We start from the raw sequence: 144,179 nt of genomic DNA on the forward strand, positions 1-144,179 counted from the left end.
CCAATCATACCCACAACTCATTTATTCCCAAACAACAACAACAACAACAAACAAAGTATGAGCAATCCAAATGTGAGAGAAAATGGGAACAAAACATGTACCTTCACTGTCGAAGACGAGTAGAGTAAGCAGATGGATGAGCGATTGACTCCGCGTTACAAATTTGAAGTTGAGAAATCAGAGGGGGCGAAGGGGAAGGGAAATCGTTCAAAGGAAAAAGGAATAATGGGGAATTTGGGACTTGATTTGGGGTTAAAAGGGAATTTGGGTTGGGTTTATTTGAAAGGAAAGGGGTCAGACCCATCTATTTTAATGAAAATGAAAATACCTCACCTGGTCCGCGGCGCGCGCTTGTTACATACAGTTCTGGTTTGCAAAAATAATTAATTCCTAGTGGAATCAAAATACACTTCCAAGCTCCATGACGCGGGTCCATTATGGACCATTCTACCTAGATTTTTGACGAGAAATTTAATTCTTGTTGAATCCAAATTTCATGACCATCTCCGCAACGCGCTCGCATTACAGAGTGTTCTGCCTCTCTTTGAAAAATTACTTTCTAGCAAGGTAAGAATTGGCACTCCCTCCGCGACACGCTATGGTTGCCCAATCCCATTCCTTGCACATTTTAAGCACAACACCCATTAGTGTAAACACGATGGGTTGCCTCCTATCCAGCCCCTTAGTTTTGGTCGTGGCACGACTCATTTTTTTGTATTTTCCTGATATATAATTTTTTTATTTAAACTAATTCCTAGGAATTGAAATAACAAAACAAAACAAAAGAAATCCTAACTATTACAAGGGGTCACGTGTTGCCTCCCGTGCAACGCTTGATTTAACGTCGCGGTACGACCTAGATGATGACTTACTCGTCAATCAAGGTGAGCGCTTCATGCTCATGATCAACATTATTCCCGAAGTAGTGTTTTACTCATTGCCCATTTACAAGAAAGTGGAGCTCTTATCCTCATTTGTTAGCTCCACAGCTCCATGTTGGGTCATCCTTACTAATTCAAACGACCCACTCCACTTAGACCGAAGTTTTCCGGATAACAACTTTTTTCTTTAATTGAACAATAACACCAATTGACCAAGCTCAAATGTGTGTGACACAATATGTTTGTCATGCCACCTCTTAGTCTTCTCCTTATATAGCTTGGGATTTTCGTATGCGTGAAGCCTGAATTCCTCTAGCTCATGTAGCTGTGTTATTCTTTTCTTGCCAGCTAACTCTGGGTCTAAATTCAACTTCTTGATAGCCCAGTATACTTTATGCTCCAATTTTTCTTGAAGGTGACACACTTTTCCAAACATCATTCGATAAGGAGAAGTCCCTATCAGTGTCTTGTATGCAGTCTTGTATGCCCACAAAGCATCATCTAACTTTTCAGCCCAATCTTTCCTTTGTGCATTCACAGTCTTTGTAGAATTTGCTTGACTTCCCTATTGGACACTTCCATTTGCCCGCTAGTCTAAGGATGATAAGCGGTGGCTACCTTGTATCTTACTTCATATTTGGCTAGCAGATTCCGCACTGAACTGTTGATGAAATGCGTACCTACATCAATTATCAAGGCCCTTGGAGTTCCAAACCTAGTGAAGATGTTATTCCTGATGTACTTCACTATCACCTTCGCATTATTAGTAGGTAGAGCAATTGCTTCCACCCACTTGGACACATAGTCCGCTGCCACTAGGATGTACTGATTTCCATTGGAAGATGGTAATGGTCCCATGAATTCTATCCCCCATACATCAAAGATCTCAACTTCGAGGATGTTGTTCAGCGACATCTCATGTCTTCTAGAAATAGTGCCCATCCGCTCACATCGATCACAACCCTTCACAATAATTGCAACATTTTAAAATAAAGTAGGCTAAAAGAATCCAGATTGCAATACCTTATACGCCGTGCACTCGCCTCCGTGATGCCCAACATAGGGTGAAGAGTGGCAACTCTCTCATGTTCAGCTACACACCTTCGCACCATCTGATCAGGTCCGTACTTGAATAATAAAGGTGCATCCCACATATAAAATGGCGCCTTATACTTTAGCTTTTGCTTTTGATGTGTTGAAGCCCCATGTGGAAATAAACCAGTCACTAAAAAGTTCACAATATCAACATACCAGGGTAATTGTGCAAGGTCTACGGCCAGCAATTGCTCATCGGGCAACTCTTCACGAATCTGTCCTTCATTCCTCCATGAGATGAGTCCTCCAATCTGGAAAAATGATCGGCTATCTGGTTCTCAGTCCCCTTCCTATCTTTAATTTCCAAATCAAACTCTTGCAAGAGCAATATCCATCTAATTAACCTCGACTTCGCATCCTTCTAATTGTATAAATACTTGATTGCAGCATGATCAGTGTTGACAACAACCTTGGTGTCCACCAAGTATGACCTGAACTTATCAAAAGCAAATACTAGCGCTAGCATCTCTTTTTATGTGACAGTGTAGTTAGCTTGAGCTGCATGAAGTGTCTTGCAAGCATAATAGATGGAGTGAAACATCTTCTCTTTACGCTGGCCTAGCACTGCACCAATTGTTGTATCGATGGCATCACACATGAGCTCGAAGGGTAACTCCCAGTTAGGAGCAAGCAGAATAGGGGTTCGATCAACTTCTTCTTCAATAGCTCAAATGCCTGCAAACAAATTTCATCAAATACAAACTTCACCTTTTTTTCCAACAGGCTACACATGGGTCTTGCGGTATTAGAAAAATCCTTGATGAATCTTCTATAAAATTTGGCGTGTCCTGGAAAGCTTCTAACTCCCTTCACAGTGATGGGAGGTAGAAATTTCTCAATGACCTCCACCTTGACTTTATCAACTTCTAGCCCATTTGTTGAAATTTTGTGCCCCACTACAATCCTGTCTCGACCCGGGGTTACCTCCTAGGAGCAACATGGCGTACTTGACCCCAAAGGGGTCTGATACAAGCCCTTAGCATAATCATAACATAAAGACATAGAATAATTGCGGAAAAATTTAAAACTTTTACAATAGAAGTCAACTTCTTTTTCCTAAACGAGCATAGGAATCTAGACTTGTCTCAATCACCATCTAGTACATAAAGAATGAAAATAGGGTCAAAAGCCCTTTACATCAACAATAGTCTCAAAGTAGGAAGTACAATAGAACTTGAAACAATAGCATCTTGTCCTCAAACTTGAGGACTCACCAAACTTAGGGAATAATCAACCCAAGCTTCTATTGAAGAAAGTAGAATGTATCAACCACCGGAACCTACACTCATAGAATGTAGAAAATATGGGTTAGCACAAATAATGTACTAAGTATGGACACCATGCACAAAAATCCTTAAAACATGCATAAAAGGGACATTAGTTGAAATCATGCCTTTACCAAGTTTACAAACCATTATGCACATTTATGAAGAAACATAAGCCAAACCAATCATACAAGCAACCCAAAGCCACAGTGGTGCAATGCAAAGGTAAAGTCCTATAACCTCACCAAATGCTAAGTGTCACCCTTAGGCTACCAACATCATACATATCTTACTTTGCCTTACTCATAGTCAACATACATAAGTAAAGAGTCACACATGTTCATAACTTACAAGTGAAATCAACTTTAACATTCATACATATCATTCATACATAATCCATAAGCCATCATAACATAAAAGAACCTCACCATAACCCCTCTTAGAGTCTACTTGTGCAATGCATAAGTGAAGTTCCATACCCCCACTCAGAATAAGTAGTACCCCTTAAGAAATCATTGTTTAAGTTCATGCTTATACCAAAGTTCATATTCATATCATATAGGGAAGAATAACATTAACTGACATAGACCATACGAGCTAAATGGAATCCGGTGTTCTACCCCCACACCGAAAAGAGGTTTCCTACTTGCCTAAGGTAGAAAGTACATTTTAGCTTCTAGGTGGATCCACTAGATAAGACCTATGCAGGCACATAGTTATGAGATATGGAGATTGCTTCTAGAAACCCTAACTACTAACGTGGAGATTTCCATCTCATAAGACACCGTATTTAGAACCCAACTACTAGCGTGAAGGAACTCATCTCATACTCATACCACTCGGTGCTAACCATAATTCCCTTAAAATGTAATATTAAGTCTTTACTTAAGTTCATGTTCATAAGAGAATGCACTACGCACTCATGTGAACATATCATCATAATAGCTCATTAATTCGTTAAGTGAGAATGCCCTTTCACCTTAGAATCATCAAAATGTGAGTAAACCATTCACAACGTATTCATATTGTGCTCATGAGAATGGCCTTTCAATCAACACAACAAGCTCATCATAGACATATATACATACTTCATGCATAATCAAATGTATAAGGTATATGGAAGATAGATCTTACATCAATACCACAACTACACAATGGATAAATGATCATTACTATTCAAGTAAATCACAATCTTATACATAATTCTCATAAAGAGGTGCAAACCCTCATACCTTTGCACTTCAAGGGTCTTGAATCTCAATCAACCTAACCATGAACAATTACTTCATAATATATGAGGAATTTCATGATTCAATAGCTTAATTAACATAACCATATTCAATTGACACATTCATAATATCGACCAACCCACAATATCAATTCAAGATCTATCAATATGGGGAAACATGGGTCAATAGGGAATTTTCATTATACAACATCAATACTCCATCAACCTATTCATAATTCACCATAACCAACCATAAACAATCATAATTAAACAATAAAAACGTTTTGGAAAGAAGACCCATGTTATAGATTGAAAACCCTAGAATTTGGGGATTTGGAATCTTGAAAACACAATTTGAAGGGGCTCCTTGGGTGATAGCTACCCAAGGATGAAAAGCATCCATACCTTGACTACGAATCACCACGAATTTTGGGGAAGAACCTTCAAAATCTACAAACCCTAGCTCCAATAGCTTATTCTTCTCCCTTGAGTTTAGAGACATAAATATTGAGAGAGGAGAGCATTTTGGGAATTATTTGGGTGTTTTTGTTTATGACTTGAAAATAGGTGAAATTGACTTAAAAACAATATATATACTTCCCCTAAAAATACCCAAAACACCTCTCATTTTATTGGACTAAAATAGAAAATGACCCTAAAGACCTTCATTAATTGATCCCCACCCAGGTTCACAACTCCCTCCACGAGTCGTGGTGAGGACCACGACTCGTGGTCCTTCTTGTGGAGTTGAGGTAGTAGCTCTTGTCACGACCCGAGTTTACACCCTGGACGTGGCTGGCACTCAAGAACCATTGCTGGTCCCCAAGCGAACCCTCATCCTAGCTGACTACAAGTGGAAAACTAACTTAAGCATACAAAAGCTTAAAACTGAAATAAAAGTTCACAAAACTTAAATACAAACTTTAAGTCCAAGGAAAACTTTGTATAATAAAATATATACAACTTGCCATAAAAAGGCAACTTTAGTCTTTAAAACATTTAACCATATAAATGAAGACTTCTAAAACTCTATTGTCTATCTATGAAGCCTCTAAATGACAATGATGGAAGTCGGGACAAGACCCACGACCTCCTAACAACTGAAAGTAAATGGAATCCTCCGGAAGAAAGGAGGCTTACCATAACTAACTCGAGCTCCAAGTGATATCAACAAAGCTCCTGTTGATGATCCTGAATACCTGTGTCTGCATCATGAGAAGATGTAGGCCAAATGGCCAGTACGTGGAATGTACGAGAATGTAGGGGGAATTCTAAACCATAAACATAAGCTTGAAACTTGATAAAAAGGAAACCTACTTACCTCTCCTCAAACTTACTCAACTCAAGGAATACTCAAGCATACTCAAAACTACTCAAACTTACTCAACTCAGAAATTTGATACTCAACTCAAAGATATGATACTCGACTTGAAATACTCAACTCTGGATACTCAACTCAATATAAAGCAACAATACATATGCAATATATGGAAAATTTATAAAACAGTAAAAACAACTTAGTTCGTAAAAGAAAATGCAATAACAAACTCAACTTTACTTATATAATAAAGTAATATAATTTATGTGGGAGTTTCTCTAACAGACAACCACTACTATGAGCCTAAGTGGTGATACAACGTCTTGCCCACGCTGCCAGAACTGTCTTATACTTTGTTGTCATATAAAACGCTTAACTTAGTGGATCCACTAGTCTATGCTAAAAGCATCTTAAGGAGTCATCTAAAAAGTATGATCCTTTACTACCCATGATGACTACATGATTTATGGAGACTTGAGTTAATATGAACTCGCATCCCCATATCGGTGCTCAATACTACTCCCAAAATATACTTAGCTCATATGTTTGTAAAAACAAAACTCTTTCTTTGAATTGAGATAATTACTCAAAACTTAGCTTAAAAGCTCTCTTGGAATCAATGTTCCATTTTCTTGCTCAAATGTGAAAACATTTATAAACTCTTTGGGAATACTTAGTTCCCTTATAGATTTTTGAGAAATGGACTCAACTCTTTACTCTTTGCTTAACTTGAAACTTTTAGTCTTAAAACAAAGTTAAAACATTTGTAAAAGACTTCTTAAAATGAGGGTCATGCCGAATTATGGACGTGAACGACTCAATGCAAGGTTTTCAATAACCATAGATAGAACTCAAATACTTGGAACTCAAGAACTTCAATAATACTACTCACTTCAAGAATGCTCAACTCAGAGGGTTCATGCGGAATTTATGAGTATGAACCACTCAACTCAAGGAATCAAAGATACTTCTCATCTTAAGATTGTTCGACTTATAATGTTCATGCGGAATTATGGGCATGAACAACTCAACTCATGGACTTCATGGGTAATAAGTAATAGTCCCATGATTAGGATTATATTCTCAAATAGGTTATAAACTCAATACTTAAGACTTAGGACATAGAGATATTACTCCTCTCATAGATACTCAACTTATGGAGTTCATGCGGAATATATGGGCATGAATGACTTGACTCGAAGGTCTACAAACTACATGGAACTCATGTATATATACGACACTTCTCATTCTCTTACTTACTACCTCAAGACATAGTTCAAATCGATGGTTGATCTCAAAGGATTCACAATTGAACTCAATGGCTTTCTTGAACTCTACTTTTAACTCTCTCTTGAATGAGAATTATGAATTCAAGAGTTATGGTTCACGCTATAAAAGATCTCATGATGACAGGTAGACTCATGAGTACATTCTCCTCATCCTCACAGTCACTTGCTCGAGTCTTGAAACAAGTTACTAGAAGTTGTAGAAGACTCCACAAAAAGACTCAAAGGGACTTTCTTAAAATGTTCGAAAGAATTCTCAAAACTTAACTCTCAACTCTACCTTGAATTTGAATTATGAATTCAAGGTTATGATCATGTTAGGAATGATTTTAGGTGTTTAGAAGTAACTTAGAGTAATTAGAATAAAAAAGGAGTGAAGGTGCACTTTAAACGAACTCAAACGGAGCAACCAACGACAAACTGGATGGGGCAGGCAACCCTGGCGCTATGGGTGGCGCGGGGCGCCAGCCCCTAAACTTCAGAAGTGGGTTTGGGGCGCTCTGGCAGGCGCATCACGCCAGTCCCCAACCCAGAAAATTCAGCAAGTTTCTTTTCTCGTTTTCTCACCCTATTTCTCCTAGAATCGAATGGTTTCTTCCCCAATCGCTTGGAATTGATTACTTAACATAAGTAAACTCTAATATACTCAATACATCCATTAAAACACTCACTTTGATCTCAAGAAATCATCCAAAACCCAACACAACAAGATTTAGAATGAACTTCAAGAACACCTATCAAGAACCCATCAAAAACTCAAGTCTTTCAACTTCAAGAATGAAATTTGCACTGAAAATAACATGTTTGGTGTGTGGGTGAACAAACCCAACACTATGGAAGCTTACTTACCTCTTAGGGATCAAACCCATGGCGAAAATCCGTTACAACACGCAAGAATCTCGACGAACGCTTGATCCTCTCCTTTTTTGTCCTCTTCTCTCTTATTTTCTCTTCTTGAACTCTCAACTAAAACCCTAGGCTAATTTTAGGATTGTAAAACTAAACAGAATAGGATTAGACCCTTAAAATATTACTTAAAATGAATTAAATCTGATTGGGTAAGGAAAAGACCAAAATACCCCTCTCTATTTTCTGCTAACTTTCCTTAACTCGACAGCCTATCTTCAAAAGGCCATCACTCATCCGACCTCGAAACTTAGCAAACTCGGTGGTGTTGGAAAGATAATTCAAAGAGATTTCCTACGGTATTTGGTAGAACACCTAAATCATCCTGAGCTAGGAGTTATGATCGTTCGAAGTCGACCCAAAACTCATACTTAGCTTAACTTGCAAAATTTCAGATTGTGCTATTTCCAATTTAATTCTTTTTGGAACTCAAGGTGCTACATCTAGTGACCTTAACACTTAAAAGAAATTTTAGTTCCTCGGTAAAATCCTACTCACAACGAAGGATGGTTCAAGTCTTAGTTCAAAAAAATTTCTAGGGTGTTACAACTCTCTTTTTGGAGCTCAAGGCTCCATCGCCTAAGGCACCCTCATGAGAACCTTCACGATCCGTGAAGTGGACCACTCCCAGTGGTCATGCTCGTGGAGGGTGAGGCAGTAGCTAGGCTACTCTTTGCTCTCATGCCCCCATGCCCCCATGCCCCCATGACCCCATGCCAAATCTTCTTCACGAAGGGCTCCACGTGCCGTGGTCAAGACCACGAGCCGTGGTCTCTTCCGTGAAGTTGAGGCAGTGGCTAGCCTTTTAGGTGGCCAACTTTCCATGGCCAGGGGATCTTTACTACCACCTTCACCAGCCGTGGAGTGGACCACGACTCGTGGTCCCCCTTGTGAAGGTTGGGGCAGTAGCTTCTAGCTAGGGGCAGCTTTGGCCTTATGCCTTGGCTTGGCCCCTTGGCCTTGACACTTGCCCCTTGGTCTTGACTCTATAAACCCCATTTTAACCCTAATTGACTTACTAAAAGTTCGGGGAGTAATTTTTACTATTTTTAACCTTATATTTAGGCTCTAGTTTAACCTACCATTTTTCGGGGTGTTACATTATCTCCCCCTTGGGGACATTCATCCTCGAATGGAGATTTAGACACCATACGAAGTTAAAGACTCAAGACTAGCATCCCATCATGCATGCAACATAACAAAAATGCACAACTTATAGGAGGAAACATCAACTCCATCTCAAGACATAAACAATGCAACCACAAGGAAGTAGGAACTACATCCACAACCCAACATGCACAAAACTCATCGCTTCATATCATTTTAGGAGGAACTACCTTCTCCAACTCAAACAAGCTCAACAAAACCATAAGGAGCCAATATTCCATATCATAAAACATAACTAAGCATGTCCATTAATTCACCTCATGAAGCCAAATATGCAATCATCATACTAAAACGCAAATCAACATGAGGGACATATAAATCATGAAAACTCAAGATATGCTAAACATGAATTCTTACAAGAACATGCACAACAGAAGGAAATCATAAAGAAAACTCATTGCACAAATGACTTCCAAAATGCCAAACTCAAGAAAACTACTTACCTCAAGTTTGGATAGGAGTAGAAGCAAAAAAATGAGGATAACGGGACTTCATATCGGCCTCGGCCGCCCATGTAGCACCCTCAACTAAGTGATTCTTCCATAAGACCTTAACAGAAACTACCTCTTTGTTTCTTAACCTCTTAACTTGTCAATCTAAAATTTCCACCGGGACCTCTTCATAAAAAATGTTCTCATCAACTCCTAAACCCTCTAAAAGAAGGATGGATACCGGATCACCAATGCACTTCTTAAGCATGGAAACATGAAATACCGGGTGAACCGGAGCCAATTCATTTGGCAAGTCCAATTCATAGGCAACTTTCTCAATACACTTCAAAATTTGATAAGTACCCACATACCGGGGACTAAGCTTCCCCTTTTTACCAAACCTCATCACACATTTCATGGGTGAGATTTTTAAGTAGATCCAATCACCAACCTCAAATTCAAGATCCCTCTTTCTAACATCGGCATATGACTTTTGCCGACTTTGGGCCGTCTTCAACCTCTCTCTAATGAGTCAAACTTTTTCAATGGCCTCATAAACTAGTTCGAGACCAATTAGAGCAAATTCACCTACTTCAAACAAACCAACCGTAGATCTACACGTCCTACCATAAAGGGCTTCAAATGGAGCCATGACAATGATTGAGTGGTAACTATTGTTGTAGGCAAACTCAATCAGTGGGAGATGGTCGTCCCAACTACCCTTGAAATCTATCACACATGCCCTCAACATGTCCTCTAAGGTTTGAATGGTGCATTCCGCTTGACCATCCATTTTAGGGTGGAAAGCGGTACTAAGTTTAACATTGGTACCTAGCCCCTTTTGGAATGTCTTCCAAAAATGTGAAGTAAATTGAGTACCCCGATCCGAAATGATAGATGAGGAGACCCCATGCAACTTCACTATCTCATTGATGTACAACTTGGCATAGTCTTCCGCCGAAAATGAAGTCATGACGGGAATAAAGTGGGCTGATTTTGTCATCCTATCAACAATGACCCAAATAGAATCATGTTGCCTTCGAGTACGAGGCAACCCCACAATAAAATCCATATTCACATCCTCCCACTTCCAAGTGGGAATATCTATATTTTGGGACAACCCTCCGGGCCTTTGATACTCGGCCTTAACTTGTTGGCAATTTGGGCATTTGGCTACAAAACCCGCTATATCCTTCTTCATACCATTCCACCAATAGACTTCGCGTAGGTCACGGTACATCTTGGTGGCTCCCGGATGAATAGAATACCGCCTACCATAAGCCTCTTCTAAAATTTGCTCCCTTAAGCTATCAACATCTGGAACACATAATCTACCTTGGTACCTAAGCACCCCACTCCCCCTTGGGAAAAAGCCTCAACGAACTTATTGAGAACCGATTATTTCAACTCCATTAGTAGGGGATCAAAGTGTTGCTTAGACTTTACATCAACCACAAAGGACGATTCAGACCTATGATGGACCATGAATCCACCCTTGGTGGAATCCACTAGTTGGACACCTAACCGGGGCAACCTATGCACATCACGAACCAATTCCTTCTTCTCATCTTCTACATGAGCCACACTACCCATGGACAATCTACTTAGGGCATCCTCAACTACATTAGCTTTGCCGGGGTGGTAAAGGACACTCATGTCATAATCCTTCCAAAGCTCTAACCACCTTCTTTGTCAAAGATTCAAGTCTTTTTGGATAAACACATATTGAAGAGTCTTGAGGTTGGTAAACACATCTACATGGACCCCATATAAGTAATGTCTCCATATTTTCAAAGCAAACACTACCGCCGCTAATTCAAGATCATGGGATAATTCTTCTCATGGACCTTGAGTTGCCTTGAAGCATAGGCAATCACTTTACCCTGTTGCATAGGGACACATCCCAAACCCACTCGAGAAGCGTCACAATATACCACAAACCTATCGGTACCCTCCGGTAAGGTATACACCGGAGCGGATGTAAGTGTATCTTTCAATTCTTGGAAGCTTTTCTCACAAGCCTTCGACCACACAAACTTGGCTTTCTTTTGAGTCAAAGTCGTCAACAGAGAAGCAATGGAGGAAAAACCCTCAACAAACCTTCTATAGTAACCGACCAAACCCAAGAATCTTCTAATATCAGTAGGAGATAGAGGTCTAGGCAAACTCTTGACCGCATCCATCTTCTTAGGATCTACCTCGATACCCATACCCAACACAATATGACCAAGGAAAGTAACTGCCTTAGCCAAAACTCACACTTACTAAACTTAGCATACAATTGGTGGTGTTTAAGGAGTTTCAAAACAATCCTCAAATGATCCATATGTTCACCCTCACTTCTCGAATAGATAAAAATATCGTCAATAAAACGATCACAAATGAATCAAGATATTGCCTAAATACTCTATTCATTAGGTCCATGAATGCCGCTGGGGCATTTGTTAACCCAAAAGACATAACCACAAATTCGTAATGACCATACCGGGTCCTAAAGGCTATCTTAGGAATATCACATCATCTTACCCTTAGTGATGATAACCCGAAAGAAGATCTATTTTGGAGAAAAAGGTAGCCCCTTGGAGTTGATCAAACAAATTGTCAATCCTAGGAAGTGGATACTTATTCTTTATAGTGACCTTGTTCAATTGGCGATAATCAATACACATCCTAAGGGACCCATCTTTCTTCTTCACAAACAATACCGAAGCACCCCATGGAGATATACTTGGTTGAATAAAACCCTTGTCTAATAAGTCCTTAAGTTGCTCCTTCAACTCTTGCAATTTGGTCGAAGCCATTTTATTGGGAGGGATAGATATGGATTGTGTATTCGACAAAAGATCAATGCCAAAGTTTATTTCCCGTTCGGAAGAAATGTCGGGCAAGTCATCGAGAAAGACTTTCGGAAACTCACTCACCACGGGGACCGACTCTAAAGAAGAGACCTTGGACTCGACATCCATAACCCTAACAATATGATACATGCACCCCTTGGAGATAATTTTTCTAGCTTTTAGACATGAAACAAATTGACCTCTTGGAATAGAATTCCCCCATTTCCACTCTAAAATTGGCTCTTTTGCAAATTGAAATTTGACCACACGGGTCCTACAATCTATTGAATGATAACATGCATGCAACCAATCCATGCCCAAAATTACATTAAAATCAAGCATGTTTAATTCTACCAAATCAACCAAAGTGACTTTATGAGACAAAGAAATAGGACAACTCCTATAGACTCTTTTTGCTATAACCGAGTTACCAACTGGGGTAGACACCGAAAAAGGTTCTAGTAACTCTTCGGGGAGCACTTCAAATTTCATAGCCACAAAAGGTGTAACAAAAGATAAAGTGGCACTGGGGTCTAATAATGCATAAACATTAATGGAATAAACTTGCAACATACCCGTAACAACATCCGGGGAGCTCTCTTGGTCACCTCGGGATTGAAGGGAATAGAAGCGGTTCTTCTTGGGAGCATCGAAACTTGAGCCCCTTAGAGGGACTTGCTTGCCCTTTCTTCCTTGGGCCCTTAGCATAGGATAATCTCTCTTCATATAACTGTTCTTCCCACAATTAAAGCAACTATCCGTGCCAACTAGGCACTGGCCTTCATTCTTCTTGCCACACTTTGCACAACTAGGTCTTTCAACATAAGAGCTACCACTATTACTTCCTTGTGGCTTAGGGTTAGACACCCTATCTTTATTGACCCTTGGAGTGCTAGATGAGCCTTGATTGGAAAACCTCTTCTTGAACCTTGGTTTACCTTGAACCTCAAACTTACCCTTGGAAGAATTCCCATCATCGGTCCGTGCCCGTTTTACTTCTCTATTCACTTGTTTGAGCTTTTGTTCCTCAATTTACTCAGCATGAACCATAAAACGGGAAATATTCATACTTGGGAGGAGCATTGTCAAACGACATTCATTGACTACCAAGTAGGATATCCCCATAACAAATTTATTCACCTTGGCCCTAGAGTCCGCCACTAAGGTTGGAGCATATTTAGACAATTGGGTGAACTTAAGGCCATATTCCTATCAAGGAAGGCCGACTTGAACACTCCCCAATCAATCGGGCCCTCTCATCCTTCCATTGCTCATACCGTACTTGAGCCACATCTTTCAATTGGTAGGCGGCTAGTTCCGCCTTCTCTCGTGGAGATACACCCATAGCCTCAAGCACTTTAAATACTTCATCAATAAACCCTTGTGGATCAAACATCCACTTTGGAGCCATAGAATGTACGGGGGTTCATTCTTGTGATATCCCTAATCCTTGAAGCGGTTGTACTTTCATTGGGGTTCACTTGAACTCTAGCATCCCTAGTGACTTGAGTTGTTAAAGCATGAGTCAATGTTTGGAGAGCTGTCCTTATCTCCACATTGGTCATGGCCCCCTCTTCATTAGGAGCTTGAGGAGCTTGGGGAGGAACTCCCTCATTGACATTCTCCTATTTCACCCTCCTTGCATTCCCTCTTCTTGTATTCATTGCCTATAATCACAGGAGAAGGGTTAGGAAAGGACTTCATAAAGTTAGGACTCCAAAGCACAACTAAAGAGTCATGAAAGAAGTGAGAGTTCCTAAACATCTTATAGCCTCTCATTCATAAGTGTGGCGCGCTTCACACTTATGAATAAGACTCTACTACACATGGTTCATGATACATTATCCTAGAATCATTCTCTAACCTTGTACTCTGATTACCAAGTTTGTAACGACCTGGGGTTACCCCCAAGGAGTAACATGGCGTACTTGACCCCAAAGGGGTCTCATTCAAGCCCTTAGCATAATCATAACATAAATACATAGAATAATTGCGGAAATATTTAAAACTTTTACAATAAAAGTCAACTTCTTTTTCATAAACGAACATAGGAATCTAGACTTGTCTCAATCACCATCTAGAAGATAAAGAGTGCAAATAGGGTCAAAAGCCCTTTACATCAACAATAGTCTCAAAGTAGGAAGTACAATAGAACTAGAAACAATAGCATCTTGTCTTCGAACTTGAGTACACACCAAGCTTAGGGAATAGTCGACCCAAGCTTCTCTGGAAGAAAGTAGAATGTATCAACGACCGGAACCTACACTCATAGAATGTAGAAAATATGGGTTAGCATAAATAATGTACTAAGTATAGACACCATGTACAAAAATCCTTAAAACATGCATAAAAGGGACATTAAGTTGAAATCATGTCTTTACCAAGTTTAAAAACCATTATGCACATTTATGAAGAAACATAAGCCAAACCAATCATACAAGCAACCTAAAGCCACAGTAGTGCAATGCAAAGGTAAAGTCCCATAACCTCACCAAATGCTAAGTGTCACCCTTAGGCTACCAACATCATACATATCTTACTTTGCCTTACTCATAGTCAACATACATAAGTAAAGAGTCACACATGTTCATAACTTACAACAAGTGAAATCAACTTTAACATTCATACATATCTTTCATACATAATCCATAAGCCATCATAACATAAAAGAACCTCACCATAACCCCTCTTAGAGTCTACTTGTGCAATGCATAAGTGAAGTTCCATACCCCCACTCAGAATAAGTAGTACCCCTTAAGAAGTCATTGTTTAAGTTCATGTTCATACCATAGTTCATGTTCATTTCATATATGGAAGAATAGCATTAACCAACATAGACCATGTGAGCTAAATGGAATCCGGTGTTCTACCCCCACACCGAAAAGAGGTGTCCTACTTGCCTAAGGTAAAATGTACATTTTAGCTTCTAGGTGGATCCACTAGCTAAGACCTATGTGGGCACATAGTTATGGGATATGGAGATTGCTTCTAGAAACCCTAACTACTAACGTGGAGATTTCCATCTCATAAGACACCGTATTTAGAACCCAACTACTAGCGTGAAGGAACTCATCTCATACTCATACCACTCGGTGCTAACCATAATTCCCTTAAAATGTAATATTAAGTCTTTACTTAAGTTCATGTTCATAAGAGAATGCACTAGGCACTCATGTGAACATATCATCATAATAGCTCATTAATTCCTTAAGTGAGAATTCCCTTCCACCTTAGAATCATCAACATGTGAGTAAACCTTTCACAATGTATTCATAGTGTGCTCATGAGAATGGCATTTCAATCAACACAACAAGTTTATCATAGACATACATACATACTTCATGCATAATCAAGTGTATAGGGTATAGAAAAGATAGATCTTGCATCAATACCACAACTACATAATGGACAAAGGATTATTACTATTCAAGTAAATCACAATCTCATACATAATTCTCATACATAATTCTCATAAAGAGGTACAAATCCTCATACCTTTGCCTTTCAAGGGTCTTGGATCTCAATCAACCCAACCATGTACAATTACTTCATAATATATGAGGAATTTCATGATTCAATAGCTTAATTAACATAACAATATTCAATTGACACATTCATAATATCGACCAGCCCACAATATCAATTCAAGAAGTCAACATGGGGAAACATGGGTCTATGGGGAATTTTCATTGTACAACATCAATACTCCAACAACCTATTCATAATTCACCATAACCAACCATAAACAAAAATAATTAAATAATAAAAACATTTTGAAAGAACCATGTTATAGATTGAAAACCCTAGAATTTGGGGATTTGGAATCTTGAAAACACAATTTGAAGGGGATCCTTGGGTGATAGCTACCCAAGGATGAAAAGCATCCATACCTTGACTAAGAATCACCACAAAATTTTGGGGAAGAACCTTGAAGATCTACAAAGCCTAGCTCCAATGGGTGTTTGAGCTTATGACTTGAAAATAGGTGAAATTGACTTAAAAACAATATATATATTTCCCCTTAAAATACCCAAAACACTCCTCATTTAATTGGACTAAAATAGAAAATGACCCTAAAGACCTTCATTAATTGACCCTTGCCCAGCTTCACGACTCACTCCACAAGCTGTGGTGAGGATCATGACCCGTGGTCCTGCCCGTGGAGTTGAGGTAGTAGATCCCTTTTTAGAGCTCAAGGCTCCGTCGCCGAAGGCACCCTCACGAGCACCTTCACGATTCATTAGTGGACCACTCCCCGTGGTCATGCTCGTGGAGGGTGAGGCAGTAGCTAGGCTACTCTTTTCCCCATGCCCCCATTCCCAAGTCTCCTTCACGAAGGGCTCCATGAGCCGTGGTCAAGACCACGAGCAGTGGTGCTTTCCGTGAAGTTGAGGCAGTGGCTAGCCTTTTAGGTGGCCATCTTTCCATGGCCAATGGATCTTTACGACCACCTTCACGAGCCATGTAGTGGACCACGACTCGTGGTCCCCCTCGTGAAGGTTGGGGCAGTAGCTCCTAGCTAGGGGCAGCCTTGGCCTGTGGCGTTGACTCTATAATCCCCATTTTAACCCTAATTGACTTACTAAAAGTTTGGGGATTCATTTTTATGATTTGTAACTTTATGTTTAGGCTCTAGTTTAACCTACCATTATCCAGGGTGTTACTAATCCATTCTCGAACTAAGAAGTGGCACTTTTCCCAATTCAACACCAGATTCGTCTCTTCACATCTTGCAAGGACCTTGTCAAGATTCGTCTAACAAAGATCAAAAGAGTCACCAAACAGCGAGAAGTCAACCATGATTACCTCAACAAAATCCTCCGTCATATCATGTAAGATCGGCATCATGCATCTCTCGAATGTCGTCGGTGCATTGCATAATCTGAATGGCATATACTTGAACGCATAGGTGCCATATGGACAGGTAAATGTATTCTTCTCCTGATCCTCTGGTGCAATGACTATCTGATTATAACTTGAGTAGCAATCCAAGAAGTAGTAATATTCTTCCCTTGCCAATCCATCCAACATCTGATCAATAAATGGCACCAGATAATGGTTCTTCCTAGTGGGATCATTTAACTTCATATAGTCCATGCAAATACGCCACCTAGTTATTGTCCTTGTAGGGATCAATTCATTCTTCTCATTTCTTATCACCGTCATACTGCCCTTCTTAGGCATACACTGTACTGGACTCATACATTTTCTATCAGATATGTGGTATACTATCCCAGCATCTAACCACTTTATCACCTTTTTTCTTACTACATCCTTTATTGCTGGATTTAGTCTCCGTTGGTGTTATGCACTCGACTTATGCCCTTTCTCTATGTAATTCTTGTGCATACACAACGCGGGACTTATTCCGTGAATGTCAGATATTTGCTAGCCCAGAGCTGCTTTTCTTTTCCTCAAAATACTCAATGTTGTTTCCACATGTGATTCAGATAAGGTTGCTGAAAAAATAACCGATAAGGTCTTATCTTCACCCAAAAATGCATACCTGAGGGGGGCTCGCAATATTTTTAGCTCCAGCTTGGGTGCTTCTTCGATGGAAGGCTTGGGTGGAGGACCCAACACCCTGTTCAAAGGCTCCCAGTGATCTCTTAACGAGCCCACACTTGACACATCCAAAAATTGTACAATTTCCTGTGCTTCAGCATCCCCACAAATATCATGTCCCACTAGTACACGCTCCAACGAGTCTCTGGATGCATTATAATGAGCTTCTGCTTCAAGATCTATCACTGTTATAGCAAACAACTCTCCATTGATTGATGGGAGTTTTAATGCTTTATAGGCATCAAACACTTACACTTTGTCATGCGCCTGCATAGTAAGTTGACCGGCTGCTACATCTATCAAAGCACGCCCTGTGGCCAATAAAGGTCTTCCTAAGATGAATGGAACCTCAGTATCTGGCTAAAAATTTAGCACCACAAAATCTACTGGGAATATCAAAGATCCCACTTGTACCAAGACATCCTCCACAACACCCTCTGGTCTAGCAACTGATCAATCTGCCAACTGCAAGATAATGGTGGTGGGTTTAGGACTACCCAACCCCAACTTTTTGTACAACGATGTTGGCCTCAAGTTTTTACTTGCTCCAAGATCACACAATTCTCGTGCATGGATGCTCTTCCTAATAGTGATTTGAACCATAAAGCTGCATGAATCTTTCAGTTTGGTGGGCACCTTATTTTGGATTCAGGAGTTGCACTCTTCAGTAAGTGCTACGGTTTCATATTCAGTCAGCTTCCTCTTATTTGCCACAATCTACTTTACAGACTTCACATACCTGGGTATACCCTGCAAAACATCTTCCAACGGCAAATTAATGTGAACTTGCTTTAAAAGAGAGAGAAACTTACCAAACCATTCGTCCTCCTTCTATTTTTTAAACTTATGAGGAAATGGTGGAAGTGGTTTCACTATTGGTTGCACTCTTTCTTCTTGTGCAACAACGTCACTCTTTTTGCTAGCAGACTCAACATTATAAACTTTTCTTAGGAGCCAACTCAACCAACTGTAACCCGCTGCGAGTACTTACCTCATTCAGTTGCCTGGGATTAGGATCAGTGTTTCCCGGCAAACCTCCTTGAGGTTGTGAGTTCTGGGCACTAGCAAATTGCCCAAATTATTTCTCCAGGTTCTGGGTAGCTAACTGGTTATTTCTAACATCAGCAACTAACTGAGCTTGATCAGCCATGATCTTTTTCAGCATCTCCTCCATGCTCATGTTAGTTTGATGATTACTAGGTTTCTCCCATTGGGCTCGTTGTTAATACCCATGTGCATTCCCCTGGGTCTATATTGATTCTGGCCTTGGGCCTGATTTTGATTTCCTCCCCAAGAAAAATTAGGATGATTCCTCCAACTGGGATTATAGAAGTTCCCATAATTCTGATGATCTCTTCCACGTTGTGCATTTCCTACAAAATTTACAGAATCTGGGTTTGCACCACATACCTCTGCATTATGATCTTCTCCTCCACAAATTTCACACCATATGGGTGGTTGTTGGACTGCATTCACTTGAGCTGGTTGTTGTCCCAATGATAGGTTGCTGAAGTGAGTGTTCATCATGTTCTGCATCGCAACAATTTGTGCAGTTAATGTTGTCATTGCATCTACCTCCAATATTCCATCAGTCTTCTGCACTACCGGTTTAGCACCTCATCCATTCCACTCGGGGTTAACTTGTGTGAAATCTTGTTCAACTGGGTGAACAACTCAGCATAAGTCTTCTCCAAATCTTGTCCACCTACAGCTGAATCAAGTAAAATCTTGGTGTTGGGTTCCGGTCCTTCAATGAAGGTATGGACCAACACCTCGTGAGACTGATGATGGTGTAGATAGCTTAACAAAATCGATTTAAACATGTACTCAGCCTGGTACAAGTTCTCTCCTCCTTTTTGTCGGAAGCTCAGTATGTCACTCCTTAACTTAGCTATTTTCCCAGATAAGAAAAACCTGATAAGGAACTTCCGTGCAAGATTGTCCCAAGAGGTTATGGAGTTCATGGGCTCAAAATTTAACCATCTTTTTGCTTCCCCTAGCAGAGAAACGGGAATTAAGGTGAGCCTCACGTAATCTGAGTTCACTCCAGTTGGAGTGTAGGTATCACTGATTTCGAGAAAATTTTGGATGTGAACTTGGGGATCCTCATGAACCAATGAACTGCCCATTTGTGTGCAATAGTTGCACCATATTATGCTTCAGTTCAAACCTTCCACCAGGTTTCTGAATGGATGAAGTCATGTTGGTGTTTCGTGAGATTGCCACGTCTCTCATTTTCATCTCAGCCATCACTATAGGTTCTTCTTGTTCAACTCTTGTTACAAGAGTTACTCATTCACTATCAACAAGAGGGACTAGGTAAGTGAGTCATCTTTGCCTTCTCCGGTAATGAACGAATCTTTTCGGTTCAGCTAGAGGCTCGTCCAAGTCCTGGTCGTCTTCCAGTTTAAGAGTTAAACACAACCTACAAAATGAATAGCTAAGATCAAGTTGTCAACATTTGCTTTTTTACTTCAGAAGTTAGATAAATAAAATACTTTCTAATTCTAAAGTCCCCGGTAGCGGCGCCAAAAACTTGTTGCGTCCAATCGTACACGCAAGTGTACGTGGTCGTTCAAGTATTAGAGTAGCTCTTATTAAGAGTCGGGTATCATACCCACAGAGACTCACGACTATAATAATTTGATTTTTCCAATACTTTCAATTAAATACAAGTGTTATCAGGATTAAAGAAATGATTTATTTTATAATCTGAAATTTAAGTAAAAGCTAAACAAAAGTGATTCAATTTCTCAAGGGTTCGAACAATGATTGGGTAAAGTCCAGGGTTGTAGCTCACATCAAGAATCATGCACATTATCTTGTCAAACTGATATTCATCAACTATCGAATCAATGATAACAGGGTTAAATATATGATTATGGTCTCCCGACCTCTAATCTCCTACGATTAATGGCAACCTGACTACATTGTTGAGCGAGGATAGGCTGGACCAATTACCGAGCATTACGATTTCTTCCTGTCTAAAGACCAAACAAGGTCTCTAGGTATATCCCTATTCTAGATACAAATTAACTCTAATTCTTAAGAGAAAATCATGTTCCTCATTCCCCATGTTCTATCCTCTTATTCCTCTCCCAAGTTCAATTCAGACAAGATGTTTATTTCTGCGGTGATCAAGCACAAAATACAAAAACAAGAACATAAGAGAGATTCATATGATAGTTAATGTCAATCCATAAAACTTCAATAATTTACAATCATACTGTCGCCACAACCCTAGAACTAAGTAAATTAGCTACTCATAACAAGAATTTTGATTAAGCAATGTTCAAATATCATAAATAGATCGAAAGTAAAAGAGTTTAAGAATGAACCCTAAAAACAGATGAAATAGCTCTCTAAATCGTCATTCCTCAAATCCCAGAAAAAGAATAAATAATAAAATAAAATATGAGTCTATTTATAATTAAGTAAAATACGACCAAATATGGCACTTTGGGGTGTGACGCAGAGGGATTGTTAAACTATCGTTTGAGGACTTTTTCTCTTCTCCGTGATGTAGGGCTATCATGGACCATTCTGTCTCAAATGCTAATTCGTGAGTAAGAATAAAATCCCTCTCCGCGATGCAAAGATAGTATGGATCTTCCTTGATATTTTATTTTTCCTTCTTCTTTCTTGCTTCTTTTTAACTTGGATCCTCTCATAATTCAAAATCAAGGAAAGTTAAGAGTCAATTCTTGAGGAGTTCTTAGAGTCTTTTCAAAAGTCAATTGCAAATGCTTTAAACTTGTTTCAAGACTTGAGTTTTGAGTTGAATAAAGAGTAATGAATGAAGTTCATTTTCTTCAAAAGAGTATATGGGAACTATGTATTTCCAAAGAGTAAATCTTTTCACATATAAACAAGAAAGGAAAAATTGATTTCCAAAAGTGCCTTTGAGTTAGTTTTTGAGTAAACAGTAAATGTTTTCACATTTAAGCAAGAGATGAAACACTGATTTCCAAGAGTTCCCTTGGGCTAGTTTTGAGCAATTATCTCAAACCACATAAAGAGTTATGTTTTTAAACATATGAGCTAGTTACATTTTGGGAGAAATATTGAGCATCGATTTGGGGACAAGTTGAGTTCAAATAATTCATGGTCTCCACAAACCGTTTAGCCAACATGGGTAGAATAGGGTCATATTTTTTAGATGATTCCTTAGTGATTTTTAACATAGACTAGTGGATCCACTTAGTAGTTAGGTTCTATACCCCGGGCAAGGTATATGACGGCCCTGACAGCGTAAGGTAAAATGTTGTATCATTACATAGCTCATAGTGATGTTTGTCGGTTAGAGAAACTCCCACAAAGATATTTTGTATTCTTACATACACAGAGATATTTTGTATTCTTATATACAATGAGTTATTTTGTATTTTTCATATACACACAGAGTTTATATTGTATCGTTGCATACAAACTGAGATACTATTGTATTTTTCAATACACAGAGTTGTTATACACATGTTTTACAACTTTTCTTTATACTGCATTTATATTAAAATGAGTTTAGTTGAGTTGAGAAAAGGTATGTTCCTTCAGTTCCTTTCAAACTTATGTCTTGTTTTAGATTTCCCCTCGCATGCTTGTACATTCAATGTACTAATGCCATTTGGCCTGCATCTTTTATGATGCAGATACAGGTAACCAGGATCAGCATCCAGTGCATCGTTGATCTAGTTGATCTTCAGAGTTATTGGTGAGCCTCATTGCTTCCGGAGGATCCCCTTTTTTATTATTTTTCAGTATTCTAATTCATTAGGATGTCGTGGGTATTGTCCCGTCATCCATCTCAGTTGTTAGAGGCTTCATAGACAGTTAGTTATTATTAGTTCATGAGTCTTTCCATTTTCATTCAGTTATGTTGAGACTTGAGTTGCCACTCTGGCTAGTGAATGTTTATTTATAAAAGTACTTTTTAAAGTATTTTTATCATGATTAAGTCTTCCACTGAGTAGTAAGCTAGACCAAGTATTCGCTTGGGGCCAGCAATGGTTCTCGAGTGCCAGTCCTGCCTAGGGTGTAGGCTCAAGGCGTGATACATAACTAATGACTGAGTCAAAACTAAGGACTCCAAATGAGAGTAAATCTGAAAATGTCAATGGGAAGCAACCCCAAACAACTGAATACTGACTCTATGTCTGAAAGCCTCTACTACCGATGAGTTGTTGGGAGAAGTCCCCAACTAACTCTAAAAAATAATGAGAATATTGAAAATAACTAACTAAACCAAGCAAAAAATAAACGTCCTCGAACTATGAGGACTCACTACGGAAGCTGTTGAGGATAGGCTGGAAATCAACCAAGCATGATCTGAATGATGAATGCCCAAACCTATATCATAAAACGATGTGGCACAAAGTATGCGTCAGTACTTAGAATGTACTGAGCATGTAATATATATCTACTAAGTTGAACAATGATATAGTTGAACAATATAATACTGAATATAGAAATAGACTGTACTGAAATGTAACTGAAAGTTGAGCTAAATGTAATGACCAAGCACTAATCATGTAACCAATATGTTGAACTGAATATTGAAATTAATGCTGATAACATGTCAATGCAATGAGAGTATGACTGTGGGAGCTACTATTAACAGACATAAACCACGTGAGCTAAACGTGGACTCCGATGTATATGCCCCATCGAGAGGATCCAATATACCTTGACAAGGGTATAAAGGCATGATTGTGGTGTGATCACTAAAACGAATGCCTAACAGAGGGGACTTCTGAACCTACGTTGGCACGTAGTTTTGGGACTTTAAGGGTATGATGAACCCTAATCTAGCTCGGTGCTAAGTCTACTCCCAACTGAATGAAAAGCTAAAATGCAACTAAAATACTGACATGCTAACTAGGAATGCACATAAATATACTGAAAGATATGACATTCGAATTCTAAAGCATGATTTTTGGACTAATTTGTCTAGCAATTATATTTCATGAAATACTGATGATGAATAAAAACTAGGGTTCTGAGTTCTATACATGGGATTACATTAATTCTTCAAGAAAATAGGTAATCAGTGCAATCGAACTATATGAACTACCTTTCAATGGATTCCTTAGGTTTTGGAAACCCCAGGTCTAAACAATTTATGAGAACTTTGAGGAATTGATTGAATTCTAGGGACCTAATGGGTGAAAGGAACTCACTAGTGAAATTCCACATACCTAGCGACGAAATCTAAGGAGAAATCCTTTAGATATCGAGGTTGAACTTGAAGAAGACCTCTGCTTGTTCTTGGGAAAACAATCGCCTCTTTTCTTTTCTTTTCTTTTCATTCTAAGTTAGGTGATTTTAGGAGAATGAGGGATTTAGGTAGTTTCCGACTAGTTTACTAAGATTAGACTGAGTAAAATGACGTAGTTTAAGCATTAAACGACATAGTTTAAGTACCAAACGCATAGGAGCAAAGACCGATGTGACCATGACTTAAATGTTGCCGAACTGACTTCAAGAGGGACTTCACGGGACGTCATGATCATGATGGCTTGTCTAGCGGAAGATGCCCTACCCGGCAAGGGTTCACTAAAATGAGCATTTAAAGTTGACCCTAGGCAAACTCAGTGGCGTTGGAAAAAGGATTTAAATATCTTTAATTTAATAGATTGGTCCACCTAATTGATTTTGTGCTGAAATATATGACCGTTTAAAGTTGACCCTAAACTCTAAGTCTGACAAGTCACCTCACGGACAACTTTACAATTTGTGTGGAGCTCCACAGACTGTTTAGACGTACGTAGTGCTAAACCAATGACTTTGAGGGTGAAACTTAACTTAAAAGCTAATGAATTGACTTCAAGACAAGCTTCACGGGCCGTCATGAGCACCACGACCCATCAAGTGGGTCGTGAAGATTCTCTGCCCGACAGGGCTTTACTAAAACGAGCATAAATTTTTACTTCGGGCTTAAAATTAGGTAAATTTGGTGGTGTTAGAAAGAGGATTCAAATACCTTTAATTTGATAGGTCGTGGTCCACCTAATTCATTTTGTGCTGAAATATATGATCATTTGAAGTAGACTCAAACCTCAAAGTCTATCAAGACCCTTTCACAAGCCACTTCATAGCTCGTGTGAAGCTCCACATATCGTCTAGTGGTCCGTGGTACTTCACAGTAGCCATGGAGGTTTTGTGTCCCCCTCACGGACAACTTCACGGCCCATGTGGAGCTTCATGGACCGTTTAGTGATCTGTGGTCTTTCACCTTTTGTTGGGTGCACAACCATGAGTAGGGTGACGGGTCGTGGTCCTCTTCACGACCCTTGGACCCCCTATGTGGTTTGCCCTTCTCTCTTGTTCAATCTTAATTCTAATTTTTTGATGTGTTACAATATAACCCCCTTGGGGTCATTCGTCCTCGAATGAAGTCTAAACAAGGTGAGTTTGGAGGAAAGAGCTAAAATCCCTACCAACTGAATACTAGAAACTGATATCTAACTGAACTGAGTTTCATTAACATGCAAATATGCTGAAATGCAAGGATAACTAAGGGAACAAGATATCGATGCTGAATTACACAAGAGTAAACTGAGAGATTGGAGGGGAACTATTACCTCAAGCTGAAACGAAATTGGAAGGAAAGAGGTGAGGATAGTTGCCACCATGGCTGCTTCTACTTCCCAAGTAGCTCTCTCTACGGACTGACTCCTCCACAAAATATGTAATTGAATCAAATCATGCATAATAATATTAAATAATAACAATTGAATCATAATATATTGAAACCATGAAGATTTGACATGAAACCCTAGAAATTGGGTGAAGTTTAAAAAGAGAATTGAGTATCCTTTGGGACCCAATGGATGAAAGAAATCCATTGGGGAAGTTTCCACATATCTTGGAGATAAAAGACCTAGAGAGTAGATAAGAAACCTTTAAGCCCTGAAGAAACCCTACCCTTAAGAGCTGTAAGAGAATTAGAGAGCATGCACTTGGAAGAATTTTGGGATTTGAGTGAATGTGAGGGAATGGGTAGCTTTATAAGAGTCAAATCATTTGCATGGTCTTATAATAGTATAGAAATGATGTAGTTTAGGAATTAAAAGGATAGGAAATGACTCAATTAACCCTGAATTATAACTGTTGGAAGGGTTCTATGGCTTTGACCTAAGGTCTATAAGAATTTCTATGGACCATCCTGGTCAGTCGTAGGGTTGAGTACTGGAACCCAAAATCCTGAACATTTTCCACGAACCTCCTCTACGATCATTGCAACTTCTATAGTTCATAGAACCCAATTGCCAAAAATCTTCCAAGTCCAACATCCTTTCTTTGGGGACTGGTCTACGACCCGTAGACACTTCAATGACTCATCCTGTTGCACCATAGACCTTCATCGGAGACTTGACATTGTCCAAAATCTTACTCAACTTCTATGACTTCTTTCTATGATCCGTAGAACCTTCTACGAATCGTAGACATGCCTCGTAAACCTGTACCAATAACCTAAAATCTGCAACTAGTTTCCAAAGTTAACTTCCAATTTTTGAGGTGTTACAAGTACATAAAAGGCTTCCTAGGTGATCCAGTTTAATTATAGATTTCATCATTATTTTACAAACAGGTGCATATCATATAAATTTCAAATTTTTGACTATAAAAATATTGAGTCCACAAGGTAATATATAACACCTCAGAACTTGGTAAGTTGAATTGTGGAAGAAAATTTGCAGAATTGGGTACTAGTGCAGGTTGTACAAAACCACTTACGGACTGTACAAGGTCCTACGGTCTATACAAGGTCTTACGAGCCATATGATTCTGGTCACATAAACGAGTTGAGAGATTGAAAAAATGTCAAGTCCCATATAAAGGTCTACCGACTGACAAGATGGTCCATAGAAACCTCCACGAGCCGTAAGAAGTGTAAGTAGATGAAGATCAATAGTTAGTAATTTTAGGTGACTTCATGACTACAATTGAGACGACAAACCATACAAGGTCCTACAGTCTGTAGCCCAGGGTTCAAGGAAAGTGATTTTGACTCAAAGGTTTTTTGGACTAGGGGTTCTACAAGATATCCCTACAGGCTGTAAAAAGTTCAATGACCAGTAGGAAGGGTTTCTTGGTTTTTGGTCCAAATATTGGTCTTCAAATTTTATTCCACGGATAACCATTACAATCCGTAAAAGTTTCTACTAGGGATGGGCATAAATATCAAGAAATTGAAATAATTGAATCGAACCAATTTGGTTATTCAGTTTCGGTTCTTCAGTTTTTTGATTCGGTATTAGTGTTATTTTTTCAAAAGTTCAATTCTTCAGTTTGGTATTCGGTGTAAGGGTCTCAGAACTTCGGTGCACTGAAGAACTGAACTTTTATTAAAAATTTTAAAAAATAAAATTAATATAGGTACGATCATACAATATTATTATTTTGTAGAGGTATTATTTAATCGATAAATTAATATTTATTAATTTAAAGAGTGTTTCAAGATTCAACCTTGTAATGCTGGAATAATAGGAACTTTCATGAGATATTAGAAGGTAATGATGTAAGACAAATAGATCCAGGAAAGATTAATGTTTTGGATGCTATCAATTTTGCAATCCCGATTTGGGCAACAAATGTACAGCGAGAAATAATAGCAAATTGTTTCAATACAGTAAAATTCATTGGGGGAATGAAATCTCAGATAATTTGAATGAACAACTCGTGAAAACATCATTCATGAAAATGAGGTCATGATTGTGATCTCAATTACCGCAGTAAAATGAACGTCAATAACTTGTTGGATTATCTGGATGAAAATGATACATGTTCAGAGGTCTAGAGCTTAGAACAAATTGAGGATATCATCAGAAAAAACAATGTTGTTGATGAAGTTGATAGTTGATACAATACCTTTGGAACCAGTGATGCATAAGGAAACACTTATAACATCTAAAACTCTTCACAGTTTTATAGTGCAGTTCGAAAATACAACACCAAAACTTTTGGATGCAATAATAAAAGTTAGAGATGAATTTCAACTAGAATTAAATTTTAAGAAAAAATAAACCACTATAGAATCATATTTCATTAAATTGTCTTAGATATATTTGTACTTTAAAGAAATATTAATTTATAATATTAATGAGATCATATATTTATATAGGGGTCTCCTAAAAATATATTATCTTATTATCTTATTGAAATGTGTGATTTTTTCCACTAGCCCAAGTTGGGAACGGAGAAAATTATTATCTTAGAGAGATTATTAATTTACAGAGTATTAATTTGGTTAGATTTTACTGTATATATAATATGGGAATTCTCTTAACTAGAAATAAAAAAATCAAGTAACAATTAAATCATTCATAAACCAATCAAAGTAGCAACAAATGTATAATTCAATATTTAACTTCAAATATTAATTCCCAAAAGGAACCAAAACATATTTTTATCAATGTACATTATATAAAGGAACCTGTCTCCATCCTTGTTTTTTTAAGAAGTACTTGGAAGCATAATATTCTTAACAAAGCTAATTAGTCTTTTAGTTAGCACGATAAATGTTCCATGGAGAGACACATCATTCCTTAACATACTTTTAAATTTGCGGAATCTTATACTTTGATTTTGTCCTCATTTTATTTTACATTCGCAACGAAAACTAATTTGAAAGCACAAAACTAAATCGAAGGAAAGTAGAAAAAACCGAACCAGATCGAATTAGTTTGGTTTGGTATATGGTGCACACTTTTCTAAAACCAAAAACCGAAGAACCAAATCTAAGTTTGATAAACCGAAGAACCGAACTCTCACCCCTAGTTTGTACGGACCATAGGTCGGTCCATAGAGTCCCTGCGCAATTTTTGAGTCGGGGTTATTTGAGTCTTTTTATATCCTTTTAACTCCAAAAATATATCATTTTGGCCCTAAAACTAAGTCCAATAACTGATTTTACTCTTCAAAATCTATTCATTTCCTCTCATTCAGTTAAAACTCCAAATTTCTCTCAAGTTCATCTTCTCCAAATTCTCTCCAAGGCTCTGAAGGAATTTTCTAGGGTTCTTCAAGCTTCAGGATTCTTCTGGCAATTTTAAGGCTTTAATTACCCAAGGTATGTGGGAAATTCATCAATGACCTTTCCATCTGTTGAGTCCCAAGAAATCCTCAATTCTCCTTTAAGATATCATCTAATTTATAGGGTTTGTACATGATTCTTCGTGCGTTTAATTAATTATGTTTCAATTGATTATATTTAATCTTGTTCTGCATGATTTGATTCAAATTACATATTTTCAACGTCTTTCTTATAAACCAATGTGATATGCTTATTTTGACCATGAATTGAGTTGTGAAACTATGCATGCATAAAGGAATTGTAGTGACTACGCTTCTAGGTTACTTCCGATTGAAGTATTCTCAATGTGAAAGATTTTCATGACTTAGCCACTTTCTATTGAAGTGTGTTTTTACTATGAAAAGACTATCATGGTTTAGATGCTTTCGATTAAGTGTTTTTTAAACATTGATTATGTTATAAAATCATGATATTTTAAAAGAACTATTCTTATGATTTTTTTGAGTCTTTATAATTGAGTTGGTGTTACTAGATTCTCACCATTTCAAAGACTAAAGAGATTTTGACTTTAAGATTTCCGCTGGGAGTTTACTTAACACCAAGTGAATTTAGGCAATTCTCAAAATCCTTAAACTATGTGCCCTCATAGGATGTCCCAATTAGACAAGCTAGCTAGTGTATCCACCTAAGAGTTGGTGTTACTAGATTCTTACCATTTCAAAGACTAAAGAGATTTTGACTTTAAGATTTCCGTTGGGACTTTACTTAACACCAAGTGAATTTAGGCAATTCTCAAAATCCTTGAACTATGTGCCCTTGTAGGATGTCTCGATTACACAAGCTAGCTAGTGGATCCACCTAAGCTTTCGAACATGGTCCTACCTTGGAAAGTAGGACAATCATTTTTAGATGTGGGATAAGAAACCATAATCCATATTATAGTTCACATGATCTATATCGGTTAAAGTTAAACATTCCAGAAAATATATGATTCTCTTATTTAACTTATGTTTTTATACATATATTATGATAATTCTATATTTTATTGACCTTGTTTCCATGATTTATGACTTTAGCCTGTCATGATTTGATATGTTTTACTTGGTCACACGTTATCATGTTTTAGCTTATCATACTATCATGTTTCTTTCATTATGAATTTCCCTCATATTCAGTACATTCAAATTATAGACACGTGTATCTCATGTGTCTATATTGTTTCATAATACCATCTAGTCGTGGCTAGTTGGATTGCTCAATATTTGCTAGTGGATTGATGAGTCCTCATGGTTCGAGGGCATAAACATTATAAATATTTCATTGCTTTCTATCATTTCAATTTCAGATATTTGTGAGCTAAGGGTTTTGTCCAAGCCACACTATGATTAGTAGAGGCTTTCGTCAAACATAATAGATGTTCCGCTTATTCAGTCATATACTCTGATTTTTGGTATTTTCTATATTGTTAAAGATTTTGTGACTTATATCTCATTCTCTTATTTTACTCTCTTATGTTGTATATCATAGTGTAATACTTATGTCAATTGGCCTGTTTAGGGTCTCTCAATGTCCTATTCACCATGTCACGTCTAAGGAAAAGTTTGGGTTGTGACAAACTTGGTACTAGAGCTACGTTTTAAAGGTTCTAGGAGTCTAATAAGTCGCGTTGAGTAGAGTCATGTTCATAAGTGTGAAGCGGCCCATGTTTATGAATAAGATGCTGCAAAGCATTTTGGAAACATCATTTCTTTCATTATTCTAAATTGTGTGATAGAGTTGAACTTTATAAAGGTCTTCCTCGTAACTCTTATTCTATAAATTTTCAGAATAGACCTCCAAGAAGAGCTTCATTGAGAATAAATACTAGTGCCAATGTGGAACCCGAAGTTCCTTAAGTTCCAATTGATCCTTTGGCCGACAAGTGTATCATGCCAAGTTTAGAGCTACTTTCTAAGTATTGGCTTAAGTTATGACCGCTCAAGCTAATAGAGAAGTTGTAGCTCCCATGAACCAAAATATGGGTATGGCGACAACAACGGTAAGAGACTTCACGAGGATGAATCCTCTGGAATTTCATGGGTCGAAAGTGGATGAAGATCCATAGGATTTCATCAAGGGAATCCATAAGATTGTGGACATCATGGGAGTGACTCTAGTGCTAAAGGCAGATTTGGCCGCTTACCAACTCAAAAGGGTTACTCAAAGTGTAGTTTACTCAATGAAAGGATGAAAAGGTTATCGATACGGGTCCCTTAGGTTGGTAAAAGTTCAAAAAGGCATTTCTTGATCTTTTCTTTACCTTTTGAAATGAGACAATCTAAAGTGCAAGAATTAATAAATATAAGGCAAGGAAACATGAGTGTGAGGAAGTACTCTTTGAAGTTCACTAAATTGTCCAAGTATGCTCCAACAATGGTTGCCGACTCGATGGCACGAAAGAGTAAGTTTGTTTCGTGTGTGTCCAAAATGGTGATCAAAGAATGTCGAATTGCCACATTGATTAAAGAGGTGGACATCTCAAGGTTAATGACTCATACCTAACTAATTGAGGAGTAAAAGCTTAAGTAAAAGGCTAGAGAGTCAAAGAGTGCAAGAACAGTTGGTAGTGATTTCTCTCACTCTAGGTTCGATGGACATGGATGTTCTCAGTTTTGGCAAAAGTTTTTTTATCAGAATTCATCGATTGCTCTAGCTAAAATTTCAACAAGGATGTGGTATCTAACCCTAAGACTCAAGGTAGTGCTACTAGTGGTTAGAATTTCCCCACATGTAAGAGATGTGGGAAGAACCATCTAGGAGAGTGCTTAGCCGATTCAGGTGCATGTTTTGGTTGTGGAAAGTCGGGTCACAAATTGAGAGATTGCCCTTCACAAGATAGAAAGGGTAAGGGTGGTCTATAGGCTTAGCCTAGTGCTTCTTCTCGTGTGAGTGATGCTCCTCGTCAGAGATAGATTTTATGCTCTTCAGACTCGATATGATCATGCGGGTTCTTCTAGATGTAGTGACTGATAAATTGCGAGTATTTCGATTAAATGTTTATACATTGCTTGATATACGTGTTATATTGTTTTTTGACTCCTTATATGGCTATGAAGTTTGATGTTTGTCCCAAAATCCTTTTAGAACCTTTTTCAGTCTCTACACCTGTTGGTGAGTCTATTATCACTAGGTGAATCTATAAAATTTCCCAATTTCAGTTTGTCATAAAGTCTCTCTAGTTGACCTGGTAGAGCTAGACATGATAGACTTTGATGTAATTCTTGGGATGAATTGGTTTCATTCTTGATAAGCTTTCATAGATTTTCAGACCTAATTGGTCACATTCAAGGTTCCGAATGAACCTATCTTAGAATGGAAGGGTGGAAATTCAACGCCTAAGGGTCAGTTTATCTCTTGCCTAAAGGCTAGGAAAATAATCTCAAAAGGTTGTATCTATAATCTTGTTCAAGTTAGAAATATGGATACTATTGAGTCTATCCCAATTGTTAATGAGTTTTCGGAAATATTTCCTTTCCTGGTGTTCCTCCCAAAAGAGAAATAGACTTTGGTATTGACCTTCTTCCAAATACACAACCTATCTACGTTCTTCTATACCATATGGCTCCGACAAAACTTAAGGAGTTAAAGGATTAATTGAAAGATTTATTGGATAAGAATTTTATTAGACTAAGTATCTCACCATGGGGTACTCCAATATTGTTTGTTCAAAAGAAGGATGGTTTACTTCGTATGTGCAATGACTATCGGCAGTTGAACAAGGTCACAATAGAGAATAAGTATCTTATTCCAATGATTGATCTATTGTTTGATCAACTCTATGATGTTATTTTCTTCTTAAAGATTCATTTTCGATCGGGGTATCATCAATTGAAGCTAAGGGGAAATGACATTCCAAAGACGGCTTTTCAAACTTGGTATGATCACTATGAGTTATTGTTGATGTCATTTGGTTTGACTAATGCCTCGGTGACTTTCATTGAACTTATGAATAAAGTCTTTAAGCAATACCTCCACATGTTCATAATTGTATTTATTGATGATATTTTGATCTATTTAGGGAGTGAGGATGCACATGTTGATAACCTAAGGATAGTTCTGCAAATCCTCAAGAATCGTCAATTTTTCTTTAAGTTAAGAAATGTGAGTTTTGGTTGAGGTATGCTGCTTTCCTTGGCCATATTGTATTTAGTGAAGGTATCAAGGTTGATTCTAAGAAGACTAAGGCAGTAAAGAATTGGCCTAGACCTCTTTCCCTTTAGATATTCAAAGTTTCTTAGGTTTGGCCAGTAACTATAAAAGTTTGTGGAAGGATTTTTCTCTATTGCTTTGCCTTTGACTACATTGACAATGAAAAAGGTGAAATTCCAATGATCGAAATCTTGTGAGAAGAGTTTCTAAGAGTTGAAAGATAGACTCACTTCAGCCCCAAATTTTACATTACCGGAAAGAACTTATGAGTTTGTAGTTTATTATGATGCTTCGCAGATTGGTCTTGGTTGCGGCTTGATGCAACATAAGAAGGTAATTTCTTATGCCTCGAGGCAATTGAAGGTGCATGAAAAGAATTAACCAACTCATGATTTGGAGTTAGCGACAATGGTTTTTGCTTTGAAGATTTGGAGATATTATATCTATGGTGTTCATGTGGATGTGTTCACCATCATAAGAGTTTGCAATATGTGTTTAAGCAAAAATATTTTAATCTTTACTAAAAATTGTGGCTTGAATTATTGAAAGATTAGGTATGAATGTTCTTTATCATCCGGGTATGGCAAATATGGTTGCCAATACTCTTAGTCGATTGTCAATGAGTAGTTTTGCTCACATTGAAGATGGTAAAAGGGAGTTAGTTCATGATATCCATAGACTAGCTCGATTGTGTAACACCCCGTATCCGAAAATAGAGATTTCAGATTTCTGGTGTTATAGGTGGCACTCACGGACACCATCCACGGACCGTAGATGGACTCACGGTCCGTCCTGTAGGTACTCAGTCAGAAAATTTGGCTAAGTGTTGACCCACGGCCAGACTTACGGTCCGTAAGTCAGGTCACAGACCGTAGTTCGTGTCCGTGGATCGATGCCCCAAAAGCCCAGCTTCAGTCCTGAACTACGGTTGACCAGCGGACCGTCATTCGATCCACGGTCCGTAGGTTTGACTGTAGATCGAAGGTTAACAGCCAGTTAGCTGAAAATTCTGATGGGTCGACTTCAGATGGTCATAAATTTTAGCACAAAATGAATTATGTGTCCCATGACCTATGGTTAGATAGATAATTGAATTATATTTCCAACGCCACCGAGTTTGCTAAATTCCAACCTCCAAGTAAAAAGTTATGCTCGTTTTAGTGAAGGCCTGTCGAGAAGGCTTGACTTACGGACGCAATCTACGGACCGTAGATTGACCTACGGCCCGTAGGTCCATTCCGTAGGTCACTCCGACAACAGTTAATTCAGGGGTCCTTTAGTCTTTTCCTATTTCGTTTAACCCCTAAGATACGTCGTTTAGACCCTAAATCATGAGGTTTTAATTAGTTTAAGCCTAGAAACATAACTAGAACTTACCTAAGTCAAATTCATTAATCAAAACTTAGAAAATTAGAAGCAAGAAGGGAGAAAACGGTCAAGAACCCTAGTTCAAGAACGCAGCAAGGTTCCATCAGTTCCAGCCCCGAAATTGAAAGATTTCTCCGTGGAATTCATCACCAGGTATGTGGGATTTCACTAGTGGGTTCCTTTCGCCCATTAGGTCCCTAGAATTCAGTCAGATTCTTGATTCCATGATTATGAACAGACCTAGGGTTTCTAGAATTTGAACAGATCATCATGAGTTAGTTATTTAAGTGTTCCAAATCAGATTATCATGTTATTGCTCAGTTTATCGCATGAATTCCAGAACCCTAGCTATGTATTTCTTTAGTTCTTGAATTACACATGCTAGGTCAGATATTTCAGTATTCAGTTATACATGCCTCAGTTTATGAATGCATCATTATCAGATTAATTGTTGCATTCTCAGTTTGCATGTTCAGTTCGACCTATCCAGTATTTACAGAAATTCAGTCATAACCAGTTAACTACTTAATTCATTGGGAGTAGCATAATACCGAGTTGGACTAGGGTTTCAGCGTACCCATATAGTCCCAGAACTACGAGCCACGTAGGTGTAAGTCCCCTCTGTGGGCAACATCAGTTTAGTGATCACGCCAGCATGCCTCTATACCTTTGGCAGGGTATATTGGGTCCTCTCGATGGGGCGTATACATCGGACTCCACATTTAGCTCATGTGGTTTTATGTCGGTTATTAGCAGCTCCCACAGTTCAGTCAGACTCTATTGCATTGACCACATCTACAGTTCATTCAGTATTCAGTCAGCATGTTATAAATTGGTCATTGCATTCAGTTAGCTCAGTATTCAGTATCTATATCATGTTCAGATTATTTCATTGCTTTATTGCTTTGTTCAGTTATATGTTCTTTCAGCTTTACTCTATCCTGCATGCTCAGTACCTTTCAAGTACTGACGCATACGTGCGCTACATCTTCTCGTGATGTAGGTTCAGGTTCTCAGCATCCAGATCACGCTTAGATCGATTCCCGATCTTCAGTTCAGCAACATCAGTGGTGAGTCCTCATTCTTCGAGGACTAATGACATGTTTATCTTTATCGCTTTTAGTCTTTAGTTTCAGTTTTGCTAGATCTAGTTGGGGCATGTCCCAACATTTCTAGTCAGGTTAGAGGCTTATTTCAGACATAGTTAGATTCAGGTTAGTGTTTGAGTTTGATATTTCTTTTGTATTAAACTCTCAGATTTGATATATTCAGTTATAGTATATGGGTATTCCCTATCTTTTCAGATTTATTTATGAATTAGCTTCCACATCAGTTTATTATCTTTAGTATGCTCATGATCATGCCAGCAGGGTTAGCTTGGGATCACTTGTGGTCCTAGGTCCCGTGTCCGCGTCTTGGGGGTAGCTCGGGGCGTGACAGATTGGGTGTCCATTTGGTTGACTATGAGGATGGTGATATCATTGTTCAAAATGGCTCAGAATCGTATTTTGATTTAGATATGAAAGCTAAGCAAGATCTTGATTCGACTATGGTTAAGTTGAATAAAATGGTTATTGAAAAAAGTCATTGAGGCTTTCTCCAAAGGGGGAGATGATGTGCTTCATTACCAAGGTCGGTTCTGTGTTTTGAATTATGATGAATTGAGGCAATAAATTTTATCAGAATCTCACAGTTCTCGATATTCTATTCACCCAAGAGCCACCAAGATGTACTATGGCTTGAGGGAGGTCTATTGGTGTAATGGGATGAATGATGATGTTGTGGAGTTTATGGCTAAGTATCCTAATTGTCAGAAAGTAAAAGTTGAGCATAAAAAATCGAGAGGTTTGGTTCAAGACATTAGTATTCTTATTTGGAAGTGGGAAGATTTGAATATGGACTTCATTACGGGTTTACCTCAAACTCGTCGACAGTTTGTTTCTATTTGGGTTATTGTGGACAGAATGACTAAGGCAGATCATTTTCTTCCTGTGAAGACCTCATTTTCAGTGGAAGACTATGCTAGGCTATATATTCGGGAAATAGTATAGTTGCATGGAGTGCTTTTATCCATTATTTCTGACTGAGGTACTCAGTTTACATCTCAATTTTGGAGGTTGTTTCAAAAAGGTCTTGGTACTCAAGTGAATCTTAGTACGACTTTCATCCTCAGACTAATGGTCAAGGTGAATATACCATTCATACTTCGGAAGATATATTAAGAGTTTGTGTGATTGACTTTAAGGGTAATTGGAGTGATCATTTTCCTTTGATTGAATTTGCTTATACTAATAATTACCACTCAAGTACCAAAATGGCTCCATTTGAGGCTCTCTATGGTAGGAGGTGTATGTCTCATATTGTTTGTTTGAAGTTGGTTAGGTCACTTTGATACGGCTCGAGTTAGTTCATGAGGCTATGGGGAAGGTTCAAATTATTAGAGAAAGGTTGAGAACATCTCAAAGTCGACAAAAGTCTTATGCCAATGTTAGAAGAAGAGAGCTTGAATTCCATGTTGATGATTAGGTTTACTTAAAAATTTCACCTATAAAGGGTGTGATGAGATTTGGAAAATATGGAAGCTTAGTCTTCGTTATGTATACCCATATTAGATTTTAAGGTATTTCGGTAAGGTAGCCTATGAGTTGGATTTGCCTTCTGAGTTGGCATCAGTGCATCCGATATTTCATGTTTCATTGTTGAAGAAATGTATTGGTGATCCTACTTCTATTGCATTGGAGAGTGTTGATGTTAAAGAAAGTGTTTCTTATGAAGAGGTTCTGATTGAAATCTTGGATCATCGAGTCCAAAAATTGAGAAATAAAGAAGTTTCTTCCGTGAAAGTACTTTGGAGGAATTAATTAGTTAAGGGTGCTACTTGGGAGAACGAAGTCAATATGATGTCTTAGTGTTCTCATCTCTTTCCTAACATTCCCATTCTAGCCTAAGGTATTAGTTCCTCATGTTTACACTTTCGGATTCATGCTTTTTAGTTATTCTCATGTCTCCATATGCATGCATGTTCATGAAAACTTGATTCTAAGTTATGTTTTAGCTTAGGGTCGATTACTCTTTGTTTATATGCATTTTGATGTGATGTATATTGATGTTTGGTTGTTAGATCTCTTTCCTAATCTATTTGTGTTAACTTGAGTCCCATTCGAGGATGAATATTTTCAAGGGAGAGGTATTTAGAAAGAAAAGTTACAAAATTGGTTGTTGGCGCAGGTTGTACAAAACCACCTACGACCGTACAAGATCCTACAGTTTGTAGGAGGGTGGTCGTGGAAATGAGTTGAGAAATTGGAAAAATGTCTAGTCTGAGATAGAGGTCTACGGACTGATAGGATGGTCCCCAATACAACATACATCCTGATTCACAACAATCAATCTTATCAACCGGCAAACCCAAGTTGCGCACTAGCTTTTTTGTCTGGTAATAGCTATCAAGCACCATGTTATCTTCAGGTAAAGCCTCTTTCAACAATTGTGTCATTTGGTTATAACCTCTTTGTGACATATTGTTCTCCATTTTAATATTCAACATACGAGAAACAACTGCAAGTTGAGAAAGGGAAGAACCAAGATATAATTTTGCATCAGCAGCCTATAGCAAATCATAAAACTTTTTAGACTCGGGATTAGGCTCCTTCTCCATTGAAGGATTAGGATCCTCCACCATCGAACCATGGTCGAAGTTTGGACCAGCTGTATCCAAAACCATTTATCGATATGGATTATCGTATCCCGATTCAGATTGAGGACCACCATTTAAATCATTACCAGAAGAAATCTCCCTTATAAACTCTTTTTCCCCTTGATGTTTCCAAACAAAATAGTTCTCAACAAATCCAGAATGAAGAAGATGATATCTAACAGTTTCAACATCCATGTATTTAATGTTGTGACATTTTTTACATGGACATATAACATTGTTACCACTAATGCGATTTTGTTGAGAACATATAAACTGAATAAAGTTATTCACACCGATGACAAAACTAGAGTTTATATCCCCTTGACCATCCAACGTCTCATACATCCAACCACGCTCTAAATTATTCATGTTCCTAATAATATTGAAATAAACAAAATAATTAGAAATCCTATTTTTGTAATTTATACTACCAGGATAACCGCTAAAGGAAATATTATATCATTCACCTTTTAGTTATCTAAAATAAAAATAAATAAAAACTAACACATACATTTATCGTCCTTCCTAGTAAGTGTTAACAAAATTTTAAGTAAAAGCAAAACAAAACCTTTCAACTATAATAAAATAAAGAAAAAGAGTAACTTTAATTGCAAGAAGAAAAGATAGAAGGAATAAGTATTGTAAAAGAAGAAGTAAAAGTTTGTTTTCACTTATCTTTGACATCCTACATTGCATACCCTTTTATAGGGAAAATATTACTTGCAGAAGTGATGTTGCTACAGTAAGAGGTGGGTCACATGACATCAACATATTTACAACACTCCCCCTTGGATGTTCATGTAATATAAATATATATATATAATTATTTATAATACGCATTGTTGTTGCCTTATTAAAACCTTACCAGGAAAACCCAGTGGGATAAAATCTTGGTTAAGGGAAAAAGAGTGCAACACGTATTTACTCCCCCCGATGAACATTACTTAATATCTCGAAGATGACGCATTCTGATCTTGTACCTCAGCTTCTCAAAGATTGAAGTTGGTAATGCCTTTGTGAACATATCTGCTAAATTATCACTGGAACGAACTTGTTGAACATCTATTTCTCCCTTCTTTTGAAGATCGTGAGTAAAGAAGAATTTTGGTGAAATATGTTTTGTTCTATCGCCTTTGATGTATCCTTCTCTTAGTTGAGCTATACATGCATCATTGTCTTCATATAATGTTGTTGGAGCATCTCCTTTTAAAGAAAGACCACATGTTTCCTGGATGTGTTGGGTTAGTGATCTTAACCACACACATTCTCGACTTGCTTCATGAATGGCTATTATCTCTGCATGATTTGAAGAAGTAGCAACCATAGTTTGTTTTGTTGAACGCCATGATATAACTTTACCTCCACATGTAAATAAATAACTTGTTTGAGATCGACCTTTATGTGCGTCAGACAAATATCCTACATCTGCATAGTCAATTAATTGTGAATCAGATTCCTTTGAATAAAATAGTCCCAAATCAATAGTCCCTTGAAGATATCTAAATATATGTTTAATACCATTCCAGTGTCTTCGTGTTGGGGAAGAACTGTATCTAGCTAATAAATTTACAGAAAAAGATATATTTGGTCGAGAATTACTAACAAGGTACATCAATGCACCAATTTCACTAAGATATGGTATTTCAGAACCAACAAGTCATTTTCATGAGGTCGAAATGGATCTTTATATTAATATCAAGTGATCTCACAATCATTGGGGTATTTAATGGATGTGCTTTATCCATGTAAAATCTCTTTAAAATATTCTTAGTATATGTTGATTGATGAATAAATACTCCATTTGTAAAATGTTCAATTTGTAGACCCCGATAAAATTTTGTTTTTCCAAGGTCTTTCATTTCAAATTCCTTTTTCAAACATTCTACTACCTTTGAAAGCTCTTCATGAGTTCCAATGATATTCAAGTCATCAACATATACAACTATAATGACAAATTCAGATCCAGACCTTTTAATAAATACACAAGGACAAATTTGGTCATTTTTATACCCTTCTTTTAATAGATATTCACTAAGGCAATTATACCACATGCGTCCTGATTGTTTCAATCCGTATAAAGATTTTTGAAGTTTTATTGAAAACTTTCCTGGAAATCCTTATATATTTCAGGCATTTTTAATCCATCGGGAATTTTCATAAATATGTCGTTGTCTAGTGAGCCATATAAATAGGCTGTAACGACATCCATCAGATGCATGCCAAGTTTTTCATGAACTGCCACATTTATAAGATACCTGAAAGTGATTGCATCCACCACGGGAGAATATGTCTCCATATAATCAATACCAGGTCTTTGGAAAAATCATTGTGCCACAAGTCTTGCATTATATCTCACTACTTCATTTTTCTCATTTCGTTTTTGCATAAAGACCCATTTGTACACCACTGGATTTAAACCTTCAGGTGTTTGGACTATTGGTCCGAAAACTTCGCGTTTTTTAAGCGAAACTAATTCAACTTGAATTGCAACTTTCCATTTTGTCCAATCATTTCTCTGTCTACATTCATCGACAGATTTTGGTTCAAGATCCTCATTTTGTTGCATTATTTTCATAGCAACATTATACGCAAAAATATTATCGATAATTATATCATTTCGGTTCCATATTTTTCTTGATGAGACACAGTTTATTGAGATTTCTTCATTATTTTTAGGCGCCTGAACCTCTTCCAAGGTTTCATCAATTAATATGTCTTTCTGCTCTTCTTGAGCAGGTTCTTTCATATTATGATCATCTTGATCGTTAGCTCCTTTTTTTTCGAGGATTTTTATCTTTGGAACCGATTGGTCTACCACATTTTAAGCGTGGTTTAGACTCATTTATATTAATTAATTGATCTATCGGGATGTCAACTCAAATTGGAGCATTAGCAGCAGGAATATGAGTTTTAGTAACTCTTGGTAGGTCAGTGAATGCATCTGGCAGTTGATTTGCAATTATTGCAAATGGTTTATCTTTTGAACCTCTTGTTCACATTTGTTTGTACGGGGATCTAAATGAAATAGTGATAATGCATTCCAATCTATTTCCTTTTTTAGCTGATATTTTCTACCCCTAATGTTGGGTATACTGATTCATTAAAATGGCAATCAGCGAATTCTGTCGTAAATAAATCTCCAGTCATAGGTTCCAAATATTTTATAATAGAAGGATATTCATACCCAACATATATCCCCAACGTTCTTTGGGGACCCATCTTTGTACGTTGTGGTGGAGTAATTGGAACAAATACCGCACATCCAAATATTCTAAGATGGGAAATGTTCGGCTCTTGACCAAAAGTCAATTGTAATGGGGAGACTTTATGATAACTTGTGGGTCTGATCCGCACAAGACTTGTTGCATGCAAAATAGCAAGACCCCATAATGAAATGGGAAGTTTGTTCTCATAAACATTGGTCTAGAAATTAATTGGAGACGTTTAATCAATGATTCTGTTAGACCATTTTGAGTATGAACATGAGCAACCAGATGCTCAACTGTTATCCCGGTTGATATACAGTAATCATTAAAAGTATGAGATGTAAATTCACCAGCATTATCAAGACGAATTTTCTTAATTTTATTATCTGAAAATTGTGCTCTTAACTTTATTATCTGAGCGAGTAATCTCGCAAACGCCACATTATGCGTTGATAATAAGCACACATGTGACCATCTTGTAGAAGCATCTATTAAAACCATATAATACTTAAATGGTCCACATGATGGGTGAATGAGCCCACATATATCACCCTGTATACATTCCAGAAATACTGGAGATTCAATTCCCAATTTGATTATTGATGGTCTAGTAATCAATTTGCCTTGAGAACATGCAGTACAAGAGGATTCCTTAAATTAAAGAATTTTATGGTTCTTCAAAGAGTGTCCATGTGAACTCTCAATTATTTTGCGCATCATATTAGAATGGAAATGGCCCAACCGGTCATGCCAAATAATAAAATCATTTGATTTAGTAAACATTTTTTTTACTATGGCATGTGTTTCAACCATGCTAATACTTGTGTAGTATAAGCCGGATGAAAGAGTAGGTAACTTTTCAAGTACAAACTTCTTACCCGACATCATTGTAGTAATATAAAGATATTCATTATTTTCATCACTTCTAGTCTTAATATGATAGTCATTTTGACGAATGTCTTCGAAACTTATAAGTTTCTTTGAGACTTACTACAATATAATGTTTCATCGATTGTCAAATTTGTTCCTCCGATAAGTATTAAGTTAACTTTTTTAGAGCCTTCTATTAGCTTCTTTCATAATTAAATAAGAGAAATATTTCTTATCTCTTAAGATAGTATGTGTTGTGGCACTGTCTATAAGACATATATTATCATAATTGATTTTGAATCCAACTGATGACTGGGGAATTTCCATATTCTTCATAAAAATAAAAGATATTATAAGAACGTGAAAAACAAACAACATAAGAAACTTTAAGAAATTACACTAAAAATGTAGAAATTAGTAAGACATAATGCCTTAGAAAAAACATTTAAGAAGAACGACATAGTAGTAAACATACTAGAAAATAACAACTATTCTTTTTCATAAGTTTATCCCCAGTTCGATGATTAGTTCTTCAATCAATATTCTCATAGAAGTCTTCAGCTTTCAAATGAGTAATATTTGGGAGGCCTTCAAAATCATCATCTTTATAACCAAGATTTGCCTCAATATCATCATATTTATTTGAGGGAGTTGCTTCGTTATCATCATTCCAAAAGGTCAAGTGTGCCTCCACATTATTATCTTTTCTTTTGAGAGAGGCTTGATAAAGTTTAACAAAATGATCAGGCGTACGACATTCACGTGCCCAATGACCTTTCATACCACATCGGTGACAAACATTAATTCTACCTCGAGAAGGATTATTTTGAGAAATTTTGTTACTTTCATGTTTATTTCTACCATAATGATGATAATTATTTCGTCCTCTACCACATCCACGTCCTTGTCCATGACCACAATCATGTCCACGAGAATTATTTTCTCTGGATTCAGATTGATTATGTATTGCTACAACATTCGCTTCAGGGAATGGAGCAGACCCAGTGGGACGGGCATTATGATTTTCATCAACAAAATATTATTTTGCTTATCCACAAGTAGGCATGTAATTAATTCATAATATTTCTTAAACCCTTTTTCACAGTATTGTTGCTATAACAACTCATTTGAAGCGTGAAAAGTGAAAAAAGTTTTCTCAAGTAAGTCATCATCAGTGATAGTATCTCCACATAATTTTAATATGGAACTTACTTTATGAATAGCATAATTATACTCAGTTACAGTTTTAAAATCTTGAAATCGAAGGTGTATCCACTCATATTAAGCTTTTGGTAACACTGTAAGTTTTAGGTGGTGATACCGATCCTTCAAATTAATCCATAATTCAAGAGGGTCTTTCACAGTTAAATATTCAGTTTTTAATCCCTCATGAAGATGATGTCGAAGAAAAATCATGGCCTTCGCTTTATCTTGACTTGATGCTTTATTTTCTTGTTTAATAGTATCACCAAGACCTTTGGCGTCAAGGTGAATTTCAGTATCAAGGATCTAGGATAAATAATTTTTTCCAGTAATGTTAAGTGCCACAAACTCAAGCTTTGATAGATTTGACATGGTGAAAACTAAAAAAAAAGAAGATGAATTAGAAATAACAAAGTTAACTAAGACTAAAATTCTAAAGCAAATAAATATATATATATATAGATCCTTAACATATGTTCATATAAAAATAAGTTGGTTATTAGTTAATGTAACCATAATAATAATAATAATACATAATACTTAAATTTTGATGAGAAATTGTCAGGAATTAATTATTTGTATGTAGCTATTTAGTTTTCCTTTAATTATATGATAATATTTTATCTATTTTAAATCTATTGCCTTTCAAAAATAAAATTTGCAATAAGAAAATACGTTAAATAATAATTCTATTGCAAGTACATAACATTAGTTATAATAATTTATAAGTAAAAGTTTATGTAGTGTCATATTCATGACTAGACTTTTGGACATTATTTTAATTATAATTTCTCATTTAAATGAATTTTCCTATTTTAGTAGGAATGTTGAGAATGAGCCAGCAACAGAAAGAATGATATTTTTCAAGTATAGTTGCCCCTCTCTGATTTGTCTATGATTTCCCCTTTTTAACAAATCAATAATCCTTAAAAGATAAAAGAAAGACAAATATGTTCAACCTTCAATTTCTTGATTTCTTAGTGTATTGTTATTTTTTGTAATATATACTCAAAATTCAAACGAAAAATATGGTGACAATTTATTTATATATTACTTTAATATAAGAATAACTAAAAGAAATTGTATACATACTGGAGTTAATATAACCCCGTAAATAACAATAGAGTGAGATATATTAAATAAAGATTATCAAACTAATTAACTAAAAATTAAATAGATAAATAAGCACTAACATGTAATTAAAAATATATAAGGCATATGTCTTATACCTGAGATAGAAACTTATTCGGAGAAAATTATAGTCTCATGTTGATAACGTGTAATAAAATAAAGAAAAAGATTAACTTTAATTGCAAGAAGAAAAGAGAGAAGGAATAAGTACTGTAAAAGAAGAAGTAAAAGTTTGTTTTCACTTATCTTTGATATCCTATATTGCATACCCTTTTATAGGGAAAATATTACTTGGAGAAGTGATGTTGCTACAGTAAGAGGTGGGTCCCATGACATCCACATATTTACAACATCAACCTTAATGACCTTAAATTTTCTATAACAAGAACCCCAAAGAAATAACTTACAAATTTAAACAAGTAAAATCTAGCATACAATTTGTCATTTATAACTTTCAATCAACTTGTTACTTTTTGTCTTATCATTTTTTTGTAAATAGGTAATTTTATCAACCAAATAGAATATTGAAGTACAAGAAAAAAAAAACTAAGTACCAGACAATGAACCTCAATATTTCAGCAAAATACTCATTCTTTCCTAATCTCTAAGCAACACAGATAACTACTTCAGAGAACACAAATAAATTCAATGTATCTTCTTGTTCTTATAAGTAGGATGAAAATAATTATATTTTGTAACCAACTAGCTATTTTAGCATAGTCTTTGCCGCCTCAAGCATGGACATCATGAATAATCAGATTAGTAAGTTGCTTATAAATATGATTACACATCTAGCTAACTAATATCAATTTTGGAAATGAATACATATGGCTGCACATTATTGTGAACAACTTAAATATTGCTATAATAAGTTAGCTCAAGTATTAATTACCTGACAAGAAATACAAGACACAAGTACTTTTGTACCTTAAATTTCTTTTCCTTTTTCATTTTCTTCTCTATCTTCTCCTCCAAACACTTTTGTTTAGCTTGCTGCGTGGTTCAGTTGGGGACTTCAAGAATACTTTTCTTCTCCTCTAGCTATTAAGAAGTTTTTTCTTTTCCTTTTTCATTTTCTTCTCTATCTTCTCCTCCAGACACTTTTGTTTAGCTTGTTGCGTGGTTCAGTTGGGGACTTCAAGGATACTTTTCTTCTCCTTTAGCTATTAAGAAGTTTAAACTTTAGTCCTACACATAATAGTAGTAAAGTAATGTTTATTTCTAAGAAAATAAAATAATAATTTTATATATTGTGAGAGTAGTAATTAATATGTGAAAAGGAGACATAAAGGATGAAGGTATAGAGGGGGGGGGGGGGCTACTGATACTATGCTATCACATTAGTGCTGATCAATATTTTTACCACTACAAATCGAAAGCAAAATTAAATATAACAGGGGACTACTAATCATAGTTAAATCAGATTGATACGAATCAGTATGATTATCAATGGAAATAGAAAGCAAAATAAAATATACCTATTCCTATAGTTATCAACTTTTCAGGTTACTACTCACACTTATGACGTAAGATTATTTATAGTTATCTTTTAAATGATCTAATATGTAAAAGTTATTATATATTAATGAAGGATAAATTATTGTAAGTCAACTTACTCTGATAGAAACTATACTTGCTATCTACATATGTTCCCATTTCTTAAAGTTATCTTATTTGACTAGCTATAGAAATATTTGTTGCACAAAATATTACTTCTAAGCATGCTAGTTGGGATGTTAGGAAAATATTTGAATCAAGAACATGGTGACCATTCCAGAAGAGAAAAGAAACGAGGTGATGTATCAGATCATACTGCACAAACACTTTTTTCACTTTTCTCTCCCTGCCTCCTTAATCTAGCATAGACCATACAAATGCATCAGATCATACTGCACAAACACTCTTTATAATTTAACCAAACAAAAGAGGGAAGTAATGCAAACCTAGAAGAAAAGCAGGATTGTCAGTTACACCTAAATGAGCATTAAATCAAACATATGAGAAAGATAAGAAATTAAACACTAAACAAGCAAACAATATGGCATCTCAAGATAATATGAATTATCATAGCATGAAAGAACTTGTAAATATAAGATTTATTTGAATCTATATCAGCAAGATTAATTTACATGCATGAAAGGTTCATTTGAATAACATTTAAGAAAATATTCACCAAGATTAAGTTGTAGTAAGTGATACACTTAATTATGATAAATCAGGACAAACTATTGATGCATATAAAAGTCAAATAAAAAAGGCCCACTAAAATCAAGTTTTCTTAAGAGATAAATTGAATGAACATATCTTGAAGCCTATGAAAAAGATGAAATCTTTCTACACGATAAACTTGATAAATACATTTTTTAGTTGAGAGTCTATCAAAGACACCTTCTTTATGACAAAGTAGGTATGGTCTTTGTACATCCTACCCTCCCTAGACCTCTCTTAGGAAATTACATTGGATAAATTCTCCCTAGACATCAATTCATTCCATGGTTGGCGCTGTATCGCAAACTATTCACAATCGATAAATCACTAAATGGGGCATTCACGTTGATCTACAGTGTGTATTGTGCTTGAACACTGCTAAGGAAACACATGCTCAATTTTTTTTTTTAATGTGATTACTCTAGGTATATTTGACAGTCCCTACTTGACTGATCGTGTATAACTAAACAAATTGGGTCTTGAGAGAAAGAGGGGCATTGTCTAGAATCTCTTATCACACTTAGTAGACCAAACACTAGGATATTAGACTTTTTATTTATTGCAACTGTGTACCACTTGTGGACTGAAAGGAACTATAGAAGATTTCAATAGCAACAACAAGATAGGCAAGTAAAATTGAAGGAGATAGCACTACAACTTCCTATCATAGGTCAAAACAGGATTAAAAAGAGGAAATGACAAACTATGTTGAAATCAAACTCTCTCAAACAATAGTACAATAAATTAGAACGTACATACTATCAAATCCAGATGAAAGTACAATTAACAAACTTTCAATTACCACGGTAAACCAGAAAAATAAGATTAATCTCAATCAAATATAAGATTTCCTTTTTTCATATTGTGCTACAAGTATTACTACTTTTCTGTTTTTAATATGCATAGCATAAGCTAGTGACTGAATTTGCATTCTATAAAAGGTGAATAAAATTCAATAGAACAAAAGAACGTCTAGTAACTCTGGTAGAACCCTTCAGGCACTATTACAAACTCAACTAAAAAGACACGAACATAAATGAGGTCACAAGCATTACTATTAGATTAAAAGAGTATCACAATATCACACAATTCAACAAGCAGAATTCCCCTAACTTCATAAAAAAAACTACCAAAATCTCCTGATGTATTAAACTAAATACCTAGCAGATTCCCAGGTGAATGAAAGTTATAACCAACTAAATTTTACATAAAAATCAAAGCATATGAAAAAACCCTAGAAGAAAGCAACTTTTCAGGCACATACCTTAAAAAATAGATTCACATTCCTAAAAATCTTAGAATAAAGCAACTATTTCTCTTTGTTGAAGATGGATTAACGATTTAGGTACCGTGTGTTATAACAGTACTGATGGTCTCCAAGTCTCAAGTCTCTAACATAGTACAATGGTCTTAACGAGAAGAGTGAAAAAATGGAAAAGTATTGATGGGTTAGCCGAAGGTCTCTCACAACGATGAATTAGATCTAACTCCTTGTTGAAGAAAGGGTTAGGTTGATCTCTTGTTCCAGAAGAGAGGGTTTTGGAAGAGGATTCTGGTAGAAAGAAAAATAAGACAATAGATATATCCCAAATATTTAATTGCTGGTGGCAACGACTTTAGCTATGAAATATATGTATCTGTCGCTATATATAAATTTGTTATTAAAGAATAAATAGCTAAGGAAGATTTATTTTATTGCTAAGAATTTCAATATATTTTTTTAGTTTAGCGACTAATTTATTGTCCTTACATCCGTCGCTAAATTTTGACAAAAAACTCCCTCTTGCCTACGTCGCTGTTTTCGTTGACAAAATAAAGGCGCAATTTTTAGCTCCCAAATAAAGCAACAAAAATTTATTTTCGTCGCAAATTTTTCATTAGTGTGGATGCTTATATTATTTTTATTTATTTAGCAACATACACATTGTTTTGTCGCTAATCCATCGTTATTCAACGATAAAAATGTGATTGTCGCTAAACGCTATTTTTTTGTAGTGTTAGGGGTCATAGGAAGTGCCCATAGATGGAGATCCAGAGTTAGTGATTTTGGGTTACTTTAAGACTACGATTGGAACTTCTGACCGTACAAGGTCCTTCGGTCCGTATCCCAAGGTTCGTGAAAAGTGGTTTGGACTTAAAGGGTTTTTGGGCCAGAAGTTCTATGTGAGGGACCTAGGGGCTGTAGAAAGTTCTACGACCTGTAGGAAGGGTTTTATGGCTTTTGGTTGAAATATTGGTCTCCTGTACTTTGTTCCACGGACGACCTAGATAGTCCGTAGAAGTTTGTACGGACTGTAGGTCAGTAGTAGAGTCCCTTCGATAGTTTTTATGTCAGGGTTATTGAGTCTTTTTCTATCCTTTTAACTTCTAAACTATGTCATTTTGGCTTTATAACTACGTTTTATGATTGATTTTACTCTTCAAAATTTGCGCATTCCCTCTCATTCACTCAAAACCCTAAAGTTCTCTCAAGTTCATCTTCTCCAAATTCTCTCCAAGGCTCTCAAGGAAATTTCTTAGGTTCTTCAAGCTTCAAATTTCCTCTTGCGATTCTAAAGTTTTAATTACCCAAGGTATGCGGAAAATTCATCAATGGATTCCTTTCCATCTAGCCCAAGAAATCCTCAATTCTCCTTTAAGATTTCACCCAATTTCTAGGGTTTATATGATTCTTCATGGGTTCGATTAATTATGTTTCAATTGATTATGTTTGATCTTGTTTTACATGATTTGATTGAAATTACACATTTTCAATGTTTTTCACATAAACTCATGCTATATGCCTATTTTGACCATGAATTGAGCTTTGAAACTATGCATGCATAAATGTATTGTAGTGAATATGATTCTAGATTGCTTCCGATTGAAGTATTCTCAGTACGAAAGATTTTCATGACTTATTCACTTTTGATTAAAGTGTGTTTTTACTATGAAAAAATTATCATGATTTAGATGCTTCCGATTAAGTGTCTTTTAAACATCGATTATGTTATAAAATCATGGTATTTGAAATGAGCTATTCTTATGATTTTTTTTAGTCTTTATGATTAAGTTGGTGTTACTAGATTCTCACCATTTCAAAGACTAAAGAGATAGGAATATGATATTTTGACTTAATGATTTTCATTGGGAGTTTACTTAACACCGAGTGAATTTGTGTGATTTCCATAGTTATTGAACTACATGCCCTCGTAGGATGTCCCAATTTGACAAACTAGCTAGTGGATCCACCTAAGCTTTAGAACATGGTCCTACCTTGACAAGTAGGACAATCTCTTTTCAGTGTGGGAGTAAAACACCGAATTTCATGTTATAACTCATATGGTCTATGCCAATTAAAGGTAAACATCCCACAAAAGATATGATTTTCTTATTTATCTTATGTTTTATACATATGTTATGATTCTTCTATATTGCATTGACCTCGTTTCCATGATTTATGACTTTAGCTTATCATGCTTTTGATATATTTTACTTGGTTATGCATTATCATGTTTAACTTGTCATGTTATCACGTTTATGTTATCATGCATATTCCCATATTCAGTACATTCAAAGTACTGACGCATATATCTCTTGTGCCTATATTGTTTCATAATATAGGATCCGACGTTCCTCCATCTGCTCTTGGCTAGTTGGATTGCTCAGCATTTTCTTGTGGATTGGTGAGTTCTCATGGTTCGAGGGCATGACCATTATTAGTCTTTTATTGCTCTCAGTCATTTCAGTTTTCAGATATGCTATTCATGAGCTGAGAGTTTTGTCCTAACCACACCTATGATTAGTAGAGGCTTTCGTGTTATGTTCCGCTTATTCAATCATATACTTTGATTTTGGTATTTTCCATGTTATTAAAGATTTTGAGACTTATATCTTGTTCTCTTGTTTTACTCTCTTATGTTGTATATCATACTGTAATGCTTATCTCAAGTGACTTGTTTAGGGTCTTTCAGGGTTCTATTCGCCATATCACATTTAGGGATAGTTTGAGTCGTAAATAATAATAAAATTTGGGTACAATCTACCTTTCTTAAATAGCCCCCAAGGCATAGCTCGAGTGGCAAAAGGTGGATGATTTGTGGCTTAGGTCGCAGGTTCAAGTCTTATACCATGCAAAGCGATGCCCGATATTTAAGTAGAGAAGGGTAGAAGGGCTGACCCATTATCAACCGAGTTTAGAAGGCTGTGATTGGTCCAAAGGGTGGGTCACAGACGGATTTCTCGATTATATAAAAAAAAAAAACTACCTTTCTTAAATATCACTTGTAAAATTTCACTAAATATGTTTTTATGGTTGTAAAGTAGATTCAAAACCAACTTTGTTTGCTCTAGTTGATTTTTGAGCAACTTTCACATATATCAAACATAAAAATCATATTTGCATGTTATAGTTATAGTTTGCATAATTGCGCTCTATAACAAATTTTATGTTTGCTATGAAGCTTTTGATTTGTATAATTCGCTATAAACATCCAATTTTATACAAATTTTTCAGTTTTGTATAAATTCATTTATATATTGTAATTTGTATAATAATATATGCATTTGTATAATTATAAGTGTATAAGATAGAAATATATGTATTTGTATCTGTATATACACTTTTCTCTCGCTCAATACAAACACAAACACATTTTATATATTTTATACCGAAATGTATAAAAATGACTAATTATATATCGAATCAGATGACAAAAAAAGGGATGTTTGCTGCGAATTACAATTAAAATAAACTATAATTATAACATTTAATGTAAATTAATAATTTGCTATTTTATACAATTTTCTGTTGATTTTTTGTCTGACTCGAATTCGGATAGCAGGAGTAAGGAAGAAAGCGCGTAAATTTCCCTCCTTAAAGCGAAATAATTCCCCGTTAGTGGCAGTGTCCGCTATTTTCACTAGAAACAAAGGGCATTAATGGCATCAACAAAATCAAACGAAGCACTTCTCTTGTAGTATTTCCAAAAGCTGGGTATGAACACTGTAGATGGAGAGATGATATGATACAAGTTGTGAAGATCGACAAGAAAACGAGTTTCGAAGATTCACTGATATGATATCAGTAGTGGGTAGGTTTTAACTGATCCAAATTCATAACTGAATTAGGTTCTTCGCAATACTTTCTTTTTTTTTACTCAAAACCCTAATTCAATCTATCATCAAAACACCTGGTGAAATTGGGGTTTCTTCAATATCTAAAAAGCTTCAATGGGTGCTCAAGAGAAGTCTTCTAGCACCAACAACTCGATGCAGGTTAGTTCAGTTTACTCTCGTAGTTGAACTTATTATTATTACTTTAAAAAAAAATTAAATTTCTTGCTTTACACCTTTCATTAAGCTCTAGCTGGTTAATTTTGTTTGGTAAAAGATGTTCCTTTGGGTTGATTCTGAAGCTCGAGCTTAGCTTGTGAGCTTGCATAGCTGGTGCATTTGTTTAAATTTTGTCAAACTATGATGAATTGCCAACTTTAATGAGTTTTGTATTGTGGTATATGATTGAATTCTTCCGTTTTCTTTAGCGATGGTTGCTAATGTCATAAAGTTATTTGTCAGTGGAACTGTTTCTTGGGGAATTTGATATTGGTGTCCTTTATAGAAGGTTTTTATAGGAAGGTGAAATACTGTATCCTTTGTGCTTGTTTTGAAAGTTTATTTCGACTCCTTATTAGATGTGATTCACATAAAATGACTTGTTTAGAGGGCTTGTTACTTGTAAAAGGAACAAATCACACACATTTGGCGTGGAACTATTTAATGGTTCCAGCATAAATGAAAATGATTAACATTTTAATGAGACTGTCTCAGCGCAAAAAGAAAGGGGATATGGTGAAATCAGTAGATGCTACACATTATTGGATTTTGCCTTGGTATGAAAACTCACTAATTAATCACTTTCAAATTCAAAGAAATGGTGGAGTTAAAAAGAAGAGGCATGGAAAGAAGGTTAGCACCTTTTGCCTAAGATGGTGTAATCAATATTTGAATTGGTCCCTAGCTTAGATTGGGCATCACGTTCTTAGAGGTTCACATTTTAAGCAATTTTTTTTGTTTCCATAATTGTCTTATGACATAATTATTGGAAGAGTAGAAGAAAGAAGTTGACCAAATGTCTCTGTCTCTACTAGAATTTAGAACATCAAAAAATGAAATAGAAGAAAGATCTCTAACGCCCACTTTTTCTTTCCCTCCTTCATTTTTCTTATTTCCCATGCTACGATCCCCTTCATCTTATCTTTTAATGATCATTTCTCTGACATATCATTTTACAACTTTCTCTGGAATGATAATCTTTTCTTTTCTTTCGGGTCATGAATTGTCCAAACTTAAGGAAAGGTATAATGTAAGACACTTGATTTGAATGGTTGAAACAAAACTTGGATTTGTTAGGGGGATGTTAATCACTTCTCATTATGATGGATATGTGATATTCTCTTACTTCTTTTGCTTTCCTTTGAATGTCATGGTAATGTTATTTACAGTTGGGTTCCAAGGCCAAACATGTTCATCTTTCCATTTTTTGGAATTTTATTAAATCTAGGAGATAAGGGCATTTCACTTAAGCCTGTCCCTTCTTCAAAACCCACTCCACCATTTACGATTTTCATTTCCAATTATTGGTGCCTCTTATCTTCAGTATCTCTTTAGAGTTTCTCAAACGAAAACCTCTCACTATCCATTTAAACTCTAAACCCAATTTCACAAACTTAAACTCTACCCACCTGAAAATTGCTCTATCTCCTTACCAACATCTTGGCCACTCCATCCTCTATGGGTATGTGAGCTTGTTTGGATTAGTTGAATTTAATTACTTGTAAGCACCAAGTATTAAAACATACTTTTTGAATTGTAATTGCACCAAAAGGGGGAAATTTAACAATTAAAAAAAGGGGGGAGGGGGGATTTAAAACAAGCAAAGAGAGATACCTTCGGGGTGGCCCAGTGGTTTGAGCTTGGGACTTCCATGTTGGAGGTCTCAAGTTCGAAACCCCTTGCCAGCGAAAGCAAGGGGTTTGCCTTCTGGGTCGAGCTCGTCGCACCAGACTTGCCTAGTGCGGGTTACCTCTCCTATGTGGTTTGCGAGCTATTGCATAGGAGCGGGGGTTTTATCCTGTGCGCACCCAAAGGGTAGCGGCTGCGGGTTTCCCTTGCCATAAAAAAAAAAAAAACAAGCAAAGAGAGAGAAGGGGGGGGGGGACTCGGGAAATGGGCCTAGTCTACTTTCTAAAAACTACTTTTCTTGTAGTCCTTCCTTGGCTAGCATTTATTTTTAATGATGGTCAATAAACTTTCTTTGTTTTTGGTCAAAATTTTTGAGTTATTAGAGATCAATGATGTCGGTAATAAATGGTTCCCATTAATAGAGTGCATTAGGATATTTCAAGAAAATTTGCAATGGGTATGTGATGCTCTGGAACAAACATCTCAGGTAAAAGAGAATCTTGCAAAAGATGAGGATGGAATATGTAAGTTCACACTTATAATGTTCTCCAGAACTTTAATGATTGTCATTATGTAAGGATTAAGAGGGTGAACTTGCATGCTCCATCAATATCGGTGCAACACTGACGCGATACAAGATGGTTCCTTAATAGATGACAAATTAGTGTTGTCCCATAATAAGAACCTTGAAATACAATGCTTTCCTTTTTGACTTCCAATTGAGGCAAGAATTTACTATAATCAAAGCAGATGCGTGGTTGTGAAATGGAAGGAAATTGTCACTAGAATGGTGGTCATCAATAGTTGGCTCAGAGTGGATGAATTAGGGTCCAAAACCGCGTTGGGCCAAGGCTTTTGGTATTCCACTACATGCACGAGCTATAAATACCTATCGAATAATTGGAGATCTAGTTGGGGGCTATATATATGTTGATGAGGATACATGGAATAGGTCTCGCCTTCAAAAGGCTAGGATATGTATCATATCTTCTAATTTGGTATCGGTAGCAATGATAGAGCTTGATATTGGTGATTGGGCTATGAAATCTTTATAACAGGTATGTTTATGTAAAGCCTTGGTAGGTTGGAGATTTGATGGCTAAAAATGGTCACAATCTAAGAAATAAAATTATATGGGTAGGGTCGGAATGATGTCACGACCCAACTAGAAAATAGAAATTATATAGGATAGTTTGAATTGATGGAACGACCCCATTGAAAAAGAGAAATAATATGGGTAGGGTTGGAATGATGGCACGACCCTGCTGAAAAAGAAAAATTATACGGGTAGGGTTGGAATGATGGCACAACCCTATGCAAATCAGATTTGAGGAGTCACCGGAAAGACAAATGGAGCTATGCAAATCAAATCTGAGGAGTCACTGAAAAGACAAATGATGCTATGCAACTCAGATATGAGAAAATAGTTCAGAAAAATCCACGGTACTACACAAATTAAATATGAAAAGTAGTCCGGAGAGATGCACGGTGCTACACAAATAAGATATGCAAAAAAAAGGTAGTCACCAGAAGGATGGCGTGGTGCTACACATTAAATATGAAAAAGTAGTCATCAGAATGATAGCATGGTGCTACACAAATTAAATATGAAAAAGTAGTCGCCGGAATGATAACATGGTACTACACAAATTAGATATAAGAAAGTAGTCACCGGAATGATGGCATGGTGCTACACAAATTAGATATGAGAAAATAGTCACCGGAAAGATACACGGTGACCCAACTTTTGTTAACATAATCGTTGGCCAGACGGGCGACATATATGGATAATAGCCACCCGCCGGCAGCGGAAGCTCTTTGATTGTTTGCCAAGATTGTAGAGGCTCTGATACCATGTGAGAAATATAGGAGAAAAATATTATTGAATTGTTGTTGTGTGCATTATTACATTGAAACCCTATTTATAGACCCTAGAATACAATCCTTTACCAAGTAGGATACTATTTAATATTCCTATTTCTATTTCTATTCCTATTCCTATTCTAATAGGATTGTATAAACATATTCCTTTTCTAATAGGATTGTACAAACCTATTCCTATTCTAACACAAAGAAACTTGGATGAAAGTCCTGGGTGTTCCTCTACACCTTTGGATGCACCAATTTTTTTGAGGAAATTGGACAACTTCGTGGTAGTTGGATAGCTACTGAAGAGGAGACAGAGTTGATGAACAACATGAAATGGGCAAGTTTTTTTTTTTTTTTTTAAACTGGTAACTTTGTATTCCTCAGCATTAAGGGGTATGCTGGCCACCTCCAAAAGTGTTAGTTACATAGAAACAACAACAACAAAAAGAAAACAGGACTACTTACAAAGCTCCTATGAAATCCACTAGTTGAATTTCTTCTTCTATGTTCATTTCTTTACTCCAAAAACCTAAAGTGGTAATTACTTTCCATTTAATCTTCTCTATAGTGCATTCTTTCCCTACAAAAATTCTCTGATTTCTCTCTTTCCAAATGGTCCACAGGATACAAGCAGGTACTGTTCTCCACCACCTCTCTAGCTCTTACTACCTCCCTTTCTGACCCAACAACTTAGTAGGTCTGCTGTATGTTCTGGCATAATCCAATTTAGGCTAGCTAAATTGGTGAACAGAGCCCATACTTGTGTTGTTACTTTGCAGTGGAGGAACATGTGGTTCTTGGTTTCTAGAGACTCTTTACAAAGATAACATCTTGAGGCAATAATTCTTCCCCTCTTTTGAAGTTTATTATGTGTCAAGCAAGCTCTCCTGGTTACCAACCAAGTGAAACACTTCACCTTAGTAGGGGCTACACTCTTCCATATAATACTCCATGGCCCTGATTTCTTCCCTGCAATTGTGGCTAGATCCCTTTTATACATTCTGGTCACAGAGAATTAACCATCAGTATGATGCCTTGTGCCAGGAAAATCTCCAATCAAAGCTAGCATATTTGATACCACTCTATTTCTAGTCATTAAGAAATCTCCTAAAAAGCAAATTCCATCATTGTGGAGACCAAACCTCTTGTATTTTGCTATCAGGATTCAGGCAAATGGAAAACTGCCCAGGGAATAAATTTTCCAAGGACCCTTGACCAGTCCAGTCTTCCTTCCAAAATAAAGCCTTGTTCCCTCAGCCAACCTTTATCCTTACATTGTCTTTGAAAGCCCGCCATAGGTTTCTTATAGTCCTCCATACTCCCACACCATATATTTTTGTCACTTCCTCTGAACACCATTGACCTTCCTGACCATACTTGTGTTGAATGAGTTCCTTCCATAGAGCTTGATCTTCCAAATTGTATCTCCACAACCATTTGGTAAGTAAGCTGTTGTTGTGTATCTTTAGGTTTCTTACTCCCAAATCCCCATATCTTTTGCTCTGTTGAACTGCCATCCATTTTGCTAAGTTGAAGCTTTTCTCAATCTTGTTACCTTGCCAAAGGAAATTTCTCCTCAATGAGTCTATAGCTTTGACTACCTTACCGGGAATGAGAAAAAGTGACATCACATATGATGGCAAGAGTCTCAAATAAAATTGATCAAAGTGACCCCCCCCCCCCCCCCCCCGCACAAGGATAGATATTGGGATTTCCAAAGTGCAGTCTCTCTGATTTCTTTAGACCATCCCAGATGCTAACTGCTTTATGTTTAGCACCCAATGGCAAACCTAGATAAACGGTAGGCACCTTCTCTATCTTGCACTTCAATATATTAGCCAAAGCTTGAATCTGTTGGACCTTTTTAATAGGAAAAATGCTACTTTTTCTCCAGTTTACCTTTTAGTCCAGAGCATGCCTAAAAAATTACTAGGATAATTCTGATGTGACAGAGTTGTTCCTGCTCTGCTTCACAAAAAATTATTGTGTCATCAGCATACAATAAATGAGTCATATCCATCACCTCATTAACCCTGTTTTTGCATCTGAAACCCCTAATCCATATGTTTAGAGAAGCTCTACTCATCAAACTGTCCAACCCTTCCATAGCAATGATAAATAGGAAAGGGGACAAAGGGTCTCCTTGTCTAAGACACGGCAGAAACATACCACAAGGGGTGTCAATAGCACGAGAAGGAATCAGACACCACTTCCCTATATGGACCGAAAGCAAAGTGAGGTGAAATGTTGCCGGAAAAGGCATGTTGTACCACGTAGAAGACATTCCACTGAAAAAAAAATCCAGGTCAAACTTTGGACCAGAGGGTAAAACAAAGTAATGTCAATCTTTGTGATTCTATACAACAACATACCCAGTGAAATCCCACTAGGTGGGGTCTGGGGAGGGTAGAGTGTACGCAGACCTTGCCACTACCTCGTGCGAGGTAGAGAGGCTGTTTCCGAAAGACCCTCAGCTCAGGTACATCAAATCCAAGTAAAAGGCGAGGAAGATAGTGTATATACATACCATCCAATACGAAAGATAATATACAATCAACAAAGGAAGACAATAACATCAATAAACAATGAGAGAAGTGAAACGCAATAAACAACAAAAGGCTATCGATATCACAGACAAGAACTGCAATTGCAAGACTAGGACTTCTACACACGCTAACAACCCCTACCCTTGCAAGGAGAGACAACACGCTAGCCCTACTAACCTTCAACCTTAATACGAGACCTCCACTCCTTCCTATCTCGAGTCATGTCTTCGGTAATGTGAAGCTGAGCCAAGTCCTGTCTAATCACCTCTCCCCAATACTTCTTAGGCCTACCTCTACCCCTCCGCGTACCCTCTACATCCAGCCCCTCACACCTCCTCACTGGGGCGTCTGCGCCCCGTCTCTTCACATGACCAAACCATCTCAGTCTCGCTTCCCTCAACTTGTCCACCACAGAGGCCACTCCCACTTTCTCCCGGATAACTTCATTCCTAATCTTATCACTCCTAGTATGCCCACACATCTATCTCAACATCCTCATCTCCGCAACCTGCATTTTCTGAACATGTGAGTTCTTGACTGGCCAACACTCCGCTCCATACAACAAGGCCGGTCTAACTACCACTCTGTAGAACTTACCTTTTAAGTCTAGGTGGAATTTTCTTATCACACAAGACTCCAGAGGCAAGCCTCCATTTCATCCAAGCAACCCCAATGCGATGTGTGACATCATCATCGATGTCGCCACTTCCTTGTATTACAGACCCAAGATACTTGAAACTTTCTTTCTTAGGAATGATCTGTGTGGCAAGTCTCACTTCTACATCTGCCTCATCCAACGCATCACTGAATTTGCACCCCAAATATTCTGTTTTGGTCCTACTCAACTTAAACCCTTTGGACTCAAACGTTTGTCTCCACACCTCCAACCTCGCATTAACTCTGTCCCGCGTCTCATCAATCAGTACTATGTCATCTGCAAATAACATACACCATGGGACCTCCTCTTGAATAGACCGCGTCAACTCATCCATCACCAAAGCAAATAGAAAAGGGCTAAGGACTGATCCTTGGTGCAACCCCATCTCAACTGGGAAATGTTCTGAGTCACCTCCAATCGTTCTAACCCGAGTCTTGGCTCCACCGTACATGTCCTTTATCGCCCTAATATAAATCATCGGGACACCTTTAGCCTCCAAGCACCTCCAGAGGACATTCCTCGGTACTTTGTCATAGGCCTTTTCAAGGTCAATGAACACCATATGTAGGTCTCTCTTCCTTTCTCTATATTTTTCTACCAGTCTTCGCATAAGATGAATGGCTTCGGTCGTCGACCGTCCCGGCATGAATCCAAACTGATTCTCAGAAATGGACACCCCTCTTCTCACCCTCATCTCCACCACTCTCTCCCAAATCTTCATAGTATGGCTTAGCAATTTGATACCCCTGTAGTTGTTACAGTTCTGGATATCACCCTTGTTTTTATACAACGGAACCATTGTACTCCACCTTCATTCATTAGGCATCTTTGTTGTCTTAAAAATAACATTAAACAACCCAGTCAACCACTCTATACCTGCCTTGTCCGTGCTCTTCCAAAAATCCACCGAAATCTCATCGGGTCCGGTCGCTCTTCCCCTACTCATCCTACTAATAGCACGTATAACCTCCTCGCTCCTAAAACACCTGCAGTACCCAAAGTCCTGAAGTCTTTCCGAGTGTGCCAAATCACCCAACACAATGTCTCCGCCCCCTTTTTCATTTAGAAGTTTGTGAAAGTATCTTCGCCATCTCTGCTTAATGGAGGTCTCATCCACCAATACTTTGCCTTCCTAATCCTTGATACACTTTACTTGGTCCAAGTCGCCCGCCTTCCTCTCTCTTGCTTTTGCGAGCCTATACAATTTCTTATCCCCACCTTTGTCCCCCAGCTCGACATACAAGCGCTCGAAAGCTGCCGTCTTAGCCTTCGTAACTGCTAACTTAGCTTCTGTCTTCGCTGTCTTATAGACTTTCTTAAGCGACCGCTTCTCTTCCTCGTCTATGCACTCCACCAACTTTGTGTATGCAGCCTTCTTTGCTTCCACTTTGCCTTGGACTTCCCCATTCCACCACCAATCTCCTTTACGACCTCCAAATTTACCCCTTGATACCCCTAACACCTTTGAAGCAACTTCCCTAATGCAACTAGCTGCTTTATTCCACATGGTGTCCGCATCCCCGCTACCACTCCAAGCCCCCATCCCACTCAACTTCTCACCCATCTCCCGAGAAAGGTCAGGGGTCAAGCCACCCCATTTAATCCTCGGTCGATCAGATACAATCTTCTTCCTCTTATCCCTCTTAATTTCCAGGTCCATCACCAACAACTTGTGTTGGGTAGTAACATTTTCACTTGGGATAACCTTGCAGTCCTTAACGAGGCCTCTATCACCCTTCCTAAGGAGTAGGTAGTCTATCTGGGTCTTAGCTACCGAGCTACGAAAGGTAACCATATGGTTCTCCTTCTTCGGAAAGCATGAGTTAGCAATCACCAACTCAAAAGCCTTAGCAAAATCCAGAAGCGCAGTTCCACCCCCATTTCTCTCCCCAAAACCAAAGCCTCCATGAACATCATCAAAGCCATTAGAAGTTGCCCCGATATGGCCATTAAAATCTCCACCAATGACAATTTTCTCGGTTATCGGTATACCTCTAACTACCTCATCCAAATCCTCATAAAAGAGCTTTTTGGCCTCCTCTCCCAATCCCACTTGAGGTGCGTAAGCACTAATAACACTCAAAGTACATCCTCCAATGGCTAGCTTAATCAACATCAACCTATCACTGATCCTCCTAACCTCGCATGCCTTCTTTAATGAAGAGCTCTAAATTGGGCCTAGAGAGGCCATGAAAGGGTATTTAATTGAAGTGGAAAATGGGCCTGATTAGGCAAGCTTTGTTATTTTTAACAAAATAACAAATTCAACTCATCCCATACTCAATAGGGATAGACTTCTTGAAGACATGGAATCCCACATCTCTCTTCCAGTCATGCAAGACATAGAACAAAACACTGTGCAAGAGATTATAGTGGTGAATCAAAGTGAAGAATTGGTGGAAAAACTGATCTTAATCCGCAGGAATCAAAAGAAAAGGCAAATCCCTTATGATACACCAGATTCTGCTAATTGCGGAAGATACAATTAAACAAGAAGTTTTGAGGGGAGAGAACATGCAAGAGGACAGATTTGAAGAGAATTTAAACGAAGGGGGGAATTTAGCGGTGATCGAAAAGCAGAACGTGATTACCATTTCATATAGCTGGGAGGTGGAAGAGGTGGCACTTCTGCTTGTACAACAGGATCAAAACATAGGTGAGGGGGAGAGAGACAACTCTGTTTGGGTTCAACAAAATTTAGTCAAGCTGAGCAAACTCTTGGGGTTGATATCCAAGGACATGAGGAACTGCTCTTACAGGTTGATAGCAGCTGGCATGCAAGAAAGATATAGATAAATAGTGTGTGTAAGAAAGGAAGGTTCAAAGGTGCGGAAGAACTCAAAAGCTTTTTTTTTTTTTGATGTTAAATATAAAAGCAGTGGGAATAGAAATAAGGGGAGGAAGATGCTAGCTTTGGATCTATGCAGTTCAAACTAGTTTCCTGGAATGCAAGGGGGTTGAACAACAGAGATAGAAGGAGTATTGTACAGATGATGGTGGACTGGAAGGCTGACATCATTTGCCTCCAGGAAACTAAATTGGAGGGGGACATTTATGATATCGTTAAACAAATTTGGGGTGGTAGATGGATTAAATTTGCTCAACTAGAGGCTAGTGGCACTCGAGGGGGAATCCTAATGCTTTGGGATAGTAGAATATGGAATGGGGAGATACTAGAGATTCGATCCTACACTTTAACCTACAAATTTGAAGCTCTCTTTTGCCTGCCACTTTACTGGAGTTTATTCTCCTAATTGTTATGTTGAAAGAAGGAAGGTGTGGAAAGAAATGACTGATATTAGAGGTCTAGTGGAAGGTCCATGGGCTGATTGTGGAGATTTTAATACTACTAGATTCATATCAGAGAAAAGGAATGCTAGGAGGAGAAATTTGGGGATGGTGGAGTTTTCAGACATTAAAAATGATCTTAAGTTGATAGATCTATCGTTACAAGATGGGAGATACACTTAATTCAAAGGGGATACTCAAGATGGAGCCGCCAGAATTGATAGAATTATGATTTCAGAAAAGTGGGATACTAGCTTCAATAACATAAAACAAAGTACCCTACAAAGATTGGCATCCGATCATGTTCCTGTTTCATTACAAGGGGGTAATTGGATCAAGAACAAGAGATACTTCAAATCCGAAAACTGGTGGTTGAGCATCACAAGTTTCAAAGATAGAGTCCAAATTGGTGGAGTTCATTCTCTTTATCTGGGAAGCCAGATTATATCCTTGCCTGTAAGTTGTAAGCCCTCAAAAGTAAATTGAAAGAGTAGAGTAGGTCTGTTGAAAGGGAATTTGAGAATGCAGAGACAGTTTAGAAGGTAGTTTCTATGGAAAGATTATGTAGGGAAGATGAAGTATCATTAAGTAAGGCGGAGAACGACGGGGGGCTTGGAGTTAGAAATCTTAGATCTCACAATCAAAGTTTTTTATGCAAATGGATATGGTTAAATGATGTGAAAAAACCTATGAGAAAGTTGTGGTAGGGGATAAATATGGATAGAGGATTCCTGCACCTAAGGAAGTTAAAGCACCATATGAAGTAGCTGTTTGGAGGTAGATTTGTAACCTTTCGAAGAATTCAATAGGTATGTTAGATTGATGATGACAATGAGAAGAAGATTAGACTTTGGAAAGGTAATAGAGAGTGTTTTGGGTTGCTGAAAGATCCATTTCCTAACCTATATTGATTGTCTTACAATTTTGAAGTTTGTTTAGCAAACATGTTTTCTGATATAGGATGAGACTTCCAATCAAAAGGAACCACCTTGACAGGAAATGCAAGAAGGTGATTTATTCTTCAGAAGATGCAATCAGTAGAGTTAATGTTAGAAAAAGAATATGACCTGTTCTTGGAAGCTAATAAAAAAGTGTTCTTTTATCGTCAGTTCATGGTATGAAGTATTCAATGCTGAGAAATTAGTAAAAATATGAAAGTGACCTTGGAAGACGATATGGAAGACCTCAATTCCAATAAAAGTTACTTGTTTTTGGTTGGCTAGTGTTTCTTGAGCACGTCTGACACAATAAATTTTGATGAAAAGGGGTTGGATCTTGTGTAAAGGATGCTACTTGTATGAGAGATCATGTGAATCAATGGATCATATTTTTGTGCATTGCGAGTTTACTTGGCAATTATGGATCATGTTCATGGTTAATTTTGGAATCCAATGGGCAAGTACTAAAAAGTTGAGGAATGGGTTAGAGAGTGGGAAAATTGTATGTCCAGAAGTATCCTTAAAGAAGACTTGGAGTGCTATTCCCCTTTTTCTTTGTATAGCTTGGACTATATGGAAAGAAAGAAATAAGAGATGTTTTGAAGGAAGTCATCACATTGAAAGTTGTACATTGCAATTGAAATGCATCCACTATGCTCCTATGCCCACATCTCGAGGTAAGCTCCAAAAAGCCCTTTTTCGGCTTTCTCTATCCTCTATCCTTCTCTTCGATCATCTCTTCCACTGTTCTGGTAGGACCATGCTCACATGCCTGAACCCTTTTCCGACCTTCTCTCTCTTCCAATATGAACCGGATCTTATTTCGGACCACTCAAAACCTTCTCTGACCCTCTTTTTCTCTGATTTGACCTAGAAGCTTTTTTTGGCCACCCAAATTTCTTCTGAGTTTCTCTCTTTTGAAGCCTTCTTATCGTTTACAAAAGAGAGGGCCGTCTAATTCTAGCCACAAGGTAAGCACCTGAAGATCTCTATGGGATTTTAGGTTTTTTTTTTTTCGGTGGGTTTTGCACAATGTATTGGATCAGAGTGGGTGAAATGGCGGCTTGCCTCAATGGTGCTCTTGGATAAGAATGTGTTGCCAAAGCTTAAAGGTAGTTATATAGAGTGGTGGTAAAACCAACTTTGTTGTATGGGGTAGAGTGCGGGTCTGCGAAGATGAGGATGCTCACATGGATCTGTGGGTATATTAGGAGAGATATGATTAGGAACAAAGTTCTACGAGGCAAGGTAGGTGTGGCCTCCATGGAGAACAAGATGAAGGAAGTGAGACTGTGATAGTTCATCCATGTGAAGAGAAGGTGCACATATGCGTCGGTAAGAATGTGTGAGAGGTTGGTTGTAGCAGGAGTTAGGATATAGGTAGAGGTAGGCCGAAAAGAACTAAGGGAAGGTGATTAGATAGGATATGACACAACTTTATTAAGACTGAAGACATGAGCCTATGGAGGTCAAGGATTAGGGTAGAATGCTAATAGGTAGCCGAGTATTGCCGAATCTTGTGTGGGAGAGGCAAGGGACTAGCTTCCTCCTCTCTGCTTCTCAGTATTAATAGTGTTATTTTGTAGTCGTGTATTCTCTTATTCTTCAATGTATATCACTATCCGTTGCTTCCTTGCTTTGTCTCTTGCTCCTCTGCTGTCATATTTTCTTGCAAACCTACTTCAAAAACTTTTATTTTGAGCCGAAGGTCTATCGGAAACAACCTCTCTACCCCATAAAGGTAGGGTTAAGGTCTGATACATCCTACCCTCCCCGTATCTTACTTGTGGAATCTCAATGGGTATGTTGTTATCATTGTTGTTGTTGTATGTTTCATCTTATTGTGTAAGGAATGCATGCTGTTTGCTTTCTAACTCAACATATGTGGTTATTTTGTTTATTTACCTAAAAAAATTGGTTGTGTTTTTTTTAATTGTTATAACTACTAATTCATGCATGCCAGTTATCCTGTGTTTTCTTTTAGTTGGCACTTCATTTTATCAAGCTTGTTCTTCGATTCTCACTTAATGTCTTCAGGCCTTGTCTTTCCCTTGCACTTTTTGCTTTCCAGAAGACTGTTTGTAACTATGTATGGCTTTCTGCTAAAAAAAATGTGCAAATAAATTGTTCTGTGTTCTGAGTTTGTCTGCTTTGCATCTGAACATTGGAAAAAAATATTCTGATTGTCATTTCAAAAAAATTATTCTGATCGTCTATGAGAGATATCAAAGCATCTATTTTTCTCTGAACTATTTTAACTCGATAAATTAATTAGTGTTTGAATGGATTGCTTCAAGGAGGTTCATACAGCAGGCTGCAACTAGTTTGGGATTCAAACTGTTGTCGATTAATTGAATTATAAAGAATTTTCTTTAGCTGTCTGTATAAAGTTTTATGTAAATAGTTTCTTTCTTTCTTTCTTTGTGTGATCAGCTTATTTTGTAATTTACACTTCATATCATTCTTGTGCAGCGTGTAAAGGTCTATCGTCTGAATGATGATGGGAAGTGGGATGACCAGGGAACAGGGCATGTAACTGTAGATTATCTAGAGGTAACCGTTACTGGAAAGACTTGCAAGAACTTGGTACCTTTTGCTTTCTCTTGGCAAAAATCTTAAATATGAATACCCCCATATTTAGAACTTGGGACTCTATGATGCAGAGATCGGAAGAACCAGGTTTACTTGTAACTGATGAACACGAGCATGAAACGTTGCTTATGCACCGCATCAGTGCAGAGGATATCTACCGTAAGCAAGAAGGTATTCTTAAGTGTAGTTATTTGTCATTCTTCCTTTTCACGATTTTACTGTTGTCTTATATAGCTTCTTAATGGGAAGTATTTTCTTTTTCTCAGATACAATTATTTCTTGGAGGGATCCGGAGTATTCAACTGAACTGGCTCTTAGTTTTCAAGAGACCACTGGCTGCTCATACATATGGCAAGTCTTGAAATAATTTTCTAGCGTCTCACCCACTTTTTCTTGGTTGTAATCTATTTTTCTTGAGGTTTATTTTCCAGATTTTCAGGAGGTGGTACAAATGATCATCTAAATAACATCTTCTGCCTTTTCTTTTTTCTCTCTGTAGGGACAGCATCTGTAGTGTGCAGAGAAACATGCAATTCAGTAGCCTTAATTGTAAGTCTCTACATCCTACTTATATTAAAAATATTTTGTATCCATTAGTTTAACAGAGCATCTTACCATTTCGATGCTTAGTTATTTTGGCCATTAGTAATTGATAATACTTACCGGGGGACAACCACACCTGTGTTTGTCATGCATAGATGTTTATTCATACTTTTCAGTTGAACAAATGAACAAGCTACACCTGACTTTCACAATATGTTTCTGGTTTAGAATTGGAACAAGATTGTTTTCTGGAGTTGTAGCATCAAGTCACCAAGGCTTCAGTTCACAACTCAAAATCAAACACTAAATTTAGGTTTAAAATTTCATATTACCAAGGGTTGGCTGCTTTATTAAAAAATAAAGATTACCAAGGGTTGTTTGAAAAATAGTTTCAGTTGCTGTCGTTCTTGTCTTGAATAAATCATGATTGCTAGGTACCACAGCAAGTATACCTGATACCTTATGCTAAAGATTGGCTATTCAAGTTAATACTCTGGCGTAGTTGGGCATTATGCAAACTTACGTCTGAGGCCGAGATAACCAAATTAAAAAAATGATTTGTCATGTGAACTGGAATACTATTAGACTTCTTCCTGGCTGTCTTATGTCTCTGGGGAAAGTGAGTATACTCATAAATTAAACTGTTAGAACACATGGACAGACAGTTAACAGAGATGATTTTAAATGGAGAAACATGATCAGTTAAGATTCATTTAGCCGACCCAACTTGTTCGGGACTGAGGCATGATTGTTGTTGTTGAACGCATGGACAAATTGTTACCCTTGTGCCCTTTGTTCACTTAGACATCCTTACTTGAAGAAACCAGAAAATTACATAGTAGAGTCTGGATCTTTCCGAGGAAGTAAGGAACATAAAAGAATAGAAAGTATTGCTAACTGGACCATTTTTCATTCCTGGAAACCTATTCAATACTTCTAAATAAGGTTCCATTCCTGGACTACTGCTGCTTGGGATTTCTTGTGCTCTCAAGTTAGTATCTTTTAAATAATTTTGTTGAAATGGTTCAATATATATGTTTACTGTTCATTTCTTTTTGATGTTATTTCCAGATGAGACATTTCATAGTGCCAGCAGTGACTTGAGAGAACTGCCTCCAGTTGAGCTATCTACGCTTCCCTTGATATTAAAGGTGTTGCCATTTTCCTGCTTTGTGCATCTTTTATGTTATAAGAAGTTCTGGACTTCTGGTTTCCTCTAATATTTCTGAGTTACTTGTTAGACTTGTCTTTACCAGAGTAATTGTCTACACCACCCCGCGCTTCTATACTTCCAAAGAAAAAAAACCTATGACAATAAATTGAAAGGTTTTCGACCAATTTCAGTATAACAAAATTCCAAATGGTAAAACCCTGTTTGTTTTGTTGTTGAAAGATACGCCTGAGTATATATTTCAAATCATATCCCGGATCTCTGAGAGTGCTGTTCAATTGTTTCTTGTGCAGATAGTTGTAGAGAGTGGTGTTGCTGATCAGTTGCGTGTGACAGAACTAATATTGCATGATGTAAGCTTTGTCAATTGTTCAGTTGTGCATACTAATTTGTAGCTGGATCAATGAATCTTCATCAAGGGTGAAGGTTTCCATTACAATTGCCATTCATTATAATTCACTATACAAAATATGAACAAAAGCTAAGACTGCTTCCAAAATTCTCTTAGAGTGTTGGCCCTGGTATAACAGCATTTTCACATCTATCAAAACACATGTGAAATGAGCTAAACAAATGCTCTCAAGCACGAAAACCAAAAACCTTCTCTCTCCTACTTCCTAGGAAGGAGAAACATCTTTTCTTGACACTTTTCCGGCATTCCTTACCGGAAAACCTCTCTCTCACCTCCCTGAGTTATCACCTTCTGTGGTTACTCTTTTTTCTCTTTTCTTTTTTAGCTCAACCAGAAATTCTATTTTTAAGGATGGAGGACATAGGATCTATTTCAACGCAGGGTTTAAGTAATTTGATATTACAAGGTGGGAAAATGGCAAGTCTGAATGGTATGAATGGGTGGAAAGGAGTAGGAAGATGATGCGAAGGTCCAATGTGAACAGAAATCTATGGAGTGGATATGCTTTTGTATGAAAAAAGCATTGAAAGATCAGGAGATGGAGATTTTCATAAAAGGAGTCCGCCCTTTTTTGCACTAGAAAGAACAATCAACATGGGAGATTTATAAGCATAATCTCATTAAATGGATGGGGAAGGTCTGGCTTAATCATTCCAGAGCTAACATTGAGTGTTGGGTGGATGGATATTGCATTAAAGATAGAAAGGTTCATTAAATGGCAGAGGAGAAAGGTACAGATACCTCCTCCGAGAGTGATGGATGTCAAGTGCCCTTTTGCAGCAGTTGTACAAGAGAGTAAATGGCTCACAAACTCTCTGCACTGTTGAGATAAAGAGTAGGATTGGCAACATAAAAGTGACTGATAGAATAAATGATCAGGAAGATAGCCTACTCAAGAGATGTGTAGTTGGTTATTGCAGAGAGGAGTTGAAGGAAAAACCAACACTTGCTGACATCAGAAGGTGGTCCTCAACAAACTGGAAGAAAGCATTTGGTGTCAACATCTACGAGTTTAATGGCGACTCATTTCTGTTTGAATTTCCAAACAAACACATGGCAGAGCAAACCTTAAAACGGCAATGGAGATGGAAGAATTGCAGCTTCCATATGGAATGGTGGAACCCTTTTATAGGAAGAATCCCAAACTCCTTAACAGTCAAAGAAATTTGGATCACACTAGTAGGCATTCCCCTGCACTTGCGGTCTCAGAAAGTCTTCCGAGAAATTGGAGGAGTCTGTGGAGGATGGATTGCAACTGAAGAAGAAACAGAGCTAAAAAACCAGATGAAGTGGGCAAGGATTCTGGTGGCGAGTGACGGTAGAAAAATACCCAAGGAGGTCTCCATAGAATGGAACGAAATTACTTACCACTTTCCGATATGGGTGGAGTGCAAACCCAGGTTTGAAATAGTACCAGAATCAGGTTATGGAACCAATGGAGAAGAAACAAGGTTGAATCCAGTACATGGTTTTACCCAGGGGATAATCTAAAGTGCAAGCTGTAATTCTGTACTAGAATCCCATCAATTAAGGGATTCTAGTTAGAAACAACATGTGGGTTGTAAGAGAAAGACAACTGGAGGGGAAAGGTGTAATGAGACTTGTGACTTGCACATGACTCATTTAAATTTGAAATCAGATTTGGGCCTCTTGTCCAGGCCCAAGAGTACTTTAGCCCCAGAAAAGAAGTATAAGCTAGATAGTGCTGGACAACTGATCTTTAATAAAATATATGGAGGAAACAACCTAGAAGCTATCAGAGAAGAAAATGCGATGGTAGAGAGTGAAGCAAGAGGATCTTGAGGGAAAAAAATCAAGAGAAGAAGAACAAAAGCTCGTAGAACTGTTAGATAACAACAATGGGGGAAGAGATTATAAAATTAGTTATAGTGAAGAACGAGGGAATATGCAACAATTTGTTCAACCGGGGGAGCCAACTCCTATTATTTGCGATGCTTCTGGTTGTAGTAAAGAAGAAGAAGAGAGGGCACATCACTCGGTACAGAGCAATATTCCTAGGCTCAGTCAAGAATTTGGAGCTGCTTTTGAACGATGCACAGAGGAAGCCAATGTGTTGTTCCTAAAAATTGACCAGGAAAGGAATAAAGAAATAAAGAAGAGAATTCTGTTTCGATTTTGATAGAAAAGGGGGAAACAGGGAGTTCCGAAGGAATTGAGGAACTTGTTTTTCTAAAAATTCAAAGAAGAGAAGCCCAGGAGTGAATAAAAAAGCAGGGGGAGGAAACTAATCACTCAGTTATAATGAAGCTCACTAACCTATCATGGAATGTGAGGGGGCTTAACTTGGAGGACAAGAGAAATTTGGTGAGGAGTAGATTACAACAAGGGGGAGTAGATATTATAGTTTTGGTGGAGACAAAATTAAAGGGAGCAGTAGGAGATCATATTCAATAGCTAGAGGGTAATTGATTGATGGGGGGGAATTTGGATGGTGGCATTAGGTAGTAAAAGGGGTATAATTATTATGTGGGATAAAAGGTCTTGGGAGATGGTGGAGAGTGGAAATCAGATGAGCAGTAGCAAGTTGATCGGCATTAATGTAGATTTCACTTGGTTTCTTATAGCAGTATATGCTTCATGAGATAGAAATGAAAGGAAGGAGTTATGGGTAGAATTAGGTGCAATGAAAAGCTTTTGTAAAGGACCTTGGGTGGTTTGTGGCGATTCAACACTAACAGATTCCCTTCAAAAACGACAAATAATACCAAACTTTCAGGAGCAACGGTAGATTTCTCTAGCTGTATCAATGAACTGAGCTAGTAGACCCCCCTTTATTTGGGGGATCTTACACTTGGAGAGGAGGGTCAGATCATAGAAATGCATCAAGGATTAACAGTCTCATGTATTCATTTCCTTGGGACAAGTTGTTTAATAAAATCATACAGAGTTCCTTGAATAGTTTGGGTTTTGACCATAACCCAATTTTGTTGTCATGTGGGGATGAGGTCTTCAAGAGAGCATATTTCAAGTTGGAAATATGGTGGCTTAATGTGGAAGGGCTTAAATCCAAAATACAAGACTGGTGAAATTCTTTTAATAAGACAGGAAGAGCAGACTTTAAGTTAGCAACAGAACTGAGTCTTTTGAAAGTAAAACTCAAAGAATGGAGAAAGGAGAATAATGGTAATTGGAGGGCTAGAAATGATCAACCTTTGGAGTAAATTGGGAGTCTGGAATTCATACAAGAGGCCAGACCTCTTACCGATGATGAGTTACTGATGAAAGCCCACTGGGCCATGGAGTATGAAGAGTTGGATAGAAATGAAGAAATCCATTAGAGACAGAGATCCAGAATTCAGTGGAACAAAGGGGGTGACAAGAACACAAAGTATTTCCACAGAATGGCCACTGCGCATAAGAGAATCAACACTATAGATTCTTTGATGATCGATGGGGTTATGTCCTCTGATTCTATGGAAATTAAGAGGTCCACTGTGGATTTCTATAAAAAATCTTTACAAACAATCTGAAAGTTGGCAATCAGATTTGAATATTTTTGAAGTTCAAACTATTACTATGGAGGAGCAACAATGGCTTACAAGAAGGTTTTAAGAGGAAGAGATGTTAAAAAGGGATCAAAATGTGTGCAGTAGACAAGGCACCTGGCCCAGATGGTTACACAATTGTTTTTTTAGAACTTTCTAGGAAACTGTAAAGGAGGACTTAATGTTGACCTTCCACAACTTCCACCACTCATAAAAAAATTGAAAAAAGTTTTAATGCTACATTTGTAGCTTTTATTCCAAAGAAGGTGGGGGCAAATGATCTGAGAGATTTTAGACCAATTAGTTTGATCACAAGGGTGTACAAAATTATAGCCAAGGTTGTAGTAAAGAGATTGAAGAGGGTGATAAGCAAGCTTGTGAACAAACATTAGATGGCCTTCATTGAAGGTAGACAGATAATGGATGCTGCTTTAATTGCTAGTGAGTGTATTGACACTAGAATTAGAGGAGATGATACGGGGTTTATGTGCAAGTTAGATATTGAGAAAGCGTATGGCCATTTAAATTGGAAGTTCTTGATCAACACTCTTAGATAGATGGGGTTGGAATTTGTTGGCTTGGTTGGATAGACTTTTGTATTAAAACCACCAGGTTCTACATCCTTGTTAATGGAGAACCTTCAGGTTTTTTCCCAGCAGGAGGATTTAGACAGAGGGATCCTCTATCTGCATTCTTTTTAATTATAGTTATGGAGGGATTGGACAGTTTAATGAGGAAAGCGTCGCTAAATAATTGGATCAGAGGCTTCAAATTAAGAAACATGGCAAATGAGAATATGGAGTTGACACATATACTGTATGCCGATGATACAATAGTGTTCAGTGAAGCAGACCATGAACAATTATGCTATTTAAGGGTGATTCTGGTAGTTTTTGAGGCTTGTTCTGGACTCGAGGTTAATTGGAGAAAAGGCAGTATCTTTCCTATAAAAGAAGTTCAACAGATACAAACACTAGCAAATATCTTGAGGTGTAAGGTAGAGAAGCTACCAATAGTCTATCTAGGCAATTGGGGGGGGGGGGTAAACCATAAAACAATTACTATTTGGGATGGAATTATTGAGAAAACTGAGAGGAAGTTTGCACTTTGGAAGTCTCAATACCTTTCATTGGGAGGTAGAGTCACTTTAATAAACTCTGTGCTAGATTCCTTACCAACTTATGTGATGTCCCTTTACCCTATACCTGGTGAGGTGATCAAAATTGTAGATGCTTTGAGAAGGAATTTTCTTTGGCAAGGAAATAAAATTGAGAGCAGTTTCAATTTAGTAAAATGGACAGAAGTTCAATAAGGGTGGAATTGTGGGGGTTAGGGAGTTAGGAAGCTCTAGTTACAGAACTAAAGTCTGCTGAGCAAGTGGCTATGGAGGTACAACCAAGAGGAGCATGCACTATGGAAAGAGGTGATACAACACAAATTTGGCCAAGAAGGGGAATAGTGTTCAAGTGAAGTAACAATCACTTATGGAGTTTGAGTATGGAGGACTATCAGAAGCTTTTGGCCAGCTCTAGAAGTTAATATACAAGTTAAAGTTGGGAAGGGGATAAGGTTTTATTATGGAAAGAAGACTCGACTAGTCAAGGATCTCTTCAAAGTTTGTTTCCTGGACTTTGTTCTATCAGTGTGCATCCGGATAGCAAAAACAGTGAGTTGTGGTCTCAACAAGGGTGGAATTTGGCATTTAGAAGGTTGTTAAATGACTGGGAGATAGAAGAGGTAATTGAACTACTGAATATGATAGAAGGCTTTCCAGGCACTAATTTGGAAACAAACAGTCTATTATGGAGAAAACACCCAGGTGGAAGATTCTCTGTCAACAGATTGTATAAGTGGGGTCTATCGGTAACTGGTTGAAGGGTAACAGGGCCATGGAGTGTTGTTTGGAAGAGTGTGGCTCCCACTAAAGTGAAGTGTTTTGTCTAGTTGGTAGCTAGGAGAGCCTATTTGACTCATGAAGCATTACATAAAAGGGGATCAACATAGCCTCTAGATGCTAACTATGCAAAGAGGCACTGAAACCAGCAAACACCTATTTTTGCATTGCAATGTAACAACACAAATATGTGCTTTATTCTTCAATTTAACTAGCCTAAACAAGTGTATGCCAGAACACACATCAGACTTATTGAGTTGTTGGATCAGAAGGGGGGGCAGCAAGAGTCAAAAGAAGTGGTGGAGGATGATACTTGCTTGTATCTGGTGGAATATTTGGAAGGAAAGGAATTAGAGGATTTTTGAAGAAAAAGAATGCTCAATACAAAAGATTAAATGGAAAGTAATTACTTCCTTAGGTTTTTGGTGTAAAGAACAAAATATAGAAGGGAAATCCAATTAGTGGTTTCATAGGTTCTTTGTAAGTATTTATGTTTCTTTTTTTCCCTCCCTTATCTGTTACTACTTTTTGGAGGTGGCCAACATTGCCCTTAATGCTGAGGAATACAAGTTACCAGTTTCGGAAAAAAAAAGAAGGAAGACATTTTAAATGCATCTTCTTTTTGTTAGAATCAATTATTTATCACATCACGTTTGACTTTGTGCAAGGAACTTTACTTATGATGATGAGTCATAATAAATTGTCTCATTTGAGAAGTTGGGATATTAAAATATGGCTGCTAGTTATCATTAAAAAAGTATGGCTGCTAGTTGATTTTTCAAGTCCATTTAAATTGGTCATGTTGTGTGGTGGTCATGTAAGAAAAGCTATCCAATACTCTGTCTATCCTGTCTTCATGTAATCCCACCTTTAGGCACAACTTGAAAAAGGGCTCATGCCATCATCAACTGGTTCCATTCCACAAAATTTTCATTCGAGAAGGCCCAAGGCTTCGCTCTAGTGGTAAGAGCGTAGTGTGAGTTTTTTGGGTTAGGTGCAAGTCCCTGTTTCGGACCCGTTGTAGCCAAAGACATGATATTTAAGTGGATAAGGGTAGAGGGTGTGCCGTTATCCAATCGAGTTTCGAACCGTGCGCCACTGGATATTAGAGATTTTTCGGGTATAAAAGAAATTCATTTGCGGAATTAATCTGGATTTTACTTCCTCTATTTTAAAAGGTATTTGTGACTATCATTTCAGCATTCTAGAATTCGAACTGTTGTTAGATTTCGTAGATTGAAACGCTTAGCAGTGTTATCAAAAGAGAAAAGAGGAAAAAAAAACTCTTTAAGGTTCATTGAAGCTTTAAGCGCGGGCTTTAATGCAAAAGGGCGCAAATGGAGAAAAAAATACATATATATATTTTTAGTCCAAAACTAATAATTATAAGCATGAATAACCAATATATGGACAAAGAAATTGATTATAAAGTGAAATATCAATTGTCTAGTGTCCCCTCTCAAGGAAATGCTCATTCACAAGCAAAAGCTTGTCTTAGAGCCTTGATGGTGCCATTGAACTGCACATCAAGTGACGCGAAGCGTTCGCCGCTCAACATGTTTTGAGCTTTGCTTCGGGCTTAAGTGCACCTTTGACAACACCGATGCTTTGGATATGTTAGCTACTTATTGTGGAAAAATCCTCAAGGAAAACACAAGTTTGTTTTACCTGCACCCAGTAAGTTATTTCACTATATGCAAGGCAAACACCCTCCCTTTCCAAAAAAAAGAAAGAAGCAAAAAAGGAACACAGAATCAAAGAGAAGTCAGTTGCATAGTATTTCTCCATAGTAAAAGCTACTTGTTTCTGCCGTTTGTTCTTTTTTCTTGTTTTCAGTTTCTACAATTGAATCGTCTGAGTTGATATTTGTTGTTATTGCAGCAAGATTTTTTCGGAAAGCTGATGGATTTATTCAGAATCTGTGAAGACCTGGAGAATGTTGACAGTCTTCACATCATTTTCAAAATAGTTAGAGGAATTAGTTAGTATTGCCTGCTTTTTTTCAATATTTGTTTAATACTTATATTTCAGTAACTTTACGATTTTATGGTTTCTGCAGTTTTGCTCAATAGTTCCCAGATCTTTGAAAAAATATTTGGTGATGAGTTGATTTTGGATATTGTTGGATGCCTTGAATGTAAGTTTGTCATCTACTTTCTGTTTCCAGTTGAAATGATCCATTTTTATCTTGATAGGGTTCTCCTTTCTCTTTAAGGACTGTTGTAGCTTGAATATGGGGCAATTTTGACCTTATCAAAAAAAAAATGTGGGACAGCTTAGTTTTCCCCATGGAGACTCTGTGTTTTGGTTTAGGTTCGGATTAAATCTTCTTGTGATTGGGTTCCTGCTCTTATGGTGATTCTCATGTCGTCTTGATTACAACAACAACATACCCATTCCAATCCACAAGTGGGGTATGGAGAGGGTAATATGTACACAAACCTTAGCCCTACTTTTTGGGGTAAAGACGCAGTTTTCAATAGAACTTCGGCTCGAAAGATAAAATTTTTGAAGCAGGTTTGCTAGACAAATATGGTAGCAAAAAGAGCAAGAGACAAAGCAAGGAAGCAACTCATAATAATATACATTGAAGAACAAGAGAATGCGTGACTGCTAAATAATACTACTAGTACTAAGAAGCGAAGAGGAGGAAGCTATCCCTTTCCCTCTCCCACTTAAGGTGCTACAATACTCATCTACTTACTATCCTTCTACCTTAATCCTCAGCCTCCATATCTTCCTATTCAGGGTAATGCCCTCGGTAAAATGAGGTTTTGCCATATCCTGTCTAATCACCTCCCCTAGTTCGTTCTTATTCGGCCTACCTCTATCTCGCTTTGCTCCTGCTGTCAACCTCTCACACCTCGTTACGGGCGCATCCACACACCTTCTTTTCACATGTCCGAATCATCTCAACCTCGGTTCCCTCATCTTGTTCTCCATGGAGGCCACACCACCTTTCCCAAAATAACTTCATGCCATCTTGATTGAAGTAGATAAATGTATATAATGCTCTAAATAGGATAAAAGTATTGCATTTACTTTTTGGAAGTTGAGCCACAGATTACATGCATTTTGTTGTGACGTGGCTTTATTCATTGTAAATTGCGGTCATGGAATGTTGAAATTTATGAAACAAAGTGAAATGATCTTTGATGACATTATCTACTAGAGTAAATGATTTATCAAGTTTCATCAAAAAAATGAGCGATCAAGTTTATTGGTGCTCCATACACAACTGATAGGTTTTCCTTGTCTATTCTTTGTGATGCTTTAGAATATCCAACAACAACATTCTTAGTGTGACCCTACCAATAGAGTTTGGGGAGGATAGGGTTTACGCATTCCTTACTCTTATCTTGTGTGAGGTTTAAAAGTTGATTCCAGTAGACCCTCGTTTCAAGAAAAACATTTTCAAAAATAGGTTTGACAAATACAAGAGAAAGCTATGGTGGAAGAGTATTGCAGAAAAGAAAAGTACAAACAAAAATAGAAATGATAACCCAAGTAAAAACAACAATAATAGTAATGCAGTTGAAAAATAAGATAATAATAGAATAATAATAATGATCTTGATAAGTAGAAGAGGGAGCAGACAAGGTGCTGTAAGATAGAGCCAAGCTTTCCCACTGGACAGAGAGAAATTGCTCGACCACCTATTAACCCTCTACGCTAATTCTTGACCTCCATGTTTTCCTATCTAGGGTCATGTCCTCGGGAAACTAAAGACATGTCATGTCATGTCTAATCACCTCTCCGCAACTTTTCCTGGGTCTACTTCTACCTTGGCTTAAACCTATCACTGTCAGCTTCTTGCACCTCCTCACTGGGGAATCTATGCTCCTCTTTACATGCCCAAACCATCTTAGCCTTGCTTTCCGCATCTTGTCCACCACTTAGGCCACTCCCATCTTACTTCATATATCTTCGTTCCTAACCTTAACTCTCCTAGTGTGCCCACACATCCACTTAAGCATCCTCATCTTCACTACGTTCATCTTCTGCTGAATGTGTGAATTCTTATTTGTGTTGGTATTAGAGACCTCTGGTTTTCATTGTTCTTTGGTGAATAATTTCAAGTTTTATGCAAGTAGGATCCTTGATATGCATGTAATCTGTAAAATAGGGATTGCTGCTACGCCCCTCAAGTAATTTTAAAGTTTTTATCCAGCTACTTCTTGAGTTTGTTTCTGGAATAATTGACCTGAAATTTGGTCTGCAGATGACCCAGAGGCACCACATATCCATCATCGCAGTTTTTTGAAGGAGCACATCGTATATAAGGAGGTATCTTATGTAATTTTCGGATCCCTTAGTTGTTTCCGGCTGAGCATATCTGAGTAATATGGACAGAGGTGTTTAAATGCAAGTTCTTTTGAATTTACTGATAATTTCTCCCCCTTTTGGATAGGCCATACCTATCAAAGATTCGGTAGTCCTTTCAAAGATACGTCAAACTTATAGAGTTGGCTATCTAAAGGTATAATATGATCTTGTACTCTTATAAGCTTTGGCATGTAACATGAATGGAACTTACTGGTTTTGTCACTAATTTCAGGATGTCGTGTTGTCTCAAATGTTGGATGAGGCAACAATAGCAAATCTCAATTCCATAATCAGTTTGAACAATGCAATGGTAAGATATTAGTAACTTAAGCTCAATCTCATGCTTACAGTCCACTGACCTTTTGATTTTGATACAGGTTGTATCTCGCCTGAAAGATGATAATACCTTTATTCAGGAATTATTTGCGAAGTTGAGTTCACCTTCTACTTCTGCAGAATCAAAGAAAAATTTGGTAAAGAATCTTAGTGGAGACAATTTTTTTTCACGTCTTTTGAAACATGATTCTGTCGGACTTGGCTATTTTTCATATTTACTAACTCTTCTATAAGAATGAGTATCTAGTTTCATTTGTATCTTCTACTACCAACTGCTACTAACTCTTTACATAGCACATGTTAGTATCTTCTTCAAATTCGGATATGTACCTATTATTTTGTTTCCTTTTTGTTGTTTGGGTAGGAAACCTCTGAGTAGTAGTAGTCTCATGGTCATATGGTTATTGATTCTTCTTTTTCTTTTTCCTATTGTATTAGATACACTTTTTGCATGAGTTTTGCACGTTGAGTAAGAGCTTACAGATGGTCCAGCAAGTTCGGCTGCTCAGGTATGCATCACAGGCTTTTCCTTTGTTCTAGAAATGGTTGTCCTGTATGCATGAAGATGATTGTTTTAATTTTAGATCTGTTACTCTCTGGCAAGTGAACTTTTCTCGAATTATGGTTTGTGGGTGATAGAACTGAAAATATGTTAATGGTTGCAGGGATCTTGTTAATGAGGGCATATTCGATATTATAGTTGATATTTTGCAGAGCTCCGACAAAAAGCTTGTACTGATGGGGTAATGGACCATAACATTAACCTTCAGCAAGTAGATTCTTTTTCTTTTCTTGTTCTTTGTGCATGCACCTTGTGTTCCCCTCTGAAGTTCTTATTACAAAAAATTCTAATGGATGCAGGACAGACATTCTGATTCTTTTGAATCAGGACCCAAATCTTCTGCGGTCTCATGTAATTCGTCAGGAAGGTCTTTCTCTTTTTGGACTTCTGGTGAGTAGTATTGGACTTCTCTTTGTTTTGTTTTTTCAATTCAATACTGGAAGCATTTGATGCTGATATGAGGCTATACCAGTGTTGCTATAGTTGAGGATACCTAACTTGAGACACGGAATCATCCAAGTCATGCCATGGAAAGATCCATGTTGAAACCTATTTTCACAGAATTTTGAAGCACACCAAAAAAACACTTGAATATGGGTTATTCTTGTTGATCCTCATTTATTTGGGGGATCCTATACTTGGAGAGGGGGTGAAAATAGCAGATGTGCTTCCAGGATTGATAGATTCCTTTACTTGTTGCTGTGGGATGAAATGTTTCAACAGATCAACCCAAGTATATTGCCAAATTTGGGATAGATCATAATCCAATTATGTTTTCTTGTGGGGATTGGAATTTTAAGTTTCAAAATGGTGGCTTTATGTGGGGGGTTTCAGGAGTTAAGTGCAGGAGTGGTGGACTTCTTTAAATGTATCATGAAGAACAGACTTCAAGCTAGCTTCCAAGCCGAGTCTTATAAAAGGAAAATCAAAGACTGGAAGGAAGCAAAAAATAAATATTGTCACAAGCTGGTAATTTGGATCTTATCCAAAAGCAGAGACCACTAACTGAAGATGAACAGTTTCAGAAGGCTGATTTGGCTGTGGAATATGAAGAAGCAGTGTTTTGGGAAGCGAGAAGCGGAAAAAAGCGACGAGGGCTTGCTTCAACGAAGTGAGAAGTGTGTAGCGAAGCACACACTTTTTTTTCAAATAAACCGCTATTTAGTACAAAGACAAAACATCTTAAATATGCATAGATAAATAACCAAGAACTCCATAGAAGTAACATATCAAACAAATATAGATAGTCCATTGTGTATGTCATATCACAAAAGACACATTTGACTTTTGTGTTACTCTTCATTGGAGTTCCAAACACCCAAGTTGGTTCCCTTTTTTGTGTCATTGAACTTGAATAAAAAAATAGAACTTACTACTAGCAAAAAGAGAACAGCCACAGAAGTTACAGAGCAGCAAAAAAAAAAAGGGGAAAAAAATAGAGACAAAACAGAGCAGCAAAACAAGAAAAGAAAAAAACAGAGCATAGGCAGTATTATTACAGAGCATACACAGTAACAGAGCATAGGCAGTAGTATTACAAACAGAGCATACACAGTAACAGAGCATAGGCAGTAGTTTACAAACAGAGCATACACAGTAACAGAGAATCTTAAATCAGAAGAAAAAAAACAGGGTAATGCTACTAACAGCAAATTGAAAAAAAAAACCTAGTTACCTTGCACAGCAGAGAAACAGAAAGAGAAGAAGAAAAAGAAGAAGAAAAAATTAACCTTGCGCTTCAGCAGCAGTTGCACAAAGGAGGGAAAATTTTGGAAAAACTTGCGTTAGTATTTTTATAATTTTTTTTAGAAAAACCCTAGTTAGCACTTAATTCGCTCAAGCGAGCTTTTTCTCGCTTTTAAAAAAAGCATGCTTCCCCCAGAAGTGCCCCCTTATTCACCATCGCCTCGCTTCAAGGCATTAGAGCGAAAGCCTGTCGCATCACTTAAAGCGAGCACTTCAGTGCTTTTAACAACACTGTGAAGAAGTGTCCAGGAATGAAGAGATTGCTTGGAGACAAAGATCTAGGGTCCAAAGAATTAAGAATGGGGACAAAAACACAAAGTACTTCCATAGGGTGGCGACAACTCACAAAAGATTCAGTACAATTGACTCTTTGCATATTGATGGAGTTGGTAGCACTGAGCCTTTGACTATAAAGAGTTCAATTTGGAATTCTACCAGAATCTATACTGGGAAAAACAGAAAGGTGAAGGTCAAGCCTTGACATTCAAGGTGTCTCAAGTATTGCAACAGCTGAACAAGATTGGCTAACAAGACAGTTTGACGAGGATGAAATACTTGAAGGGATCAGACTGTGTGCTATTGATAAGACACCTGGTCCAGATGGATACACAATGACCTTTTTAAGGCTTTTTGGGTTGTATTTAAGGATGACTTGGTGCAAACCTTCCTGAACTTTTATTCTCAACAGATGTTTGAGAAAAGTTTCAATGCCACCTTTGTGCCTTTGATTCCTAAGAAGGTGGGTGCAACTGAATTGATTCTGCTTGTCTTTGAAGCTTGTTCTGTATTGGAAGTCAATTGGAGGAAAATTAGCCTTTTTCAACTTCAAGAGGTTCAACAAATTCAGCTGTTAGCAAGCAGTTTGGACTGTAGGGTTGAGAACTTGCCTACTGTCTATGTTGGAATGCCTTTGGGCTCAAAGCATAAAGCTTTGGGAATTTGGGATGTCATTATAGTCTCGACTGAGAAAAAAATTTAGCTTTATGGAAGTCTCAATACCTCTCTTTGTGGGGAAGACTTACTTTGCTCAGTTCTATGTTAGATGCTTTGCCTACATATGTGATGTCTTTTTTTCCTATCCCTAGCAAGGTGATCAAGGCACTAGAGTCTAGACATTTCTTTTTTAGAATAAATTTTCTGTGGTAGGGAAATGAAGTGGGCAGAGCTTCAACTTGGTCAAGTGGGAGTCAGTTCAACAAAGCAGAGGACATGAAGGTTTGGGGTGAAAAATGTTAGGCTACAGAACAAAAGCTTACTCATGAAATGGATATGGAGGTATAATCAAGAAGAGCAGGTCCTGTGGAGAGAGGTGATCCAACATAAATATGGACAAATTGAATAGTGGTGCACAAACACCATCTCAAGTACCTTCATAAAAAAAAAGTCTTTGATAATGCAGTCTCTTTGGGGTGGGAGTATGAAGGACCATCAAATCACATTTTTCTGGTTAGCTTTGAAGGTGAACTCATACTACATGATTGGCAGGGGTGACAAGATTTTCTTTCGGAAGGAGAACTGGAGTGGATAGGGGGTTTGCAGGATCTATTTCCCCAGCTAAAGGCTGGACTTTAGCATTCAGAAGGCTGTTAAGTGATTGGGAAACAGCAAGAGTGGCATAATTGTTGTTTCTAGCTGGTGGCTTCGAAGGAACTACTCTGGAATCTGATAACGTCATATGGAGACACCACCAAGATGGAGTGTTCTCAGTGAACAAGGTGTTCAAAGGCATCTGAGTGAGTTGACAGGTAGGTCAATAGGCCCCTGGAAAACCATATGAATATGGCACCAACTAAGGTGAAATGTTTTACCTGGTTAGTGTGAAGCACTGCAGAAAAGGGGTATCTTCATAGCTTCAAGATGCTCATAATGTAAGGAGGCAAAAGAGACTAACAATCACCTTTTACTACATTGTAAAGTTACAACACTAAGTGTGGGCCTTATTCATCAATATTGCTAAGGTGAATTGGTCTATGCTAGAGTTCTCTGCTGACCTTTTAAGCTGTTGGATTAGGAGGGGAGGTAGCAAGAGTCAGAAAATATCAATGAGAACAGTGCGAACCTGCATCTGGTGGAACACTTGGAAGGAAAAAAAATGATAGAATTTTTGAAGGCAAAGTGAGCTTCATACCTAAACCCAAATGGAATGTCATCACTTGGGAGGAAAAAAAATGATAGAATTTTTGAAGGCAAAGTGAGCTTCATACCTAAACCCAAATGGAATGTCATCACTTCTTTATGTTTTTGGTGTAAAGAGTAATAATGTGTAGAATATTAAGTACAGTTAGTTGACTTCATAGGATTACTGTAATTACTTAAGTTTCACGTGTCTTCGAGGTGGCCAACATACCTATACAAAGTTACCAGTTTCAAAAATAAAAAAGAAAAGGAGTGTTTGATACAAGAGATATATTATTAGAAAATATTGCCAAATTAATTTTTAGGGCTTTTTGCCAGTTTAGAGATACTTCTAAGTTCTCCCATCACTTTGTTGTGTTCCACCCTCCGACCAAATTTCTTTATGATAGTGAGTTTGCCTCAGATTATCTCAATATAACTGTGTTGTTTAATGATTCTGTCCCCTTAAGTGAACATTCCATTGTCTCAAAGAGGTGATTTTCTGTGTCTTTAAGGTTGCCAAGATTCATCTGAACTAATTCAGGTGTTGTTGTTGAATGTAGTTTTAGCAGACTAGCTTTCTTCTACTGCATTAAAGAAATAGTAAGACTGTCCCTCCAAAAAAGACTTGTGTATTAAGGGGTCGTTTGGTAGGAGGTATTAGGAGAAATAGTCCATGTATTATGTATGGTATTATTTAGTACTATGTTTGGTAGAATTTTTGGGCATAAGTATAACTAATCCATGGATTAATTATACACCCTACATGGTATTAGAGGAGGTATTACTAATACCTTTCATGTGGTGGTATTAGTAATACATTGGATTTAATACCATGAGAGTATCCATGTAAAGACAAAAATATCCTTCAAATCATTTTATTTATTTTCTTGATTTTATGTTTTATATTTGTACTAGTAAATTTATTTAAATAAATTAGCTTACAAATTTTATTATTTAGAGAGAGTTGTTTGTTAATAAATAATTGCAATACATATCAATACAATATTTAAAATGTGAGTTGTTTAACATTTACTAATTGAAAAGACAAATATATCACCACATGACGTTTGTAATCTTAATTGAATATATTATTTGTTGGTTTATATGTGGTTTCTAATTGTTTGTATTTTGAACAATTTATAAATTGCATACATATTAAAACTACAACTTGCAATTTTTATATGTAAATGTAGATGATTCATGTTACTATTGTTTACAGGCTTTTCGAATTTAAAGTAGATGGTCTATCTATTCTAAATTGAAAAGTAACGTTTTTAAGTGATTAATCTATTAAGATAACAATTGTTTACCCTCCAATAATTCAAGTGAGAAAATAGCAAACATGACAACAAAATTGTTCTTCTCCTAGCTACTTAGAAGGCCATAAAAATATAATATTGTCCGACAATTATCTACCGATTACATAAAATAGAAAATCTCACAATAATGCAAGGGTATAATTGGAAAGAAGCTTTTTGTAGAGTTTTAATCCAAACACAAGATGAGGTCAGAAGCAATGGAACCAAACACTTGATAAAAAATATATCCTGCACTACTAAACCCTGCATTATTTATTTTTCTACCAAACGACCCCTAACTGGGTTGTTTGATGGCACTGAAAGGAAGAGGAGAGGGGGTGGGGTTTGTTTGCCGCTCTGAGGTAAAACAATTGATTGTTGAATGCAATTCAAATTTAATGGTGGTAGGTTTTAGGTATCCAAATTCTGGCCAGTTTTGCAGTTTATCTTGCTGTAACTTATGCTGCTTAGTGGTTGATTACTGTTATTATTTTCCCCTCTTTTCGGATGCAGGGTGAGGGACATTAAGGCTGTTCCACGACAGTATCTGTTCGACACTCCTTTTGTTGGATTGGAACTACCTCCAGTTATATGTGTTATAAGTGTGCATTAAAGAATGACTAACCGATAGAATATGCGAGGAGGTCCTTGGTGTATAACTTTTGCCGATAATATTGTTTTAATTGATGAAAGTAGTGAGGAAATAAGCCAATCGAACTATGAAGAACTCTACCAGGCAATAAAAATTGAAATACCTTTTCTCTTTGTACACATTCCTTTTCTACTCCCCTCTTACCTTTTTACACGTCCAATATTCACTTTGCAATCCCCTAAAAGGATTTGTTGCTCTTGAGCCGAGGGTCTTTCTAGAACAACCTCTCTACCTCCACGAGGTAGTGGTAAGGTATTGATACACTCTATCCTCCCTAGACCTCACTTTTTTTTTTTTTTGAAACTGGTAAGGTTCCTCCCTAGACCCCACTTGTGGGATTTCACTGGGTGTGTTGTTGTTGCAGTCCCTTGAAAGTATTAATTAAGTATTTGTTTTATTAAATTATCTTGTGGGATTTCACTGGGTGTGTTGTTGTTGCAGTCCCTTGAAAGTATTAATTAAGTATTTGTTTTATTAAATTATCTTGTGGGATTTCACTGGGTATGTTGTTGTTGCAGTCCCTGAAAGTGTGATTGACACCAAAAGTTTCAACGTGAAACTAGTACTTTTAATTTGTCTAGTACACCAAAAATTTATACTTTAGCAAATTAAGGGAGAATTAACTAATTTTCCAACTTTACCTTATCATGAAGTAACCATTCTCTAGATTTTTTTTTGAGATTGGTAACTGTTTCTATTTCTTTAAATCAGTACAACACTGAAAACCATATTTACATAATGACCTCTAAAGGCACTGTCCTATCCCTATAATGAGTCTAAAACATCAATGATAGAGACAATGTATCTGATTACACCAAAAACATAAAGTTAGAATATAATTCAATTTTACTTGTTGCATATTACTCTCCCTATTCTCAAAAACTCTAAGATTTCTCTCTTTCCAGATAGTCCACCAATTAGTAGCAGGAATGATTCTCCAGTTGCTTTTGTTCTTTGCCTGTGATCCTGCTGCTTCTTCCCAACTGTATAAGGCCTCTGCAATTCAATTCTACTAGGCATGACCCATGAGATGTTTTTGAGCCTTAGGAATAGACTCCACAATTGGCCAGTGACCTTGCACTGGATGAACAAGTGATTGACTGTTTTTGCAGTTTCCCCACAAAAAAAAATCTAGAGTACAGTGTAATCCCCCACTTCATCAAATTCTCCTGTGTCAACACAACTTCCTTAGCAAGTAACCACACAAAACATGCTACTTTGTGTGGGATCTTGGCCTTCCAAATGTGTTTCCAGGGCCATTTGGGTGCCTGCATAATTGGGTGGTTCAACTTCCTATATGCTGCACTTACTTTTAAAGTCCCTTTACAGTTCCCCAACCACTGTAATTTGTCCTTCCCTATCTCCAAGCCACTAAATTGTTCAGTGACGCTGAATAATTCTATAACTCTGCGAATTTCCCAATCATTGAGGTGTTTTATAAATATAATATTCCACCCATGAGGTGTCCATAGTTCAATTGCACTATGTTCTTGAAGAACCAGAGTGTGTATGTATGGGAAAAGTGTCTCCATGTTTCTTGCTTCATGCCAATCCTCCTTCCATAATCTAGTTTTAGCGCCATCTACCACTTGAATCTTGGTGTTTGATTTGAATTCATCCCATAGTGATCGGATGGATTTCCATAAACTAACACCATAAGGAGTGGGTAACTTCCTTTGTCATCCAATTATCACTTTCTTCATATTTTGCTTTTATGATTGAGCCCCATAAATTCTGGTCATCGTTGGAATACCTCCAAGTCACTTCATTCTCAAAGCATTGTTTTGATTCTTTAGGTTCTTGATCCCTAAATCCCTAACTCTCTTATCATTGATCACTTTTTTCCATATGACGAAGTGGTACCCTTTCCTTTCCTTGTTTCGTTGCCACAAAAACTCTCTTGATTCTATCCAACCTATTAATGACACCCGGAGGAATAGGAAATAAAGACATCATATATGATGGAAGCTAAGTTGCTCGGACTCGGGTGCGGGTATCCGAGACGGATGCGAATCCGACTCTCGGATTCGGCAAAATTTAAATTTTAAGATTCGGGGGTGCGAATCCGAGTATGGATACGGGTGCGGGGATACGTCTAATTGGTATACCTGGTATTAGGGGTGTTCACGGGTCGGTTTGGATCGGTTACTGGTTAAAACCAAAACCAAAACCAAACCAACTTAATCGGTTTTAAAATTATCAAAACCAAACCAAATATAATATACATTTATCGGTTTGGTGGTTATCGGTTTCGGTTTGGTTTGGTTCGGTTATTCGGTTATTAACCATACACAAAAATAAAAGAAACAATTCATTCAAAATGTGAAAAAAGCAATCCATTCAAAACAAAAAAATAGTTAGAATGACTTAAATTACTGAACTTTCGATCACTAAATTTACTATCAATAAAGCTTTAAAATTCACTATATTGGCCTAGAAGGAAGAGACAATAATATTTTCAGTTCCACAAAGAATTGTTATAGACACTCATATACATGAAATCAATAAGATAAATGTTTCATCTTGGATATTTTTGCTTTCAATAAGTAAATTATAAAGAAATTTTTAATCAAAATATGTATAAGATCTTTAAAATAGTTTATAAAAACAATATATTAAGTATGTATATTAATAAACTATATGTATATAATTCATCGGTTCGGTTACTTCTTTGGTTTTTTCGAATAAAACCATAACCCAACCAAATACCATCGGTTTTCAAAAATCTAAAACCAAACCAAACCAAATCCAAATAAAATTGGTTTTATTTTATCAGTTTGGTTCGATTTTTCGGTTTGGATAAGTTTTTATCCAAACCGTGAACACCTCTACCTGGTATATATAATATAAGGTGTAATATTATATATACATGGTATAATTGCTTATTATTTTTAGCGTACCTCTAAAAATAAATTATATCAATAACAACAATAATAATATATCTGGTATAATAAAATAAGTGGATATATATATATAATAAAATATTACTAAAAATATTTATGAAATATATATAGTAACAAATTGCATATTTTGGTATAATTACATACAAAATAAAAGGAGTATAATTGTTAAAGAAGAGAGAGAATATAATAAACATTAAAAGTATGATTTATTTTATATAAATAAAAAAGGGCACACTTATCTAGAGAAACCCTTCGTCTCTAGTTTTCTTTTTCAAGAAAAGTTAAAAGACTACTTTTTCAAAAAAGATAAAAAAGTCGTACTTCCTATACTTTTTCAAGAAAAAACTCCTCTTTCTTCTTCTCTTCTTCTCTGTACTTTTTCAAGCTTCGTATGGCTCCGCCTCCTCTCTGAAGAGGTCACCAGAAACTGATCTCCTTTTCCCCAAATTTTTTTCTCGGCTCTGGTCAAAGTGTCCGGATCGGATTGACCAAATCCAACACGCACCCGCGCCCGCACTAGTGTCGCGTCGAGACGGGTTTGCTTGCAAAAATGAAGAGTCCGCGCAACATAGGTTGGAAGTGCATCAAACATAGAGTTGATCAAAGTCAGTCTTCCTCTAAGTGAGAGGTACTGAGACTTCCACCTTGCTAGTTTCATCTCACACTTCTCGATCACCCCATTCTAGAATTCCAAAGACTTTGATTTGGCCCCTAAAGGCATACCCAAAACAGGAGTTGGAAGAGCACCCACTTCACCATCAACAATTAACTTCAAATTGCCCATATTTGGCACTTCATTTACGGGATACAAGAAGCTTTTTTAACATGAAGTCCAGACATTCCATCAAACAAGACCAGAATTAGTCTCAAAATTTTAAGGTGGTTCTCTTCAGCATCACAGTATATCAGGTTATCATCTGCATTTTGTAAATGAGTTATCCTTAGGCTTTCCCTTTCGGCTCTAGCTACTTCAAAACCTCTTAGCCATCCTTCTCTGTTTGTATTCATAATCATATTGTTTAGTCCCCCCTCTATGACTTAGAGGAAAAGGAAAGGTGATAGGGGATAACCTTGCCTTAAGCCCCTTTGTGAACTAAAAAACCTTGCTGGACAGCCATTTATCAATACTGAGAAGCTTACGGAAGATATGCAGCATTTAATCCATTGTCTCCATTTGAGACCAAAACCCATAAGAAAATCCCAGTTGACATGGTCATATGTGTTCTCAATATATAATTTGCATAAAATGCCTGGTTTTTTCAAACTTGACCTGGAATCTATTGCTTCATTAGCTATTAAAACAACATCCATGATCTGCCTCCCCTTAATAAAAGCTAATTGTTGTGAGTTAACAAATTTGGACATCACTGGTTTTAGCCTTTCAGTGGCACTTTTGAGAGAATTTTATAGGTGTTGCCTATCAAACTGATAGGCCTAAAGTCCCTTAGTTCTGTAGCACCCTTTTTCTTTGGAATCAAGGCTATGAAGGTAGCATTAAAACTTCTTTCAAACCTCCCTTGGTCATAGAAATGCTGAAAAGTCTTCATGATATCACCCTTGACCACTTCCCAGCATTTGATGTAGAACCCCATTGTAAAGCCATCTGGTCCTGGTGCTTATCCACTTGCACATTGCTTTAAACTTCTCAGAACCTCTTCCTCATCAAAATTTCTTTCTAGGTCCTCTATTTACTCCCCTGTTAGCCTTGGACAGTTTATGAAATTGTTGCCAGGTCTCCATTGAACATCTTCCGAGTAAAGTTTCTGGTAGAACTCTACTATTTCCTATTGAATCCTTTCTGGATCTTGGACTATATTCCCCTGAACAAACAGTTGATCTATGTTGTTACACCTCTTGTATGCATTAGCCATTTTGTGGAAGAACTTGGTATTCTTGTCCCTTTCTTTAGCCAAACAGATCTTGACCTTTGTCTCGAGTATTTTCTTCATTTTTTATTAAACCCTCCGGGTTCAGAAGTAAAGTTGCCTTTTCTGTTGCTTCATCTTCTGTTAATGCTCTATCAGTGGCAATATTTTCCACAACAACCAACTTTTCAAGAAAATTCTTTCTCCGTTGGCCAAGACTTCCTTGCTGACTTCTATTCCATTCCTTCAATTTATGTTTCAAAGCTTTTAATATAGATGCCAGGATGTAGTCAGGTTTCCCAATGTAATCGAATGAGTCCCACCACTTTCTAATTCAATATGTGAAACCATTAGTTCTTAACCACCAATTCTCAAATTTGAAATAACTTTTGTTCTTCTTCGAGGAACCACCTTGAAGTGTAACTAGGGAGTGATCTGACATTATTCTTTGCGTAGTAAACTGTTTCAGATTACAAAAAGCATTATCCTATTCTTGAGATACCAGGATCTTATCAATTCTTGAAGCTATTTGATGGTTATCCCCTTTAAACCAAGTGAACTTAGCATTTTCCAATTGGAGATCGATTAGATTCAAATCTTCAATTAAATCAGAAAACTCTTGTTCTCCTAGTACAATATTTCTTTTCTGAAGCATATCTGGCCACATTGAAATCCCCACATATTTCCCATGGACCTTCTATTAATCCTCCGATAGAGCCAATTTCTTCCCATACTAGTCTTCTTTCCACATAGCAATTGGGTGCATAAACTCCTGTAATGTGGCAGGAAAAGTCTTGCAATTGTGATTAAAATCTACAGGTGAGAGTATATGTCCCTGTCTCTAGTACCTCCCCCTTCCATATTCTACTATCTCACAACATCATTGCCCCTCCTCTTGTCCCACTCGCCTCCAAACATGCCATTTTGACCCACCTATCCCCCCAAATCTGCCTTACCAACTCAGTGATAAATTTGGTTTCTTGTAGACAAATGATGTCAGCTTTCCAGTCCCCCATAATATTCTTGATAACCCTTCTCTTATCTCTATTATTCAAACCCCTTACATTCCATGATACTAGTTTGAATTGCATCATGAAATGGTAAGGAAATTTCTCCCCTATTCTCTACCCCCACCACTCTTGAATTTCACATCAAATGCTACTAACTTTTCAATTCTTTAGAACCTTTGAACCTTGTCTTCTTACAAACCACTGCAGCATCCTGATGTCTGGCTTGTTTGGCAAACGTCCACCTATTATAGAAGTTCCAAAGCTTCTTGTTCATGGCCTTGGAAGTTGGCACCCAGTAATTTCCCCAGTCTGATCAGATTTTGTTTTACCCAAACAAACATCTCTTTTTCTTTTTTCTGTAGTTAAATGTTGTTGTTGTGTGCACAATGGCTCAGCCTCTTCAACCTCCCATTTTCAATGGAGGACACTAATCTCTGCTCAAGTGTATGGCATGCAACTTCTTTTACCCCCTTCTCCATCCCATCCCTAATCAGGATTTGTGACTTTGGATCTGTGGTTTGCAAGACTGCATCTACCAAAACATCGCTTGAACTGATTATCGACATCTCCTTCACGTTACTGTCCTGTTCTATGCTGCATACAAAAGTGGCTTTCTGTATCTTTAAGAGTCTAATCCTCTCTGAAGATGGGCTGCGTTGAGATTGTTATGTTGTTAAAAAAGACCAAACTTGCTGGGTCAGGCCCACTGGTTCCTTCATTTAAAAATTCTGGCCTTTCATTGAGGCCAAAAGCATCATCCTTCATTAAAAGGTTATGTAGTTGTCACATACTTCAGTGGGTACCACCACTTTTGACAACTTTTCTCTTCCCACATGAGTCTCTGTACTAGAATCCCTATTTATAAGGGATTTCTGAGCTGGGACACAGAGGTTTCTCCTTATTACCCTCTGGTTCATATTATGATCCAGATTTATCACACTGTCATCTTCTCCGGTAAAAATCAAGGCTTTTTCCGTCAACACTTCAAATCTTGCTTTGCTTTCTACCCATATCGGAAAAAAAACTTGTTTCTATCACGCACAATTGAAACTTCTTTTGGTATATTTCTTCCATCATCGGCCACCAAAATTCTTGCCCACTTCATATGGTTCTTTAACTGTGTCCCTTCTTCAGTAGCCACCCATCCACCACAGAGTTGTCCTATTTCTGCAAAAACTTGATGTGACCAAAGATGAAGAGGGACTCCCATAATTTTGATCCATGTCTTTTTAACTTCTATGGAGATTGGTTCACAACCTAGGGTTGAACTCCACCATTCTAAGTTGAAAACTGGGTTTTTCCATTTCCACTGGCCTTGAAGGGTTTGTTCCGCCATGAATTTATTAGGAAATTCAAAGAGGAACATATTGCCATATAGCTCATAAATGTTGACTCCAAACGTCTTCTTCCATTCAGATGATGGCCATCTTCTAATCTCGGATAAGGAAGGTGATTCTTTGCTGGCCTTCTCCAAATGTCCTACAAGGCACCTGCTCAATAGCCCATCCTCTTGCTTGTCCGATTTACTTGCCATCTCTGTTTCTCTATGACGTTTAGTAAGCCATTTGCCGTCTCTCACAGCCTTTGCATAAGGATATTTGGGATCTGTAGCTCTTGATAGGATCGTTGGTACCGGTCCTTTGTGGCATTTAATGAAGTTTTCAATCTTAAATGCTAAATCGTACCATCCAGCATTTAAGACGGGTTCTGGAATGATGATTACAGATCTTCCCCCAGCATTCAAAGCAATAATGCTCATGTATCTCCCGTAATCATTGTGTTTTCTAGTACAAAAAAATTCCTCCTTTCTGTCTGCAAACCTCCATCTCCTTATGTTCTTCTTATTATCAGTGGATGCTTCTCTAAGCAGTGAGCAAATCCAGTCCATTGCCTTGCTGCGTATAGTTGTCCTTCTCATCATTCTTCGACTTCTCTCCACCCACTCATACCAAACAGAATCCTCAGCATTCCATTTGGTTATGTCGAAGGATTTGAAACCAGCATAAAAATATATTTTGTTTTCCCCCATAGCTGCAAAAAAGAGTGGAGAATACAAGAAAGAAAAGGTACCTTTCGGATGAAAATGGTAGATCTCAGGTGAACTACCGGAAAAGAGGGTTCTCTCTCTCTCTCCTAGAAAGTAGGAGAGAGAGTTTTTGGGTAATGTGCCTGAGAGCATTTTCACTTAACTAAAACTGACCCTTGCTAAATTGCCTGCATAGGGTCAATGTAACCATTCTCTAGATTTATTGGAATACTAGTTAAAAACTTTAGATTTCACCATGCAAAGCGAAGCCCGATATTTAAGTGGAGAAGGGTAGAGGGGCGGGCCCATTATCCATCGAGTATAGAAGGCTGTGATTGGTCCAAAGGGCGGGTCACACACGGATTTCTTGGCTATCAAAAAACAAAAGTTATAAGTAACCATTTTCCAGATGTATTGGAATACTAGTGGTCAAATTTAGATTTTTCAAAGTATAGTTATTACTTATTACAATGAGCAATTAAAGCAACCCCTTTTATCCCAAAGCTTACACAAAAATACTATGGAGTAATACTTATCTCCGCCATATAAATTTACTTTTACTCTGGATGTTCGTTCTATGCTTCGCTATATAACATGATATTAGATGAAGATGCAACACATTATATAAAGATAACTAAAATTGTATCGACGAATTAGAAGAGATATCAACGGCAACGGTATCTGGAAACAATGATTAGTGGATATTGGTACTGTCACTGCACAACAAGCAAAGGGTGCTACAAGAGTGTTAATTGATTAAAAGATACTTAAATAAGGTGAATTGGAAATTCTGTATAATGAGTTAGTGACTAGCAACTTTATATAGAAGAGAAGAGGCTCAACATGTCTCCAAGATGAATATTGTGGAAATGTGTGTTAGAATAGGTGTGTTGTGCAAGATTTGACAGGGCTTAGAATGACCAAATTTGACGAAGTTTGAAAGTAGCACAAATTGAGGCTAAATTAAGAGAAGGTTGCCTGAAATGGTTTATCCGTGCTCTGCATAGACGTATTGATGCATCGGTCTGTAGGAGTGGCAATGTAATGGAAGAAAAGGATTCATTTAGGCAATACTAGTTGCAATTAAACTACTGATGTGTGCAGAGATAAGTGTGGTATGCAAAAAACCCTTCTTTTCTTGAAAAATATATATTTGGTATTTGATAAAAACCTGAATAATGTGTAATAGATATAGAGGACTCGTAAAATCAGCCCCAAAAGTTGATTGGTTGATCAATTTGTCAGGGTTGTTGGTTTCCTGTAGTGCACCTTTGCTCCTCCTACTCTTAACCTCTTCTTTTCCGTTGTTTAGGATAGCTGGTGGGTGGTCTCTCCTTTCCTTCTCTTTTTTTGTAGTGTTCTGCATGTCGTTTGTTTCTTCTGCTGGCTACATTTCCTGCCATTACTTTTTGGGTATCCCTCTCAGTCCTACGAGTTTGATTAATATGATAGTTTACTCCGCTCAATTGAACTTCCATTATATTAAGTAAAATTCAGCATGACATGTATCAACAAATCATTATATTGAAAGATCAGACACCCTCATCATAATATTTCAAGGTTAAGAAACTCATGATCTTTCTAAACTAGGACGCTACTATTTGTTTCTTTGTGTAGTATTTATTTTCTTGGCAACTACACTTGTTCAGTTTCTTTTCTAGTTCTTATTTCTATTTTTGTCAGTCTGCTGTGTTTATTTTTAGCAGATTGTTTCAGGACTTGTGGCTATGGAGTGCTTTCTACATAATGGAAGCAGTGAATAATGGCTTTGTTTTGAATTTTCAGGTCAGAGGTATGCTAACAGATTTTGGTGATGACATGCACTGCCAGTTTAATGATATTCTTCGCAGTCTATTAGATTCATATGCGTCAGGATTACAGGTGCCTTGTCAGTAACTTTATGGTTCCCCAATGATTGATAATTTTTGTTTGTATCAAAGGGTGTGGCTCCCCTTAAACTTGTTTGTACTAGGGGAGTTAAAAGTTGACTGAAGGTTCTAGTTCTAAGCACGTACTTGTACAACCTCCTTTTTCTTCTATGTATTAACTTTGGTTCCTTATTAGTTATTTCCAAGCTTAATAACTAACCTGGATAGGTGAGAAAGCTGTGTTGCATTCAACTTGTATTATGTCTACAGCTTGGTCAGGATGTAGGGGAGGGAAGGGAAGGGAAGGGAAATAAAATTAAGTGATCATTTTGCCGCTTAATGCGAGGAAGTGATGTGACACAGACGTGGGTAAGCGAAGCAACTTCAAAGAAGCATGTGATTCGTATAGTAAGGCACAAGCTTTTCGGAACAGGAAACTCTCTGTTCTTTCTATTTGACTTTAAAAGATGAATAAGGCTTTGCACTTTCTTAGTGCAAACGTGCTAACAATAAAGCTTACCCTACCTATATAAAAGAAGACAAAAAGGGAAATATGTAGAATATAGCTTTTTGTTATCTGGTTATTACAGTTTATCCTCATCATCTTTTTCTTCCTCTTCTTTGATTTTGAATGACTCCTTCAACAAGTTTTGATCTCTAATGGACCTCTCATTAGGATTCAAACCCTAATGAAGTTTTGACCTTTCAATACCTGGTCTTCTTCTAGTACTTTTTTAATAACCGCGGTGCCCAGGCCAACTTCCATGCACCTCGACTAATTTCACAGGGTATCTTTTATCTTCCACCAACACAATAACTAGGTTAATTCTGTTCACTAAGGCTTAAACATATTGGAAGAAATTGGGTAGTTTCTTACCACCATTAAAATTTGAACCTAAGACCTCATGACTCTCAACCTTCTTGAATTTTTGTCTTGTGCTTCTCTGTTACACTCTTTCTTGTTCTAAGCAGTGTTTTTGGAAGCACGAAGCGGAAAAAAAGCAACAAAGGTCTGATTCGCTTAATGCGAGAAGCAAAGTGCTTGCCTCATTGAAGTGAAGAATAATCTTTCAAAAATTTCGAGTAACTTTGCACAAATAAATAAAAGGCGAAATGATCTAATGGACCCTTATACTTGTAGGAGTCTGTATTATGGACCCTTCTACTTAATCCTTTACCAATTGAACTCTTAAACTCAGTCAAAAGAAGATTTTTAAACCCCTCCTACCGTGTAGTTCACTCTCTCTTAAATAGATGACATGTCAAATCCACGTCATTTAAATAAATAACATGTCATAATTATATTCATTAACTATTTTTAAAAATTATTAATTAAAAATTTAAATAATAGGTTAAATAATCTTTTAACTCAACATTTTTAATTAAATAAAATAATATTTTAACTCCACACGGTTGATAACCTAAGCATTGTCGTCTTCCTCCTCTTCTCCTCTTCCCATTCCCATCGTGAAATAGTCGTTGCCACCAGCAAAGAAAGCCGCTGCCGCCACCACCTATACTCTCTTCCTCACCATCTCCACCTCCACCGCACACCCTCGCCATTTTCCTTTCCTCATTCCCCGACCTTCACAAAACCAGCAGCCCTAACCTGCCGCACCACTAGCTCCGACCGGCAAACCTCTTTGCCTACGTGACCAACTCCTCGCACCCTTACTCGCCTCATCTCCTGTCTACAGTCTTCGTTTCTCCAAACCACCAGCCCCTGTGAACCACTATGGACCCCTTCTCTCCATCTTCTCTGGCGTACCAGGATGCCACCAACACCCCCTCACCGCCTCCGTTCTGGCAAAAAAGGGACCAGCCCAACTTCTCTCTCTCACTCTACTGTCGGCGAGCACACTCAACAATGAAGAAAACAATTTCTTATTTTTTAATTTTAAAAAAAAATTTAAATGTGATATCACTCGCTTGTTGAGGCGTGTAATCACACACTCTTACCAATTCAGTCATCTTAATGCCACGTAAGCTTAGTCAACAGTCAGAGGGGTTCAATATATGGTGTTTTATTGAGTTTAAGGGTTCAATTGATAAAGGGTTAGGGGTCCATCACTATTAGAAAATATTTCAATCTAACAAGTAGCTAAATAATTTTCCATACGAGGGGCTAAATCGAAATCAAATTATTTAGAGCCTCAAAATTAAATCTGAAACATAAACAGTGAAAGAAATAATAGAAAATATTTCAATCAAAAGAGTAATAGTGGAAAGTAACCTTCAATTTTTTTCCTTAAATGTTTTTCTTAAGGGTTGTGCCATACTCTCAACAATTCACTTAATAAGGACTAGAGGGAGTATTAATTTATTTTTTTTCTAAATAGAGGGAGTATTAAATAAACTGATTTTTACTACCAATCAAACTTAAACAAACAGCAAAAGTAGTTATATAAATACTATTGAAGAAATATTAAATAAACTGATTTTTTTACTATCAAACAAACTGACAGGAAACTAAATTCTTTTAAAAAGACCCTTCATCAATGGTGGTAGTCGGAGAAGAAGATGCAGCTGCAGGAGCAACATCAATAAGAAAAAGAACAAAAAAGAAGCAATAATATCCAAGTAGAAAAGCATCGTAGAAGAAGATAGAATAAGAAGAAGAACAAGAAAAAAGAATGAGAAAGGAGGCTTACCTCAAGTTTGAAGAAAGAAACAACTCATTAGTATATGAAGTGCGAACCTATTCCCAAATTGAATAACATATCTAGAATGGATGAAACAAGGACATCAATTTGGAAATATATCACCATAAGAGACTACATAGTTGAGCGTTAACTTCCTCTTGCTATGTTGGGGCCGTTTTATGTACTTCACTAGCCTATGATTAAGTGATCTTGAACAACTTGACCTTTGCCCCACAACTCAACTGATAAAACCCAAGTTAGATATTCAGGACTTTCTATTAAGGGTTCTGAAGTAATTATCTGACTTCATTCCAACTCCAATATTTTTGGACCTAGAAGCATCAAATTTGAGAGACATTGTTGGATTGAAGAGAGTTCTAAGCAAATAGTTGCCAACAAAATGCTAAAGAAGATATGAGTATACTGATAGAGTTGTAAAAAGTGTGTCGAGATCCATAATACAAACCTGATAGAGAGGATGTAAGCAACTAGCAGCTTAAGGTGACCTAATATAGAATTTCAGCAAAAATAGATTGCTGGAATTGCTAAAAACTGTTGGAAAAGCTGTTGCTGCCATGGAAAGTGTTCGGAAGTGGTTGGCATCTAGTCAGAATCTCTCACACGCGCCGGCGTGTGTAACAAACGCACCGACCGAAGCCCTAAACTCTAGCAGTGCGTGTGGGGCATGCTGCTAGAGATGTTGACTGGGTGATAACTCTCAACTCATGAAGATTCAGCTAACGGGCTATATATGGAATAACCCACCCTAAGAATACTATTAAAGATTGATGGAAAAGAATAAGATATAAGTAGAATAGAGATTAAGGCTAGAACTATCAAGGACCCTACTAAGAACTAGTTGAAGACACCTATTTTAAAAAATAAGAAAAAAACTAGTTGAAGACATTGATAGTTAGCAATAATCACTACCCAAGATTGCTAGCAAAGAATGGATGAATCAAATAATTAAAATACAAACAATTTACATCAATTTAAATTTTAGCTTGCTCAGGAAATGACCTTAGATTGAGGTCGTGGAGGACACAAATTAAGGTAGAAAGTTAGTAGGTGGGAAAGCATTGTCCTGATGTATGTCCCTACTAGTAGTTGTAGTATTACTCTTGTAGTTTCTTGTCCTTCGAATTGTGTTACTATTTGTTGTTTCTTATACTTCGACTATTGTATTATTTTTTGTTGTATTACTTAATAGTGTTACTATAAGTTGTTTCTTATACTTCCATTATTCCTTTTCCTGAGCTGCTTTGGACTATTTTTCTTGAGCCAAGGGTCTATTGGAAACTAGCTCTCTACCCTTGGGGTAGAGGTAATGTCGGCTTACACTCTACCCTCCCAAGACCCCACTTTGTAGGACTACCCCGAGTATGTAGTTGTTGTAGCAAACAATTAACTTCAAGAACAATCAAAAGAGAACTTGAGACTAATTAGGATAAGATTCAATTAAAGAAACAATTCACTGAAAAGAGGAAGACAAATAATACATGAATCCCTTGTCAAAGAAAGATGTAATACATGAATAGTGGTGTCAAAAATGAGCTCAAATAATGGTAACCCGCCCAACCCATCTGAAAATTTATGGGTTGGGCTCAAGATAATTAGAATTGAGTTCAATCTCAACTCATTCAAGCTTTAACCCATTTTAAAAGAATCTTTAATTGAGCCCAATTTAATCTCCAGTTTCAACCCGTTTTAAGACTTTATTTGCGTTGATGTATGTTCCTATATTGAAGGTATAAATTACTATCTATTTTATATCTTCTAGGATTTATCTTTCAATTTATATCTTTTTATTATTATTTTCTTGAGTTGAAATTCAAATTATGGTTATAGAAGTTAAATAACAATATGTTAAAATTATTGAGATTAAGTGGGTCAAATTGGGCGGGTCATGACCCTACCCGATTTTTAGCTCATTTGAGCCCTACCCATTTGACCCAAAACAAATTTGGGCGGGTCATGACCCAACCCAATTTTCTTTTCAACCCATTTTAATATCTCAAATTTCAACCCAACCCGCCCATTTGACACCCCTATACATGAGTCACCTAGCTATGGTGTAACTGTAGAAGAGAACTAAGCTAACAAGAGTGTTCTACGCTCCAAGAGAATATCTCATCACTCATCAAAGTCTAGCCCTACAAAAAAGGGAAAGTGGGGGTATTTATACTAGGCAAATTATTACATCACTTTACCTTCTCAAAGAAAAAAAAAATTCCTACATCACTTTACCCATGATAACCGTAGAGTAAGCTTCAAATGTATTCAAAACCTATAGAATCCAAGCTCGAATGTCTAGGTGTTTGGCCATCTTCTCCCCCAATGCATTTCCATGTTTGTAACTTGGAGATGTTTCCTGAGGCTTCAACCAAAATCTTCTCCATGATTTGTATTTGTGGAAACATTTCGTTCATGTCTCCAGCAGCTCAGTGTTCTGTCTAGCTCCATGAAATAGAAACATGGAGATGTTTTTGGTTCACATTTTTGGTAGCTGCACGTTTCTTCTCATCCCTAAAGCTTGGTTTCCATGATCTTTTGTAGCAGTCTTAAGGATTTGATATTGACATGGGAACCCTCCTTAGCATGAGGGTTAATCCAAAAGTTATCAGTTGGATTTGGTTGCCAGAGGTTGTTGGACCTTGTGGTGCTGTTAGTTCTCACAAAATATTGGCAGAAAGAATGGTAATGCTTATCAGATCTGAAAGTCACCGAAAAGAAGGCGTGACAACTGACTTCTATATCCTGGATGTTTCTCATGGTTGCTTTGATACCAAGTGAGATGTAAAAGAAGGGAAAAATATTAAGATGCATAAACTACATAATTACACTAATCCCTATTTATAAACAATACATTACAATTCTTTTCCATGTGGAACACTCTATACATTAATATTTTAACAATTTATATGCACCAACTTGAGGGAGAGTGCAAGTGTCTTGAGGATATTTTTGGATCTTGTACATATACTATAGCTTGATTTACTCATGTAATTATTTATTTTGATTCTATTTTCCCTATTTAGAATATGTACACTTTAGCCTTTTAAACCCCAATGCTTGAGGAAATAAGCAAGATTTCTCTCAATTTTCTTTTCATTTATCTTACTTTCTAACATTTTCAATTTGTTGCAGAGGGACACTATTGTTGAAATTTTTTATGAGAAGCACCTAACCGGATTGGTTCAAACTATAACATTATCCTGCCCTCCAAATGGGGATTCACTATCAGTCAGTGAGTCTGCAAACACTGATGGAGGAAATGTGAAGCAAAGTTGTGTGAAGCCTGAAATACTTCTAAATATATGTGATCTCTTATGTTTTTGTGCCGTGCACCATCCTTATAGAATAAAGTAAGTTTCTCATCTCTGCATGCAATTTGTTTGGTACCAAAGCCCTATTTCAACCCTTTGGTATAATGTGGTTTCTTTTCTGGGTTGCAGGTGCAGCTTTCTTCTTAATAATGTGGTAGATAAAGTTCTGTTGTTGACACGAAGAAGAGAAAAGTACCTAGTAGTTGCTGCTGTTAGATTCGTGAGAACTCTTATTTCCCGCAATGTGAGTTGTTGACTTCTATTAACCAAGAGGATCATTTGTCAATGTGATTGAACTGCATCAAGTTTTGATTAATTTGTCCTTCATAATGACCACTTTGTCTCTGCCATGATCTCAAGATACTTTGGCTTTTGTTGACTAATCTGGTCAATCCTCTTTTGTAAGAAGCATGTCTTGCACCTGTTATGTTCCTCATATGTGTTACTCCCTTCGTTTAAAAAAGAATAACCTCCTTTCCTTTTTAGTCTATTTAAAAAAGACTGACCTCTTTCCTTTTTTGGTAACATTTTAATTTCAGCTTTTCACGTGGCATGTTTAAACCCACAAGATTGAAGGGCAATTTAGTACATTTGACATAACTTTAATTTAGGACCACAAGATTCAAAAGTCTTCTTTATTTTCTAAAACTCCATGCCAAGTCAAACCAGGTCACTCTTTTTGAAACGGAGGGAGTACTATTTCGTTGTCTTGTATTTATGTCCTTGGATGCAAAATCGGCTTGCCCAATGATGATTGTACTGGTTGGATCCTTAGTTCAATATTTTTTTCAAATTCTTATATATAAGGTAAATAGTGATTCTATAGGCCTAAAGGAGGAAACATGTGAACAAGATAAACAAAAAAGAACCCTACAAGCTAGAGTACCCTTTTCCAAATACCTCTGAATGATCTAGTTTTAAATTGGCTTATATCCCCTTTTTGCAATCAGTTCCACTGCAACACTTGCTGCCCTAGATAATTGTCCACCCTTTCTGTGAAAAATATAGAAGAAAAATATTATTCTGCATTATTACATTGAAACCCTATTTATAGACATTATATTACAATCCTTTTCCAAGAAAGATCATATATACTAGTCCTATTCTAACACTCCGTAAAATTTGGGCGTACAAGTCATATGTACCAAGCTTGTTATATGTGTGATCAATACGAGGGTGGTGAGGGACATGGTGAAGATATCTGCAAGTTGATCACTCGAATTCACAAATTTTGTGACAGAGCATCTTTTCGCTTACAAAGTAATAATCAATCTCATGTGTTGAGTTATCTCAATTTCATGTATTTGATGCGATATGAAGGGTTGCTTGATTATCACACACAAGTTGCATCTAACCAATTTCTCCAAATTTTGGTTCTCTCAGCAATTGTTTGATGCACACTAGCTCACAAGTTGCTACAACCATTGTCTCGATATTTTGCTTCTTTATTGGATCGAGCAACCACACCTTGTTTCTTACTCCTCTAGGATACTAAATTACCTCTTACTAAAACACAATATCCGAATGTAGAACGCGTATTCGAGGGTGATCTTACCCAATCAATATTTGTATATCCAATTTTATGTTCATGGCCTCAATCCTCAAAGAGTAGTCCTTTACCTGGAGCTGACTTTATATATTGTAGAATATGAACAACTGCACCCAATGACTATCATAGGGGGAAGTAATAAATCGACTTACAACAATCACAAGAAACGAGATGCCAGGTTTAGTTACTATGAGATAATTCAACTTTTTAACTAGCCGCCTAGGCCTTCAAGGATCATTGAGTGGCTCTCCCTGTCATGACAAGAGTTTAGCATTTGGATTTGTTGAAGTGTGTGACCATCTCATCTAAAAGCTTAAATTGTTAGAGAGAACACACTTTAACTAATTAATTATATTATCAACACGCCCCCTCACGTGCAGACTTGATTTTTTTCATGGGTCAAGCACGTGAAAATTCTTTTTGATATGGGTGGCGGTGAGATTCGATCCCAGGTCTGCCTGTTCTGATATCATGTTGAATTGTGCGATCATCTCATTTAAAAGCTCAAGTTGTTAGAGAGAACACACTATCCTTTGCTAATGAATATCGATGATCTCCAATCATAAATCTCGCCGCACTAAAGGCTTGCTCCAAAGCGACCGATGATGCTTGAATCGCTATCACATCTCGAACAACCCTAGCAAGGGTCGAAAATTGATTTTCACGATTCTTCCACCATACTAATATTTGAGCTTGAAGTTGTCCTCCTTCATGCCTAATCTTTTCCCGTGCCTGATTGAAACATAAATCAAAATCATTATTAGTAGAGGATTCAAGCTCAAGATAACCATCCATCCAATCATTCGTATCATCACTTTTAGGCCTACAAGATGGAGGTTCAACTATTGGAATATTTTTCCATGGCTTTATATGTATTATATAACTCTCTAGCTTTTGTATATATGCTACTTTTACAATCTTCAACACTAGGAGTTTTATCATCTTTAATTTCTAAATTTGCATAAATCTTTTCAACTATTCTTTCAACACCTTTTAATTTGTAATTTGGGTTGAAAGTAGTAGCAGTCAAATAGATTTGAGAAATAGGGAAAAAATATTTTTTGAATTTTTCAATCATAAAAGTAAGTGAATCTTCAAATCGATCTTTTCCTCAAAATTTTGCAAATTCAGATGAAATAGCACAAATATTTACTAAAACAAAAGAAATAGTTGAATAATATTGACCAGAAGCAACATTTGTTGCTTTATAAAAAACACTTAAAAATTCAATAAGTTCTTTTGTATTTTCCCAATCTTCATAGCCAATTCTTAAACTCGGGTTCGCATTATGAGCATTAAAAACTAATTGTACTGGCTCTTGATAAATATAAGCAACTTCAAGCATTTCAAATAAAGAATTCCATCTAGTGCATATTTTTTTTGGAACTTTTCTATATGCAAGTCCACATTGTTTACAACTATTTTTAAATTCTGTAATTATAGCTTTTACTTTAGCTTTAAAAATCCAATTACAAGCAAGTCTAATTTTTTCACAAGAAATTCCAAATTGAGAAATACCATCTTTTACTATCAAATTATACACATGTGCGGCACATTTAATATGAAAGAATCATTATCAATTGAACAAAGTCTACATTTTAAATAATCAATTGCTTTTAAATTATTAGAAGCATTATCTAAAGTGACACTCATTATTTTATCACATATTCCATAAAATTGTAAATTAGAGCTTATTTTTGTTGCTATATAAGAACCGGTTTTAGTTTCTTCAACATATTTATACCCTAATATTCGTTTTTGCATGTTCCATTCATGGTCAATCCAATGGACAGTAATTGTAAAATAATCATTACCATTAGGACTACGTCCCATATCAGAAGTAATAGATATTCTACCATCATAATAAACAAATAAACAACGAAGAAAATGACAATATTCTTTTTGATATTTAAAAAGATCACTTTTAATTATACTTCTTGGAATACCTTCATAATTTGGGTTATACAATTCCCGAATATAATGAACAAAACTAGGATGGGAAGGAAATGAAAAAGGCAAACCACAAACAGCAACCATTTTAGCTAATTCTCTACGATCTTTTTCTTTACTATATGTGTGGTGTGTGCTTCGGCTAGCCGGGTTGGTCATATTTAATACACTTTGAACCATATTAGAACCTCCAACTCCCATAGAATTTTTAGGTATGGGTATTCCATTTCTATTAGCCCTTTCTATATCATCTAGGCAAGCAAATTCTTTATTACACTTTATCAAATGTGTTCTTAGTCGTCCCGTTCCCCCTTGTGTACCCGTAGTTACATGTTTCATGGTCAATTTACATTTCGTGCAAGTAACAGTAGTTTTTTCCTCATTTTGTACCAAAAATTTTCATACTAAACATCTTTTAACACGTACAACGGTCTTTGAAAAAGTAGGTAAAGAGGGGATTTCATCTTGTTCCGGTAATTCGGTAGCCGGACTAGTAGGGGTAGGGGTCTCATCATCTTCCTCATTTATTTCTACTTCCTCATCTAATTCTTTCTCAAAATTAGTAAAACATCTATTTAAAGTCTCATGATCTACTTTATTTTCGGAATTAAATTCAATAGGTCGTGAGTCTCATGTAAAAGAAGTTTCATCAACATGAGTATAATTCTCATGTAAAAGAAGTTTCATCAACATGAGTATAATCATTAGTATTAAATCTAAATCTAGGTGGCAAATTTTTAGAATTAGAACTACTTCCTCTTCTCCTATTATTTTTTCTTTCCGACATTGGTCTTTTACCACTATTTCTTTCCAAATTCATGTTCAAGTTTAAAATAATTAAATATTATGAAAAACAAGCAAGATAATATAACAAAAAAAATAAAATAACTTAATTAATAAACAAATAAAAAATTAAAGTTGGAACGAATGTACCGAACGTCCACGTAAAAGTAGACATATAACCAAAGCCGGAATTGAGAGATGTCAATTGAAGCTTCCGATTTACTTCAAATAAATCTCCAAATCCGAACTCTAAGTCAATATCACAAAATAATAATTATGAATTTATGAGAGATTGAAAATTGAGAGATTTTGTAAGATGTTAATGAAATAATTTGTGATTTAAATAAAAGAATATGGGTATATTTATAGTGTTGAAGGGTTAGAGAGGGGTGGGGGGCTGTTTTGAGCCGTTTTGGGCCCTAACCCAACGGCTAAACGGGCCCAACAGCTATAAATTAACGTTCAACTTAAAAAAATAAAAAAATAAATGGAAGTGACCGTTGAATTGGATCAACCGAAAAGGAACCGGTTCTTACCGAACCGGATCAACCTGATAAAAAATCGGGTTTCGTTTCGGTACCCTATAAGACCAGTTCCTTACCGGTTGAACCAGTACCGGAACCGGACCGGACCGGCCAAAATCCTGTCCATTTGCCTGCCTTACTTCAAATTAGTGATATCATCTTGATCATTGTCAGTGATAACGATATTGTCAATGTAAACCACCAAATAAATTCACAAATTTAGTGTAGAATGATAATTAAACATAGAGTGGTTAGCTCCACTACGGGTCATGCCAAACTTCTGAACTCATGTTGAACTTCCCAAACCAAGCTTGAAGGGACTGTTGCAAACCATGTAAAATTAGGTCTTGTCGTCTTGGGCCTATTCACACCCCAGAAACTAGTCCAAGAGAAGGAGGATTGCCTAAGCCTTATAAGGAGACCACTCATCTCATTAACCACCAATGTGGGATTTCTTTTTATTCTTCAACACCCCACCTCACGCCCGGGGCTGGATATTTGGTGCATGGATAATTTTGAATATAGGGACTTAACATTGGATGAGATGGGTCCTGCTCTAATACCATGTGAGAAATATAAGAAAAAATGTTATTGAATTGTGTATCTACATTGTTACACTCAGTCCCCTACTTATAAACACTTTATTAAATCCCTATTCAAGTAAGATTCAATATACCTATCCTATTCCTATTCTAACACTTTCGAAGTGTGTTTTATGTTGTTAAGTATGGATGTGCCTAAGGATTATCGGTTTATAGCAAATTAACGCAAAAGCATCTCCAAATAGAATGTGGTATTTTCTGTTCGATGACAAGCCCTTCAATCTTTTTCATTTAAATAGTCAAAAAGACAGCTTGGTAGATGGAATTCCTAGCTCAATTTTAGCTTGAGGGACTCTTTAAGTGTATTAACTTTTATATGCTGTCCCATTGAGGTGAAATGGATTAGCGTGAATCATCAACATATGCAGGATCTGGATTTATGTAATATAGGGTTTGTAGAGAATGGTCATTTTCTTGGTTCTAGAGGATAAAACTATTAGATGTGCTCTGGATGGACCTGTTTAGTAACTCTTTACTCTTTCCAAAAGGAATGCTTCTTTTATGCCATTATCTTCCTGCCAAATTAACTAGTTCGATCCAATCCAGTGGACATAGAACAAGAAATGCAAGTGCTAGTACATCTAAAACTTCTTAATTGGCTATTTTTAAATAGCCCTGGGGCTATGGAACAAAGAATTATCTCGGACCTAGACCAAGGTATTGATGGTGATTTTCTAATCTCGCATAACAGAATGTGATACAATGAGATAGAATGTCCTCTTCTAAAAAAGAAAAAAGAAAAATCTGTCTATGTAGAAGATTCTTGCATCAAAGTTGTCATTGCTATTACATATCAGTGACCAATGTTTTTCTATAAGATAGCTGAGTTCTAGGGGTCTTAATATTTGCATTTCCTTCCGTGAAGACATCTTTAGGAGTTATGCTTCTGTATACAACAACAACATACCCAGTGAGTTATGCTTCTGTATATGTATAAATATTTTTTTAAATACTGGGTGTATTCTGCAGGATGAGTATTTGATGAATCATATCGCCGAGCAGAATCTTTTAAAACCAATTGTTAATGCTTTTGTTGCTAATGGAGATCGCTATAATCTTCTGAACTCGGCTGTTCTAGAGCTTTTTGAGTACATCCGTAAGGTACACATACCTTCCTTCACTGGGTCAGGCTGTTGCCTCCCTGCTCTCTCTGTCCTCCTTTATATTTGTTTGTTCATGCATTCTTGGTCTTGATGTGATACTATGCAGGACAACTTAAAAATATTGCTCAAGTATTTAGTGGACTCATTTTGGGATGAGTTGGTCAAGTTTGAAAAATTCTCATCCATCAACTCTCTGAAAGTTAAATATGAGCAGGTATCTGCATAGTTATGCCTGTTACTGTCATGTGTTCTTGTTGGATACTTGAGCTTATTATGGCTGTTTTGTGTTATTGCAGTCCCTAGAGGATTCGGGGATGAGAAGTGTTGGAAATTTATTAGACCCGAGGAAACGAGTTGATGAGCGTAGTTTAGAGAAAGAAGAAGAAGATTATTTCAACGAAGAGAGGTATCCCTTTACCTATTATTTTGTAGAATTGTTTTTATTTTGATAACCACTGAACAAGCAATCTGTCAGTGATGAGGAAGATTCTGCATCAGCCTCTGTGGTGAATGCAAGCAGAGTGAAGTCTCAACTGGCGGTGCCGAATGGATCTGCTCCGACCTACACATCTGATAGGTATTTTGTGATTTTTAGAATGTGTATTTGCTAAATTAAGTGACATATGATGACTTCTCATATGTTACTGAAGATCCGGGGGAGTTGTTGATTCTGGGGATGACGACAACGATGAAGATTATAAGCCACCACCTAAGAAGCAGTCAGATAATTCTGATGAAGATGGAGCAGACTCTTTTCCGTTGAAACGGAAGGTGGCTCCCAAAGAAGACCCTGAGCCAAAAAGGTTGCAACGTGTTGCTAAGGGTTCTAAATCAAGGGACAGTGTTTTTGCTGCTTTATGCTCAACCTTAAGTCAAGCTGTGTTGCCCTCCAAAACTACAGAAAGTCCTGCTGATAATGGGAGTGCTGCACCAGGTAGCCCTCAATCTGATGAAAACAAGAGATCTGTTGAGGCTAACCATGATGAGGAAGGGAGTTTTTCTGATAATGGTAATGCTGATTTTGAAAATCATGCCAACAAACAAGCAACTTCTCCTAAAAAAAATTCTGAAAGCTTGCACAAATCTCCAGATAGTAGGAAGCATGAAGAAGACTGTCCATTGATACAACCAAAGTCATCTCCTGAAATGGCTGTAAATGGATCGTAATATTTCAAGATTCATGATACCATTTTGACTCATGTTATGATCAACTCTCTTTGAGCATGTGCTTGTGCAGATAAGCTAATCTGTCCAAGTTCCAGAGCAAGAATTTGGTTAGTTGGTGATTTTGGAATTTTACGAGTATTGGTGGAGAGGAGTATGTACAGTGCTGTTACAAGCATGGGGAGAGATTAGTGGCTTCCCAAAATGCTTCATAGCTAGAGAATTTTCTTCCATTCTTTACTTCTTTTTTTTCCCATTTTCCTTGGTTATGTGAACCATATGTAGTAGGGCATCAATTTTTGACCTTGCAAGGTGTTCTTGCGTTTAATGGTCAATGGTGATCAGCAGTTACTGTGGGAGGTTAGTGAATCCTGCTTGAGGCCAAGTTTCCTACTCATGTTTGTGTAACTTATAGGGAATTGTACATTATCGTAATTCCAGTGATACGTTGTCTACTAGTATATATATTTGAGAAAACAGCACTGGTGGTAAGACAAACCGTAAAGCTAATGCGGTTCCATCTCCTTCGCTGCTTTTCATTCTCCTTGAAGTGTTGAGCTACTTTGGAACAAAATAACTTTTTATCACGTAGCGGGTGGATGTTCTGGTTGTGCTGAAGAATTGCTTCTCGGACTCATCATCCCTCGTCTCTGTCAACCTTTTTCTTGTTCTCTAAATTTGTGTTTTGAAATTTTTATTGTGACAGTCAACTCCAATAAAAAATTGAGATAGTACTGAACAAATAGGATGAACTCTACGCTATTAGTCGGGCACTTGGGAACAAATAAAAATCTTATTTTTGTCTGAGTTACACGACTGTTCAAAAACATACTAGGTTTTCGCTGTGTCTTCAGAGTGTTCCGTTCTTTCTTTTGTTGTTAAGATGGTTCGAGGATATTCTGTTTTTGGTCTCTGTCTTGTTGAGACAGGACCAGGATGTACTGTTGTTGATGTTCATCTTTCTTTGGGATTGAAAGTTAGTTGTAAGTTACATCTTGGCCAATATTGCTTTTGCTTGCATTAGTCAGATGTTTTTGCAATGGCATGGCACTGGTAAGTTTATGGGCATTAATTAACGTTTAGCCACCATTTGAGATGTAGTTGAAAAATAGTTACCCAAAAGCTACGCTACAAGTAGGGATGGCAAATAAAGCGGGGTGGTTGCAGGGCAAATCCATTTAAACTTGTAAAGATATTAACCTGCTCTGTCTTGCCTCACATAGCATTTTCAATCTGTCTCGCATGACCTTGTCTTGCATAATTGAGATTAATATCGATAACCCATGCCCTATTTGGAAAAATGAGAAAGAAACTATTCTACACATCTTCATCCACTGCAATTTCACCATGAACTAGTATGCTTTTTCCTTTTCAATATAAATAACACCAGCCTTGTGAACTGGCTCCTGTAAATGAAATTTTGCAATGCTACACTACCGCCATTGATAGACAACTTGGTGCCAAACATCTTCTTTTGATTTCTTTCCTTATTTGTGATTTCTTAGGGAAAATTGAGGTTTTATTGATTTGAACTCAATTTTCAATAAAAAAAAAAATGTATATATAGGAACCTTATGACATATCATATTAACCGCGTATAAGCTTGAGAATTTGGAGGTTTCTAGTGAAGTTAAAGTTTAATAAATTGAGAATTTCAATGTCATGATTCGAGTCTACACCCTGGATGTGACTGGCAATGACTTTACATCATATGCAGAAGCTTAGATAGATGAACCTTTAGACATTCAAAGAAGAGTCTTAAATTACTGTCTTAAAATACTCAACATAAGTCATCACTTTTAAAATCAAGAACTTGATACAACAATAACATATCTAATCTTGTCTGTCTATGAACCTTCTAACAATTCAAGATAGATGTCGGGATAAGACCCACGACATCTCAACTACTACTAAAACTAAAATGAAAATGGAGTCTCCCGGAAGCAAGGAGGCCTCACCAAATACTGACTACGAGTGAATAGTGATCTCAATGAAACACTTGTTGATGATCCTTAGCACATGTATCTGCATCATAATCAGATGCAGGTCGAATGACGTCAGTACATTGAATGTACTGGTAAGTGATAGGGTTAGAGTAAACAATTAACTGACTTGAACAACTAAAAATAACATATTTGGATCAATACATGGATATGAAGTGAACCATTTAAACTTTACAATAAGATATTCAATGAAAGCAACATAAAATAATATATTTTACTTTGTGGGGAGTATTTCTAACCGACAACCATTACCATGAGCCTATCAATGAAACAACGTTTTGCCCACGTTGCAAGGGTCATCATATACCTTGCCAGGGTATAAGATGATATTGTGACTATGGATCCATCTAAGAGGCCTTCTCATAGGCAGCGAGGAGTCACATGAAGAATCAAACCTATCCTACGCTGGCTACGTATTTTTATGGGACTTCTGAGTTATAAAAGACTTTAACTTAATTCGATACTCGATACTACTTCCAAAATAATTGATATAACTTTATGCTCAATTCACCCATTACAAAGAAGGGACTTTTTACTTTATTGAAGTATTTTTCTTAGACGTACTTGCATTCTTAAAAAAAACACTTGTGAACTTATCTTTCAAGCCCAATAATCAACATAGGTACATATATATAGGTATATAATTAACATTTGAAGTTCTTAAGTTTTTATGAGATATGACCTTTAAACTTTCCTCTTATCTTACGTTAATTTGGAGTGTAAATGAAGACATGTGGGTGGGACATATAGACTCTCCCAAGGATTTATGAAGACCTTAAGAGTTCATATTAAAAAGAGAAAGTAAGTACGATTCGAAGGAACATGTTCGGAATGAAGAACGGAAAGAAAAGAAACTCAAACGACCCTGGCGCACTAGTGGTGCGTCACCCCAGGGCCGAACTACTGAAGTCAAGCCTTGACACATTGCTGGTGCGTCGCGCCAGGGCCTAAACTACAGAACAAAACTCCTGGTGCTATGGGTGGCATGCCGCCCTAGGCCCCTACTCAGAAAATTTGACGAATTTTTCTTCTCAATTTCAGGTCCTAACTCATCTGGAATCGATTGGTTCCTTCCAAATTCTCATTGATTCACAAACCCAACACGAATTCACTGAAATTCCACACAAAATCTACCAAGAAACAACACTCATTCACAAGACCCTCGCCTCAAGAACCCAAAACCACCATTGTTAAAGAATGAGACTAAAACTCAAGAACTCTTTAAGAATACTTAACATAAATGATTTCATGGATGAATTAATGAAAGAATTACATGCTTGGCATGAGGAACCCCTCAAAAAATTGGTAAAATCGATGTTGAAATCGAATACTTGGTTGCGAGTTGAAACAGACCCACAGTTATCCACATGAAGTTAATGCTCTAAGAGAGATTGGAGAAAGGTAAATTTGCATGTCCTTGGTCCAAAATCTCTTAGCAAACTCGAGGGTTCTTTTTGTTAGAATCATTAGTAGAAATAATCAAATGATTATGTTGATACATTTGAGTAATTAACCGTTTCACAATTAGGAAACTAAATTTATTGTTATAACCTGAATTTTCCAACAAAATCGACCTGATCAAATCCATCACTATGGGAAACCTCACATACCTGGAAAGAACGATTGTTCTTGGCGAAATTCTTCAACTCTTGAACGAACGCTTGACAAACCCCTCTTTTCCTCTTCTTGAAACTTAGCCCTAAAGTTCTAAGTGTTTAGGAATATGAAAAATGACTTAACGTCTGATTAGACCCCTAAATTGGGTGAGTAAAATGTGGGTAGGCCTGTAGGGTTAAGGAAAAGACCAAAATACCCTTCCTTAAATGGATGAAAAGCCTTAACTAGAGAGGCTTCACTCAAACAACCCTAACTTTTTACTCAGAGCTCGAAATTTAGCAAACTTGGCGACGTTGGAAAGAGAACTCAAAACCTTCGATTTGATATCTCATGCGCCACCTAACTCTTTATGTGCTAAAAGATATGATTGTTTGAAGTTGACCCAAAACTAAAAAACTGATAATAGTCTGAGGTGTTACTTTCAAGGACGTCGATTTTAACTATGTTTTCGATGAAATTTCATATTTGAACTTTCCTAAGCATGGATAAGATATTTTTCAAGAAATATATCAGATTTAAGTCAGAGTTTTGGACCCGAGTATTGAGGGTTTTTCTCATGAACTTATGTTTTTTAAGTAAGTTAGAGTTTTGAGCATGATTTTGAACTCTTTCGTTACAATTTCACTTTTGAGTTCCGAAATCTTTGAATATTATGATTTTCAATAAAAATCTAGATTTATCCTCAGCCCTCGAGAATGACTTTTTGGGTCTATTTGGACCTAGTTTTCAAAATCATCGATATGGGGCGTTGTTGTTCTCAAATTTTTATTGTGATTTCATATTTTTTTTTTATTTTGTTGATTTAGAGACCCATCAGAAAGGTAAAACTCAAGTGACTAGTTGATTATTTGTTCTTTTAAGGCAAGTGAACTTCTTGATTCTTTGTTAAACATATAGAATCTTGTATTTCTTATTGTATGTGTTGGAAAATAATGAAAATTGGCGAAGAATTTGATATTCGTGGTCACTTGTTCTTGTTGAATGATTCTAATGATGAAGAAAGAAAAATGAAAAGGCTACTTGATGGTTTATTGTTGTGCGATGTGTTGTGGATGATTTGAACTATTATATTGATTCATTATTGATGATGTATCATGATTGTGTTGATATAGATTATGTTTTGATATGAAAATGGTCATTTTCTCATTATTTATGTGAACAAGCCTACTTGCATTGATTTTGAAATAATGTGATGAGATCTGTTTGATTATACGGATGGAAAATGATTCCAACGGATATATGGACCTTGTGAGCCCTCCATAAGTTTCGGCCTAAGTCTTAGCACATATGTATCGGTAGGACAAACATGTATCACTATATATGATATTGCACTTAATTGCATTGCACATCATTATGATTCTATAATATTTGTGCGTGTTTTGTTATAGACATTGTGGTTGTTGAATATGAAAGACTGTGATGATGACCTCTAGATGTTGAGGTGTTGTTAGATGTGTTCTGTGCTACAAAAATTGAGAATTGTTATGTTGGGCTAATCTGATTTTGTGTTGGTTGTAGTTTTGTGGATGTATGGTTAAAGTGTTGGGAGTACTTGTGTTCTGTATTGCTTTACATAGGGTTAGTAGGGATGCTTGTCGAGTACTGTTGTTGTTTGGTACTCACTCCCTTGCTTTCTACACTTGTGTAGGTTACAAGCCCGGATCATCTTGATCATCTCTTCTCGTCTTCATTGATTTGGGAGTTCGTGAAGTAGTTTCTTGTCATCTCAACAGACATTATATAACACCTTGAAAATTTCTAAGCTAAAATTCAAATCATTCTTCATATGTGTATAGGGTTGTACCAGTGACTCAAAATTGTGCATTGGTGTTAAAGTCAATTATTTAGTGCGGGAAGAGATTTCGAGATGAATTAAAGTCATAAGAATCCTCTAGCACAAGGTCGAGTTGAAAGGTTCCTTACTCATTGAATTTCGATATAAAATTTTACTTGGGTAAACTTTAAACGATCATATCGGTTAGAATATGAAGTTTTAAGTGACTCATAACCTATAAAATTAAAGGTATTTAAGTCTTATTTCCAACCCACCAAATTTGCATCAATCATAGTTCGGAGTAAAGAGTTATGGTCATTTTACTAACCTGGCACAGTATAGTGATGTTTTGGCCGATGAGAAAACATTAAAAGGGATCATTTTGTCTTTTTACCCCTAGAAAAATTTGAAAATAATTTTTTAACTCCTAAAATATCTTAAACAATCATATTTCCATCTCTTAATTCCTCCTTCTCCTTTCTCTCAAACCTCAAGGCAAAATTTTAAGGAGAGTCATAACATAAGACTTCCAAACAAGATTCTTTCAAATCTTTGTCAAGATTCTTTTTTAAGGTAAGTCCTTCTCCAAAGATTTCAATCTTTCCAACTCAAATTCTTTCATATAGTTATCAATCATTAATAAAAATCTTAATTCTTTGTTATAGGATTTTCAAAACTAATTCAAGAATCTCAAGAAAGGTTTTCTGATCGTTCTTCTTCAAGTTAGGGCTCTTTTTCAAGATTCATGGAGCTTTTAAAGTATGTAAGCCTATCATAATGAGGAACATAGTTCTTCATCACTTCATACATCTACAATTTTAGTGAGTACGATCAAAGCTAAGGTTTCTACCCCAAAAGATCATGATTTTTGAATTTTTTCTAGTTTTTATTTTTTAATTCTTGATTTTTATTATCACAGTTATGGTACTTCATATTCATTGATGATTTTTGATTGTTGGTTCATGCTTATACTACCACACGGACCTTTTTTAGTCAATGTTATTCGAAAGTTTGTCATAGTATTTCATATGAATTGTTTTCATTAAAAAAGTAGGTTTCAATATTTTCAAGAAGTATTTCAAGAAAGTATTATTATTTCAAACTTCAAGTGCATTATTTTAGGAGAGTTTCAAGAAATTATATTTTTTATTTATGTTCATTATTCAAGAAAGAGTTTAAGAAAATATATTTTAACTTCAACTGCATTATTTTAAAAAAATTTAAAAAAGTATATTTTTGCATCAAGTTGCATAGTTTCAAAAATAAACTATAGACAGGTTCTTATAGAAAACATGACTAATTATAAAGAAAACATAAACAGTTTTAGAAAGGAGTTTAAGTCAGTTAAAGTAAAAGATCAGTATATGCTTAAAGAAGTATTTGAGTATTATGCCAATCCAAATATTATATGACTAAATTATTGCATGTTTTGGGAGGAGTATTGAGCACCAATTTGCAGAAGAGTTAATATAACTCAAATTTCATAAATTGAGCTGCAGTGTAGATAGAATCGTACCGTAATTCAGACGACTCCTCACCAGCCTCAAGAAGGTTTTTAGATGGATCCATAAATTGAGTTACGTCCTATACCCTAGCAAGGTATATAGAGATTTTGGCAACGTGGACAAGACATTGTATCATCACGAGGCTCATATTGATGGTTATCTGTTAGAGAAACTCAAGTAAAATAAATTATGTTATTTCAGTATTTGTTATTATTACATGTATTATTCAATTTTAAAATTTTGTTGTTAAAGCACCATGCATATTTTATTATTCAGTTGACCTTGTTTCAGTCTATATGCAAAGTTACTCATTTCAACTCAGTATGTTCAGTTTTAGACTTATGTTTCACTCAGCTATTTTACATACTGTACATTTCATGTACTGACTTTATTCGGTGTTGTATCATTTTATGATAAAGATTCAGGTACTCATGACAACATATGCATTTTTACGATTACTTTTATCCAAGTTTTGTGAGACTTTCTTACTTTTGGAGGGCTTCAATTCATACTGAGTATTAGTAGTTGATATATATTGTTAGTGGAGCATTTAAATAGCCTGGGGTCTTGTCCCGGTAACCTATCTTCAGTATGTTAGAGGCTTCATAGACGAGTCAGTCTAATTATAACTTTCAGCATTATTTTACAAACATAGATATATTATTCAGATTTTCATATCTTTAAATAAAAGATTTAAGTTTGTTTCTACAGTTATTGCATGCTCATATTTTTTAAGCTTCCGCATATGTGTTATAACCTTCAGTATAGTAAAAAGCCCTGACAAGGGTTAGTTTGGGACCAACAATGGTTCTAAGTGCTGACCATGTCCATGATGTAGGCTCGTAGCGTGACACATCACTACTCTTTCACAATGTCTTGTTCTATTCTAGATACAAAGACAGTTAGACTTATTTCCTTTGAATCTACTATAATACTTAGAGGTTTGTACACATGACACTAATCTTGGGGGCATTATGAGTTATGTTATATTTATTTTATGTTAGTCCTTTATTCTATCTTACTTCCACATTTACTTCTTTAGTTGGGTTTTAGGCTGACATGTCTTGGTGGGATAAGACATGTGTCATCACGTCGATTTTTTAGATTGTGACACGTATCTAACCCCAATTCATGTTCAAAACATGCCTCATAGGCCATCGAAGTAAACATCTAAGGCATGATCTAGTCAAATCTAGGCTAAGGCTCAACAACATAAATACTAAGGCCATCCTGGCTTGTTCACAACTCATGGGAACAACCATAACATCACAATAATCATGATCAACCCCAAACAACCAAAATAAGGCTAAATCAATTCAATAAAGATAACAACAAGGAATCATGCTAAAATATTAGCCTAACACTTGGCAAATCATCACGTTAGAACAACCAACACGCAAAGTCAAAGAATAGTAAGGCATACCGTACCTCGAAGCCAAACATACACGCTTCAAATCTCTAAACTAAGAATTTTCTTTCCAAGCAACCTTTAAATGATGTCACACTAGCAAAATTGTGATTCCGACATCGATACAATCATTTTGACACCAATAAAGCAACAATCAAATTTGGGTCTAAAATGTTACTGTGAGACCCATGCAAGGAAGACTAACTTCATCAATATGTCCCAACTAGCTCAAGAAACTTGTGCCCTGAAAATGTGTACAATCTGAGCTGTAAAATGCCTCAAACCAACCCAACAAGAAATAAGATCAACAAGAGCCATTACAAGCTAAAAATGATATATTAAATGAAAACTTACAGGTTAAAGGTGAGAAAAACGATCCTGCAACGTGCTAAAACTATTCCCAAGCAATTCTCAACAAATCTCACTTATACTCCTCCAATTTGAGCTCACAATAGCTCTAAAAGAAAGGAACTATTTGAGAAATGAAGGTTGAAAATTAATGTTGAACAAGAATAAAACTGCCAGCCACTTACTCATCACGATCGCGGAACTCCGAGGATCGTGATTGCGATGGTTAATCCTTTATCTGGTTCACTAAATCTTCATCGTAGTTGCGATGGTCAAGGCTCATGAATGCGAAGACCAATAAACTGGTCTTCGCAAAAATGATGCCAAGCTAGCGACCATGAGGACCAATTTCATTCGACTTTACAAATGTGACTCCAAGCAAGCGTGTGAACGTGAAGAGTAAGACGTGGTGCACGAGCAATGGCTGCACCACCTCAAACTTAAAGCTTAGAAAATTTCTCAACAGGGGCTCGAGATTCGTTTAGAACCCCGTGCACGCAAACAAACTATGTTATTCAACATTCTGAACTGAACGAAGATGTAAAAACTTCCAAGTAATGTCATGTTGATGAAATATAGGTCACATACCCAATGCTCAATTTTAACAAAAAGCCACAGGGTAACTCAAAATGAGTCTGGAAATCTCGAGATCCAAACTAAAAGTCCATCCAAACTAAAATCGACATTCCAAAGCAAAAAAAGGAAAACATAAAAAGTTTAAAATGTCTAAATTAAATTATAAAAGGAAAAGGAAACAAAAATTTTATTACGTTTAAACAATTGTCTTTATATAATAATTTAAATTCAGATAATTAATTTCAGCTAATGATTGATTATGTTTTTTTTGTGATTCTGACACATAACAATTTTTGCCTTTCCTGTTACGTATAGATAGATTTAAAGAGATTAAATTATAATGTCATTTCGGCAAGTAGTATACATTAAGAAAAAAAAATATTAATTTTCTTGGATTTCAGTTTATAGGTCACGTATCAGCACACACAGAAGATATAAAATCATGAAAAAGAAATAGTAAAAGGTGAGTGACAACAAGGATTCAATATCAGTAAAATAAATAAAGAAAACATTAAGGTTGGGGCTGTTTCAAACCTCAAAGTTTGCCACGAAGACCGGTTCACAATTTTCAAAACTTAGAAAAATGGACACGTACCTATCTTGTCACTTCCAAACATGAATACATACAATTTTTCCCTATAAACTCTCCCTTCCTTCACACTTCACTTTTTTAATTATTTTGCTTTGTTTGTTGTTCTCTCTTTTTGCAAAAAATAAAAGAAGTTTTTTTGTTTCTATTGTTAAAAAAAGCAAAGAAAATGAGCAGTAACTTGGAGAGTCGATCATTGCTTCATGGATTTGATAAGGGAGGACTTTTTGATTTGGGACATCCTCTTCTTAATCGTATTTCTGAAAGTTTCGTCAAAGCTGCTGGGGTATATTATAATATAATACATATATTTCTCTTCTTTTCACAATAACTATAATTTGATTTGTGTATTTTCATTTTCATGATCAGATTGGTGCTGTTCAAGCTGTTGCTCGTGAGGCTTATTTTACTGCTTCTGAAAGTAAGCCTATTTTATTTTCTTTTTGAGAGACGTATCACAGATTATTAGTTTCATTTTCGAATTATTGATAATCTTAAAAATACCCCTAAACTTGATTATATACCTCCGATTGATCTTTCGACCTAAATGAAATACACTTCCCTTGTTAAGTTTTTCAATACTTTTCTCAACTTTTCATTAAGAGTTCCACTCTCCTGCGAGAGCTCTCTATACCACATAAGAGATGGTTTGTCATGGGGTGGTAAACCGGGGTGTATCTAAATTTAATTAGTCAAGTAAAATGGTGTTTTTAAAATTTGTGAACTAATAATTTGTGTCAACTTCAAGGTGTTTTCAATTTTGCTCTCTTTCTTTTTTTATTTTTGTTGGTTGCGAGTATATAGTTTAGTATTTTAATTTGAATTGATTGTTTTAGGTACCGGTGGAGATACTAGTAGCATACCACCAGAGATCACTGGTCCCAAGAAGAATCGATTTCCAGACCTTAGAGGTAAGTAAAGTAATATTCCATTGTGTTGTTCTACGTACTAATTGTATCATCATTGCCATTTTGACAATCAATACCCTACCCCTAAATAATACTATTCCCTCAAGTCTTTTTGGTGTCTACATATCATTTTTGAGTTAAATTTTGTGAATATATAAAAATCTACTATTATTCACTTTCTTGTAATATTGGATGCAGGGGAGACCAACAGAAAGTCAGTTGAGGCCCTGGTAAGATAATGTTTCCTCTGTTGTTATCTTTTCTTTTTTATAACTGTTTACATTATGTTGATGCATTCAAAATATGGAAAAAGTACATACACAAGAAGCGAAAGGGGTTCAACATTTCTACTATATATACCTAAAGCTAATTTTAACCTATATAAGCAGTGTAATAAGAAGTTCAGATGAACTTCTCGGACCTACCTAACTCTGCCCGTCTCTCTAATTGGATGGACAAGAAGATTAGTGGGTAGTGAGTTTCCCAGTTTGTTTGTGGATTAAAATGAAATCGTCATTGGAAGATGTGTAAAATATGGTTATAAATTGATTTCTATTTGTAGTCAGATTAATTTGAATACAATCTTATGCATTCCTTTTCAGGTAAAGAGCACGGGAAAAGAATCTGTTCAATGGGGTAAAGCCTACTCTCTCATTTTTTTTTTCTCTGATTATTGCAATTTGAGTTTTAAGTGATTGTGATTTGTTTCTCCTTTAAGAACAAAAAACTCCCTCCATTTATATATTTATTTATTATTTTATTTTATTGGAAGGTGACTCTATTTAAGCCATCACCCTACCGACGTGGGATAGACTTGACCCCTCCCATGTCCTATAAATCAAAAAAGTTGCAAAAGCATAGAGAAACATGGACCTAACCTCTGATAGAGAACGATGAGGATAGAAACTAGGGGTGTTCACGGGTCGGTTTGGATCAGTTATTGGTCAAAACCAAAACCAAACCAACTTAATCGGCTTTAAAATTATCAAAACCAAACCAAACCAATTATAATATACATTTATCGGTTTGGTGGTTATCGGTTTCGGTTTGGTTTGGTTTGGTTATTCGGTTATTAACTATACATAAAAATAAAAGAAACAATTCATTCAAAATGTGAAAAAAGTGGCAACAATCCATTCAAAACAAAAAATAGTTAGAATGACTTAAATTACCGAACTTTCAATCACTGAATTTACTATCAATAAAGCTTTAAAATTCACTATATTGGTCTAGAAGGAAGAGACAATAACATTTTCAGTCCACAAAGAATTGTCATAGACACTCATATTCATGAAATCAATAAGAAAACTGTTTTCACCTTGGGATTTCTTGCTTTCAATAAGTAAAGTTTAAAGAAATTTTAATAGAAACATAAATAAAATCTTTAAAATTGTTTATAAAAACAATATATTAAGTATGTATATTAATAAAATATCTGCATATAATTCATCTCATCGGTTCGGTTCGGTTATTTCTTCGGTTTTTTTGAATAAAACCAAACCAAACCAAATACTACCAGTTTTCAAAAATCTAAAACCAAACCCAAATAAAATCGATTTTTTTTAATCGGTTTGGTTTGGTTTTTCGATTTGAATCGGTTTTTATCCAAATCGTGAACACTCCTAATAGAAACTAAACAATGTACACAAAGGCAGGCTAGAATGACGGACTTTCATATTATAAACAAAATACAATGGTTCAACCAACACATTTGTTGAATCTTCTCTTTATGCTAGGGAATTGCCACTTATCTAGTAGAAATAGTTTCATGATTTATTGATCCTACTTGGTGTGCTAGTCCAATTGCATATATGAAATAGGTTAACCACAAAATAATATCTTAAATAAGATTTCACTAGAAAAGTGAAATGTTCTTTTTTTTTATTATTTGGTTGATGGTAGTAATTTTATCTCTTTGCAAATGTGACATTCAAACTCAATACATTACATTCATAAATCACATGTATATTTCACCCGGGGATGTTGAGCATGAATCATTTACATTAAACTTCCGCAGGACTAGCTGCGGGGATGTACTCTGGACTTACATATGGATTGAAAGAGGCACGCGGTGTTCACGATTGGGTCAGTTTTTCTGGTTGCTGAAGCATGATATGATCATATGTTTTCATGTTGTCTAGTTGTTGCTAATTTATTAGTAGTAGGATGAGTATTTCCTGTAGTTCATTCTCTCTGCTTGGTCCATGAATTTGTTGGTTCATGTGGAATTTGTGTTGTTGTTCATTTCAAAAGCAACTTCACCACCTCGATTATTCATCTAGACAAAATCTATATTGTGAGAAATCACCATAAGCTTAAGTTTTCCGTTGGCTCCGAACCTATCTGGGGACAACCCTTGTTGAGACCATCGTGAGAATGTAGTAATTGTGGTTGTTCTGCTCTGCATTGTTTCTTGTGTACTATTTTGAGGTTTTCTAAGTATTGAAAGTTTCTCGTTGCAGAAAAATAGCGCGTTGGCGGGAGCAATAACTGGTGCAGCTTTGTCTTTAACACTAGAAGAACGTTCTCATGAACAGGTGGTTCAGTGTGCCATCACAGGAGCAGCCATCTCGACTGCTGCGAATCTGCTTACAGGAATATTTTAGGCTGAATAGAATATGTTGTTACTATTGTGTTTGTATGGCACTGCACTAGACAATTTAACTATCATGTATGTGGATAGTGCTATTTTTGAATTTTGTGGCATTTTTTGTCCGTTACTACTTGTGTGGATTTTGATATTTTAAGGTAAAATAATAGTATAATGTATCCCATTTGAGGAAAATTTCTTGAAGGTTAATTTTTTATAAAGTTTTCAAAGGACATGGAATCAGTGGATGCATATCATCTTGGGTGATATGATATTTTGTTGGTATTCTTAGTGTTTAGCAAAGCTGTTATTCGAAATTGGTAGTAGATGTTTTATTAATAAAAAGGAAGAGGAAAAAGATTTTAGTTTTTTGGAGGGAACTTCTCTTTATACAGATGATTATACCTTGTCCAATTTTTTTCCAATTAAGTGTTGTGCAGTAGAATCTCACACACACACATATATATATATACTAGTTTTCCGACACTGCATTGCACATGATTATTAATTCAGAAAATTTAAGTGAAGATTTAAATATTAAGCTTTGCACAAAATAATATTGCAGATTTTTTTGTGAATGTTCAATGTTGATCGTCATATATGTCTTTTATTTACACAAACCTATGAAGATGGTTAATGAAAAAATTTATTTGTTAAATGCAATAATGTATATATTTATTTCGATTTAATCATGTAATTAGTCGTATCTCAGTAATATTACCTTATAGACAATATTTGTTATGTATTTTCTTGTCATCTAACCAGATGTGTTTTGCACGTGTATTCCACTTAATCTGTTTAGATGTCATATGAACATGTGGAGAACAACTACATTTTAATTTTTAGAACTATTTTTGTATATTAGTTTTTATTTTATAAGTTATAACATAATAGATGACGTTTTTTTTGTTAGCTCTCATATTTGACTTCTCAATTGACTGTGTACATAAATCAAAGATAGTAATCTGACTGTCCATAGTAACTAAGAAAGGTTTCCTTTTTATTTTTACCGAAAAAACTAAAAATTAAAATTAAAGAATATATTATATATGTGAAATCATATATATAATCACATGTTTATCTTACACCCAACAAAGATATAGTTCTTATACTTGTAAACAATTTTCAATTTATTCAACCAAGCATGATTCGTTCAAGAAAAAATAATAACACCGTGTTATCATAAAGTAGCGGTATAATAATATGAAAAATTATTGATCAAAAGTTAATATAAGGAAAGATGAAAGATAGAAATAATTAATGTAATAACTATGAAAATTCATAAATTTATAACTAAAGAATGTAAAAGGGTGTGAATAACATTTGCAATAATTAGTAATAACTAAGAGAATTTATAATGCTATAACTAAAGGACTAATGTGCAATAGATGAATTTCTAATAAATTTTATACTTACATAAACAAATAGGACTTTTAATTAATGTTACTATTTTTTTTTATATAGTTATTAGATTTAATTTAGTGTAGGGACAAAATGAAAATGTTTATTCCATATTACTGAATATAAAATTTATTTTGTTAATGATAAATTTTAAGTGATTCATATATACTCACATATTTTCACATTTGTTGTGAGTTTTTTTTTTTTTTTTTAAAAAGAACTCGGAAAATTTTAAAATAATATATTTTGGAAGTTACAAGATCTTGTTAACTTGATAATACATTCGTGACATATATAAATACCTACCCAAATATATATATATATATATATATATATATATATATATATATATATAGAGAGAGAGAGAGAGAGAGAGAGAGAGAGAGAGAGAGAGAGAGAGATTTGCATTAAAGAAAATATTTATCTCATAAAAATTAATTATTAAATAAATAATAAAAATCAAACTAATACAAACTTCAACTAGCGTTATTAGAAGTCATATGAACTTTTCTTTGTCGAAAATACTGAAATATTAAGAAATAGTAAATTAGTAAAACAAAAAAATACATAATTACCCCATTCAACTATGACACTTCTTTTAAAAAGACACTCAAACTTTATAAGGGTTCTAGTAGCCCCACTAAATAATTTTAAAGTGATATAAATATCTCATTTTTCAGTTAATCCCACTTATAAAAACGAAGGTGTAAGCACGCATCAATTATTGTTTTCCACCTGTCAATTTTATATAATTTCCTAATCTTTGTTTTTATTTCTGTTTTTTTTTTAGTTTTAATTCTTTATTCTTTCTTTCTTCTTCAATCATGCTTAACCCCATTTGTTGGTCTTCTTCGTCCTGTGGAGTGGCCACCATTAATGCTACAACACTATTTACAACACTAAATCAAAATCAAAATTGGAAAATCAAATCCTCTTGCAAAATTATTTTTTTCAAATTAAAATTTCTATCAAAGTCTTCTTTTTGTGTGTTTTGCCTTTGATTTTTGCTCTAAATCAACATGGGTTGTATTTGAAAAAACGAAAATTCTCTCTCCGAACGCAAATGAGATTATTTTTGCTTGGTCTTAACAGGATTTCAGCCCTCGTAAATTGATCAGGGTTAATTGAAATAACGCCGACGATTCTATCTTCGAAGTCACCATCATCTTCCCGAAGATTCTCACCCCAGCTGGTCAAGAAGGAGGAGAAGAAATCTGAGGATGAAACAAAAAATATGTTGTTGCTTCCGTTATCAATGAATTTTTTTTGTCAGTGAAAATGCATTTTCATTTATGTACTGAGATTGTGTTATTTAGTTACAATTAAATCTCTCCGTCGAAATCCAATTTAAATGAAAAACAAAAAGAGATTAAAAAAATAAAATTTAAGCTCTCCTTCAATGGTGAAGCTCGGGAAGGAGAAGAAAGAAAGAAAAATTAACAGTAAAATAAAAGAATATTTATATAGTTAATAAAATATATTGCAAAAGAAAAGTTTAATCTTACTTTTTTTGGTTTCCACGCTCTTCAAGTGAGTGATATACACTCTCTATAAAATATCAAAAAATGGTTCAATAATTTCACATTAATCTAGTTAAGGGGTGTATTAAGACCCCCGCAAAGTTTGAGTGTCTTTTTCAAAAATAGGTCTTACTTTAATGGGGTAAAAGCAAACTTCCTGACAAGTAACATTGATAAATAAAGTCATTATTTTGTCTTGAGCATCAAAAACACAAATTATGACAATTCTCTAACTCTTGAGAAGTTTAATAATTTTGGAAAAGATATTCAGAAACATATAACTACATCACAAGAGAAATTGTTAACAAAAACAAATGAAGTTAGACTACAATAAAAGTTAAACTAATACAAACTTCAACTGACATTATTACAAGTCATATGAACTTTTCTTCATTGAAATACTAAAATATTAAGAATTAGTAAATCAGTAAAACAAAAGGGCAATGTTTATACTGTAATAACTATTTTGAAGCAAACTTCCTGACAATCCAAATCACATAAGTAACATTGATAAATAAAGTCATTCTTTTGTCTTGGGCATCAAAAAAATAAATTGTGACAATTCTCTAACTCTTGAGAAGTTTAATAATTTTAGAAAAAGACATTCAGAAGCATATATCTACATCACAAGAGAAATTGCTAACAAAAACAAATGAATTTAGACTACAATAAAAAATAAACTAATACAAACTTCATCTGGCGTTATTACAAGTCATATAAACTTTTCTTCGTCAAAAATACTTAAATATTAAGAAATAGTAAATCAGTAAAACAATAGGGCAATGTATATATAGTAATAACTATTTTGAAGCAAACTTCCTGACAATCTAAATCACATAAGTAGCATTGATAAATAAAGTTATTATTTTGTCTTGAACATCAAGAAAATAAATCGTGACAATTCTCTAGCTCTTGAGAAGTTTAATAATTTTTTAAAAAGATATTCAGAAGCATATATCTACATCACAAGAGAAATTGTTAACCAAAACAAATAAATTTAGACTACATTATGTTAACTTCATATATTGGAACATTACATTCTAATGTATATAGTAAGCATTTTTTTTATTATATCATCAAAATTATTTTCCTCAAGTACTCGAGGTTAAGGAATATACCCTCTTAGGATAGAACAATTTACTTTATCAGAATTGTGGTACCTCATATTCCGCTAAACTTCAAACTCACCTAATGACAATAAATCACACGAAATATTTTAAAATACAAGAAGAAGACGAATAGAAGATTAAAAAAATTGTGGTTAAAAATAAGAGGAAATCCCTCTATTTATAGTCAACAAAGGGTAGTATAAAAAAATATTTTTTTTGTCTTATCTAAAAAGTCACGACCTTTCCGAGAAGTCACAACCCTTTGGAAAAGTCACAACTCATCTAAAAATCACAACCCTTTGAAAAAAGTCACAACTCATCTAAAAAGTCAAAAGTTAGGGATATTATAGTAATTTAACATTCAAGTTAGGAGTTCATGATTTTAAGGTAATTAAGGTAATATATATATATATATATATATATATATATATATATATATATATATATATATATATATATAATGTTAGTTGGTTCAATTTGAAAAATAATTGACAAAATAGTAAGATATCTTTGAACTTCCTCTTTCCTTTCTTGAACTTAATCTGCAACAGTCGAATTAGGTACAACTCTCTATTTTCTAGCCATGGAATCAACTCTTTCGGTCCTTAATAAATGACATCTTGTTTTATTATGACCTTTAACTTGGTAATGAGTACATATCATAGTTATTTCAATTTTAGTTAATTTATCGGATACCTAAGTTTCACCCACCCTTTTCTTCTCAACTTTCTAGGTCTCCCTGACATTTTATTGATCACTGATGGAGCAACAAGAGGATTTATTGATTTTGATCACATTGGCATGTTATTCATAGATCCTCTTGATTTTGACCACATTGACATGTTATTCATGGGTTGAATGAAATGTGAGTAAATCATCAAGTACCTCTCTTTAGAGTAGCATGAATGAATAAAACCACGTGGATCATATTGCTTATCCAACATTGTAGCTAAGACATGTACACATAGTATCCCATTCAATATTCTGTTGGATATTTTAAAAACATTTTAAATTAATTAGAGCCAAATTTGGCTCATCAAGTTTGTATGACATTATCTTGATGACTAAATAAACATATATCATTAAACTTGATGACCAAGTTTGCATATCATTACATATGTCATTGAACTTGGTGGCCAAATTGATATATTACTTTCTCTCCAAGTTGCTGATGTCTCTCACCGCCTTGCTCCTCTCTATATATATTGGTTGGTTAGTTTTGAGAAGAGAAAACCAAGATAAGGAGTAATATTTAGCCAATTCTTAATATCTTCTCTCGATTTTATTTCTTTTGCATTATTTATATTTTGTTGATTCTTGTATCCTCTAATTAATTAGAGAAGACTTGTTTAATCCTGGGAAAACATTTCACATTGCTGAAATAGTTTCTTAGGACAGTGCCTAGCACGACTCAAGTATTATTTATATATATTACTTAAGAATATTATTGTAGTAGTATTTATCCTAATTATTGTATTATCATTTTAATATCATATTTTCCCCATCTATTATATTATCCAACAATCTAAGAATCTATGACAAATAATATACGTCTTGATACTACTAATAATATTTATGATGGTGCTACCAAAGTTGTTACTATTCCAATCACTCTAACAGAAATTTATGGTACAACAAACTACAAAAAGGAGTGATTCAAAGAAAAGGAATCAACACTGCTAGCAAACTTTGTACAAGATCAAAGCAATAACAACAAAAGGTATGTTAATAAGTCTCAAGGTTACAGGTCTTATAATCTCAATTTAAGAAAAAGAAAGACTCTTGTTTTACTTGTGAAACATCAGGTTATTATGCCGCACAGTGTAGGAAGAAAATAAAAAATGACAAAGAAAAGGGTTATCCTCCCAAGGCTAATTTAGCTAAAGGAAATGAAATTATTGCAGCTGTCATTTCTTAAGTAAATGAAGTAGTCTACATTGGAGACTCAAGAACTACTAAAGTCTTGGGTAAGGGTAAAGTGCTCCTGAAACTTATTTCGGGAAAAACTTTAGCCCTTGTGATTGTGCTACATGTTCCTACAATGCGTGCAAACCTGATTTTCGTTGCCTTGCTTGATAAAGCTGGAGTGAAAGTGTCATTTGAATCTGAAAAGATCATACTGACAAAAAATAATGTGTTTGTGGGAAAAGACTATTGCAACCAGGGACTTTTTGTACTTAATGTTTGTGATGTTGTGAATGAAAAAACATCTACTTTTGCTTACATGATTGAATCTATTTCTTTATGGCATGCTAGATTAGTACATGTTAATTTATCTTATATAAAAAAATATGCAATCACTTGGTATGATATCTGATTTAGATTCAAATAATATTAATAAATGTGAAATATGTGCTGAAGCTAAAACTACTAAAAAGTCATGTTTTTCAGTAAATAGAGAAACTGAATTATTGTCTTTAATTCACACTGATTTAGGTGATTTAAAACAAACACTGACTAGAGGTGGTAAAAGATATTATGTGACTTTTATTGATGATTTTTCTATATTTACTAAGTTATATTTACTTAGAAATAAAGATGATGCTTTTACTGCCTTTATTTCTTATAAAACTGAAGTTGAAAATCAACTTAGTAGAAAATCAAGAGAATTAGATTTGATAGAGGTGGAGAATATTTATCCTTAAATGCCTTTTGTGGAAAAAAGAAGAAGGAATTATTCATGAAGTAACTCCACCTTACTCTATGAATCCAATGGAGTAGCTGAAAGGAAAAATAAAACATTAAAGGAAATGATGAACTCTATGTTAATAAGTTCTAATGCACCTAATAATTTGTGGGGTGAAGCTATATTATCTGCATGCCACTTGCAAAATAGAATTCCTCATAAAAGAACTGTCAAAACACCTTATGAATTGTGGAAAGGTTATAAGCCTAATTTAAAATATTTAAAAGTGTGGCGTGTCTTGCTAAAGTTCTCTTGCCTGAACCTAAGAAGAGAAAAATAGGTTCTAAAACAGCTGATTGCATGCATATTGGATATGATGAACATAGTGCTACATATAGATTTGTTGTTTTAAAGAGTGATGTGCTTGATTGCATTACTAGAGACAAAAATGTTGAATTCTTTGAACATATGTTTTCACTATGTGATAAAAAATTTCATGTACCTGCTGAAAGAAATAGTGAGTCTATTTCTAATATTGAAGAACTAAGAAGGAGGAAAAAGCCTAGAAAATAATATTTTTCTTATGGAATTGATTTTCAAACTTTTCTTGTTGACAGTGAACCATTAATTTATTCTGAAGCTATATCTTCTTCTGATGCTAAATTTTGGAAAGAGGCAATAAAAATTGAAATTGATTCAATTATGAAAAATAATACGTGGATTTTAACTGATCTACCTCTTGGTGCAAAACCTATTGGCTGTAAATGAATTTTCAAAAGGAAACTTAATCCTGATGGATCTATAGATAAATATAAAGCTCGGTTAGTAGCAAAAGGTTTTTCTCAAAATGAAAATATTGATTATTTTGATACATTTGCACCAGCGACAAAAATTTCTTCTATTAGAAGTTTAATTGCCTTAGCATCAATTCATAAGCTCTTTATCCATCAAATGGATGTAAAAACACTTTTTTAAATGGTGATGTAGAAGAAGAAATTTATATGGTTCAACTTGAAGGATGTGATGTAGAAGAAGAAATTTATATGGTTCAACTTGAAGGATGTATTATTTCTGGACAATAAAATAAAGTTTTTAAAATAGTTAAATCTCTTTATGGCCTTAAACAAGCTCCTAAGCAGTGGCATGAAAAATTTGATCAAGTCTTGATGAAATACGTTTTTTCTTCTATTGAAGTAGATAAATGTGTTTATACTAAAATGGTAGACAATGATTATGTGATAATATGTTTATATGTTGATGACATGCTTATATTTGGTACAAGTTTGAATATTGTGCAGAGTATCAAATCATTTTTGTCTACTAATTTTGATATGAAAGATCTGGTGAAGTAAATATGATATTGGGAGTAAAAGTTAGAAGGAGTGAAGATGGTATAATGTTGTCACAAGAACATTATATGGAAAGACTTCTTAAAAGGTTTGAATTTTTGGAGGTGATACATGTGGCCACTCCTTATGATGCTAACTCTCAATTGAAAAAGCGTAAAGGTGACCCAGTTGCTCAGTCTAAGTATGCTCAGATTATTGGGAGTCTAATGCATTTAATGAATTTTCCTAGGCCTGATATAGCCTATGTTGTGTGTAGACTGAGTAGATATACTCACAATCCCAATAAAGAGCATTGGTCTACATTAAATAGACTAATGAAATATTTGAGAGGAACCATGAATTATGGTATCAGGTATAGTGGATTTCCTTCTACATTTGTGATGCTAACTGGATCTCTGATTCAAATGAGACAAAATCCATTAGTGAATATGTGTTCACCTTAGGTGGTGGTACTATCATGGAAATTAGCTAAACAAACGATCATTGCTAGATTGACTATGTAGTCAGAGTTTGTAGCTCTGGAGCTGGCAGGTTCTGAGGCTGAAGGGCTAAGAAATTTCTTAGCGAATATCCCTTTAATAAAGGGAATTTCCTCCTGTGTTTATACACTGTGATTGTCAAGCCGCAATTGCTATTGTGAAGAATAAGTCTTACAATTGTAAGAGCAGACACATGAAATTGAGACATGATGTCGTTAAGCAGCTGCTGAGAGATGGAGTAAGTTCCATTGATTGTGTGAAGTCAGAACTGAATTCAGCCGATTCACTGACTAAACCTGTGGGAAGAAAATTAATTCTACAATCCTCGAAAGAGATGGGGTTAAGGCGAATATGATTGTCAATAGAGATGGTAACCCAACATATGTGACTGGAGATCCCATGAAGTAGGTTCATATGGGTAATAACAAGTTGATATTGACATTGCGTACTAATAGAGAGTGCTTGAACTACTATTAATTATGAGGGATGAGTTATTAACTCTTAATGAATTCAGTCTTTATGGATGGTGTATTTAAACCAGTATACACTTGATGAATTCACCTATATGAGAAGTGGAGTGAAGCCACTTCTATGAGATTTTGACCTAGTCTCTAGAGCTCTCATGAATGACCAGGCACGCGCATGGCTTATTGGCACAAAACCACGTTGAACAACAAAATATGAGGATTAAAATGTGATTGGTAGAATCTCTGACTTACAAAAGAATAATTGGTTCATAGAAATTTTATATTTCACCAATAATTCTAGAAGTTAAATTTTATTGGTCTAAGTTTGGTTCATAGTCCGAAAGACACTAAATCTATTACATTTTGATCATACAAAATTAAGCAAGTCTAGTTCTTTATTTCAAAATCTTTTTAAAATATATGAGAGATTGTTGGATGATGAGTCCGATATTTGGACTCATTTAGTGCTTTATATGTATAGATTTAGTGTCCTTAACTGCTTATTTTGTGCCCATAACTGATGTAAAATCCTTTTATTGATTTTTAGTGTAGACAGGATCCCTCTTTACCTCCCTCTCTGTCACTTTTATTGATTTTTAGTACTTTATTGCATTTGAGGACAAATTGCTTTTTATTTGTGGTGGGGTGAGGTATTTCCATACCTACCTCTTGTGATTATTATTTTTGTATATATTGGGTTTGTGTGTTTAACTTGTGTTATGGCACTATTTTGTGGATGTTTGAGCTTATGGTTCCTTGTTTTGAATGTAATGGTTTTGACCCTTCCAAACAAAAATTGCGACCTCTTGTTGTGTTGATTGTGGCTGTTTTTGTGCAAATTTGAGTATCGGTTATGATCAATACCGATGACTTGAATAGTGCTCTTAATCGAACAAAAATGAATGTGCGGCTACGATGAGGCCAAATGAAGTTGCATAGACAATATGTGAACTTTTTGCATCTCGTTGTGACTAGCCGGTTATCGAATGAGTCTCTTGTGATGAACATTGCACATTAGCGAAAGTGTGGAGTCTTGTTTGATATTGGTGTCAATGTCTTGTGTGATGAGCTTACCGTGAACCATGTGTGATGACACCTAGTATTTGCCCCGTTGATCCGGCTGACTAGGTGATGAAAGATCTTGAAATGATCTTAGGCAACAATCTTGAGGAGTGAAACAATTTGACATTATACCTCTTTTGTAGCCTACCTTGTGAGAGTGGGAACTTTGCTTGAACACCCTTTGAGCCTTATCCTTTTCTTGGAAGGAACTTGATGCAATTGTAACACCTCTTTATCCCTTCACCCATAATCCTCATGAAGTGTGGTTTGTTTGAATAGCCAACTTAGGCCAAAAGCCTAAGTTGGGGTGTGGTGAAAAGAGAAGGTAAATCAAGAAGTGCAAATAAATCCCCATTTGATCCATGGTTTTGAGTATTTGGAACCCCTCCATACAAAAAAAAAAGAGAAAAGAAAAGAGAAATGAAAAATAAAAAGAAAGAAAAGTTGTGAAATAAAGTAATGAAAGTTGCAAAGGAAATGGGGTGTCCGGTAGTCCATGAGAAGTGAATAATGGGGTGAATTTTGAGCATGAATGAAAACGCGAAGAAAAGGAAGGAAAGTTGTTCATACCACATTTCATGAGGATAACAACCACTGAGCCTAAATGATCATACCTTTACACTCAACCCCGTTATAAGCCTTAAAAAGACCTTTTTGATCTTGAGTGAGCTGAAACAAGTGTTTGTTGGAAAATAAGGGCAAACCTATGGTTGAAGTCATGCATGTGTTCATCTTTGTGAGTGAGAGTTGTATGTGATTTCAGAACTATAAAGTGTTGAATAATTGTGTGAATATGGAATCATTCTTTGTGTGAGGGAATTTGAGCACCTTTGTTGAGCTTGAACTTGCATTTGAAGCAAGTATTGTGAACATGAGAATCGTTGGTAATGGTGAGTCACAACTTGAACCTTTGAGTGCACAACTGATCCTTGCATAAGTAAGTTGAGTCTTGTTGTGTGCATTCATGATTGAGTCTTGTGTAGCACTGATTGAGACATCCTTTTTGAACTGCTGAACTTGAGTTTTACTTGAGGATAAGCAAAAATTTAAGTTGGGGGTGTTGATGAGTCTGAGATTTGGACTCATTTAGGGATTTATTTGTATAGATTTAGTGTCCTCAAATGCTTATTTTGTGCCAATAACTTATGTAAAATCCTTGATTTCCAGGTGTTTGGATTGAGGAACAAAGCAAGGACACTAATTTGCAAAAAGGAACGAAGCGAGCTGAAAGAATGAAGAAAAGTAAGCTTGGTGATCGCCAAGTCCACTTGGCGAGTCGCCAAACGACTTCTTGACCGCCTAAAGTTCCAGTGTGTCAAGCTCTGAAGGAAAGAACCAAGTCGGTGAGAAAAAGGATATGTCGGCGGATCGCCAAGTGGTTCTGTGATACAGTGTTGGATCGCTCAAAGTTACAGACCTCGAGGATGCTGAAGGCCAAGGTAAAAGGGCGATGGAATTGACCAAAAGACGAATCGCCGAGTGGATCGGCGAGCCCGACTTACTTTGTCGAGTGACTCTTCGCAACACATTTTTGGCGACTATAAATACATTTTTGAACATTTAGAAAGAAGAGGAATTATCAATCATAAAATTATATTCATATTTTTAATTACAGCTTTCTCTAGTTTTTCCTAAGCTTTGGAGAATTGAAGTTTTTCACTTTTGAGAAATTGGAAGTGGGTCTTTGAGATTCTTCGACTTGGAACATTGTAAGGACAAAATTAATCTTACCCAGTTGATGGAAACTCAGTTTGGTAAAGATTTTTATCTTTTTATGATGTCTAGCTAAAACCACAATTCTTGGGGTGTGATTATGGACTGATTTAGTTTATAGGTATTACTAATTGTTAGTTTAAATGTTATTTAGAAGTGATTTCAATTATTAATTGTGGTTCAATTTAAGAATTGTAGTTGCAAATGTAGTTCTACCCTTGTGTTTTTTGCTTGCTCGAGAGAGATGTTTAAAACTAAGATTATTGATTGATGGTCAGTGGGTATTGGGTTGTCATGGGTTCAGCTCGAGAGAGTGAATTCTAAACCCTTTTCCACACATTCAGCTCAAGAGAGTGAATGGACTAAAGCGTAGGTTGTTCTTATTTTGCATGCTTGTTGATGTTCGAGAGAAATCAACTTGATTCGGGGTAAATTGTTCGAGAGAAAGTTTACCTCCTCTATAGTCTAGCTTATTCACTAATTTATAACTATTTCCTAACAATTGCAATTACCTATTTGTCTACATTAGCCTATAATTGAATCACATCCCAAGAACCCGTCTCATTATTGTTATTTTTGTGTTATTTGCTGTTGTTGTAGTTGATAATTAAAACCAAAACCCACTTATTTGACATTTGTGTCACCCCTTGATTTGAATTATGTTTTCATTCGATAATGTCTATTCCTATGACTGACTTGATCATGTTCACACTTTACCATTGAATCTTAAACACGTACCACTCGCTGTGGAATTTGACCCCAAATCATTTGGTTGGGTTTTATACTGACTAGCGATCAACTTCATTCGATAATGTCTATTCCTATGACTGACTTGATCATGTTCACACTTTACCATTGAATCTTAAACACGTACCACTCGCTGTGGAATTTGACCCCAAATCATTTGGTTGGGTTTTATACTAACTAGCGATCGTTGACACTTAGAATTGGATGAAGTGTCCTTGAAAAGTTAATCATTGGATATTTTAAAAACATTTTAAATTACTTAGAGCCAAATTTGGCTCATCAAGTTCGTATGACATTATCTTGATGACTAAATACACATATGTCATTACACATGTCATTAAACTTGATGGCCAAGTTTGCATATGACATCATTACATATGTCATTGAACTTGGTGGCCATGTTGATATATTACTTTATCTCCAAGTTGTTGATGTCTCCCACCGCGTTGCTCATCTCTATATATATTGGTTGGTTAGTTTTGAGAAGAGAAAATCAAGATAAGGAATAATACTTAGCCAATTCTTAATATCTTCTCTCGACTTGCTTTCTTTTGTATTATTTATATTACTTAAGAATATTATTGTAGTAGTATTTATTCTAATTATTGTATTATTGTTTTAATATTATATTTTCCCCATCTATTATATTATCCAACACATTCAAGATCTACAATTACGCTTCATCTTTCTTAAACATACATTTTGATTTTGGTATCCATCCAAAACTTCATATCATATTACTTCATTTATCTCAATATTACATTTCATTGACTTATCAATATTGGCCTCCAATACTTTCATCGTCATTAGAGAGAAATTGGTTACCCATGAGTTTGGAAATTCACTTAACCTAGTCAGCCTAGTCATGACGTTAACTCTTATCTCTTCAGGTACACTAATAATTGTTTTATGTCTTGCAATCAAGATCTCAAGCATTAAAGCTCTCACACATGTTATTATCTATTGCATCACACTTGACTTCACAACTAAAATACATTTTGCACCAATATTTTTTTTATCATAGTAAAGTAGATCATCAATTATTTTCTTACCTAATTTAGACAACTCATTATTTCTTTGAAATCAGCTTCAAAAGTACTTCTAACACACTTTCAAAACAAATTCTTCCTTTGCAGTCTCCTTCAATTCTTTGATCAATTTGCTAGAATATCCCTAGCACACTTTTTTTCCTCAAAAGTCGGTAACAACTCATTAATAGCTACATTCAGCCCATACAAGTTATAACAAATATTACTGAATTAATTTTTTTTTTATAAAAAAGAGTTAACCAACGGATTGTAATTGTGAAATAGAAAAGCTTTCCTAGCTACTAGAATTTACCTTCTTTCTAACATGATGGTGAAACTTGTTCAATCTCCTAATTCCAAGTCTTCTTACAATAGAGAAATAAACCAATTTCAATTATATTTGTTCTCATTTTTTACTACAATCCAAGCAAGGAAGCATTTGGTTATTGTCATCTTTGTCCACTGCAATAAATAATTGACCCCTGCATACTCCCTTCAATAAATAACCATCTAACCCAATATATGTTATACATAACATGAATGCCATCTTGAATGATTTAAAATACATGTAAAATGTCTAGAATACTGCCTATCAAGTTTATTAGTGTCACCAAGCTTCACCACACAAGTACTCTTAGGTTTAGACCTTAACAATTCATTTTTATACTTAATAATTCTCCCAAACTCCTTAATATAATCACCCATAATTTCATTCAAAATTTTAAATCTTGTTCTTCTAGATATGGTCATAACAACATGCACATTATTCTTCTTTCTGAATAAATCTTACATCTTGAACATTCCGATATTCGGTTGTTCAATTATTCCATCTTTAAAATGTTAGTAAGAAATTTAGAGTTGCACAAATAATTTCTAGAGGCCTTCTCATATAGATGTACTGGAATGTAATTCCTAATAATAAAGTTATTAGTTGCAGTGTCAAGACTCGTATATAATAACCATTTGCAATTTTTCTTGCAACATCTCACCCTTACTCTAGTTGGCCCATTCACATACTTCTAAATCTGAATCATTCTATGAATTGCATACTTAGTAACTATAAATCTAAACTCTTTCACATTTTCAAAAATTATACTCAATTGCCACACAATTTTCATTATATTGGGATCAAATCAGACACTGTTTGTGGTATGTTTTTTCCTTCTTGTTTTAGAAAATTTGAACCTCATTTTTTCAATTTTTTCAAACAACACAACTATCATTTGTGTCAGTTTCAAAGCTACAAGCATCATAACATGTATAATATGGTTCATCACCCCTTAGCCTTTCTTCTAAAGTATTTTTCCTGATGATAGTCTAATCAAATTCATGATCTGGTTCAACATTATCTTTTCTTATCCCTAAACTCTATTAACTCCTTAAGAATATCACTTCCATAATGGTCTATTCCAAATACTTCACTACCATCACTATGATCACTTGACTTATCAGAATCTTTTTAAGAGTATTCACTATCTTAAGAATTTGATGGATCATTATTCGGAGTTGTTGGATCTGATATAGAAGGAATATTTGAGGTAAAATTTAGATACATCTGCCCCATTAAAAATAGCATCACCTACTGCATTATATTTAATGTTTTGACTAGTGTTATTTCAAGTGGTTTCAACTTTATTAAAAGCTCCATCAAATTCCTCCCCAAGCATGTGCACGCGCGCGCACACACATATACATCCAAAATAATCCATTTTGTAAGCAATTACATATTGCCAAGATAATAACATCATTGTCATATCGAGAATATCCCATTTTGTAAACAATTACATATTGCCAAGAGAATATCATCATTATCAATATCTCTTAAGATGCAATTGTTAGGTGGTCAGATACTATATTTGTAATTTGAGCTATACCATAATTATTTAATGTTGTCTTTAATATCAAAATATGACATTGTATCCATATCAACATTCACATATTCACTCACTAACTCACCCACAAATTTTACTTCCTCGCCTTCATTTAATAAGATCGTACTGTAATATAACTTTAAAATAATGACCGTAAATCCACTCATACCTATATTCATAGACATTAACAATAATTAACTGCAAGTCACTAATAGAATACAAATTGACTAAAGAAGCACACACATACACACCTATAACCCCAATGTCACTAAGAGAATATGAGAATTTAATTACAAAGAGATATCCAAGCAGTTCAAGTAAGTTAAAGTCCATGATAGTGAGATTTTTTTATTGTATTATAACCCCATACATACATATAACCCTACATATACACACCGCACACAAACACAACACCTAACGTATTTTTGTCTTCTTAGGATTGGATTATTTTACAGTAATCCCATACAGACACAACACCCGACTCATGTTTGTCTTCTTGTCTTTTATTTTAAAGGAGAACCCACACCAACATAACACCTTTCAAACCGTACATGCATGACTGAATATCAAAACAACTAGTTAATTTTAAATTAGTAAAAAAATCAGATTAGTAACATTTTGTGAACACATATGAACTATGCTACCCCTACTAAAATGATAGTTCAAACTCAATGAAATCTACAAAACAATTAATGGAGGTAGTTTGATTGAATGTTGACCCAAGACAATACTTACAAAGGCAACCAAAATAAAAAAATGTAAAATACCATAAAATTCAGCTGATCACCTTGAGATTCGAAGTAAAGGTTGTTCTAGACCAAACTCAATATTCTAGAGCTAACCACATTGACAAAATTCTCATCTGATCACTTTTATCAAGAATATTGGCCGAAGTCAAATATTTGCCAAACTTTCAAGAACTTTTGACTAATGGCTCAAACCCACACCAAAAGATTCGGAACCCAAACCAACTATGTCACTAGTCCAAAATGGATCTTTCAAAACTGATGGAACTGACGAAAAAACTCATACGACATTAAATTCTCTAGATGTAGGCCAAATTCAAGTCTTTCAACTTAAACACTTCCAAAAAGGAAAAATTCACACAACTCTCTTCTGGCCACATCGGAAAGCGTGTCACTCATCCCAACACACCAAGTACATTGCACAAAAGTAACAGAAAGGGACAAAATAGTAAAATCACACCAAAACCAAGCAAATGACCACAGGGGCCATAAAACCTCGCTCTAAGTCGGCAAAAGCAAATTATTGACCCTTAGAAATTCATCTCTCAACTAATCGAGCGATATTCGTTCCTGTACATCAAAACAAGTTGTAACTTGTAAGTCTTTCTCCATTTTATGAATGCTCGGAAACTCTTATATCTTCTTCTTGTACTAATTTTTCAATTATTTTTGCTTTGTCTAATTGAACAAAGAAAGTTTGCTCAGATTCATATTTTTCTTTGATCATATGTGAAATAGTATCGAATTATGTTATGTTTCCTTGCTTTAGCTATCTTCTTTTTAAAATTTTCGTGATCTGTTTGCTAAATTAGGAATAAAGAGAATAAGATTGTCAAAGATTTTGAATATATATGTCCTTTTGATACATGAGCGACTCAATAAAATAGATTGTCTAAAGACAATTTTTTAAAAGAGGTTTTATGTTTATTTAATATATATATATATATATATATATATATATATATATATATATATATATATAATTATTCGCATAAATTTTGAAAGAAAATCATTTACACCCCCAACTTTGATTTAAAAATCAATCTCCCCCTAAACTTTGAAAAAATAGTCATTCTTTCTCTCCTCCTTCCCCTCCCTTTATTCTATGTAGAATTTATTTTACCCTTGTTACTTTTAATGCTCTAATTATATAACAACTTTTTATATATTATATTTTATTTATAAACCTATGTAATAAAAATTTATATTTAAGTTCGTTAACGTTATAAGTAGAATAATTCTTTTATAAATTTATTGCAAAATTAATACATTTTTGTTTATTGTAATTTTAATAATAAATTCATTATGTATTATGTATAATTTTTTTGGTACTAACGATTTCATTAATCAACAATGTAAAGCGGTTACAATCACCATAACTAACTATCACAACTAGCTATCTAATACATCAAAAAGCTTCCTACTCAGTCACAGCTAAAGCTAAAAGTAAACATGAGGGCACTAATCCTGGGTGGGGATCTAACACTACAAAAAAAGCTATATCTTTAGCAATGACATTAGGCTTTCTACTATTTTTTGTAAAAAATCGCATATTCCTCTCTATCCATAGACAGTGTACAAATTATTGTAAATCATTTTGAAAATTTGAGCTGCTTGTGTCTTTCCCTTCGCACTCCTTAGCACTTTAGTAAGATGTTGATCCCATGGCAAGGGGTGTATTGGTTTGGATCCAATGTCGCACTATTCTCCAAAGTTCTATACCATAAAGGCATAAACACAAGAAGTGAAAATATGATCCCAAAACTCATTCTGTAAAGTGCAAAGGGAGCATTGGAGACATAGGTTTTTCACACTTGATAAGTCTATCTGTAGTCAGTATCTTATTCTGCAATTGCAACATAGTGTAAATCTAGCTCTTGGCTTGGCTGCTTTTTTGTACATTAAGTTCCTCCATATTATTCTAAGTTCTGGATTCACAAGTGCATGTAGAGTTGCATTGTTAGACTATGTCCGCTGGAATCATCAAATTAGAATTGGTCAGGAGTAGTTCTAGCTTCAAATATTTTCTTTATCAACTAACACACTTGTGCAGGTATCCTCATTATCTCAAGTTGTAGCCCTTTTATATACTAGGTAGGAACCCACCTTATTCAGAGCTTGTCCATTTTTTTGCCAGTGCAATGAGTTTTAGCAATACTTGCTCTATTCTGTATATTCACATTCGTAAAGTTTTGTCCACCAAAGAATAGAGGTAAGCAAACTCTAGTCCATGCCACTAACGACTTCTTGGTGATATAATTACATGTAGAGCACATGTAACTTCTACAGTAGCTATCAATTAGTTTTATTACCTTAGAAAGGAGTACAAATAGTTGCGCCCACTATGCTTGGATGCCAAATAGCACAGATTGGACTAGTTGTGTTCTGCCAACATATGAGAGTTTTTTTGAAGTCCAGGAGGAAATCCTAGCTATCATCATTGTGATCAGTGGGTTCCATTGGATTAATGATATCTTCTTAGTGGACAAAAGAACTCCTAATTATTTTAAGGGGAGATCTCCACAGGTGAAGCCAATACTTTGTAGAATCCTATTATTTTCTTGTGAAGTTACCCCTCCAAAATATGTAGCTTTCTTGTAAAATTGAGGCACCTGAGAATAGTCGAAAGCATCCCATCATAGCCTAGATAGAAGAGTTATTACCTAGAGAAAACATGAGTAGATCGTCAACAAAGCATAGATGGGCGATTTGCAGTTTAGCACTTTCGGGATGGAATTTAAACTGTTTTACTCCCACAAGTGTGGTGAGACATCTACTGAGATACTCCATAGCGATAGCAAAAAGAAATGGAAATATTGGGTCATCCTATCTTAAACCCTTTGCTATAGGAAATGACTTTGTTGGTTCCCCATTAACAAGTATGGAGTAACTAACAGTTTTCACACATTCCATAATCCAACAGATGATATGATTGGGAAAATTCAACTCCTGCATCACCTGCTCGAGATATATTTATTTCACACTATCATAAGCCTTTTGTAAATCAATTTTGATCTTGCACCTAGGTGATACATGTTTCCTAGTATAAGACTTTACTAGTTCATGGGCCATGATGATATTATCTCTGATTCTTCGACCCGGGACAAAACTGAGTGGGGTTGATTATGGTAGAGATAACCTTTGTAGTCTAGTAGCTAAGATTTTCCCAATAATTTTATACAATACAGTGCAACAAGCTATTGGTCTGTACTCTTTAATGTTCATTGGATTGACAACTTTAGGCACAAGGGTAACTGTAGTACAATTAATGTTCTGATATATCTTACTATGATAAAGAAATGTTGTACAATAGCATTACCATCTTATTTAGTAACATTCTAAGCTTTCTTAAAAAAACCCACATTATAGCCATCAATATCGAGGGCCTAGTCTTCCCTCATAGACTTCAAACTATTTATGATTTATATCTCTGTCACAGTGGCACAAAGCTCTATCCTTTGTTGGTGCGGAAGAGTAGGTCATGCTCTCATTAGAATTTTGGTAACTATTAATAGATTGCACGTGGATGATCCCATGAGACTCTGATAGAACTGTAACACTTCATGTTTGATGTCTTCTTGAGCAAGTAGCTTAGTACCAGTTAAGGATGTAAGGTCATTCATTTGCTTTTGACGTGTCCTCTTTTTAATGACACATGTATCACCAAGTTTAATCTATTTGGGCTTGGATTTCTGTTTCAGTATGCTCTCCTCAATTTCTGACCACTTTTTGAGGTGCTCAAGTGTGTTTTTTCTCTTGATTCTACAAGTCATTTGTACACTTTATAACCATTTGTTTGAGGATATTGACTAGATCAGTCCTTGCCTGGCTAAATCTCTGGGTAGATGCCTAGAACTCCAATTGATTAAGCTTTGTAAATTGTTGTTTGAGACACTTTAAGTGTAACCAAATATTCTTCATGTGCCCTTTAGCTTTATCCTTTTTGTCATTCCTTCTCCACCAATGGTAGGAAGGAGAAGTGATTAGCCCGAACATTGAAGAATCTGAAAGGAAGTTTAGTACTTGATTGAGTAGTCATGTTGATCACTATATGAGCATGTTCAGATATGTTTGGCAAGCCATAATTGACTACTAAGTGATCCCATTGTATTATCCATTCAAAATTTTCAAGTACCCTATCAATTCTACTGTAGATTCTATTTGAGTCGTTCTGCTTGTTTGTCCAAATATAGTATTCACCTTTCCAAGATAATTCATTAAGAGATAGATCATGCAAGCAATTTGAGAAGTATGCAATTTCTGTAGGGTGTATTGGATTACCATAGAGCTTATCTTGAGGGTACAAAAGAGCATTGAAATCTCCGCAAATTAGCCATAGGGTTGTCATTCCTATAGCCAAGTCTCTGAGGTTAGGCCATAATTCTTTCTTCTTATCACCAGTGTTGTAGTCATACACCACTGAAAGATAACAATTCAAATCAACACCAATCTCCTCAATACGACAGTGTATCAGTTGGGTCCCTGCTTTGATCATGGTAACTTTATACTTGCATGTTTTACAAAGAAGCCATATTCTCCCATTATTAGCATGTTGATAATTGTGCACACTAAGGATCTATGTTGTTACTAATCCCTTGTGCTATGTGAGATTTCACTCAAGTCTCTACCAAACTTTCCAAATAGATGTGTTTATTTCTGAGAACATGTTGAAGCTCCTCTTGCTTGTATCTCTTATTTACACCCTTGATATTCCAAAATAACCAAGTCATCATTAACTTATATGTTGGCTTCCTTTATCAGGAGGTATAGTATATCCTTCACCCCATGACATAACCAATGGATTGAACCCATTCCTAACATGGGTAGGTTGTAGTATAGGAAAGTTAGTTAAAGTTAGGGTTGGGCTAGGTTGTCGAGATGTGATTATTCCAGATGGGGAAGCTGTTAAAGAGGTTTTCTTGTTTAGGTTCAGGCATTACCATTCTAGGTTCAGGCATTACCAGTGTGGTTGTTACAACTAGCTTTTCTACCTCCTTTGAGATCCATTTCTGCACTACCTTCTTGGGGGCTCTTCTTCTTCTTCTTCTTCTTCTTCTTCTTCTTCTTCTTCTTCTTCTTCTTCTAGCTTGTGCATATTCATTGCCTTGTACCTGCTCAGGGAGGCATGAAAAAAATAGGCTTCAAGTCATGTTTCACCCAATGTACTATTGTTTTCCTATTTGGATCCATGAAAGTGATTTCCTCAGGTAGTGTCTTAGTGACATCCACCTCAACCAACATTCTAGCAAATGAAACTCTCATCTGCTTAGTCGTGCACTCGTCTGCAAACATGAGAATTCCAATGGCACTTGCAATCCTGCTTAGTGAATCACATCCCCAACAGTTCATAAGTAGGCTGGGAAATTTGACCCATATAGGGATTTTTGTGGGGAATTCCTGATCAAAATCAAATTCCTTTGTCCATTTCTTTAATATTAGGGGTTTATTGCTTATAGAATATGGCCCAGAAAACATGATAGCTTGCATATCTTCCACAGATTGGAATCGCACTATGAAATACCCTTTTTCATGCATGAATATTTCAGGCGCCGCTACCTCTGTCCAGGTCTGGCTAATATATCTATGCATAATGTTGTACCCTGGAGACTCACCTAGGACATACACTATCGGAGCACATTTCCACTTTGAAGTCTCCCTTTCCACCTCTATTTTATCTAACTTTATGACTGATTTTCCATCAATTACTTGAGGTGGGATGTAAGATAGAGCCATACCATTTTAACTCATCTATTCTTAGCAAATAGATTAGCCCATGGTTCAATCAGAGCCTTACCTTTATTTATGGTTGTAATTGAGGGGTGCTCCAGTTAATGCTTCATTGGTGTTCACCTCGCATTCCCATTGTGCGTCACAATAGCTGGCTTTGTCGCAGTAGGGCTTACCTCTTTCTTCACCTCTGGTTGCAATCTTGCTCCAATAGCACTTCCAGAGAATGATTTTCCATCTTGGTCTTTCCTTTCCCCGTCCCCGTCCTCTTTCCATGAAGACACCACTAGCGGAGGTTTAGCTAACATACGTCGTCGACATAAGAGAGGGGATAAAATTCACTCGTAGTCAATACTATTATTATTATGTATAACTTTAAAATCTAATGAATGTATTATGCGTATGCATATTTAAGTTACACTTATTTTTCAAGAATAATACATTAACATGAGATTTAACTTAGTCTCAGTTGGAATCTATGCTCTCCAACTTTTTGTGTGCAAAAGTAGGACACTTAAGATTATATAAAGTTGAACAAATAAACACACATGTGCTCCAAATGATATCATAATATGTGTCCTATATGACATAATACAAATAAGTTTTAGTGTATCTCTCAAGAATTGACATGTAGGACGTGTTTGTCTACTTGTTCAATTTTATACAAGTTAAGTATTCTACTTGTGCACACCCAAAGTTGGAAGACATATATATCACTTCAAACCAAGTTAAAAAGACACATTTATGTATAAAACATACTATAAAACCTTACCAAATTAATATAGGTGGAACCATGAAATATTATTATTTTGTAGAGGTATTATTTAATTGATAAATTAATATTTATTAATTTAAAGAATGTTTTGAGATTCAATAAAGGTCAATATTGATTATATCAAAATAATGATATCTTCCTAATTTATGTATCATATTTATTGAATTCACATAAAAATAAGCTTATTATACATAAAGTACAATAAGTACATTACAATTTATATCTTACTAAATTATGTATCATATTTATTGAATTCACATAAAACATTTTATTATACATAAAGTATAATGTATGTGTATGATTCATTGTAATATATTTTTTACCTTTGGAACCAGTTACGCGTAAAGAACAATTATCGCATCTAAAACTCACAATTTTATGGTGTAGTTCGAAAAAACAACATCGGAACTTTTGGATGCACTAAAATAAGTTAGAGCTGAGCATTAACTAGATTTATATTTTAACAAAAAACAAAACACAATAGAATCAATTTCACTAAATTGTCTTAGATATATTTGTATATTTAAAGAATTATTAATTTATAATACTAATGGAACCATATATTTATAAAGAGGTCTTCTCAAAATATATTATCTTATTATCTTATCCAAATGAATGTTTTTTCCATTGTCCCAAGTCGGACCGGA

The 144,179-nt window shown here is 35.9% G+C and overlaps 3 protein-coding genes across 3 annotated transcripts; 2 read left to right on the top strand and 1 right to left on the bottom strand.

Moving 5' to 3' along the window:
- Positions 1–19,155: 19,155 nt before the first annotated feature.
- Positions 19,156–20,108, bottom strand: LOC125829043 (uncharacterized). Its single transcript, XM_049508321.1, has 2 exons — positions 19,596–20,108; positions 19,156–19,509 (listed from the first exon to the last, which is right to left on the bottom strand). Exons 1-2 carry the CDS (start codon positions 20,106–20,108, stop codon positions 19,156–19,158), a joined length of 867 nt encoding a protein of 288 aa, XP_049364278.1.
- A 31,731-nt stretch (positions 20,109–51,839) lies between these two features.
- LOC125829072 (uncharacterized) lies at positions 51,840–108,049 on the top strand. Its single transcript, XM_049508346.1, has 25 exons — positions 51,840–51,954; positions 52,089–52,138; positions 65,596–65,676; positions 65,787–65,886; positions 65,982–66,066; positions 66,215–66,264; positions 67,330–67,409; positions 67,723–67,782; positions 75,123–75,222; positions 75,301–75,378; positions 77,464–77,528; positions 77,653–77,721; positions 77,800–77,877; positions 77,945–78,040; positions 78,342–78,412; positions 78,569–78,646; positions 78,765–78,855; positions 93,869–93,964; positions 99,741–99,958; positions 100,049–100,163; positions 106,297–106,428; positions 106,537–106,644; positions 106,727–106,836; positions 106,906–107,007; positions 107,081–108,049. Exons 1-25 carry the CDS (start codon positions 51,939–51,941, stop codon positions 107,595–107,597), a joined length of 2,646 nt encoding a protein of 881 aa, XP_049364303.1. The 5' UTR covers positions 51,840–51,938; the 3' UTR covers positions 107,598–108,049.
- A 9,478-nt stretch (positions 108,050–117,527) lies between these two features.
- LOC125829075 (outer envelope pore protein 16-2, chloroplastic) lies at positions 117,528–121,096 on the top strand. Its single transcript, XM_049508350.1, has 7 exons — positions 117,528–117,700; positions 117,784–117,835; positions 118,251–118,325; positions 118,521–118,552; positions 118,925–118,958; positions 120,340–120,407; positions 120,785–121,096. The coding sequence occupies exons 1-7, from the start codon at positions 117,584–117,586 to the stop codon at positions 120,926–120,928; spliced, it is 522 nt and encodes a 173-aa protein (XP_049364307.1). The 5' UTR covers positions 117,528–117,583; the 3' UTR covers positions 120,929–121,096.
- Positions 121,097–144,179: the final 23,083 nt, after the last annotated feature.

Source organism: Solanum verrucosum, unplaced genomic scaffold (assembly GCF_900185275.1).
Source record: "Solanum verrucosum unplaced genomic scaffold, falcon-dt-bn FXZP01000007.1, whole genome shotgun sequence".
Classification (NCBI taxonomy): domain Eukaryota; kingdom Viridiplantae; phylum Streptophyta; class Magnoliopsida; order Solanales; family Solanaceae; genus Solanum; species Solanum verrucosum.

Bases quoted from the DNA above. Each gene is read 5' to 3' on its own strand.
- LOC125829043 (XM_049508321.1), bottom strand. From the start codon at position 20,108: ATGGGCAGTTCATTGGTTCATGAGGATCCCCAAGTTCACATCCAAAAT. The intron at 19,510-19,595 runs GTGCTAAACCGG...GTTGCGATGCAG, and splicing joins CCCCGAGTGGAATGGATGAG to AACATGATGAACACTCACTT.
- LOC125829075 (XM_049508350.1), top strand. From the start codon at position 117,584: ATGAGCAGTAACTTGGAGAGTCGATCATTGCTTCATGGATTTGATAAG. The intron at 118,326-118,520 runs GTAAGTAAAGTA...TATTGGATGCAG, and splicing joins TCGATTTCCAGACCTTAGAG to GGGAGACCAACAGAAAGTCA. The intron at 120,408-120,784 runs GTCAGTTTTTCT...TTCTCGTTGCAG, and splicing joins CACGCGGTGTTCACGATTGG to AAAAATAGCGCGTTGGCGGG.
- LOC125829072 (XM_049508346.1), top strand. The intron at 52,139-65,595 runs GTTAGTTCAGTT...ATTCTTGTGCAG, and splicing joins GCACCAACAACTCGATGCAG to CGTGTAAAGGTCTATCGTCT. The intron at 106,837-106,905 runs GTATCCCTTTAC...GCAATCTGTCAG, and splicing joins GATTATTTCAACGAAGAGAG to TGATGAGGAAGATTCTGCAT.